This window comes from Eubalaena glacialis, unplaced genomic scaffold, assembly GCF_028564815.1.
Source record: "Eubalaena glacialis isolate mEubGla1 unplaced genomic scaffold, mEubGla1.1.hap2.+ XY H_4, whole genome shotgun sequence".
Classification (NCBI taxonomy): Eukaryota; Metazoa; Chordata; class Mammalia; order Artiodactyla; family Balaenidae; genus Eubalaena; species Eubalaena glacialis.
Window position 1 is genome coordinate 391,477 of NW_026871158.1, and position 144,179 is coordinate 535,655.

A 144,179-nucleotide genomic window follows, 5' to 3' on the forward strand; every position below is an offset into this window, starting at 1 on the left:
ACTAAATGAGAAAACAAGAGATTAAGTTAATTGACAGAGAACTAAGCCAGTAAAATCAAGTTTCCCTGCAGAACAGTGTGCTCAGCAGCCAGCCAGGAGAATCTGTGAATAGGAAACACATTCACAAGCTCTTCTGTCGCCATGGAGCCCCCTCCCCTCGGTAGATGCCGGTTATATGGGATCCTTCAGTTTTAAACCCAGGAATAAGCTGTAATAAAACATTAATGAAAACCAGTTTGATAAAACAATAGAGAATAATTATTTGGTTTCTATCATGACAACTTCTCTTACCACAGCAGCGTCTCATATTTTTGGTCTTTATAAAGTTTTGCATGTGTGCAAAAGTAATCCACGCTTACTATAAAATGTAAATGTTGTAAACGTCTGTAACACAGCAAGTGGAAGCACCACGTGACACTACAAACAGAGGAGTCCCGTTGTCGGTAGTTTCTGCCAGGCTCGCCTTTAGTTCCTTTTGTCACGACAGTCATCCCCAGAGTCAGCCAGGGGTCCAGGGTAGAGAAAGGAGGGAGAGCTGCCCTGGAGGAAGGGGACCTGAGTTCCACTTGACTCTCTGTTTTATACCTGCTGTAAGTATGTGGTGATTTCCTGTAAAATGTACTTAGCAGCATCTGAAGTGATGATTCTCGAGTCCTGATCAAGGTCCTTTACCCTCCGAAGAGTCGAGAGAGGCCCAGTGAATGGTCTCACCACCCAATCCTTTCTCCAGATAGCAGAGAGAGACCTCTGAGGACCACTTCAGCTGCCAGCAGACACGATGAAGAAGACTTTTAACAGACTGATTGAGACACCACCATTGTCCAGTGGTGGCAGCAAGATTTTCTGTGTAGAAGGGTTTAGGGTTGGTATTCTAGCTGGAGCATAGGGGCCAAGGGATGTGAATCAAGCCACTTCTTCTCAGCAGATCCATTGTATTTCATGTAACTGAAGTGTTCATTGCACATAACTTTTAAGGAGTTGATGGAATTACAGGAGGAAGGACCCCATACCCACCCACACCCATCTACAGCTGTAGAATCTAAAGACCTAAAGTAGAGATACGTATTTTAAATTTGAGATGAGGCATATTAGTGTATACACAGGATATTCAGTACAGATTGAACATTGTTTTGGTGTGAGTAATGCTATCCACATGGGGCTCTGGGAAATTTTGAGCACAGGGGTATTTGAAGTGAAGGAGACCACGCTACCAGAGCAGAGAAACCCTTTACATTTCCCACTGTGTCCTTTCTACTGTGTAATTCACCTTTCTTTTCTTTCTTAGAGAAAAAGGCAAGGTTGTTAAATTTTATTTTCGTCATCAGAGACAAGTTAGTTACATTGGCCTAGAATAAGTGACATCTCAGGTAGGTAGGGAGAAGTTATTAGCTCAACCACTATGCTTAAAATGTGAAGTCCTGTGTTTCTGTAGGAAAAAGAATTAAATCAGGCTCCAGAATTGGGACTTAATTTCTCACCGATCAGTAGGAAACCACCTAGGTGGGATCATACTTCAGCTCGTGAACACTTAGAATCAAACATCATTTCAGAGCCGGGACTTAATTTCCATATACTGTCAAGGGCATAGGTGTGTAAAAACTTGGGGAGTATTGGTAGCTGCATGCATTCTGATAAGGTGGGATTACATGGAGTGGGAAAGAGAAAGGCTGAGAAGCAAGTAAGCAGGAGTAAATCACGAAGGGTTTCATAGGTTAGGTTTTAAGAGTTTCTGTTAGATTCTGTGAACAGCGCTTCAGAAATTTTACTGTGTTTAGGAATCAGCTTGTTAATTAAATGGTGCCTCCAGGGTTTCCCTTTAAAGATTCTAATGAAGTAGATCTGGGGTAAGACCCAGAAATGGCTTTCTACTCTTTGAAGGATATGTGTTAATGGAAAGGAGCTAAAATTTGTATAATCCTGGTCACATAATTTTACGTGTTATGGAGCAGAGGACTAATCCAGTGAAAATACAGATGAAGGCACAATTATAAAATTTGCCTGTGATACGTCTGTCAGAAAACAGTGTTCCATGGGTGTCTTGCATCTCTGCACATCTTGTGAGCAGAAACACCAGCTGCCTTTTTTCTGCTCTATTTTTAAGGAAATTTCTGTAGAGAACATCCTTGGAAAATAGATGTGGTGTCTCCTTCCAGAGTAGAAGGCAGGTTTTTCTGCTGTGGAGTGCAGTAAAGAGAAAGTGTCCCTTGAGATGTTGGGCAGGTCTGCTTGCAGGTTGGGATTTCCTGACTGTCATACATGCCCACTCTGTGTGCCGCACCTGCCTGAGCCGCCTCAGCCCCCGAGGACACTGCATGCATGCTACTGCACCAGCTAACTGTAGCTTGCAACTAGGATAAAATCTTTGAAACGTCACAGTACTTGACAGTGCCGGCGTGTGCTGCTGGGTTTTCATCCTACTTGTAGTTTGTTGAGCTTCTTTGATCTTTACATTAATTTTTAAATTAACTTGAGGAGATTTGGGGCATTTCTTCAAAATATTTTTCTGCTCCTTCCTGCCCTCTTCTTCTGAAACTCCTATTTCACTTGTATTGGAGGGCTTGGCACTGAGGCTCTGGTTGTGTTTCTTTTTCCTTCCATATTTGTTTTCCTTTTTTAAAATTTTGACTGGATAACTTCTGTTATCTACTTTCAGGTTCACTGTTTATTTCTTACACCATCTAAACATCTGACGTTAAGCCCATCCAGTAATTTTTTCGTTTCGGTTGTTGTACTTTCAACACTAGAATTTCCATTTGGCTCTTTCTTCTGCTTTCCATTTCTCCCTTGATATTTCTTATTTGTAGAATCATTGTTAGTATATCGTCCTTTAACATTCGGAACATATTTATAATTGCTGTTTTGACATCTCTTTATACTAAATCCAACACCTAGTCCCACGCAATCAGTTCCTATTGACTGCTTAGTTTTTATTTTTATTTTTTCCAATATAGCTCACGCTTTCCTGATGCTGTACCTTGTAAATTTTGGTTGAAAACTGACATTCAAGATGAAGTACAGCAAGGACTCTAAATTATTTCCCGTAAGGGCTGTTGAATTATTTTTTAGTAACTTCCCTGAACTTCAGCTACAAAATTAGTGTCTCTCCTGATGTGCAGCTCTTGCCCTGTCTGTTGATTTTATTTATTTGTCCATCTATTTACTTACTGAGTTTTGCCGACGTCCTTAGAGGTGGTTTCTATCTCTGCGTAGCTTAGTGATCAGTTCCAGTGGTTGGGACGGGAGTTGTGATCAGGCAGCTTTATTTTATAAAGCTTCTAACTTCCGCCAACTGACTTGTGTGTGGGTTGAGAAATATATTCAAATGTGTGGCCAATGCTCAAGTCTCTCTTGGCTTTCATTTATCACAGTGTCTTGGATCTCCCCTCAGGCTTGCATAGGACAGTAGTCAGGAAGAGGTGTGGACAGCATATCTCAGTCCTTCTATGGTTTTCCTTCTTCTAGGGTCTTCCTATTAAATCTCTGACTGGATGGCCACTCACCCTGAATACATAACAGCCTGCCAACTTGAGCTAGGAAATCTATGTGATTTTCCCCACCTGCTCTGAACTAAATCTGCCACTTCTAGCCAACAAAGCCATGGTTTATGAGTGACCTTTGTCCTGACTCAGTGAGCCACTTCTGGCCCTAAAGCTAGTCCAGTGGCTAGTCCATCCTTCTTTCTTGAATCATTGTTAGTTAGTATATCGTCCTTTAATATTCTGATGGACTAGCTAGGAAGTCTAGTCCATCCAGACTAATCAGAGAATGCTATGACGGTTGAGCAGGAAAGCTACAGACTCACGGACAACCTATCCCAAAATTGTAACAGTTTTTTTTTAAAGAATTAATGCTTCCCAATTTGTTGTCGTCTGCATTTGTTGAATGTTAAGGAAATTGAAATAGTTGTTTTTGGCATTTTGTCTAGGATTCTACCTGTTTTCTACAAAGGGGAACCAACTAAATTTATTATAACACCCCAACAAGCAGTGGGCTCATTTAAGAATTGATCTTATAAAATACCAAGTTAAAGATGTTCAACTGTCATTTTGTAAAAGACGGAGTGAAATTTAGACAGTGTACATAATTTTAAGAAATTCCGTATGTTACCTAACAGTGTAATAGCTGGATCACATGAGAAGTATACTTTAAATTTTTTTTTTAAAAACTGACAAAGTATTTCTCAAATTGGCTGCATCATTTTACATTCCCACCAGCAACATATGAGATTTCCCACATTCTCACCACCCCTTGGTGTTTTCAAACCTGTTTAGTCATTGTAGTGGGTATGAAAAGTTCCTCCAAGAAAAACAGGGTAATTGTGGAAACCATCTTATCTGTGTCACCTCTCTCAAGAATCAGAGTCCTGATAGAGATGTTTTCCACTGTATGAAACTGATTTTCATGTATTTTTATGGGGCTTCCAGCTGTTTACAGCAGGAGGGTAAGTTTCATTCCAGTTACTCCAGTAGGGCTGATAGCAGAGACTCATAGCTAGAATTTGAACTAAGATTCCCTGGTTCTTTTCGTAGCTTTTCATTTCATTTATAGGTAATAATGCTTAGGAAGCAATAAGCATGCCAGTTACCTTTTGCACTGTGTCACAGGTGGTTTGTCTAACTGATTGTTTCTACATCATTAGATACAGGCTAACCATGTCTTGTGTTTATTTACTGTGTCTGTTATGTTATATGGGGTTTGGTTTGTTTGTATCTCTATGTGGTCTATTTCTTTGCTCCCTGATATGAATTTATTTCGCTGTCTTGAGCGTTAGGAGGTCTCCAGACACAACCTCCACACAGTTCTGCCCCTCTCCTTGTACAAAGACCACTCCTTCCACCCGTAGAGCTTGTGTTCCTTCCCCTGGCAATGTGGCTGAGTTTTAAACCACAGTGACTGGGCGTGGATTCTTACGCAGCAATATATAACCCCAAATTTCAGGAATATTTATATTTTGTTTTCATGTGGACCTTTATATGTTTATAATGTCCTTATTCTCATTTTTCCTTTCTTAGTTTTCTACTCATTTATTTATTAACTTTAATTTTTTGACTCCCACCTATTATAATCCCCCACCCCCACCCCAAAGACGCTCTGTTTCCTGTCTTTCTCTTGACGATTCTTTTCATTTACAGTTGTGTTATTTCTAAATTGTAAGGACACTTAAGATTGTTATACTTTTTTCCTATCCTCATTGCACTTTTCTTTAGTTATATTTTTAATTTTAATATGTTTAGTCCTTGACTAGTTCCTTAACTGGGCCGGTTTTCACCTAATCATCCCATTTCTTGCTGTGTGTAGGACAAGTCAGCATTCAACTTCTGACAGAAATTCACAGTTATCCTTGACACCACTAATTCAGTAACACATAATATATTCCACTTTTTTTGCAGAATACCTGGTGATGAATCATGCAATGAGTAATCACAGGTGTTCCAACACCTTACGTTTTCAAAGACATTTTAGTAAGACTTTTTATGTTCTGCATATATTTTCACCACCATCCTTTGTAATACACAGATTCAACTTTGCATTGTACTGAATCAGTGTTTCCTCAACTTCTTTGACAATATTGTCAATTGGAGTTATAAAATAGTCTCTTCATAGACACTACTTTTTCAGTCATTTCAACCTTGGCATTGACTCCTGGAATAAACAACAAGGTAGTATTGGTAACATCCATTGACTCATAAAGGGCCAAGAAAGGTCACTTGAAATTATTTGTCTTGGTATTTATTGACTAATGATAATACTTCCAATGTCATTAACTCATCAAACAACTGTTCTCACCAAAAGACTAATAGTCTTTAAAGAGGCCACTTTACACACATTTCTTCAACTGCTGCAGTCAAACATAATTATTGATAATTCAGCATGGGGACCCTGCTTTCCTTGCTTGACTGGCAAGCGAATCACTCAGAAAATTACTTTATTGCAGCCTTAATTTATTTATTTATTTTGTATTTGTGAAGGAATTCTGTCCTGATGTTAGACTACTTTATATATTTAATAATTTTTCTGAATGCTGCTTTTCTGTGAGGTGGAAAGAGTGGGTTGAATGTATAATCTGGTAATGTTGGTGTATATTGTATTATTTTAGCCCGGGTATAGTGTCATTACGTAATAAACACAACGTTTACCATCTATTTTATTAAGAAAATAGTGCATACTCGATAATGCCTGAAAAATTATGAGAATCAAAGTTTACTTTTTTCTTCCTTTCTTCCTTTGACCTAATGGGACCTTTAGTTTCCCCAGTATCTGATGATCTTGTTTGTCACTTGATTCGTCTGGGACTGGTAGATATTGTGTCTCCTTCTGTTATTTTGACCACCCTCAGAACTTTGTGTTTTCTCTAGTTTTTGCTTCAAGGAAGTTGTGTCTTTCATTTGTGGCACAGGTAGCATTAACCTTTTGTATGTGCTTTGCATACTTTAGATTTTTAAATGTCCCTCTTTGGTCTGGATCTGCCTTGGCTTTTATCAAAATCATATTCCTTGCATTGGTTTTTGTTTGCCTTTGTCTATCTTTTCACCTATATCCTTTTTTAAATCACTTTGCTTAAGTGCAGGGAACATTGAGTGGAATTTTGTTGATGACACAAACGAAAAGCCTTTTTTCTTCTATAAATTTACATTTATTGTTGTGGCAGATATTTAAAATCCGAGGTTTCTTGCTTTAGATGTCTGTGACTGTGTGTGTGTGTGTGTGTGTGTGTGTGTGTGTGTGTAAAACTGTTGTGGTGCGTCCATCTCCGTGTTAGTGGTGCCAAGGAGAGTCTAGTATTAGGCTCGTACCTGACAAATACTTGATGAGTAGAGGAATGGATGTTTAGGATCACGCATTTTAGTCTCAGGTGAACCCAAGCCTCGCCACTTCCTAGCTATACAATCTTGACAAAGTCATGGAATCTCTGTTTTTTTTAAATTCATCTGATAAATTGAGACATTACCACCTGCTGTACAGTGTTGTTGAAAAAGTTGCATGCAGTCCTGCTTATAAAATCACGGTGCTGGCATGTTTGAAGTGATCGAGAGACGAGCTACATAAGTTTCCTCACATCCTGCCGTGTCAGGTCCGAAAACCAATGTCGCTGGGATCCAACCCATGTTTTGCTTTAAGTGAAATTCCTTGAAGTACCTAAGCCTTTTAATTTCTTCAAGAAAACCATGACCAAATTCAACTGTGGATTGTTAGACTAAAAGCAGTTTATCAATCCAATGCCTGAGAGAATGCAGTTATTTCAAAACAGTAACAGACAGCCTTGTTAAAGCATTGCAAAAATAGTGTTCCAGAGGTGGAAGAAATTGGACACAAAAGAGATCCTTGTCCTAGTTGTTGAATTCACCGGTGGTGAGAGGTCGGCTTTGGGAGTTAGATATTTAATTAGGCCACTGATTCATACCGTGATAATAAAAAAAGTGAATCGTCTTAGTTTCATACTGAGAATAATGTTTTTATCTTATCCAACTACGTTAAACATCGTGCAGCCAGCGTGTCAATTACAAAGATCGTGTGTATCAGAGGATGAGAGATCCTTCTGGGTATTTTTTAGACTTAATTAATTGATGTATTTATTTATTTATTTTTGGCTGCGTTGGATCTTCGTTGCTGCGCGGACTTTAGTTGGGGCGAGCGGCAGCTACTTTTTGTTGTGGTTCGCGGGCTTCTCATTGCGGTGGCTTCTTTTGTTGGGGAGCGCGGGCGGGCTTCAGTAGTTGTGGATCGTGGGCTCTAGAGCGCAGGCTCAGTAGTTGTGGCGCACGGGCTTAGTTGCTCCGTGGCATGTGGGATCTTCCCGGACCAGGGCTCGAACCTGTGTGCCCTGCATTGGCAGGCGGATTCTTAACCACTGCGCCACCAGGGAAGCCCCTTTCCGGGTTTTTTTTTTTTTTTTTTTTTTTTATCGTATAAAAATGGAACTTTTTTTTTTTTTACCTGCTTATTGTCTGTTCTCTGAATAGAATGTAAGATCCGTGAGGCCACAACCCGTGTCTGTTTTGTTTACTTAAACAGTGCATGGTACACAGTAAATTCAAAGTTTATTTTTAAAACATTTGAATGAATGAAGCCTTTCACCTGAAAAGTGAATGGAATATTTGACCTTTGATAGAGATATCCCTGAGGCACGCAGAGGAGAGAAAATGTATTAATCCTTTCTTTCTCAGGTAGGCTAAATTATTTCTGTGAATACAAAGTTGTTACCTTCTTGAGCTACCCACTGCAGTGTGTAGTTTAGAGGAGAGACCCATCTGAAGAGAGTTTTTCAATTATCACCTAACTGGGGAATTTCTTTCACAGCAGGATTAAACTAGATGGGAGAGGTGACATAATAAAGAATGACTGAGAGTTCCTGCAGGTTGAATAGTCAGAGGACATTGTCCAGAAGTGCCCGGGTGATGGGAAGAATGAGCTAGACCCCAGGGAAACAAGCGTTCCAGGCAGAGGGAGGAGCACAGGTAAATGTGTGATGTGGAAACAGACTTCTGTTCAGAGTAAAAACTAGCTTACTTGTCTGGGAGTGTAGTGAGTAAAAGAGGAGAGAATTTAAAGATACGGTCAGATTTTATTTACTTATTTTTATTGTTTTCACTTTTAATCCAGGCCAGGAAAATTGCTTTTTATCTTAAGGCTTTGGTGTATTTTAAGCAGAGTAGTGACACTGTCCCCTTCACCTTTAAATGCTTTTTAGAAGATCACTCTGGCTCCTTGTGTGGAGAAAGCATTTTAAAGGGGATGTAAAAAGAGGATTTAGGCGACTGTTACACTCAAGGATTATAAGGATTTGGAGCAGGGTGGAGTTCAAGAAAGTAAGACACATCTGGATGCATTTTGTAGGTCGAATGGACGGGAATCAGTGGATTGAAAACGAGGAAACAAAAGTCAGAGCTAACGGTAGAATTTGGGGCTTCAGCAATTGAATTGCTAATGGTGACATTTATAGATCTGGAGAAGAAAGGAAATGGTAAAGGATTGAGGATGGGTTGGAATTAAGAGTTTGTTTTGAGATCCTGATGTTGAGATTCCCATTAGACAAGTAGGAGGAGATGTCGCGTCTGAATGTAAGGGATTTGTTACCATATACGTGGTATTTAACAGTATTAAACAGTATTAAAACAGTATTAAACTGTATTAAAACAGTATTAAACTGTGCAGACATGTGTAAGGTAGAAGGGAAAAGGACCCCAACGAGGTCCCTAGGAGTTCTATAACATTTAATCATTGAGCCACCAGGCAGGGGCTCTTAAAGGAGACGGAGAAGGAAAAAGGAAAGCCAACCAAAAAAAAAGATTCGAAAAGCAGAGAGAGTTTACCCCTGTGGAATGTTGCTCAGACATCGGTCCTGACATGTCACGTCTGCAAGAGCAAAGCAGTAATCGTTGGATTTGAGGACTAGCAGGGGTGCCGCCTGGGAGCTTGACAGGTTTAGTGTAGCTGGGACGGTGAGAAGTAAAGCCAGAATTGGGTGAGAGAATATGGAGTTAGGAAAACAGAGACCAAAGATAGCCCATTCAGTATGTTTTGATTTGACGGAGAGCCAAAGATGTGTCATCTCGGGAAGAAGACATGGTGGTGGTTAGGGTGTGGTTGGACAGGGGGGCAGGTAATTGTGCTGCAGCGCTTCAGCCTTCCACCAAAATGGAACCGAGCTCATCCAGAAAGACTCTTGGACGTACCTAGAAGTCATGTTTGGTAAGGGCACCCTTGACCAGTCAAGTTGACGTGTAAACTAATCAGATCACAGATCTGTTCCTCCATCCATTTTCACTGCCTGCCCTTCCCTTACAAAGCCTAACTTGTGTATAAAGCCATTCTTGAACCCGCCTTATCTGACACTCAGACTTCCCCAACCACAAAGCTTCCTACTGGCCATTCAGCTTGAAATCTGCAGAGACAGGAGATACAGAACCTCTTAAAGCAAGCGGGTCCACCTTTGAGATCCCTGCTGTCAAATTCTTCCTAATGGATCGTCCCTCAGTAACTCACACTTGTTCTGGTTCTGACTGAATGGTTAGGAATACATGCAATCCCTACTCGATATATCTATCCTTCAGATATTTGAAAACTGCTATCTTACTTTTTGGAGTTAACATTTCTTCACTTTTGTGTATCATGTTTTAACAGTACAAATTCTTGCAAGGCTCAGTTCAGCTCTACTGTTCTCTAAGTGTATGGGCTTTGCTGTTGCTGATCTCCTCAGAATGTGTGATGTTCACTACAGAATCTGGACAACAGGAAGGGACCAACTAGTACACATATAGTGGTCCATGCCCCCCACCATAATTTCTACACAAAAGTGAAGCCCTAGAAATAGAGGAAATACAGCTCCTAAAGATATTTGTAAGCAATAGACATACTGATTTCTAGAAAGATTTAACATTGTTTTCAGGGTTTAGAAGGCCAGTATAAAGTTTTTTAAACTCTGTAAATAATATGTTGTGGGAATTAAAAAGAAATCCTGAAAATGTGTGTGCTTTGAGGAGTCTTACATCATGTAAATGAAATCAGTTCCCGACCAGGCTGGGTTCCACTGCCAGTCATGTTTGCATCCTGCATTGTCCCCAGAGTGTAGCCCAGTCTTTGAATTGGGAGACCCTGAGCCTTTGGAACTGAGAACTGTGTACAGTGACAGCGTGTGTGGTGGCACATGGAGGCTCTGTTGACAAGTCGTCAGTTCAGTAGCTATACTTTTGTACATAATGTAAGAGAATCGGTTTATTAAAAATATATGTATTTCTGTGTCAAACGACATCTTGAGTATAATAAAAATATGTTAGGCAGGCAAAGAAACATAAGGAACAGGCTTGTTCTGTATCTATAATACAAGTATGGCCCAGGGGGACATATGACCAGGGACTGGAACTGCTCTAGATGTTATGCTGTAGGACGTATTTTTCTTGGCATGGGCGTGAAAGCTGTGCTAGGTAACTTAACTCTGACTCATCTTTGCAGTAATTGGAAGATTACTAAGAAGATGTCCATGTGGTGTAAACTTCAGACAAGCGTGTAGGTGAAGCCAGTGACTAACGTTTATAAGTGCACGTGTGGCTGAGAACGCTAGTGGTCTGCATTGGGAGGATTATAGATCTGTAAGAGCTTTGACAGCACAAAACAGTTTCTTCTGGGAATAAACAGTGGGGAAAGTCCCATAGTTTATGCTTTTAAAGAATATAGTAAATGCAAGGGAAATGAGAAGGGACATTAGAAAAATATTTATGCTCCATTTATATCAAATCTACCAATCATTATTGAGTATAATTTTTGCAGTCAAATGTTGTATGTATGTATTTTGGAAACACATAGAAGGTTCATTCTGCTGCCTATGGAGTCCTCTTAACAAATTGCATGTAGAACTTTGGCAGGAATATTGTACTAAATTGTTAAAGTGGGCAATTCAGTGAAAAAGAATGTGGCCTAATTAACATATTGAGGTATCGTCAACCTTACTAAAATTTACAGAATCGATAACTTAAACAACAATAAAATGTCACCTCTGGAGTATTCATTTTTTTAAATGTGGAAAGGTAATATCCTTACTGGGAAGTTGCAGTGAGATGGTCTCTCTTCTACAATCTTAGTGGACGTATAAATTGATACTACATTTTAGAAAGCATTTTGGTAATGTCTAGTAAAATTGTAAATATTATGTGCTTTATAACCTGACATTTCTGTTTTTAGCAATTTATACTCTAGAAATATTTCCTCAAGTCTAAAAAAACATATACAAGAAGGTAGCACTGTTTATATTAGCGACATGTTAGGAAGAACTCATCAAATATAATAAATTACTGCATATTTTTATAAGAAACTACTATACCATGCTTAAAAAGAATGATGGGACAGTTGTATTTCTTAACATGGAATATTGTGCAAGCAGAATAGCCAAAAGAAAGGGACATTTTGCCATACATGAGACAAAAATTTTAGAGTAGCTAAAATAAAACGTCATTTTTTTTTATACAAGGCATAATTTACTTTTTATAAAAATATTATATACACTTGTATATTCAGAAGGAAAAATCAAAGAAATATTCAGAATGTTAGGCAGTAGTAATTTATTAGGTAGCGCACCAATCTGGGAGACTTCCACTCTTTTAATACATGACTGGATTTTGTAATGCTTGAATTTGGATGGTTTTTATACACTCTAATCAGGAAAAATGTAACACTGTTAGAAAACAATAGGAATTAATGGAAGAATAAATTAGTATATTTTTATTTCTATCCAAGTTACTTCTGGGACGGTGTTCACAGCCCTCTGGCTCGTCTGGTGATTCTCCTCCTTCTAATCTCATCTCTCACTTTTCCGTCCATGAATCTTGGTATTTAGTCAGGCTGCTCTGACCTACTCTGTGTTTAAAAAATCGGATTTGCACAAGCTCCCATCCTTATTTCTGTAGGTGCCAGGCTTTCCTTAACACGTGGTATTGACTGAAGGACCAAGGGTGACATAACACTCATCGACATTCGTCCACTGGAATACATTAGCACTGTCACATCATTGATGTAAATTCCTAGGACTCTTACAGACTAAACAACAGCAATTACAACAACCAAACGGATTTCACAGGCCAGTGTGTGCTCGGATCCATATCTGCTTTGCTGAAAAGTCAAAATACTGTCGAGTTTCTATGCTTCCGCAAACTGGGAAACTAAAGAGTTTCTTTTTGTTTATTTTTCATACCACCATTCTTGGTTCACACTTGGTATTCCATGTAACGGACTTATCTTAGAGGTTCCAAATTGAAAAGTCAGTGGAGGGAGGAGAGATACAGAAAGAAGCTACGATTTCTCATTTCATAATTTAATAAAATATGAGAACAGAACTTCAGTTTTTACTTTGACTCTTTACAAAGCTTTGGGAATAACCGCTGTCTACTTCTGCTCTTGGCAAGTAGCCCTACAATGTCCCTGGGCTACCCTACGGCTGCCACAAACAACACTGCTTGCAAAGATCATATCCACCTTACATCTGGCCCTTCTTTTTGTTCCTGAAAGCTTGTATTCCTGATGTGCTATCCCAAATACACTCTCTTTCTCTACAGATTATTATTGTTATTATTATCATTATTATTATTGCCAAGTTTCTGACATGTCACTTTGCCATCTAGATTTTGTTTTGTGAAGAGAAATGTGGGAAATCAAACACTCCAACCAACAGAGACACTTAATTTTCAAGTGCATCTGGAAAATTCACTGAGGTAGGTCATATTTTGGGCCACACAATAAATTTCAATAAATTTAAAGGATTTAAGTCATTCAAATTATGTTTTCTGGTTACAGCAGAATTAAATCAGGTATCCGGTAATTTGTAAAGTATGCCAGAATTTGAAATTAGACAATAAACTCCTCAACAGTACCTGGGTCAAAAGAAATCACAAGGCAAATTAGAATATGTTTTGAATTTAACAGAAATGAGCAACAATATATGAAAATCTGTGGGATGCAATAAAAGCAGAACAGAAGGAAGTGTACAGCTTTAATTTTGCTTTTTTTAATGAGAAAAGAAGGTCTCACATTAATGAGCTAAGCTTCCTCCAGGAGAAACTAGGGAAGGAATAACAGATGAAATCAAAACCTGGCAGAAGAAAGTAAGTGAAAAAGATATTGTAAGAAATCAGTGAAAATGAAAACAGAAAACCACCAGAGGAAATCAGTATGCCAAAATCTGGTTTCCTGGAAAGATCAATAAAAATGGTAAACTTCTAATCAGAATGGTCAAGAATAAAAGAGAGAAGACATGAATTACCAATAGCAAGCAAGAAAGATACTATACCACTAATGAGTCTACAGATGCTAGGAGGACACAATAAAAATGTTATGCCAGTGAATTAGATAACATAGGTAAGGTAAAAATAATCCTGAAAAATTACCCAGTCAATCTAGGGAAAAAGAGATGACCTGACTAACTCTGCCTATTGGAGACACAGATTTCGAAGTTTAAAAAAACTTTCCACAAAAATGATACCAGGCACAGAGAGTTACACTATTGTATTCTACCTAACATTTAGGAATGGAAAAATAATAATGCCACCAATCCTAACAGATTCTTCCAAAACTTAGAAAGGGCGGGGGGGACACTTCTAAACTCAGTTTAAGACCTTCGCCTAATCTGTATTGAAATGTGAAAAGAGACATTTCAAGAAACGAAATTATCTTTATAAACATAGGTATGGATTTGAAATATGGATCAAGGGGCAATAGTGGTTGAATATTAGCTTTCCATAGGTCCCTAGTTCTGAATTAGTTTAGAAGTTTCTCCCCTCCTTCCACTAACACTTAACAGCAACCACAGCATGAGTGTAGAAACAGATAGTGTGCTGGATGTAATTTGGGGTTAGCCATTTGCACATCAGCGTAAAAGAAATGTGTGTGTGTGTGTATGTGTCCTTAAAGCATACGCTGGCCTCTCTCTGCCCTTCAGTAACTCCATCCTCTGGAAGGTGGAGTGAGTTAGCTGATGGGTGCTTTTGGTAAGAATCACTGAGCAGGTACAGCTTGGCTTCATCCTTCCTCCCTCGAGAACCATCCTGTCCACAGAAAGCTCGTGCTCTCGTCTGCAACCCCAAGCTGCACATTGCCGAGAAGTCCACAGCTTTTGGAGGAAGCTCGCCCTGGTCCAGCACACTGGAAGTAGCGATAAGCCTGCAAACTTGGAATTCAGTATTAGCACGGACATCTTTCTAACAGAAGTAACCAAGCCACAATTAATGATGATGTTGATTTGTGCACTTCTGTATCTACGTGTTTTATTTTACAGCTTGTTCTGTAACAGGTTCATGAAGAACAGTCCAACTCCTAGGGACCCCTCAGAGACCTCGGCAGATGCTGAGAGCAGGAGTGATTTGGGACTCAGGAAGTTTATGGAAGCGTCAGGTGGATGGAGTGTTTATGAGTGATGTTTCCTCAAGAATAAGGAAGATGAGCAATGCTGGCAAGCATGAGATAAAGAGGATCTAGGTACCAGAATCTTGAGGGGGACGTGCTAAGAAGATTCTACTACAAAATGTGTGTGTGTGTGTTGTGGTGGTGGGTGGGGGGGCGGGCGGTTTGAAAAGCACGACCTTGGAGTTGAAGTTTGAGAAGAATAGGAGACTCAGAATCAGATGTTAATAAACACAAGAGATCAAGGTCTCTGAATAAGGTTCTCTCTCAGAAAATAGTAAAATAATGCCAGTAGGTGAGTGAAGTTTTATGTCAGTTCTAAAATGGAATTATCTCCTTGGGACCTTGGCGTTAACCTTTCAAATAAGAATATATGGTTATTGTTCACAGCATTGCTTCCACTCTATACTTACTTTTCACAGCTTTGGGACTTCTTTTTTGGTAGCTGGGGAAATGAATTTAAACAATTTTTCTTTTGTTTTGCCTTTATTTTGAAAACTGGCTGTGTGTTTATGGCTTAGACTTTCAATCTGTCATTTCTCTTATAAAATTTGTACAGTGACACTGATGCCAGGTATCAAATCCAGCCATCTCTAAAATGCCACTGTTCAAACCAGCCGTCTTAACACAGGAGCCATAAGCTTTTGAGGTCTTGCCATGAATTTGTAGTGATAGCCAAAACAAAGAGGGGATATTTCTGAAGAGTGGCACTTTAAAAAGTCTTTTCCTTGCTCTGCTCCATTTTGGATAGGCAATGAAAATGTTTTCTGGGATGCCTTTTTCCAGATCTTAATGGAAAACACTTCAGTGTTTCGTTGTGGAATATGATATCCACTGTAGGCTTTTCGTATATGACCTTTGTTATGTTGAGGTAATTACTCTCTATTCGCACTTTCTTGAGAGTTTTTATCATGAAATGGTATTGAGTTCCCCCAATTGCTTTTTCTGCATCTATTGAGATAAGCATATGACTTTCACCTTCCATTCTGTCCATGTGGTTTGTCATATTAATTGATTTTCATATGTTGAAATATCCTTGCATCTCTGGGGTAAAATGCACTATATCATGGTGTAGGATCCTTTTACTGTGTTGTTGAATTCAGTTTGCTAGTGTTGAGAACTTGCACATCTATGTTCATCAAGGATATTGCCTGTAGTTTTCTTTTCTCATGGCGTCCGACTTTGGTATCAGGGTAAGGCTGGCCTCATAAAATGAGTTTGGAAGTGTTCCCTTCTTCAATTTTTTGGAATAGTTGTGGAGTTAATTCTTCTTTAAATATATGATGGAATTCATATATATACATATATACATGAAAAATGTCACAATATGTTATCTGATTTCTGGGGAAACTTTGGATATTCTAATCAAGTTTCCAGGACCTCTTTAAAAACAGCTTGTCGAATGTAAGATCAAGCTTCTAGCATCATCCAGACTTGGTCTTGAGCAAATTATTAATAATTGAAGATAGAAGTGTGTGGGATTAAAAGTAAAACTTTCTGGAAACAGAGTATCTGAAAGGCATGTGCAATTATTTGAAAGCAGCCTAACATCCCACAGCGAGTGCTGAGCTGTGCTGACCACGGGCAGGAGGTCTGAGCAGTAACAGAGGGCAGCATGAACAAGATACCAGCCACCTGCCGGCTGTACAGTGAAAACAAGTGAAGGCTGCTGTGGGGATTTAGCAGAAGTCATTCAGCGCTGAAAGAGTTCCAGGCTTCAGCGTGTGCTTCACATTAAACTGTGTGCCAAAGGAGACTCTCAATCCGTAAGATCAGCCAAGTAAGAATAAAATGAAATTGTCAATAGGATGATGAATACATGAACACATTACTGCATGTCAGATATGTAAGCAGAATCCAAAGGAATATATTGTATAAATCCTCATAGAAATGACAGTAGAGAACAATGTAAGCAATAGCATGTTAAATTAGATTTTAATTTGAGGCTGAGTGTCAAGAAAAATATATATGATTATCAAATTGAGCCTGATTTGCAGAGTTCCTTAAAATTATATATATAGAGAGAGAGAGAGAGAGAAAGAGAGTCAGAGAGAGAGTATGTAATCAACTTAGCTGAGTTAAATTTATAAATATATATAAGTATATATATATATAATTTATTCATCTAACTTGATTAAATTTTTTAAAGTTGTAGCAGGCTTTGGGAAAATGCTAAAGTTTGAAGTTCAGCACGTTGTTGCATATGTAAAACTGAAACAGACATTAAAAGCCCTGATATAGAAGTGTATCCCCATGTTAGCTTCTTAATGTGAGACTCACCTGCATTATAAAACAAGGATTATAATCATTTTTCTCTTCTACAAAACTGTCCTGAGAAGCAGACATGATAATATATATTCATATCCTTAGAAAGGTTCTGTGCAGGATCTTGGACTTTCAGGTGAGACAGTGTGTTCTTGAATCATGTTTTTAATCCTCAAGTGTGCTGTCTTTTGAGTGTCAGAAGGCCCAGCCCTGGAAATTTGACATGAACAAGGAAAGGGGAAAAGCTGAAGTGAAGGCCTACGCTGTCCTCAAATTAAATAGACTGGAGGAGGGGGATCCCCAGAAGGTTAAAGGCACCGAGGCTTCGTGGTGGTCTGGGAGATGTCAGAAGGAGCCCAAAAGCAGGAGAGACTCCTCCAGGGGATGTTCTGGGAAACTCCACACTTAGAAGTGGTGAGGCAAGGGTAGAGCAGGATCCTGTAGCTCCATGGCAAGTCTTGGGAAAGAACCCACAAAGGCACCCAAGCCTGCTGAGGTCCAGAAGATGTGTCAGGTAGCGTTACAGCGCTGCCCCCAGATTCCCAAGAGGAAGGTGGGAGGGTGAGGAGAGGGGTGACATGCCCCGAGGACCCTTCCAGACTTGGTGAAGATGCCCGGTGAATTTTCACTGCCTAAAAGTCAAGGCTTAACAGCAACCATAGGAATGATGTCATAGGGGGTATAAAACTGATATGCTGAAAATTGTGGGAAGTGTTTTACCTTGTTGACTACGCGGCATCTGCTATAAGGCAGAAATAAATGCTGTAGAAAAGAGTGTGTATAGTTATAGAAAGATGAGATTATATTTTGCATTATATGTGGCTTATAAAATTATATATGCTGGGATCCAGAAAGTATGGTGGTCTGGTATTGCCTTATTTTTATTAAGTGTTAAAGTTTTGTTTTCACTGTGTTTTCTTTAACCTTTTAGACTCCAAATTTGAGGCACTTCTAAATTTAAAGAAGAGAACCAAAATAAATACACAGTCTTCACCAAGTGTCCAGATATCCTAGTGCCAAGGTTTCATTTTTGTTCATTTCTAACACATTTACTTTGACATTCTTTTGAAGAATCCGTGGAGAAACTGGTAATTGATTATGTTACTTTCCAAGTGCCCTTGTTCTCAGTACATTAAATGTATCTGAAAGAATGGTTTGCTTAGCGTCCCCCTCAAAGAACCAAAAAAAAAAAAAAAATGTGTTCACATTTTCATGTCTGCCCCATGGTGAGGAGAGGGAGGATGAGGGAATACTGCCTGCTGACCATGTAATTTAGCGAATAATAAACTATTAGAGACACAGACTAGTTGAGTCAAAATTAAGATGTAAAAAATGAATTAAATGATGGGAGAGAGCAGGAGAGTGGGAAGTCAGATGGAGCGGGACACAGAGACACTCAAACCAGCACATGGCACTTCCTGTGTGACCGCGGCAGTCAGCACAGAGAAGCCGCGTCAGCCTGGACCCTGGAAAGCTGGGATTCCAGTTTGTTCTTGAAATGATTTGCTGGTTCAGATTTCCCTGTGCATCCTTCCCACGTACATGTGAGGCTTTTCACTTGTTCCTCTGTGTCCTTGTAAGTGAGAGCTAAGTGTACACGTGGCTGCATTTGTCCTAGTAGCATCTGTGTGCCCTCCTTCCCTAGGGGGTCTGGAGGGCCCTTCCCAGGCGGCCCTAAGACTCACGGGTGATTCTCTCCCGACAGTGCTTGTCGGGAGCACTGAGTTCATCAAAGGGGGTAACATTTCTCAGGGTGATAACCCTTCCTCTGTGCTTTGACCCCATGTTCTGTTCTATTCTCTTCTCCTGTAATGTAAGCTTCTCATATGATGCCGTTAGAGTTACGTGCATGCTACTCTGAATTCTCCCCCTCCTCCAGCAAGGAGACCTGAGCTGCTGCTGGGGGCAACTCGGGGACGGGCTGCACCTCGACTGGATGCATGTCCAGCAGTGTCCAAGATTAGTCTTTTATAAACAAGCACAGAAGAGAATGAGTCAGAGACAGACAGAGGCAGAAAGAGGGACCAGGAGACAGAGAGAGATGGAGAGAGATAGACCAGAGATGCAGAGAGACAGAGACAGAGCCTGCACAATAAGCCTTCTTAACACCCCGGATGCCCCCTTTCCCCACACACTGGAAAATCCTCTTCCGTTTAGGTTTCATGTAGAGTTTAATTCCGAAAGGGGAGACAAACATTGCCAATACCATCTGGTGTATATATTAGTAAAGGTGTAAGATGCTCTTTTTTGCTTTGTTAAGAAAACATAATCGTATACTTGTGGTTTTGTTCTGCGGTTCCCAAGTGGGACTGGGAACCCTGGAGAGAAGTTAAGCGTGTGACAACGCGAAGCGTGTCAAGAGTCTTTCTCATGAACACCTGGAGGAGACCCAAGGGAAAGGGCTTGAGGGGTGCACCAACTTCCCTTGTGTCTTCAGCCCTCAGTGATTCTAAACCAGACGAGTAAGCCACCTATGACGGCTAAAAAATTGTCCAACTCTTCCCCTCCTTCACAGCAGCCCCCCTGCCCCCGTGCTCTAGGAAGGTGGAGGGATCCACATACCAGCTCTTTGGAGAGCTTGTTCCTGCGTGGAGTTCGTGCATTTGAACTTCTTGAAGTCTCAGCTCTCCGATGGGCTCCAGTACAACTAAGGCTTCTGTAGATCATTCAGCGTTTTCTGTTTGTTTGTATGGGAGTGATGTTCTTCTGAAACGTTTCATCTCATGAATCCAAGGGCAACTCTGGGTTGGTTTTGAATTGGCAGCACATTTTGAATTTTGTCAACCTCCCTCTGTCCAACCCTTGGTGGCCCCTGACCTCAACGTTCCAGGCCACGACCCACGAGTCTGAGGGAAGACGCCCTTGGCACCTCAGCGCACCAGCCACCGTTTCCAATTTCAACATCCTCAGAACTAGGGAGACCGCCACTGCAGGTTTGCTTTGCTGGGGCTGGATCTTGTCCTTGATGTTGGCCACATAGAACTTCAGTACCTTCCCTGTTACCTTCAAGCAGATTTTTTAAACATAGTTTGTCCATTTTTTCTATTTTATTCACTGGAGGATTTTGTCTAAGTTAGCCCACCGTGACTGGAAACAGATCATTTTCTTTATTTTCTCATATAAATGTTGCTGTTTTATGGGGTCCTGTTACATATACAGATGAATTTAGGAATCAGTGGCCAAGTGTGGTATTGAGACTCCCTGTCTAAAAATGTGTCTTTTTCAGCAGTGGACGGGGAAATAAGCAGATTTTCCAGTTGCTTTTTCTTTTCTTGTCAGCAATCATCATTTGCAAAATTTAAGATACATTCAAAAGAAGAGACGCTGATAAGGAAAAATAGTATAAATAAATAAATAAATAAAATGTTTTTTAAGTGTCTTCTTTTCTAAATTTCTTTCAGGGATTCAGACATAAGGGCATTGTACCGTCAGTATTGTTCGTTGATACCCTAAGTAAACTCATCTGCTGGAGATCACAGTGAGGTGCCCTCTTTCTTCACCTTTCCAGACTTGCTGTAATGAGAGTGGATGTCAAATCGATTCATACATTTATAATTAATATTTATATGCAGTACATTTTAGTATTGGGCTAAATGACATGTAAAGCTTCTGCATAGTCGTAGTGTTATTGAATATTTGATCAACACCAAATGGAAACTTTGGATTGTTTATCAAATCAGTCACTAAAGTGAGAGTAAAGATTCGAGGTAAAAGGAATCTTTTACAGGCCTGGCGTGGCAGAAAGAACCTATAAATAGCACTTAGATGCTCACACTAAATTTAGAGAACAGTTATCTTACGTATTTGTGTTCAGTACTCATAATGGTATAACCTACAACTGACAAAAAATGAATTTCTGCTGCAAACGAAGAAATACACTCTCCTTGTGGCGAACAAATTGTATGTTAACTCTGAAACAAATATTGAGTTTACATTTTATTTTTTATTCTATAAGTCCCACAGTCTTAAGATCCTTATGTTTTAACTACATTTAATATTTTAAAGGTACTTAAAAACTTTATGGTGACAATTTACATACTTCTCAGGTGGCAAAAAAAGGAAAACTTTGAAGACCAAACTGTTGTCATATTCAAACGGGAAAACTTTAAGAAAAAGTGTCTGGGTTTTAAAGTCAACAGCAATAAAATTTAGGGAGAGAACAATTATTCTTCATTTTTCTCTACTATGCAAAATGTATTTTTAACTCCAAGCAGGCTTTTATTTTAAAAGAGATTCCTTTGAAGTGCATCAGCTGCACAGACGTTATGAACCTCAAAGCTGTCTTCATTTGTGCTGCATACAAGTGACAGGGAGTATGCAGTGCTACACACTATCCAGGGCTTCATGGCGACCAGACCGACGTGAGGCTGTCGGAAGTTCATTTGGACAAGGGCGGCTTGCAGGCAGGGGCTGTAGGGAACCCAGAGTGCTGAGGGAGACAGTTGGGTGAGTTTCAGTTCCACCCTGAAATCCCCCCCCACAGAGATCTTCCCCTTCAGCAGGGCGGAAGGCCCCTAAACCCATGGAAAGCCCACCAAAAAAACAGCACTGGAACCAAAAACTGCAGGAGACTTGCCTGCTAAATTATTAATTCTCCTGCAGGGCATGAGAGGTCTGAGGACAACCCTAATCCCAAACACAATTCTCTTCGCCTGGGGGATGCCAGCCTGAAAAACAAAGCACAGCCTTCCTTTACCACCCTGATAGCTATCTCGCAGGAACCGCCCCCTCTCATAGGTAGGCTCTGTGTCTCTGTTTCTGTATTTCCCTCCTCTGTTTTTCCATCGTTGCAGGCCATAAATGGATGTTCCTCCTTGTCTCCTGGTCTGAGATTGACTTATTGCAAAAATCCTGTCCCCAGGAGCCACGGGAAACAGTAGAGCCCAGGTGCAAATCTCCTGTCACTGTTTGAATATTATGCAAAGAACAGTCCAAAATGCCCATAAAAATGTGGCAGCTACCATAGGGCTCAGCTTTCAGGCTCCCAGATAGAGAATGTAAGATGCTTCCAGCAAAAGATATTTCCAAAGCTATTTTAGGAGAAAAGTAAAATCCAAACTTTGGAGGGTATTAAGTGCTCTCTGAAAATCACACCACCACTTGGAGTACAACAGTGAGTGTTCCTGTGCTCATTAAAAAACAATGCATATTCATCACTGTGCTTAGCCCAGCTGGGCTACACGTAGTCCCTCCCCACTCCTCACCTCTTTCTTTTTCCTAGTGTACTTTTTATTTTTATTTATTTATTTTTAAAAAATCCTTATTTATTTATTTATTTAGGCTGCGTTGGGTCTTAGGACCCTTCATTGCAGTGCGTGGGCTTCTCTCTAGTTGTGGCGCGAGGGCTTAGTTGCCCTGCGGCATGTGGGATCTTAGTTCCCTGACCCGGGATTGAACTGGTGTCCCCTGCATTGCAAAGCGGATTCTTAACCCCTGGACCACCAGGGAAGTTCCCCTGCTCCTCACCTCTTTAGGGGCAAACACCGTGGGACACTTTCTGTGTCAGACCTCCCGTCTCTTTTACGAGTGTATCTTACTCTTCATTGAATCCCCAGCCCCAAGGATGTTGCTGGCCCACAGCTAATCAGCATTCAATTATTGCCAATAAAGGAAAGCCAGCTAGGAGACAGTGGATTTGGAAATGCTTTGAAAATGTAAAGGGCAACACGGTCCCTTGTGAAGTTACTTTATCTCTATTCACTTCATCAAGTGTTTAATGAGTGACTTATACGTGTTAGATGGTCAGCAGATGCCCGAACATAGTTACAAGGATAGAGAAATGCTTTCTACATAGTGTGTCTATAACAAAACTGGGGCTACCTTAAAAAACTCATAAACGACATATCCCAGTATTATCATAGGATAACAGAATCTAAAATTTGAAATAGAGCTCAGAGTACATTGAATTCAAATTCTGCCTCATACAGTTTCTCCCTTCTACAACGTTTCGACATATTACTGTTGAAATTTTGGTTAAATACTGTACGTGAAATATTCTGTATTTCTGAATAGCCCGTAATTGGTCTAAGGCTTTGAATGTTTTAAAGAGGAACTCACCTGAGGGCTGGAAAGTTACACAAGTGACAGACAGATTGTTCTTTACCAGCTTCAGATCCAGAAGTCACATCATCCACATTACTTAAAATAGGAAGTGAAGTTCGAGGTGATGCTGTCAATTCTTCTCTCCTTCAGGCACTGAGCTGAAAGGGAGGGTGTTTGAAAGACATCCCCGATTTTCTTTAGGTCTTTAAGGCCAGTTCCTCCCGGAACTGAAGTGACCACGTGTCAGAGAAGAGTTGCTGTTGGAAGTCTTTATTTCCACACAAGCCTGTCAACCTTGCCATCTGGTTTCTAGAGTGTACAGATATCTCCTTGCTGTTAGGAGTGCTCATTTGCCAGGCTTTCAACAGAGAATGCAGCCTTGAACCATGTGCTCTTACTGAAAACTTAGATGAAAAAAATATGATTGAGGTTTAAAAGTGAGCCTAGCCAGTTGTGTTTGTCCAAGTCAAGAGTGCAGCTGTGCAGATCACGGAGAGGGATGGGGACTTTCTGTTGCAATGTACCCTTTTCAGCATCTCAGTTACCCTGAGCCCGGGTCCCTCCTGTTGGAGTGCTGATCAGGTTCAGAGTACCCCCAAAATGCTTGACATTCTCTAGAGTAACAGCCAGGAATCAGGTGGCCCGCACTGTCTTTGAGGATTGGAGTGTGTTATTTTGGTGAGTACTTCTAGAAATTACATCATTTCCTTCTCACCTCGGAAGTGGCTGGATCCCTGCAGTAAGCCTGTGCGTGGCGGCTCTGACTCCTTTCCTGTCTCGGGGATGCGAATGGGGCTCCACGTCTCGACCTGACGGAGATCGCCGTGCAAAGCCCAGCCTCTGGGAAGGAGCCCGCATCCGTGTTCCAGGATAACAGCCTCAGAAGCTCTCCCTTCAGCCCCAGGAGAACATTCAGCCTCCTCCCAGTTCCCTGCTTGTTGCACGCCTGGTGTGGGGGGAGGCGATCTGGCTTCTGGTCAGAATCAGCTGTATTGATCTGGATCTGGCTGAGTGGAAAAGCTGCAGAGGTGACAAAAGATCAAGCGAATCGAGCACAACTTGAACCGGCCTCTTACAAATGTTGGGGCAGAGATTCTGCTCAAAGAGGGATACCTGTCAGCGATTCGGTTTTCTCCCTCTGTCCTCTGCAAAGTCATCCTGCTGATAACAGATCTAGTTCAAACCTAGGATAACACAATGCAGCTGCATTGCCTTAAACAGAAATAGAGAGTGCTGTTCTGAATTCTTCCAGAATGGTGGCATTGACCCTGAGTGTCATATGACAGTAGTTTGGCCATGCTCTCAGCTTTGGGGTTGCTGTACTCTGAGTAAAGCACTGGCAGCTGGGTGCTCTATTTGGGGCGGTAGTGGCCAGGGGAAGTCCACCCCAAAATGCTCTGCAGCCGCTCCAGCGTAAGGAGCGAGTTTTGGCGGACAATTTAGGAACTCTCCTTGTCTATCCGAAACCCCTGTGTCACTCACATCCTTTTCATGTCAGTTACTCCTAATGCTCCATAGTTTGTTGAGTTAACAAGATAGTCTTTCCATGTACGTGAGGAGGGGAGAGGTGGGGGCGAGGGACAGAGAGGAGGATGGACGGAGGGGAAGGAAGGAAAGTGGAAGGAGAGTGAAAGAGAAGAAGGGAATCCCGCCTTTCCTAGTTTTCCCCGGACCACACGGCACCTTCCTACTGTTACAGAGAAAGAATATTCATGACGCTCCTTAAAGATAATGAGGCAGAATTCATTTAGGACCCTAGCGATCGGTGTAGGGACCAGGGTGATGGGATTTCACAAGGATACGACTCAACTCCGGATGCTGTGTGGGCCAGTGGGGGTCACAGCCAAGGGGCAAGAAGGGGGCACGGGTGGGACATTCCTGAGAGGGAACCTCAGGGCTTGGAGGGGTTCTGGCTGAACCCACCTACCAGTGGCAGGTGCGGTGAGAAACTGGATCAGATGTTGAGGCTGGAGGGTTCTCGTAGGCTGACTCAGCAGGGTGCTTGCTAAAGTTGGCTTTTACAAGGAGGTGCACAAGTGGGCCTGAGAGGAGTGTCAGGACCCAGATTAAAGTTTGGTCAGGCAAAGAAGCTTTGTCACTCCGCAGCCTTCAACTCATGAAGGACTGAAAATTCCTCTAACTTCCTTCCCCACTTGGAAGCCCTCTGGTACTGAAGCTTACCTGACACCCTGTTTGCCAGCGACCTCCTTACATATCAGAGTCCTCACATCAGTACTATTTTCCTCCCCTTAAGTATTGATGTTCACCCCAGTTTCATCTTTGGGCCCTTTCTTTCCTTGCTGTACATACCCTTCACGGGTGAGCTCAGCCACCTGTTGGGTTTCAGCCTCCATCTGTAATCTAGTTTTTCCTAAATCTGCTCTGTCTGCAGGATGTCCCTCCCCTGAGCTCTGGACTTCTGTGTTTAACTGGGTATGCGACAGTTTCCCCTAGACATCAGTTCAGGCATAACTCAAATGGACATTTTCTGAAATTGAACTTATTTTCTGATAGCAGTCCTCCCTTTGGAATTTCACAGATAGTTCAGGAATCTGGTCTCTCACAGGAGATCCTTCCATCCTTTTCTTTGCTACCCATTTTCTATAGGGTTGCAGAACTTATATTAATTCCAAGTGTCGCTTCCTTTCTTTTGGCTTTTATTTGGAAATAGAATAAATAGATAAATAACATAAAATATCAATAAGAAAAATAAGTAAAAGAAATAAATGGAGAAACCATACCTGGGGAAATACCTTTTAACAATTTTATATTTGAACTATTACTTATGTTACCCACAATTGTTAAGAAAAATTAATGAGTTGAAGAAAACTCTTATCAAATAGAAAATATATAAGTGGAAAAAAATTCCAATAATGTTTGCATTCAGTGCTGTCAATCACTTGACAATAAACTAATTTTGAATGGAGTACTTTTACTATTTTAGATTTTTTTACTGGAGTATACTTGATTTACAATGGTGTGTTAGTTTTTTCTGTACAGCATAGTGACCCGGTTATACATATACATATGTATTCTTTTGTATATTCTTTTCCATTCTGGTTTATCCCGGGACGTTGACTAGAGTTCCCCGTGCCGTACCGTAGGACTCTGTTGTTTCTCCACGAATGTGGTACTTTTACAGAAGACAAGCTCTCCAGCGTGGTTTGGTCGGTTTTGCTTGCTTTTCAGCGGGCCACTGCGGCTGCCCAGATCCCATCGTGAACGGCCACATCAGCGGCGACGGCTTCAGTTACAGGGACACCGTGGTGTATCAGTGCAACCCCGGTTTCCGGCTCGTGGGGACTTCCGTCCGGATATGCTTGCAAGACCCCAAGTGGTACGGCACACCCCAGTCTGTGTCCATAAGTACAGCCTGTGAACTAAGTCAGCGGGTGCTTCCCTTCGTGGTGTTTTCTTTTGTCATTAGGTCGTAACACAGACACGTTTAAGCTCAGAGAAAGGATAGAGAGCTGTCGGAAGAGAGAGAACGTGGGCGCTCCTCCCCTTCCGTCTTTGGTCCTCCTCCCGTTCCATGTCCTTCCGACGCCTCCGGCAGGCTCCCTCCACATTTAATTTGCTCACCAGCTCATCTCAGATGGGTCCCAGGATGAGGGATGTCAGGCATTCATTCCCCCAACGTTATCCCAGGACGACAACGTGGAAACAGCATCCGCCCAGAGGAGGACAGAGGTGCTGGGTCCGAGTCTAAAGGTTGGCTTTGCAGGGGCCCCATGGTAGCCAGCCCCCCAATCTTATGTGTTGTTTTGTGTTTTTGTCATTGCTTCATCAGGAACACAAGAGAGTTTGTACGCAGTCCTTCCTTTAATAAAGAGGTGAAATTGTATGTAACCATTGTCCTCAAACTTTGTAGCTTGAGAGACGAATGCTGACTCCTATTTTTCTCTCTATTTTTTTTTTAACATCTTTATTGGAGTATAATTGCTTTACAATGGTGTGTTAGTTTCTGCTTTATAACAAAGTGAATCAGCTATGCATATACATATATCCCCATATCCCCTGCCTCTTGCATCTCCCTCCCTCCCACCCTCCCTATCCCACCCCTCTAGGCGGTCACAAAGCACCGAGCTGATCTCCCTGTGCTACGCGGCTGCTTCCCACTAGCTATCGGTTTTACATTTGGTAGTGTATATATGTCCATGGCACTCTCTCACCCTGTCACATCTCACCCCTCCCCCTCCCCATATCCTCAAGTCCATTCTCTAGTAGGTCTGCGTCTTTATTGCCGTCCTGCCCGTAGGTTCTTTGTGACCTTTTTTTTTGTTTTTTAGATTCCATATATAGGTGTTAGTATACGGTATTTGTTTTTCTCTTTCTGACTGACTTCACTCTGTATGACAGACTCTGGGTCCATCCACCTCACTACAAGTAACTCAATTTTGTTTCTTTTTACGGCTGAGTAATATTCCATTGTATATATGTGCCACATCTTCTTTATCCATTCATCTGTCGATGGACACTTAGGTTGCTTCCATATCTTGGCTATTGTAAATAGAGCTGCAATGAATATTTTGGTACATGACTCTTTTTGAATTATGGTTTTCTCAGGGTATATGCCCAGTAGTGGGATTGCTGGGTCGTATGGTAGTTCTGTTTTTAGTTTTTTAAGGAAGCTCCATACTGTTCTCCAAAGTGGCTGTATCAATTTACATTCCCACCAACAGTGCAAGAGTGTTCCCTTTTCTCCACACCCTCTCCAGCATTTATTGTTTGTAGATTTTTTGATGATGGCCATTCTGACTGGTGTGAGGTGACACCTCATTGTAGTTTTGATTTGCATTTCTCTAATGATCAATGACGTTCAGCCTTCTTTCATGTGTTTGTTGGCGATCTGTATATCTTCTTTGGAGAAATGTCTATTTAGGTCTTCTGCCCATTTTTGGATTGGATTGTTTGTTTTTTTGATATTGAGCTGCATGAGCTGCTTGTACATGCTGGAGATTAATCCTTTGTCAGTTGCTACATTTGCAAATATTTTCTCCCAGAGAAATGGAAATAAAAAGAAAAATAAACAAATGGGACCTAATGAAACTTAAAAGATTTTGCACAGCAAAGGAAACCATAAACAAGACGAAAAGACAACCCTCAGAAGGGGAGAAAATATTTGCAAGTGAGGCAACTGACAAAGGATTAATCTCCAAAATTATTTTAAGTCTTTTTTTCTTAGTGAGTCTGGCTAAAGGTTTGTCAATTTTGTTTATCTTTTCAAAGAACTTGCTCTCGGTTTCATTGGTAATTTCTACTGTCTTTTTAGCTTCTATTTCATTTATTTCTGCTCTCATCTTCATTATTTCCTTCCTTGGGCTAACTTTAGACTTCATTTGTTCTTCCTTTTCTAATTCCTTGAGGTTCAAAGTTAGGTTGTGTATTTGAAGTTTTTCTTATATCTTGTAGTAGGAATTATCACTAAAAACATTGCTCTTAGAACTGCTGTGTAGCATTCCAGAAGTTTGATGTGTGTATTTGGTGTGTACAGATATAGAAGTGTATTTTTCTTTTTCTTGTGGTGTCCTTGTCAGGTTTTGGTAACAGGGTAATGCTGGTATCATAAGTTAGGAAGCATCCCTCATCTTCAACTTTTTCAGAAAGTTTGAGAAAGACAGGTATTAAATCTTCTTTGACTGTTTGGTAAAATTGACCAGCGAAGCCTGCTGGTCCTGAACTTTTGTTTGGTGGGAAGTGTTGGATTACTGATTCAGTGTCCTTACTAGTTATTGGTATGTTCAGTTTTCTATTTCTTCATAATTCAGTCCTGCCTTGTATGTTTCTAGGATGCATCCATTTCTTTTGTATTGTTCAGTTTGCTGGCATATAATTGTTTATAGCAGCCTCTCATAATGCTTTGTTTTTCGGTGGTGTCAGTTGTAACGTCTCCTCTTTTATTTCTGATTTTATTTATTTAAGCCCTGTCCTTTTCTTGACGCGTCTAGCTAAACTTTTGTCAATTTGTCTATCTTTTAAAAGAAAAAAGGCCTCTTAATTTCATTCATCTCTTCTATTGTCTCTCGAGTCTTTGTTACATTTATTTCCATCCCGATCTTTGTTATTTCTTTCCTCATAGTACCTTTGGGGTTCATTTGTTCTTCTTTTTCTATTTTCTTCCTGTGTAAAGTTAGTTTGTTTCTGGAGTGAGACATTTTATTACCAAGAACCGACCTCTTACAACTGCTTTTGCTGCATTACATAAATCTGTTATGTTGTATTCTCATTTTCTTGAGGTTGTTTTTCTTTAAATTTCTCTTTTGATTTCTTCATTGACCCATGGACGGTTCACTACATGTTGTTTGATCTCACACATTTGTGAACTTTCCAGTTTTGTTTCATAATTGATCTCTACTTTTACACCTGTTGCCGAATACACTTGAATCTTCCTTTACTTTTGTAGCCTAAAAAATAATTTCTTCTCCATAATGTTCCATGTGCTCTTCAGAAAAATGTGTGATTCTGCTGATTTTTTTCTTTTTTTTTGATGGAATATTCTGTATATATCTGATAAATCTATGTGATCTCACATGTTCTTTAAGGCCGACGTTTTCTTACTGATTTTCTGTCTGGATTATCTGTATGGTTGATGTAAGTGGAGTATTAGAATCCCCTACTATTATTGTATTGATGTCTACTTCTCCCATTAGGACTGTTAATATTTGCCTTATATATTTAGATGGTTCTGTGTTGGGTGCATAAATGTTTACATATGTTATATCCTCTTACTGGATTGACCCCTTTATCATTAGGTAATCCCCTTCTTTGTCTCTTATTACAGTCTTTGTTCATAAACTCTATTTTGTCTGATATATATATGTATACCTGCCACAGCTTTCTTCTGGTTTCCATTTCTATGGCATATCTTTGTCCCCCCTTTCACTCTTAGTCTGTGCCTGTCCTGATACCTGAAGTGGGTCTCTTGTAGGCTGTGTATAAATATGTTGCTATTTTTTTTAGCCATTCAGTCACTCTGCTACTTCTGAATGGAGAATTTAGTCCATTTGTATTTATTGCCATTTCATTTTTTTTAAACTTGTTTTCTCGTTCCAGCATTCCTTTCTTGTTTCTTGCTCTCTTCCTTTGCAGTTTGCAAATGGTATGCTTAGATTCCTTTGTCATTATTTTTTGTGTTATGTACCACAGGGTGTTGCTTTGTAGTTACCATGAGGCTTACAGGTAACAGCTTATAACAGTGTATTTTAAGTTGATAACAACTTAAGTTTGAATACATTCTAAAGCTGTAAGTTTTTATTTTCCCACACACAATTTTTATGTTTTTGATGTCATGTTTTACATCTTTTGTCTTGTGTATCCCCTAATACCAATTATTATCTTTACAGTAATTTTTACTACTTTCATCTTTTAACCTTCATACTAGCTTTACAAAAGATTAATCCACTGCCTTTCCTATATATTTACCTTTAACGGTGATTTATATTTTCATATATGTTCCTGTTAATTAGTGCCCTTTCTTTTCAGCTTAAAGAAGTCCCTTTAACATTTCTTATAAGACTGGTTTAGTGGTGATCACCTCCAGTAGGATGGCTTGTATGGAAAATTCTCTCTCCTTTACTTCTGAATGGTAACTTTACTGGGTATTCTTTCTTTCTTTCAGCACTTTGATTATATTGTGCAGCTCCTTTCTGGGCAGCAGAGTTTGTGCTGAAACATCTGCTGATAGTCTTCTGAGTATTCCCTTATGTGTAACAAGTTGCTTTTTCTCTTGCTGCCCTAAGTCTCTGTCTTTAACTTTTGACATTTTGATTATACTGCGTCTTGCTGTGGGTTCCTTTGAGTACAGCTTATTTGGAACTCGGAGCTGGATGTGTTTCCTTCCCCAGGTTAAGGAACTTTTCAATCGTTCTTTTTCAAATAAGAGTTCTGCCCATTTCTCTCTCTTTTCTCCTTCTGGGTCCCCTATAATATGCGTATCAGTCCACCTGATGTTGTCTCACACATTCCCAGAGCTGCCTTCACTTTAAAATTTTTTTTTCTCCTTTTGCTGCTCTGCTTGGGTGAATTCCACTGCCTTTGCTTTGAGTTCAATGATCCTTTCTTCTACTTCTTCTAGGCTATTGAACCCCGCTAGTGTATTTTTCAGTGTTTTTCAATTTTTTAGCTCTGTGACTTCGATTTGGTACTTTCCTATATTTTCTGTCTTTGTTGAACTTCTCACTGTGTTCATGCATTCTTCTCCTAGCTCAGTGGGCATCTTTATGATTATTACTTTGAATCCTTTATCACGTAAATTATCTACCTCCATTTCATTATGTTTTTCTCCAAGGTTTTATTTTATTGTTCCACGTACAGCATATTCCCCCTCTTCCTCATCTTGCTTGACTTTCTGTGTTTGCTTTTATACACTCCATGAAATAGCCACCTCTCCCAGTCTTGGAGGAGTGGCCTCATTTAGGAGATGAATCTTATCCTTCAACCTTGCAGCTCTTGCTTGTCTCTCAAACGTTGGTGATTGCTTGTCCAAGCAGCTCATTTTATTTTTAATATCTCCCAGTTGTTGAGTGTGTTCCAGGACCTGTCAGTGTCCCAAAGAGGTCAGGGAAGACCTCAGCACCACCTAGGTTCAGGCTGATTGGAAGCCTGACCCTGAAAGGCAGCAGCTTTTAAAGAATGCAAATATGTACAGTCCCGTACAACTGTTAAGCTAAGCTCTGCTGGCCACCAGACCAGGCCATCTGCGGGTGCCCCTCTGGTGACAGTTGTCAAATTCAGGCCTCCATGAGAATGGATCAGCACCTTCTTGGAGATTACGGTAAGCTGTAGTGAAGCAATGGGAGAGTGCAAAGATGTCATCCTTCAGCCTGTTTTCCCAGACAGCGAGTCCATAGGCCTCTGGATGTGTGCAAAACCCAAAGCCTGACCCTCACACCAATGTTCCTGCACAAGCAAACAGGCTTCTTCCACAGAAGGAGGGGGTGTTTTCAGTGTGCTATCTGTGCAGTGCCCTGGGTGTGGTAGCCAGCTGTGTCTCTGACTCTTATGGGACCCAGGTACACAAGCCTCTCTGGGCAACAGGCCAGGCATTCATTGGGGTGGGGGGGGAGGAGGAGGGTTCCGTGGGCAGCAGCCACAAAAGCAGGGCACCAGACACGTGTTAAGAGCTCCCCTCCAAGACAGTCTAGCACTCTGGGGCATCAGAGGGGGAGCTCAAAAGAGAGCACCTGCTTTCCTAGGTCCCTGGAAGGCTTACAGTTAGCCCTTTGATGTGTGTTTAATTTAGAAGCCTGCCCCTCAGTCCATAGCCATGAAAATAAGCTCATCAGTCTCTTTCACAGAAAGACCTAGCTCCCTGTTCCGTTGCCTCCTGCTGTGCTCTGGGATGGTAGCTGTTTAAGAACTTTCCTCCGTTGGTCACCGTCTTCTGGGACCCACTGACCACCACTGGCTGCCAGAGCCAAGCAATGTAGAGGTGTCCCCTGGCAGCAGACACAAAACCTGAGGCACCAGATAAGGTCCTTTATGGCAGAGAGAAGCAAGCTGAAGCAAAGCAGAGGGACAGTGCAAAGATCCTGTCCTCCAGCCTCTGTTCCCTGAGAGCAACTCCACAGACCTCTAGAAGTGTGTCACACCAGAAGCCTTCCCCTCAAGCGAAAGCTCCTGGACAAGCAAACAGTCCTCTTTCTCAGAAAGACTAAGGCTGGGTTTAAGTCTCTTGTCTGTGCAGTGCCCTGCGAGTGGTAGGTTGCCAAGAACTGTCTTTCAATTGTTACAGTCCTGAGGGACCCAGACACCCAAGACTCCTGACGTCCACAGCCAGGCAATCAAGGGGCAGCCACAAAAACCTCATTACCACACATAAAAATTGGGGTACAGGATATGTGTAGAAGGCCCCCTCCTAGAGATACAGGTGACCTAAAACACAGAGTGAGCATAAAAATGGCACCCAGAAAAAGGGGTGGGGAGAAATAAACAGAAAAAAAAGAAATGAAAAGAAACAAGCAAACCAATAGGGTACCCACTGGCATTAGCAAGGCAAAGGGACACCACGAAAGATGGCATCCACTGGAAAGGAAAAATGTGGTACAAATTGGATTTAGCAAGGCAGAGGGAAAGCAGGAGGATGGCACCCCCAAGCCTCCATCACCAGAGAGTATCACAGCCAGCCCTCTGCCCCTCAGACCAACACTTTAAAATTAGCAAATTCACCCATTTCATCCTTTTCAAAGGGATGCTTCTGCGCTGGGCCCTGGGGTGGATGAGCTCACGTGGGGGTCCTTTAAGGACTTTTAGTTCACCACAGCGCTGCAGGTCTTGTGGGTGTCAGCCCCACCAGTCTTCAGTCACATGTTTTGGGTGCTCCTCGCTCAGGTGCAGGCCTTAAAAGTTGAGGTGCCCAACGTGGGGTTCAAACTCTTTGCTCCTCAGGGAGAAGCTCTTGGTTTTGACTTCCCTACTGATCGTGGTCACCATGCTGTGTATGGCAAAATTGTGTCTCAGCCTTTCCTACCTACTTCAGTGTGTTCTCCTCTCATTCGCCTGATGTGAAGGGGTCACTCCACCAGTTCTTATGTTTTCTCCAGAGGAAACTGTTCCATATGTATCTGTAGATTCAACATGTTCGTGGGAGGAAGTGAGTTCAGGATCTTTCCATGTTGCCATCCTGAAATGGGCAATCATACTGTGCCGTTTTTGTTAGATAATACGTCTCTTGCGTTATGGCATAAAGAATTCATTCACTGTAACTTCAGAATTGCTTTTTAAAAGTTATTTTTATTTTATACAAGACATTCCTAAAATATTTTCCCTAAATATTAAAATGTTATAGGGAAATGGATACTTTAAAAGCCTATAGTTAGAAGAATTTACTGTAGCATTTTTGAGGTTTTTGGTTCTAGAACATTTTTACACTATTAAAATGTCTAAGTGGAGGTTCCTTAAAAAACTAAAAATAGAACTACCATACGACCCAACAATCCCACTACTGGGCATATACCCTGAGAAAACCATAATTCAAAAAAAAGAGTCATGTACCACAATGTTCGTTGCAGCTCTGTTTACAATAGCCAGGACATGGAAGCAACCTAAGTGTCCATCAACAGATGAATGGATAAAGAAAATGTGGCACATATATACAGTGGAATATTACTCAGCCACAAAAAGAAAGGAAATTGAGTTATTTGTAGTGAGGTGGATGGACCTAGAGTCTGTCATACAGAGTGAAGTAAGTCAGAAAGAGAAAAACAAATACCATATGCTAACACATATATATGGACTTTAAAAAAAAAAAAAAAAAGGTTGTGAAGAACCTAGGGGCAGGACAGGAATAAAGACGCAGACGTAGAGAATGGACTTGTGGACACGGGGAGGGGGAAGGGTAAGCTGGGACAAAGTGAGAGAGTGGCATGGACATATATACACTACCAAATGTAAAACAGCTAGCTAGTGGGAAGCAGCCGCATAGCACAGGGAGATCAGCTCGGTGCTTTGTGACCACCTAGAGGGTTGGGATAGGGAGGGTGGGAGGGAGACGCAGGAGGGAGGAGATGTGGGGATGTGTGTGTGTGTGTGTGTGTGTGTGTGTGTGTGTGTAGCTGATTCAGTTTGTTGTACAGCGGAGGCTGACACACCATTGTGGAACAGTTAAGCTCCAATAGAGTTGTTAAAAAAAAAAAAGTCTAAGGATCCTGAAGCACTTTTGTTTTTGTGGATTTTATCTGATTATATTTAATGTATGAGTAATTAGAATGGAGAAGTTTAAAAATATTTATCATCTATTATGTGATAATAATGCCCATTATATTTTAACATGAAAAATTTATTTTATAAAAAATAATTTTTAATAATTGTGTAGAAGAGTGGTATGGTTTTACAATTTTGGCAAGTGGTTTACTTAGTGGAAGACAGCTGCTTGACCAGGTGTTGTGATGTGTCAATTTGATTAGGTACATGAAGAAAATCTGACTGCATATGGATGTGTCACTGAGAAATGGAGCCTTACTAGACACCCTAAAAGGGTCTCTGGGATCCCCACTGATCCTTGGACCACACCTGGAAAACCACTCGTTTACTATTCAGATCTAAATTTGGTCATTTGCTCTTGCTACGAAGGTATTTGATTAGTCAGAAAGTACTGTGATTCCTGCATGCTAGATTATAAAGGAATGATGTGTCTTTACTATAAAACAAGAGCTTTACATGGAAACATTTTGAAGTTCTGTTTCCATCTAAGAGAAACGAAGGTATGATACAGTTTATGTTTATCATTCAGGCTTTAAATTAATTCTGAGTAGCTTGTCTTCCATTTTGTAAATTAGTGGTATACCAGTTTTTGCTTATCAGTAATAGTCAACACTTTGTAACTCTGGCTGCTGCCAAAGTTCACCTCCTTCTGGTTTCCTCTCCTTGAGCATTTTGCCTTCCCTAACAGGTGAAAAACTTTGTTTAATGGGTTCTTTCCACTGTCACGTGTCAAAATGCAATCATTTTGATTTGTAAATCAGTCTTTCGTTATAAAGGCAAGATTAATCAGTCCCCTCTGTTCAACAATTATTTACTGTATGTGCAGGGCTCTAGTCTCGGCAGTAGGCTTACTACAGTAGGAGAAAAATATTCTAGAAAATTATGAAGTAGAAGAAGGCAGAAGGAAGAAGAAGTATATACCTCCAACCCATGATCTAGGGACACGGTTGATATTTTGTTTCATTTGATTGTGATCTTTTATTCTCTAGATACTAGAATTGCATTTATTTTTTGCCTGGAAGAGGGCCTAGGATGAGGGAATCAGATTTATTCCAAGGAAATCCAGTAGATTTCTATGAGCCCTGCATTTGAACCCATCTGCTGGATTCCCATCCGTCTGTCTATTTACCTGCCTGTCCACCCACTCATCCTCCCATCCGTCCATCTTATCTCTCTATCCATCCATCCACACATCTGTTCCATCACACATCCAACTTCTAGTGTGGATCACTCGCACTGTTCAGGATTCTAGAGGTACAGTGCGAAATAAAACAAAAAAAAAACCCAGTTATCTTGGAACTTGTGACGTAGGTGTGCTTTTAGAACTGATAGTCATTAATCTGTTTTGGTGGAATATAGAGTTGAATTTCTTGTTAGGAAAATATACTTGGCATCTTTGAAATCCACCAGTGGACTGTGTTTGTACCTACAGGATTCTACTTCAGGAAAAAAGAAACTGTCTCCTGATGCAGCTGGAAGAAGCCACCTGCCTAATGTCCTATCTCCAGTCCCAGTTACAAAGGTAGGTAACTTGATTATCATCTTATAACATAGTGGCCGTGAACTTCACGCTTTGATAGCGCCCCTGGTTTTCTCTCCCAGAACTTAGAACCTGCAGTGGTTGTAAGCACAGGACAGGAAAGTGAAGACAGGATATTTTTAAGACGAGCTGCTTATATATGACCCAAGGAATATGAGGAGAACCAAGTGTGACTTCAGAGTAATGAATCTTAAGTCAGATTTATCGAAGGATTTTGTAACTCAGAGCATCAGGAGTGTGTATGTCCATCTACATAGATGCACACATACACTTTTAATTATTTTTTTTTAAGATATTCATTTTAATTAGGCCTGAATATCTTTAAAATCAGATTTGGATGCTCAGTAAGAGCTCCAGTTTTCAAGCACTTACCGTATCGTGAAGTGTAGTGTTAGGGGCTTTCTGGGTATTATTTTCTCAGTTCTCCTCCTCACAGCGCCTTGAGGCAGGAACCGCTATCATCCCAGCGCCGGGTGAGAAGGTGGGAGGCTGGGAAAGGGCAAAGCCCGTGACCAAATCAAATGCATTCAGCTAGTCTTGAGTTTGAGCTGGAACTTGAACTCGAGCAAGAGCCCTTGACGTTTACTACTGCTCTCTACTGACAATCAAAGAAACAAAGGAGATAGTCACGAAGGGGCGGGGGTGGAGGGGTGTCTTAAAACGCTCCGAGGTGTTGAAGAGGCGCCGGGTGAACGGGCCCGAGGCAGAGTTTTGCTCCTCGTGGAGCAGACCGGAGGCTCGGCTCGCGGTGGGGACGAGCAGGCTCCAGCCGCGGACTCCAGGCTGCTCTTCTCGTTTCAGCCTGTCCGCCAGCACCCTGACCGTCTCCTCGGGGAGCAGCCGCGGCTCCCTGGCCTCCAGCCGCGGCTCCCTGGCCTCCAGCCGGGGCTCCCTGAGCTCCGTCAGCTTCACCGACATCTACGGCCTCCCGCAGTACGAGAAGCCCGACGCCGAGGGCGGCCCGCTCCTGCGCTTCGACCTCGTCTCCTTCGACTCCCTGCGCCGGGACGCCCCCTTGGCGGAGGCCCCGGGCCCCGCGGGCCTCCACAAACACACGCGCTCCCTGGACACGCCGCAGTCCCTGGCGTCCCTGTCCTCGCTGTCCCCGCCCAGCTCGCGCTTGGACACGCCCTTCCTCCCGGCCTCGCGAGACTCGCCCCTGGCCCAGCTCGGGGACGCCTTCGAGGTGGCGGGCCTGGGCGCCCTGGACAGGCTGTGCGCTCAGGCCTCCGCCTTGGGGGACGAAGACCCGCCGGGCGCGGCGTCCCTGCCGCCGCACGGGTGCCCCGGGGACGGGGAAGGACCTCGCGAGCGAGGACCCCAAGCGGCTGCCGCTCCCACGGCTGCACGTACGTCCTGATGGGTCCGGTGGGTGCCCCGGGGCCGGGGAGGAAAGGTCTCGAGTTCAGGGAGGAAGCCGCGTGCATCCGCATGGAAGCCAGCTGGCTCTGCTGTGGCCTAGTGAGCCCTCAGCTTAGGACTCTCCAGGGCAAGAGGAGGCCCGCACGCCCGCTCGCTCGCTCGTTCTGCGTGCTTTTGCCCTGGGTCCTTGAAATGTCATGGAAAGTAGTCTTTCCCAGGCATTTGGCTTGTTTTCAGAATATACTTAATTGTCGAAAATGAGACAGTTCCTCCACATTCGGAGGCTGCTGAAGAGGTACTCGGGCCTTCATGAACTCTCCAGGGCGTGTGCCCAGATGCAACGTTCTGTGTGTGCCCGCCTCAGACCAGCACTGGGGCTGCTGTCTGGCTGTGGCCCGGCAGAAATGTCTACTGACGTTGGCCCTGTGACTTCATCTCTTCATCCTTTGTTCCTGGAATTTTCAAAGACTTAATTCTGTCACGCAGGAAATGACAGTATTTTGCATGATTTCAGAAGTTGTCCCAGTAAGCATTAGTCATTTCTACCAAATTACTTTCTCTGGTGCTGTTCAAATCCGTGCCTACTCAACTCTAACTGCATATCCTTGGGCGCACCCTTAGATCTGGTTGACTCGCGGCTTCATTGCTCTTCAACAAATACACCATTTTGTTACCCATGGGTTATATACACAGTACTAGTTTCTCTTAGCATTTACATATCTGATGACAGACCAGCTATGTTCTGAATCAGTCCCTTGGCTAATTGGCACCTCCATTGTTTTCCTATCTTTTTTGTTTGCAAATGCTGCTCATACATTATTTCAACATCCCAATATGAATTATTTCCATAGTTCATATGCATAGGTAAGCTGCATTTACTTTGTTCTTTTTTATACCCGTATTCTTTTGTCCATTTTCACTTATTGTCTAACTTTTTTCTTTTCCCTTTGCAAACTTTCCTTAAAACTTTTCCATTTTCACTTATTGTCTAGCCTTTACTCTTCTTTTCCCTGTGCAAACTTTTCTTTTCCCTATGCAAACAGTCCGAAATATAGAAGTATCAATCCAGTTATACACAAAGTCAGCAAAAGATGTAAGGACCCCTTTCGGTCCAGGGGAGAGACTGGGTGGGAAGGAGAAGAGCTGACTTAATTTCTGATGCTGATTTCTTTATATTTCATCCACCACTTGGTGGTGGATGTTGTAGTGCTTCAAGCTTCGTAGACTGGGAGGTCTTTGCTATCGGCACGGTCAGATACTGCCACCTGGTGGTGCGTTCACGTATGAGTAGAATTGGGCCCTTACAAACTAGAGGTACTTGACTCAGTGAATGGGTCTTGATAGGTGCTTGCGCAGGGCTGGGTGAGCAGCTTCAGGCCTGGACGCAGGGTGACTCCTTGCCTCCCTTGATGCTTGTGGGAATGCCTGAGCCTAGAGTCATCGCAGCTTCAGAAAGTTGGCGAGGATCTCAGTACTCGTTATAATAACCCCACCCCTCATTTATGACGCCCGAGGTCACGTAGTTCCCTCCACTCTCCAGTCTGACTAAGAACAGTACCGTCTAAGTTTGACTCAAGCAAGCTTTAGCGAGAAGAATTTTAGTAACATAAGATTCAGAATTGCCCATTGTGTTTTAAGTCAGTCTGAGGGGACAGAAGGTGGGGCAGGGGAGTGGGGAAATAAACTGTCATCTTTAACCGTTTTTACATGTTTACTACAATTTTATCTTCCCCACACTTTAAAAGTCAAATGTGTCATGATTCTGAAATCCGTTCCTGTTTTCATTTCGCACTGGTATTTGCTAATACGTCCATAAATATTTTGACTTTGTTCATCTGTTTATTGATGTTTTTTTTACATTCATACCCTGTTTAAAATTGTTGGCTTAAATGCTACAGTTTTTTCACTTTGTGCTTTTTTTTTTTTTTTTTTAATCTCTTTTCTCATGCGGCTCGACAGAAATGTTCACTGTAAGTGACCTTGGACTTCCGCTTCGCCTTGCTGGTCAGGCTGTGCCACATCTTTGTGCAGTGAATCAGTGTATTTAGGATGGTCGGGGTGTGGTCAGGAAGGGCATAGCTCATAGCTGTGCTTTAATGTAGCTCAACAGTTGCTCTTATTATTGTTGTTGTCGTTTGAACGGTATTCATCCTGGCTATGAAAGTTGTGTAAGAACTTTTCTAAGAGCTTGACGTATTTTTTCCTTCTTGTGTTTTTTTCCCCAGACTTTAACGCTTTCATTATTTTAATATGCCAGCTGGCAGCTTTGCCCACGGTGTGATTTTCCTTATACTTTCCTCCCTTTTGTCAAGCAGCGTTGCTGTCCTTAGGTCTCAGTGTCTGTGTGTCTGTGTTTAATGATGGAAGGGTCAGAGGTTTATAAAATGAATGTGTGGAAGCTTGTTTATTCCTTACTTCACTGGCGTTGCTCCCCACTTTCCGTCTCGTTGCCTTGAAGCCCAAGAGCAGACGGTTGCGGTGTGTACTGTGGAGTGTGCCGTGTGCTTTCTTTCTCACCCAGGGCAAGTGCTGACCGTACCTCCTTCTGTCAACTCCTGCATCCGGTTGCTCCGTGAATGTGCTAAGCCCAGGATCACTGAGGGTTGATTCCCCCATTTCCTTTCTCTCTTCATCCACTTTCATTGCAGTGAGAGAGCAATTTTGTCAGTCACACCATTGGGTTGCCTGGAAGTTAACTGGATCATTGTGCGGTGTTACTTCCTTAAAGGCATGTAAGGCCGAGTGTCAGGGCTGGGAATGGAAGTAGTGAGCCATTGTGTTTGCTGGGGTTCCATGCAGCAAACTGAGGGGTTCTCTCCGCAATTCAGAGCTGGGGGCTCTGGGTCCTTCCGTGGGGCGGGGGTGACGAGCAGAGCTGGACTTGGGAGTCGTCATCTACGATCTGAGAGTCGGTGCCTCCGGCCACCCCAGGACGGAGCCAGCTTCTGCCCCTGACTGAGGCGGAGCCGGTGGCCCCCACGCTGGGCGCTGCAGACCTTTGAAAGGTCGGCTTTTGTCTGCCGTTAACATCGTGAGACCAAAGGCCACAGCCCTGTTTTGTATCCCGATGAATATATTGGGGTTTAATTGTTGCTGTGAATAATAATTTGGCTGAAAAGAGAGATGGTTGGGGATTTCCCTGGTGGCGCAGTGGTTAAGAATCCGCCTGCCAGTGCAGGGGACACGCATTCGAGCCCTGGTCCAGGAAGATCCCACGTGCCACGGAGCAGCTCAGCCCGTGCGCCACAACTACTGAGCTTGCACTCTAGAGCCCGCGAGCCACAACTACTGAGCCCAGAGCTGCAACTACTGAAGCTCGCGCGCTCTAGGGCCTGTGTGCCACAACTGCTGAGCCCATGCGCTGCAACTGTTGAAGTCCGCATGCCTAGAGCCCATGCTCCGCAGCAAGAGAAGCCACCGACCTGAGAAGCCCGTGCACCGGAATGAAGAGTAGCCCCCGCTCACCACAACTAGAGAAGGCCCAGCGCAGCCAAAAGAAAAAAAAAGAAAAGAGGTGGTCATTGGTGTCAGGGGTGCACAGATGTCTAGATTTTCAATTTCTAGAGCTTAGATGGCCGGAGAACATAGAGAGACCAGAGGGACCTGCATTATTAACAAGAGGCATCATGATGCTGGCGTGAGGCTCACTCTGGGGCTTCATGCTTTAAGCCTGTGTTCTAACCGTGTGTGCCTCTCTCGAAAGTGTTGAGGTTCCTGTGTCCGTCGTCACATTTAGCAGCGGGAGACGGCATGCCTGTTTCTGTTGCTTTTGTTAAAAGAAACTTGTTGCTGTGAGGGAAGGAGTAGAAAGAGTTGATGAAATGGTAAAAGGGAAAATGTCAGTGGTTGTCTTGGGCTCTTGGTTAAAATAGATATGAGACAAAAATAAGCTGCCCGGTGATGGTCCTTTCTAATCCCAGGAGACAGTTCTGGAAGCCAGCCTGGCCCCAGGGCTGCTGAGGAGGGCGCTGCAGTTAGAGCGGCAGAGGGGTCACGGAGACGTTGGCAGAGGCCGAGTCTGGGTGCCTCTGTGTCCTCTGACTTGAAAGTCACTCCATTTTGTTGGGGGTTATTTGATGCTTTTTAAAAACTCTGTCTTCTGAGTATAAAGCAGTGTGGCCTATGTTCCTTGTATAAAGTATGGAGAATACCAAGCAGCGTCAAGGAGGAAACAACCCCCTCCCACTTCTCGGAGAGTGCGCTGCCATCCGCGTGCAGGCGAAGTCTCTCTCCCGGGCTTCCCGTGTGACGCTCTCTCAAAGGGCCACGCCAAAGGCCTTCCCGCCACCTTCTGACCTGTGCGCTCATTAAGGAGGTGAAAGGAGATTGATGATCATTTAAAGAGCTTTTAAAGAAGTAGCCAGAAGCCTGTTTCTTCCATTTTCCAATAGAAGAAAAGACTGGAGCAGAGCGCATGTAAACACACATCTGCACACGTGCTGGCCTGTCTCTACCACTTCGTGCCTTTGTCTCTGCTCTGCCCTGGGCTCCCGCGCTGTCGCCTCCTGAGCCCGGCCGTGTCTCTCGCTTGCAGCGGTGACCCCCCCGAGAAGACAGCGCCCAGAGGCTGGAGCGGAGAGCGTGCTGCGTGTCTGCCTGCCTGTCCGATTACTCGCTGGCCAGCGACAGCGGCGTGTTTGAACCTGCCACCAAAAGGTTAGAAGCTGACCTTCTGGCCTCCCTGGGCTGACTTCCCAAAAGGCACCCCTGCCGAGACCTGTCTGGCTTGACACTCTGTGTGTCTCCGGGGTGCAGCTCTTCTGGCTTCTCTCCATGCGGGAGGGGCCCTTAGCATCCCCATGGACCCCCTCTCCTCCCAGGTGGCGTCTGGGGACTGGCCTGGCTTCGGGCATCTAGGATGACTGCTTTCTCTCCGGCCCCGGGGGTTGGAAGGCATGAGCCCAGTAGAGCCGGAAAAGGGGAACCAGTGTGCGAGAGAGACCTGCTTTTCTAGAAAGGACGTTCACTAGAAATGGATGTTCCCCCTGTCCCCTTTCCTTCGCTGGAGGAATCGCTTTGCAAGAACAAAACCCCTCGTGGGCTTTATTTTGTTTGAGACCTTTGATGTCATTTTTTCAGCTCAGATGTCTGTATGCATTTCACTTGTCGCCAACTTTTTTTTTTTTTTTTTTTTTTTGGCTGCGCTGCTCAGCTTGCGGGATCTTAGTTCCCTGACCAGGGATCGCACCCGCGCCCCCTGCAGTGGAAGCGCGGAGTCTTAAACCACTGGACCGCCAGAAGTCCCCCTTGCAAAGGTTTTAAAAGTATATGTTTTTGAACGTTGTCGTGAATATCACGTGTGGTTTTGAGAGGTATTTTCTCAAAAAGGCCACTTCGCCAGCAGGTACCCTGGGAGGTGACGTCATGGATCCTGGGGACCTGCCGTGCCCTGTCAGTCACTTAAAGCATTTATTTATGTCGCAACTTAATAAAGCCCTTCTCAGTGAGAAGCACCCCTAGTGTGAGAGAGCTTCTGCGGAGCCCGAGGTAAGCAGGTCCCCTCGGAATAACGCGGTGCCTTTCCGGTTGTGCGCAGGAGTGAGGATGCCGACGAGCCTGTGCCTGGAGACGCTTGCGGTAACGAGGGGCCCCAGATCCATGTTGGATTTTTGTGAGTACAGAAGGCTCCTTCCCTGTTGCTCATAAAGACGACGGGTAGATTGGGGCCCGCCCGGCGACTCACACCTCCACACACAGGCCAGGAGGCGTGGGGGGACCCGCGTGATCCGGCTGCTGGTCCCTGGCCTGGGTACCCCCGGGCCCATCTCAGCGTTCTCAGGTGAAGGGACAGAGGTGGCGGGAAGGAGAGATGGGCAAGAGCGGCTCCACTGCCGTCCTCCAACACCGAGTCACAGCTGGGGACTGTCACCCCATGGGCACGGTCAGGCCCTCGGGGAAGTTCCCGCCGGAGCTGGGGTAGCCAGGTGCTGTGCAACACTAAGCGTTTTGGTTTCTAGCTGCAGTGTCTATGAAGGCAGTAACCAGCAGTGTTCAGGCGAACGAGGCAGGATGATCACATCCCAGCAGCTTTCTTTTTTTTTTTTTTTTTTTTAACCTTTAAACATCTTTATTGAAGTATAATTGCTTTACAATGGTGTGCTAGCTTCTGCTTTACAACAAAGTGAATCAGTTACACATATACATATGTTGCCATATCTCTTCCCTCTTGCATCTCCCTCCCTCCCACCCTCCCTATCCCACCCCTCTAGGTGGTCACAAAGCACCGAGCCGATCTCCCTGTGCTATGCGGCTGCTTCCCACTAGTTTTCTGTTTTACATTTGGTAGTGTATATATGTCCATGACACTCTCTCACCCTGTCACATCTCACCCCTCCCCCTCCCCATATCCTCAAGTCCATTCTCTAGTAGGTCTGTGTCTTTATTCCCATCTTGCCACTAGGTTCTTCATGACCTCTTTTTTTTTTTTTTTTTTTTCCCTTAGATTCCATATATATGTGTTAGCATACTGTATTTGTTTTTCTCTTTCTGACTTACTTCACTCTGTATGACAGACTCTAACTCCATCCACCTCATTACAAACACCTCCATTTCATTTCTTTCTTTTGCTCACTCTTGTCATCCTAGTGTTTCTCGGCACTCGTGACATTCGGGCTGGGTCATTCTTGGTTGGGGCCGTCCTGTGCCCTCTGGGGTGTTGAGCAGCAGCCCTGGCCTCCACCCACTAGATCCAGTAGCCACCCCCCTCCACTCAGTGTGACAGTAAGAAACGTCTCTAGACTTCGCACAGGTCCCCTGGGGGTGGGGTGAGGACCACTGCGGTAGTTCAAGCAGGATTTCTCCACCGTGGGGCATTTGCAGCCTGTGAACGTGCATTTTATTTTCTAGGCACGACAGTGCCAGCGAGTGTCTCCTCGTGAACGTGCTCCAACTGAAGAACTTTGCCGGGCTGGTGGTGAAGGAAGACTGCAAAATGTAAGCTCCCGCGCCGGTGGGGGCCGTGTCCTCCCCCCGGGCCCTCCTCCACACGGCACCGCTGGCTGACCTGCTGCACGTGGCAGTTTGGGGAGGGAAAAGACTGTGTTGGAACCTGAATTTAGAATAACACGCCAGGGAATGTCTGTGTGAAATCTAAAGGATTGTAAGTTTTAAGAAGAGGCTGGTTTATTATTTGAGGCAGGTGGAGTTACTGGAGCCAGGCTGGTTATGTGCCGTGGCCATGCTGACAAAGTGCCGGGTGCCCATCATCGGCAGCGTTGGGGCTTAAAACGTCCATCCTGGTCACAAGGCTGGTGGCGACACAGCCACACTCGGCTCTTGAGATCTGATGAGGTGCCTGAAGAGGCCTCAGGCTGGGATCAGGCATCCTTGTCCGAGCAGGGAGAAGGAAATCTGTGTTGTCTCCGGTGGGGAGATGGGTGCCCGATGGGGGTGTGAGGTCCCACTTACCCTGGCGGGTGAACCCACCTGTGATGGGTGCTCAGGCCTGACGGTGCCTTCCCCTTCCGTGAGTCGTCTTTGTAAACTGGCCTCCCGAAGGCCTTGGAAGCAGCCTGGTGTTCAGCGGCTGAGGGTTCGCCCTGATGGTGTACTTCACTCCACTGATGCTGGAGCTTCTCCTGGGTGCTGGCTTCCGTGCTGGGGGTGGATAGGGCCGGGAGCCCAGCCCGGCGGGTGCCTCGGTGGGCAAGCAGTCTGAGAGGCAAGGCAGGCAGAGCTTGGAGAGGGAGCCAGGGGGCCGTGAAAAGATCAGTGCAGATGTTTTGCCACAAAGGTGGTGAAAGCAGAAAGTCTGTTTGACTCCCCCTGAAGTTATAATTGCTGATTTTTATGTTTTCTTTTTGCTAATTTTTTTTCTTTTCTTTTCTTTCCTTTCCTTTTCTTCCCCTTTTTTTTTCTCTCTCCCAAGGTAGGTCAGTTCTTCGGACTTTCTTTTGGTGTTTAATGAAGTTTTCAAAATCCCTGTGCAGTCAAACATGGTGATGTTGGAGTCCCTTCAGTTATACATGTGCTCAGTGAATCCGCAGCTGCAGGAAGAACTGCTGGTACGGTGCCCTCCTCACCCTCTCCTTCCTACCTTCCACCCCTCTTTCCCCGTCTCTTTTTGTCAGTCTCTGACATCAGTCTTTCTATCCTCCTGTCTTCTCCCTCAATCCTGCTTTTCTTCCTGTCTCTCTTCCTCAGTTTCTGTCTGTTCTTCTGTTTGGTTACAGTTTGTTTCAGAGTAACATACAGATTAAAATCAGCAAGGGAGGAAACATATAGGCCAGAGTCTGGGTGAGATCCAATCCTGAAGTTTCCATTTTCTTCACTGTGAGTTACCTTTTGTTCTCTTTGCTTCTTCCCTTCCTAGCAGTTTCTAATAGAGCTGAATAAGCAGCATGAGAGTCATCCTCCCTAGCATCCTCCAACACCACTTTAACACCACTTTCGTTTTACCTTAGTCCTGTTAGTAAGAATGAAATACTTTCCATTCTTTCTGCTTAAGGTTAAAGGGTGGGCTTCCCTGGTGGCGCAGTGGTTGGGAGTCTGCCTGCCAATGCAGGGGACACGGGTTCGAGCCCTGGTCTGGGGGGATCCCACATGCCGCGGAGCAACTAGGCCCGTGAGCCACAACTGCTGAGCCTGCGCGTCTGGAGCCCGTGCTCCGCAACAAGAGAGGCCGCGATAGTGAGAGGCCCGCGCACCGCGATGAAGAGTGGCCCCCGCTTGCCGCAACTGGAGAAAGCCCTCGTGCAGAAACGAAGACCCAGCACAGCCAAAAAAAAAATTAATTAAAAAAAAAAAAAAAAAAAGATTAAAGGCTAACCTTGATGCCCATTGGTTGTTAAGGTGCAGTCATTCAGGGCCTGTTCTGCCTTTTTTTTTTTAACACCGCACAGGGCATTGCTCAGATTAACTTGGCTGATTACGATGGTTCGAGCGAGATGCAGCTGCGCTGGTACTCGGTGCAGGTGTTCACCGGCCCCGAGCCGCCCCGGCGGGAGGACGAGCGGCTGGGGCACAGCGACTTCCGGGACCCTGCACACACCACGTCTGGAAAGACAGTAGGTGGCCTGGCTTTGAGACGGGCTTTTCCTGGGGACATTGTTTCTAAGAAACGTGTGTAGACTTAGTCTTAGAACACAGTGGCGATGAAGAAGCAGGGTTTCAAGGGAAGTAATAAAAACGGACTGTAGTGATGTATGTGGCCATTCATGGTAATATTCTTTAATGCAACATGTTCATGATCATGAGTGATGCGTTGGTTGCTTTAAAATTTGAGTCCTCAGAGCTACATGGAAAGGCCAAGTTACTGTCTTGCTGTCAACCGGGGGTGAGCTGCTTCCTGCTGGAGAGCAGCCGGGGACGGCCACCAGCCCGGCAGCAGGGATGCTCCCCAAGGGCCGTGCACGCGCCCGCTTTCCGCTTTGCCGCCCGCACGCCGCTGGCCTCGGCTGCTTCTTGGCAGCGTCCCTTTCGTCCTGTAGGACGCGGTGACGGTGCTGCTGGCGAGAACCACGGCCCAGCTGCAGGCGGTGGAGAGAGAGCTGGCCGAGGAGCGGGTGAAGCTGGAGTACACGGAGGAGGAGATCCTGGAGATGGAGCGCACGGAGGAGCAGGCCGAGGCCGTGTCCGAGAGGTGAGCGCGGCCAGCAGCCCCTCGGCGGAGAGGCAGCCGGGATGTTCGTCAGACACAACGCGATGTAGAATGTGTGCGGCGACTCTTCGGTACCTTTGCCCAGAAGTCGGGATTCTCACGGGGGATTGTATGCCAGTCTGCACGAGGGCAGTACATTGACCCCAGCTCTACGCGCAGGCTTTTCACCTTTCCTTCTGTTCCCCGAATTTCTCTCAAAGAGGCGGACTGTTGAGGGACTCCCTCTGCCCGGATTGAATACGATAGGGCCCTTTAAGTTTTGTCTTTTTCTTTATTAACTGCTTTATTGGGATATAATCTCCCTGCCATACGGTTCACCCATTAAGTGGACAATTCGCTGGTTTGCAGTGCAGGCACAGAGCTGTGCCGCCAACGTCACACTCAGGTTGAGGGCGTTTTCGTCGTGCCGAAAGGAAACCCCATACCCATTAACAGTCTGCCCGGTCCTCCCGGCCCCTGGCGGCTGCCTGTCTGCGTGCCATCTCCAGGGATTTGCCTGTCCTGGGCCTTTCTTGTAAACGGAATCATGCGATGGCCCTTTACCTCTTCCCCGGAGCAGCCCGTGGGTGAACGCTTGACTCGGGGTGGGGCAGACGTGTCTGCAGTAGAGGAGTAGCTCAGATGGGCAGGCACCGCGAGTGGATCGCTTCCCTGCGGGTCCTTTCCGGCAGCACTTTCATGTTGCTTTACTTCCACGGTTTTCCATGAAGAGCATCATGCTTCCAAAGCTTGCTACTTCTTCCTGATGGCTTTCTCTGGATTTAGTTTCAAGAGGAATTTATTTTCGGAAGGGAAAGTGCACGGCAGAGGGGGAGGGTGTGTGTTCAGGGATGGGCAGGAGGCTGGGAGGGCTCGGGGAGAGGGGGTTCCGGGCTGCTGGCATCTTCAGCGGCTGCAATTGGGCGATACAGACAGACGGACCCTCTTCATGAAAGGCCTTGTAGCTCTGTCTTCCCCACGAAACAGAACTGCCTTTCATTTCATGAGAAAAGCAACCGTCTTCAGTCATTGGAAGCAAATATGGGGCGTCTCTGCTGCTGTGCTCTGAGTGCAGCAGTAAAGTCAGTGCCCTGATGAACGTCTTGGGGGCTTTTGCCATGCCCGCCTTCAGGAGTTGGCAAGCCGACTCGGTGGACAGTGGCTGTAGCAGCTGCGCCCAGACCAGCCCCCCGCACCCAGAGCCCTGCTGCGTTGCTGTCAGCTCCATCCACGGACACACGTTTGCTGGCCAGGCAGACCCTTACGGCCCCGAGAAACTTCAGCCCCCGCCTCTGAAGGTAGGCAGAAAAGGACAAAGGATTTCGCGGAGCCCCTGACGTTTTGCCGCACAGCACCAGGCGCTGCCCTGGAAGGAGGGGCTGTGTGCCCTACGCGCGAGGGAATTGAAGTGAGTGGCCTCAGATCTGTAAACAGCAGGTACCATGGAAACGTCTGTCTACTCTAAATTAAAAGGAAGGGACAACTAAAAGGGGTGGATTTTTACTCCTTCATGTGCCCTCTTCAGCGCCGCGTGTGGCTCAGGGTGTTTCGTGGGTCCCTCACATTTTGGACACTTGTCGTTGTTCTCCGTTTGTGACATTAAGAGCAGCGAAGCATCCTTTTGGCCCTTCTGTTCACCCAATCCTGGTTGTGCCCATCACCGTATCTCCAGTGGGGAAATCTTTGTTCCGAAACTATTCAGCACATAACAAATGTGGACATACAGTCCCTCCCTTGGCATCTTTCTAAAGTGGATTAAAGTGCATTACATCAGGAATAATTATTTTGGATTAGGCTGCCAATAATTGTGATTGTTCTGCTTTGTAACACTTTTACAGTCATTGACTCAAATCAGAGTAAGCAGCCATGGGATGCAGTTTTGGTATTTCCCCCTTCCCCAACGTTTAACTTATGCCCTAATCACTTTTGTTAATACTTCACATTTCCATTCTTTGTGTGTATATATGTGTGTGTGCACCCAGCTTCTTTTTCCTTCTGAATCATTTGAAAACTAATTCAAGATCATGACACATTCCTCCTAAACAATTCAGTACAAATCTAAGAACAAGCACATTTTCTTACCTAACAGTAGAGTAATGACTCAGAAAATATAACAACGACATCGAGTATAAAGTCCACGTACAAAATTCCTCCATTGTTCCGTTGTGCTTTGTTGACTGAAAAAAAAAAAGCACAATCTAAAAGCTGAGAATTCTGTTCTATTTGGCAGACTTTCTGAGGACTATAGCCTGGGAGACACCCTCTCAGGTAGCTCTGAGAGACTGCCCCAAAGAGGTAAGGGAGGAGCCAGGATATATAGGGGTTTTGCAACAAAAACCGTGTAGTTGGAACGTTGAAAGATTATGGTTAATGAAAGGAAACCAGGCACCTCAAGTTAAGGAATTTATAGCACCACTTTTCTCATCATAGAGACTTCAGAATTCAGTAGGCTAATAGCATGGTTGCTATCATTTAAGGCCTTTTGACTGAATTCTGTTAAGCCTTCGATGCGGGAAACTGTATCTTCCAGACCTACTGAAGGCACAAAAATAACTGCTAAGGAATCATACCAGTGAGATACAGATCTCTTGGTCCATTGGGCTCATACTGATGGTAAATTTGCTGGACTTATACCTAAATTTGTACATAAGTGGCCTTGAGCCCAGGGGAATCCTAAAGTACACCTTCCTAGCCATCCTGGTGGAAGCCAGGCCCGTATATTGGACCCACAAAGCCATTGAGTTCCGTTAGGTGCGATCCACTGTATTCGCGTCGCCTGACCCAGTCTGTTCCATACATATCACTATCTTTACGGGAAATGATATATTGGCATTTTTCATAATGTACACAGCTTGATTTCCTAGTGTCATCAGGCTGATGGTTTTTAGTGTGATTTAACTGTTCCCAATGCAGGGAGGTCTTTAAACTTAGACGACCATAGCGTTGTGTCAGCCATAAAAATCCATCCCATAACTGAGGGAGGGTCCCTCCTAATAATTAAAAACTTACACCTTTTGATTGAAATTGAGTTCATTGTTCTGACTGAGCTTGACTGACCTCAATGGAAAACTCATATTTATGGCTAGGGTCACAATAAGTATGTTTGATTGGTCAAGTGAGGGAGTCCTCTCTAGTAATATCAGTAGTGGCCTGACAGAACTATAATTTCTTTCTTCTAAAATAGATTTCCTAAGGGCCGTCCAATCAGACCCCTGGAGTGGAGAAACCCACCAAGATAACCCAGAAGTACCGGCTGCAGGTAATTGACCATAATCCCAACAATTGGAGTGATTTCTAAAATTTGCACAGAACTGTGCCCATTGTAGGAAAACATTTGGTTTGTGTGCAGAAGTCCAAGAAACCAAGAATAAAATGTTGTAAATAACCGTATGGGTCAGGTCCAGCCTTTTGGCATAGCTGTCTATTTCTGATGTCACCTTCTCATCCTGGTGTTGGTGTTTCTTTCCTATTGGAGCATCACTTTAAGGTGAGTTTGAGGTCATCAGTCCTCTCTATAGACCAGTCTGGTGCAGGAGCCCTTTTTAGGTGGGAAACATGAATCCTAGAGTCAATTCCCTTCAGTTTTGCTGCACATGAGTTAGTTAAAAGAACCTGATAAGGGACCTTGCATCTAGGGTGGAGGTAGTCTTTTAAATACTGCCTTTTCCAATGTACATAATCTCCTGGTTGTAAGTCATGGGGCTTCTGATCTTCGCTTGAGGATACATTACTATGATATGCTTCAGAAACAAGCTTAGAATGTCCTTTGAAAAATGCAGTTAAGCTTCTGCCATGATGTAATATGTCCCCTTTTAATAATATAAATTAATGTAATCCATCATTCAATCTCATTGTTCTCCCTGTGATCATCGCAAAGAGAGAGAAGTGATGTTTGCCAAGAGGGGTGGATCTGAGGTTGAGGAGAACCAATGGAAGGGCCTTAGGCCAGGTGAGGAATAAGCCTCCATAATTTTAGCCAGTTGTTTTTTAATTGTTCCATTTGTTCTTTCTACTAACCAGAAGCCTAGGGATTATAAACACAATAGAAGTGCTGCATAGTTGGAAAAATCTTGCAAATTTTCTTAATAATTTGTCCAGTAAAATGAGTTCCTTTATCACTATGTATTTCTGAGGGGCTTCTTCAAAGAGGTATCACTCTAAAATTGATTTCTCTACTTACTGCACTGTGGCCTTTCTGCATGGGAATGCCTTAACCCAATGTGAAAACATTCAAATTATAACAAGAATGTATTGACAACCTTGTGAGTGAGGCATTTGTATAAAATCAACATGCCAAATTTCAAGAAGACCTGCAGGTAACGGGAAATTTCTTTGAGAACTGTGTAAATGCTTCCCTGAGTTATACTTCGGACAAGTTGCACATCTTGAGTAAACCTTCTGGGCTATTGTAAAATAGGCTTCGAAAAATATTGTTTACCTCGTAATACCACCTTAGCTGGGTTCCAGTGAGTTAACTCATAAATATATTGTGAAATAGGATATTGAGCTCCAAACAGAAAGATAGGCTTTCCCTTTGGACCTGTCCACAGCTGTTTGTTAGTTGACTCTTCCTCCATTCTGTGTTTAGGTGTCTTTTTCTTTTTTCTGCAAGCTTTAACCATTTTCAGAAAACACCATTCCCTGAAACTTCAGCAGTATATCAGTAAGCTTACTGGGAGGCTGAAAGGGAAAGACAGTGGTTAGTTGGTTGTTGTTGTTTTTCAGAGCTGCTGTCTTGGCAGCATGATCGACTAGAGAGTTTCCTTTCGCTTCTGCAGCGTCAGCCTTTGAACGGCCCCATGCCTTAGTAACAGCAAGTGCACATGGCAACAGAATTGCATCTAATAATTCTGCTACTTGTTCCCCAGTTTTGGTAGGCTGTCCTGAGGATGTTAAAAATCCCCCCTCTTTTTTTCCAAAAGCATACCAAAATCATGTGCCACCCCAAAAGTACAGTGGCTGTCTGTGTAAATGTTAGCAGATTTTCCTTTTGCCAAATGACAGACAGGCTCTTGTTCGTGCTGCTAGTTCAGCCTGTTGGGCAGAAAAGACATTAGATAGGGCCCATTTTCAAGGATACACAGTGGAGAAACGACAGCGTTACTAGCCTGGTACATTCCATGAGGTCCTCCTAAATATGAACCATCAGTGAATAATATAAAGTCAGGATTATCCACTGGGCTTTCTTGACGGTCAATCCTAGAAGATTAACAATTGTCAGTTAAAACAATGCAATCATACGTTTCATTATTGCCATTTGATTCTTCGGGGAGCAAGGTCACTGGACGAAGTTCATTACACCTGTGGAGAGTTACATTTGGTGAGAGGAATACAATCTCATGAGAAGTTAAATGGCTCGCTGAATAAGGTTGTGTGTGAAGAGAGTTTAGTAGAGGTTTCATGGAGTGGGGAACAAAGACGGTGAGAGGGTGACTCATGACTGTCTCCTCTGTGGTCTGACAAAGCACAGCTGTTGCTGTGACAGCTCGGAGGCAAGGGGGAGGCCCTTAGCTACTGGATCTAGCTGCTGGCAGTAAAATCCTATTGGTCATTAGTGACTGCCGTAAAGTTAATACTCCTAGTGTGGCACCCTTGTTTTTATGCACAAAGAGAAAAAAGGGAGAATCATAATTTGGGTGCCCCGAGGCTGGGGCCTTTGTCAGGAAGCCCTTTAGAGAAACTAGAGGCTTCGCAATGGTCTATTCCCCAACCAAGATGTTCAGGTTGGTATTGTTTAGGCAAATTATTTATGGTCAAGACGCTAAAGAAAAATTTGGAATCCAGCTCTTGTGGTAGCCTGCAAGGCCTAGAAATCTCCTTAGTTGCCTTCTTGTTTTAGGAGCAGGGAAAGCCAAATTGCCTCTAGAGCAATTGAAACCCCTTCTTTAGATACCGAACATCCTAAGTATTTTACATTAGCCTCACAAAATTGTAATTACTCTTTGGGTGCTTTATATCCCTTTGAGGCTAACTTCTGAAGCAAGTACAGGGTGTCTTGCTGATTATGTATCAAGGGTTTGAACACAACAGCAAATCATCTACATATTGTATGAAAATTGACTTATGAGGAAACGCTGGATCACGTTAAGTCCACTTTTTTTTATTATTTTTATTATTATTTTTAATACCTTTATTGGAGTATTATTGCTTTACAATGGTGTGTTAGTTTCTGCTGTATAACAAAGTGAATCAGCTGTACATATACATATATCCCCATATCTCCTCCCTCTTGCGTCTCCCTCCCACCCTCCCTATCCCACCCCTCTAGGTGGTCACAGAGCACCGAGCTGATCTCCCTGTACTATGCGGCTGCTTCCCACTAGCTATCTCTTTTACATTTGGTAGTGTATATATGTCCATACCACTCTCTCACTTTGTCCCAGCTTACCCTTCCCCCTCCCCGTGTCCTCAAGTCCATTCTCTACGTCTGCGTCTTTATTCCGGTCCTGCCCCTAGGTTCTTCAGAACCAGTTTTTTTTTTTTTTTTAGATTCCATATATATGTGTTAGCATGTGGTATTTGTTTTTCTCTTTCTGACTTACTTCACTCTGTATGACAGATTCTAGGTCCATCCACCTCACTACAAATAACTCAAGTTTCGTTTATTTTTATGGCTGAGTAATATTCCGTTGTATATATGTGCCACATCTTCTTTATCCATTCATCTGTTGATGGACACTTAAGTTGCTTCCATGTCCTGACTATTGTAAATACAGCTGCAGTGAACATTGTGGTACATGACTCTTTCTGAATTATGGTTTTCTCAGGGTATATGCCCAGTAGTGGGATTGCTGGGTCGTATGGTAGTTCTGTTTTTAGTTTTTTAAGGAATCTCCATACTGTTCTCCACCGTGGCTGTATCAATTTACATTCCTACCAACAGTGCAAGAGGGTTCCCTTTTCTCCACACCCTCTGCAGCATTTATTGCTTGTAGATTTTTTGATGATGGCCATTCTGACTGGTGTGAGGTGACACCTCATTGTAGTTTTTTGTTTTTGTTTTATTTAATTTTATTTCTTTATTTAATTTTGGCTGTGTTGGGTCTTCGTTTCTGTGCGAGGGCTTTCTCTAGTTGCGGCAAGTGGGGGCCACTCTTCATCGCGGTGCGCGGGCCTCTCGCTATCGCATCCTCTCTTGTTGCGGAGCACGGGCTCCAGATGTGCAGGCTCAGTAATTGTGGCTCACGGGCCCAGCTGCTCTGCGGCATGTGGGATCTTCCCGGACCAGGGCTCGAACCCGCGTCCTCTGCATTGGCAGGCAGACTCTCAACCACTGCGCTACCAGGGAAGCCCCTCATTGTAGTTTTGATTTGCATTTCTCTAATGATTAGTGACGTTGAGCATCCTTTCATGTGTTTGTTGTCAGTCCGTATATCTTCTTTGGAGAAATGTCTATTTAAGTCTTCTACCCATTTTTTGGATTGGGTTGTTTGTGTTTTTGATATTGAGCTGCTTGTAAATTTGGGAGATTAATCATTTGTCAGCTGCTTCATTTGCAAATATTTTCTCCCAATCTGAGGGTTGTCTTTTCATCCTGTTTATGGTTTCCTTTGCTGTGCAAAAGCTTTTAAGTTCCATTAGATCCCATTTGTTTATTTTTGTTTTTATTTCCATGTCTCTAGGAGGTGGGTCAGAAAGCATCTTGCTGTGATTTATGTCATAGTGTTCTCCCTATATTTTCCTCTAAGAGTTTATAGTGTCTGGCCTTACATTTAGGTCTTTAATCCATTTTGAGTTTATTTTTGTGTATGGTGTTAAGCAGTGTTCTAATTTCATTCTTTTACATGTAGCTGTCCAGTTTTCCCCGCACCACTTATTGAAGAGGCTGTCTTTTCTCCATTGTATATTCTTGCCTCGTTTATCAAAAATAAGGTGATCATATTTGCGTGGGTTTGTCTCTGGGCTATCTTGTTCCATTGATCTGTATTTCTGTTTTTGTGCCAGTACCATACTGTCTTGATTACTGTAACTTTGTAGTATAGTCTGAAGTCAGGGAGCCTGATGATTCCTCCAGATCCATTTTTCTTTCTCAAGATTGCTTTGGCTATTTGGCGTCTTTGGTGGCTCCATACAAACTGTGCAATTTTTTGTGCTTGTTCTGTGAAAAATGCCCTTGGTAGTTTGATAGGGATTGCATTGAATCTGTAGCTTGCTTTCGGTAGTAGAGTCATTTTCGCAATGTTGATTCTTCCAATCCAGGAATATGGTCTATCTCTCCATGTGTTTGTATCATCTTTAATTTCTTTCATCAGTGTCTTACAGTTTTCTGCATACAGGTCTTTCGTCTCCTTAGGTAGGTTTATTCCAAGGTATTTTATTCTTTCTGTTGCAGTGGTACATGGGAGTGTTTCCTTAAATTCTGTTTCAGATTTTTCATCATTAGTGTATCGGACTGCAAGAGATTTCTGTGCATTAATTTTGTTTCCTGCTACTTTACCAAATTCATTGATTAGCTCCAGGAGTTTTCTTGTAGCAGCTGTAGGATTCTCTATGTATAGTATCATGTCATCTGCAAACAGTGACAGCTTAACTTCTTCTTTTCCAATTTGGATTCCGTTTATTTCTTTTTCTTCTCTGATTGCTGTGGCTAAAACTTCCGAAAGTATGATGAATAATAGTCGTGAGAGTGGACAATCTTCTCTTGTTCCTGATCTTAGAGGAAATGGTTTCATTTTTTCACCATTGAGAACGATGTTGGCTGTGGGTTTGTCATATATGGCCTTTATTATGTTGAGGTAAGTTCCTTCTATGCCTAATTCTGGAGGGTTTTTATCATAAATGGGTGTTGAATTTTGTGAAAAGCTTGTTCTGCATCTATTGAGATGATCATATGGCTTTTCTCCTTCAATCTGTTAATATGGTTTATCACATTGATTTGCATATATTGGGATAAATCCCACTTGTTCATGGTGTATGATCTTTTTAGTGTGCTGTTGGATGCTGTTTGCTAGTATTTTGTTGAGGATTTTTGCATCTGTGTTCATCAGTGATATTGGTCTGTAGTTTTCTTTCTTTGTGACATCTTTGTCTGGTTTTGGTATCAGGATGATGGCCTCGTAGAATGAGTTTGGGAGTGTTCCTCCCTCTGCTGTATTTTGGAAGAGTTTGAGAAGGATAGGTGTTAGTTCTTGTCTAAATGTTTGGTAGAATTCGCCTGTGAAGCCATCTGGTCCTGGGCTTTTGTTTGTTGGAAGTTTTTTAATCACACTCTCAATTTCAGTGCTTGTGAGTGGTCTGTTTATATTTTTTATTTCTTCCTGGTTCAGTCTAGGAAGGTTGTGCTTTTAGAATTTGTCCATTTCTTCCAGGTTGTCCATTTTATTGGCATAGAGTTGCTTGTAGTAATCTCTCATGATCCTTTGTATTTCTGCAGTGTCAGTTGTTACTTCTTTTTCATTTCTAATTCTATTGATTTGAGTCTTCTCCCTTTTTTTCTTGATGAGTCTGGCTAATGGTTTATCAATTTTGTTTATCTTCTCAAAGAACCAGCTTTTAGTTTTATTGATCCTTGCTATCGTGTCGTTGATTTCTTTTTCATTTATTTCTGATCCGATCTTTAAGATTTCTTTCCTCCTGCTAACTTTGGGGGTTTTTTGTTCTTCTTTCTCTAATTGCTTTAGGTGTAAGGTTAGGTTGTTTATTTGGGGTGTTTCTTATTTCCTGACGTAGGATTGAATTGCTATAAACTTCCCTCTTAGAACTGCTTTTGCTGCATCCCATAGGTTTTGGGTCGTCATGTTTTCATTGTTATTTGTTTCTAGGTATTTTTTGATTTCTTTGATTTCTTCAGTGATCTCTTGTTTATTAAGTAGTGTATTGTTTAGCCTCCATGTGTTTGTATTTTTTACATGTTTTTTCCTGTAATTGAAATCTAGTCTCATAGCGTTGTGGTCAGAAAAGGTTCTTGATATGATTTCAATTTTCTTAAATTTACCAAGGCTTGAATTGTGACCCAAGATATGATCTATCCAGGAGAATGTTCCATGAGCACTAGAGAAGAAAGCGTATTCTGTTGTTTTTGGATGGCATGTCCTATAAATATCAGTGAAATCCAACTTGTTTAATGTATCATTTAAAGCTTGTATTTCCTTATTTATTTTCATTTTGGATGATCTGTCCATTGGTAAAAGTGGGGTATTAAAGTACCCTACTATGATTGTGTTACTGTCGATTTCCCCTTTTATGGCTGTTAGTATTTGCCTTATGTATTGAGGTGCTCCTATGTTGGTTGCATAAATATTTACAATTGTTATATCTTCTTCTTGGATTGATCCCTTGATCCTTATGTAGTGTCCTTCTTTGTCTCTTGTAATAGTCTTTATTTTAAAGTCTATTTTGTCTGCTATGAGAATTGCTACTCCAGCTTTCCTTTGATATCCATTTACATGGAATATCTTTTTCCATCCCCTCGCTTTCAGTCTGTATGTGTCCCTAGCTCTGAAGTGGGTCTCTTGTAGACAGCATATATACGGGTCCTGTTTTTGTATCCATTCAGGCAGTCTGTGTTTTTTGGTTGGAGCATTTAATCCATTTACATTTAAGGTCGTTATCAATATGTATGTTCGTTCCTATTTCCATTTTCTTAATTGTTTTGGGTTTGTTATTGTAGGTCTTTTTCTTTTCTTGTGTTTTCTGCCTAGAGAAGTTCCTTTAGCATTTGTTGTAAACCTGGTTTGGTGGTGCTGAATTCTCTTAGCTTTTGCTTGTCTGTAAAGTTTTAATTTCTCTGTCGAATCTGAATGAGATCCGTGCTGGGTAGAGTAATCTTGGTTGTAGGTTTTTCCCTTTCATCACTTTAAATATGCCTTGCCTCTCCCTTCTGGCTTGCAGAGTTTCTGCTGAAAGATCAGCTGTTAACTTTATGGGGATTCCCTTGTATGTATTTTGTTATTTTACCCTTGCTGCTTTTAATATTTTTTCTTTGTATTCAATTTCTGATAGTTTGATTAATATGTGTCATGGCATGTTTCTCCTTGGGTTTATCCTGTATGGAACTCTCTGCGCTTCCTGGACTTGGTTGACTATTTCCTTTCCCATGTTAAGGAAGTTTTCAACTGTAATCTCTTCAAATAGTTTCTCAGACCCTTTCTTTTACTCTTCTTCTTCTGAGACCCCTATAATTCGAATGTTGGTGCGTTTGATTTTTGCCCAGAGGTCTCTGAGACTGTCCTCAATTCTTTTCATTCTTTTTTCTTTATTCTGCTCTGCAGTAGTTACTTCCACTATTTTATCATCCAGGTCACTTATCCGTTCTTCTGCCTCAGTTATTGTGCTATTGACTCCTTCTAGAGAATTTTAAATTGCATTTATTGTGTTGTTCATCTTTGTTTGCTCTTTAGTTCTTCTAGGTCCTTGTTAAACGTTTCTAGTATTTTCTCCATTCTATTTCCAAGAATTTGGATCATGTTTACTATCATTACTCTGATTTTTTTCAGGTAGACTGCCTATTTCCTCTTCATTTGTTTGGTCTGGTGGGTTTTTACTTTGCTCCTTCATCTGCTGTGTGTTTCTCTGTCTTCTTATTTTGCTTAACTTACTGTGTTTGGGGTTTCCTTTTCGCAGGCTGCAGGTTCGTAGTTCCTGTTGCTTTTCGTGTCTGCCCCCAGTGGATAAGGTTGGTTCAGTGGGTTGTGTAGGCTTCCTGGTGGAGGGGACTAGTGCCTGTGTTCTGGTGGATGAGGCTGGATCTTGTCTTTATGGTGGGCTGTGCCATGTCTGCTAGTGTGTTTTGGGTTGTCTGTGAACTTGGTATGATTTTAGGCAACCTCTCTGCTAATGGGTGGGGTTGTGTTCCTGTCTTGGTAGTTGTTTGGCATGGGGTGTCCAGCACTGTAGCTTGCTGGTCACTGAGTGGAGCTGCGTCTTGGCGTTGAGATGGAGATCTCTGGGAGAGCTTTCGCCGTTTGATATTACATGGAGCCGGGAGGTCTGTGGTGGACCAATGTCCTGAACTCGGCTCTCCCACCTCTGAGGCACAGGCCTGACACGCGGCCGGAGCACCAAGACCCTGTCAGCCACACAGCTCAGGAGAAAAGAAGGAGAGAGAGAGAGAGAGGGAGGGAGAGGGAGAGGGAGGAGGGAGGAGGGAGGAGGGAGGAGTGAGGGATGGAAAATAAAGTTATTAAAATCAAAAAAATTATTGAAAATTTAAAAAATTAGAAAGTAATTAAACAGAGAAAAATAAAAAGAAAGAAAGAAAAGCACAACCAAACCAAATAACACATCCACCGATGATAGCAAGTGCTAAAACCTATACTAAAAAATGGACAGAGAGAACCCTAGGACAAATGGTAAAAGCAAAGCTATACAGAGAAAATCACACCAAGAAGCATACACATACACACTCAGAAAAAGAGAAAAAGGAAAAGAAAAAATATATATATATATATATATTAAAAAAAAGAAAGACGAGAGCAACCAAATAAATAAATCTACCAATGATAATAAACTTTAAGTACTAAACTAAGATAAACATAAAACCAGAAAGAAATTAGGTGCAGAAAGCAAACCCCAAAGTCCACCACCTCAAATTTGGGATGATTCGTTGTCTATTCAGTATTCCAGAGATGCAAGGTACATCAAGTTGATTGTGGAGATTTAATCCTCTGCTCCTGAGGCTGCTGGGAGAGATTTCCCTTCTCGTCTTTGTTCACACAGCTCCTGGGGTTCAGCTTTGGATTTGGCCCCGCCTCTGCGTGTAGGTCGCCTGAGGACATCTGTTCTTCGCTCAGACAGGACAGGGTTAAAGGAGCAGCTGATTCGGGGGCTCTGGCTCACTCAGGCCGGGGAGAAGGAGGGCTATGGGATGTGGGGGGAGCCTGCAGCCGCAGAAGCCAGCGTGACGTTGCACCAGCCTGAGGTGTGCCGTGTGTTCTCCCAGGGAAGTTGTCCCTGGATCACGGGACCCTGGCAGTGGCGGGCTGCACAGGCTCCCGGGAGGGGAGGTGTGGATAGTGACCTGTGCTTACACACAGGCTCCTTGGTGGCTGCAGCAGCAGCCTTAGCGTCTCATACCTGTCTCTGGTGTCCTCACTGACAGCCGCAGCTCACGCCCATCTCTGGAGCTCATTTAGGCGGTGCTCTGAATCCCCTCTCCTCGCGCACCCCGAAACAATGGTCTCTTGCCTCTTATGCAGTTCCAGACTTTTTCCCAGACTCCCTCCCGGCTAGCTGTGGTGCATTATCCCCCTTCAGGCTGTGTTCACGCAGCCAACCCCAGTCCTCTCCCTGGGACCTGCCCTCCAAAGCCTGGGCCTCAGCTCCCAGCCCCCACCGGCCCCGGTGGGTGAGCAGGCGTCTCCGGCTGGTGAGTGCTGGTCGGCACCCATCCTCTGTGCGGGAATCTCTCCGCTTTGCCCTTTGCACCCCTATTACTGCGCTCTCCTCCGTGGCTCCGAAGCTTCACCCCACTGCCCACCCCCATCTCCGCCAGCGAAGGGTCTTCCTAGTGTGTGTAAACCTTTCCTCCTTCACAGCTCCCTCCCACTGGTGCAGGTCCCGTCCCTATTCTTTTGTCTCTGTTGTTTCTTTTTTCTTTTGCCCTGCCCAGGTACGTGGGGAGTGTCTTGCCTTTTGGGAGGTCTGAGGTCTTCTGCCAGCGTTCAGTAGGTGTTCTGTAGGAGTTGTTCCACAGGTAGATGTATTTCTGATGTATTTGGGCGGAGGAAGGTGATCTCCGCGTCTTACTCCTCCGCCATCTTGAAGGTCTCCCCTGTAAGTCCACTTTTAATTTCTGGGAAAAGTAAGTGGGGCTTTCAGTGTAGCCCTGTGGCATCATAGTCCATGTATATTATTGTGCATTCCAAGCAAAGGCAAAAAGATATTGGTCATCAGGATGTACAGGGATACTAAAGAATGCACTGCAGAAATCTTTCACAGTAAAGAAGTCACTATTTTAGGGACATAGGACAGTAAGGTATGGGTATTTGGCACTACAGAATGGCAGGGAAGATGATAGCACTGATAGATCTCAAATCTCGTACAAATCTCTAACTCTTGCCATTAGATTTTTAACTGGCAGAATGGGAGTGTCACAAGGGCTAGTGTAAGGCACAATAAGCCCTTTCTTAATGTAAGCTGATACCAAAAGTTCTATTTCTTCTGTGTTTCCCTCCTCGATAGGTATTGACTAATATTGGACAGGGGTTTATTTAGGTCTGTGGTAATTTTAATGGCTGCTGCAGAATGTATTTTCCCTATGTCAGTAGGATCAAGTGACCCCAATTCTTCAGGTACTAAGCCTGGCAGTTTTTCTTGTTCAGCATCACTGTCAGTCACAAACGTTATATGATGAAGAAATCTGAGTAATCTTCTAGGGCTAAAACCATTTCTCCCTTAACAGTAGAAGAAATATGAGCATCATAAGTTTCTAATAAATCTATACCTATCAGGTGCATAGGGGTATTTTCTACTAGGAAAAAGGAGTGCCTTCGTTTAAGTTCTCCTAAGTATAATTCTAAAGGTAATGATTTAAGGGTCTTAATATTTGCATTAGAAACCCCTACCATCTGTACCGAGGTATTAGAGAGAGAGAGAGAGCCTTTAATTTTGATAGGGCTCAAAATGTAAAAGGTAGCCCCTGTATCTATTACCGCTTTAATTGTTTTCTCGTCATATAATCGTTTATGTTTCTGCCAGAGTGTTAGAGAGGAGAAGGGGAAAGACTCCCCATGTTCCCTCAGATCAGCCTTACTCTTGTTTAACTTGAAATTACAGTCAATATCTGGTTTCCCTTCTAGGTCTCTCTTTTCTTTTCTTGCAGTTTCCCCAGTAATGACCCGGTTTTTTTTCAGTAAAAGCAAATTTCAGAATTTACCAGTCGTGGATTGAATAGGGTTGGGTTAACTTTAGACTGACATTGATTATTTAATTGTTGCAACTGAATGTTCATAATTTTTATAGAGGCATCTTTTTCTTTTTAATACTTTTGAAAAGTTGGTCAGCCAACATGACAAGGGCATTTGTATGTGATACAGACAAATCATGTCTAAATGATTAACATGCCTAAATCATGTCGTTTAGAGTAGGCGATTCCTCATCTAGACCGTCTAAAAAGATGGAGTTAAGCAAAGAATCATCTTGGTGGTTAAAGAATGATTCAGGTGTCATGCCGGAATATTGTTTAAAAGTTTCCTTGAACCTCGCATAGTAATCCAGGATTGGTTCATCTCGTGTTTGTTTACGTTGCTGAATCTTTGACCAGTCAGCAGTTTTTGGAAAAAGCTCTGTGATAATTCTGAGTAATTTATGAGCTAACTCCTTGCATTCACCTTGAGCCTGTGGGCTGTATAAATCAAAATTTGTTAAGGGGGTCTCTCCATCCTGCTTTCTCTATTTATTCCTTTGTTTGACTTTTAGAAACTAATAGCTGTATTAATTGATATAAATCTGAAAACCTGGGCTTAACAGGTTTGGACGATTAGCTCAAATTCCTTAGCAAATCCCAATGGATCTTGACTACATTCGAGAAAGTCCTTAGGTAAAACTAAGTTCTGCTCGGGTCCCGGATGTGTATGTAAGCACAGAGTACAGTTCACCTCTTCCTGTAATAGGTTTCTCCTTCAAGGGAGCTATGAGTACTTCTGATCTTATGTCTTCCTTTCCTGGGGAAGGGGAAGCAGCAGGAGGATGGGTTGGTGGAAGAGAGAGAGAGAGCGCGTCTGGGTTAGGCACTTCGGATAAAGGAGGATATAAAGAAGGAACAGAGTGAGAGACAAGGTTAACGCTAGTGGCTTTTAAAAATTCTAGTATCATTTTGAGCAACCTTTTGTTGATTTTTTGTGAAGAAGTCACTTTATCATTTCCCCTTTTAGAAGCGTCTAAATACCAATTGAAATAAGCATTCCATTTCTGTTTGACCTTTCTCTAGCTGCATATGCAAAAAAAAAAACTTAGTTTTCAAATGTCAAAACAGACCCAATTTGGCCATTTAAGGTTGAGATCTCTTACTCTAATTTCCCTAATTCGGTTGGTCCTTGTATTGTACGTGAATCTGGCTAGAGTGTTAGTGTGGAGGCTGGCTTTCTGACACTCCGTGTTTCTCTGTTTGAGAGTATCTGTTTCCCATTTTAAAGTTGAATTTGTTGGGGATAAAATTTTCCATTGAAATTGTGGGGTGGGCCAGTGTGCTGCTTGTGAGTCTAACTCCTCCGGGGTTTTGCCCTAAAGTCGTTTTAGCTCCTTTTACGTGTCTTGGGTTTTCCCTCTGGTAGTGTAAGACCACCACAATGCTCAGAACTTATTCGCGTTCCCAGCAGAGCAAGCTTTCATTAAAATGAGTGGGTTTCCGAATAGGGATGGTTGCACAGTTCAAGGACTTGCCTCCACCACTCCTGCAAGTTAATTTTAGAAAACCAGACATCTCAAGTGAATGAATTTAGCACTTTTCTACGTATGGGAAGATACAAGAGTCTGGACTCACTGAAAGCATTCCTTTGATATGCACCTTAGCTATCTAGGGTCAGAATCATGTTCTTTCCCATCCTGAGTCCCCTCTGGGTGCACCATTGGGGGCGGCTCTAGTGGCTGAGGGCTTGATGGTGGGCTTCCTGTTTTTATCTTGAGTTCCCTCAGGGCTCAGCATTGGGGGCAGCTGTAGTGGCTGATGGCTGTTGTTCACTGATATGGCAGGTGGCATTCTTAGTCCACAGCTTCATAAGTATTTTTTAAAAGTTAGGTATTTCCTTTGAAGTCCTCTTTGTTTATTATTTAGTTGCATTTTGGTTTGTTTCTTTTGTTGTTTATTTGGGATCCAGTTAACAATCAAGTGTTCCATTTACTTAACATGATATAATTTCTCTTCTGATTTGTTTGAGAATACATTATAGATATCATACCCTTTTCCAGTCAAATTCTTCAGTGTGTTTTCCTGAAAACAATGATTCTGCCTCATTACCATAGTAATCGAAATCAGAAAATTAACTAATTATTACTATTATCAAATCTATAGACATATTTAAATTTAACCAATTGAAACACAAATATTGTTTAAAGAAAAAGAAAAAATTTTTTATCAAGGTTCCAATAAAGGTTTATGCTTTGCTTTTACCTCTCAAGTCCCTTTATCTTCATTATTCTGGAACATTTTTGTCTTTTATGACCTTAACATGGTTGACAAATTCAGGCCCATTATTTTGTAGGATGTCCCTCCATGTGGCTTTGTCTGATTTTTCCTCATTAGATTCAGGTTCGTGTTTTTGGCAGAAATATCTAGAAGTGACATTGAGTCATATGTATACTATCAGGAGACACATGTTGGTGAATTTGCTATACTGCTAAAGAAGTCAGCTTTATTCATGTTGTTAAAATGATGTCTGTCAACGTTTCTCCGCAATAAAATTAATATTTTTCCCTTGTAGTTAATAAGTGTCTTGTGGGGAGATCGTCCCCCTTAATTTTTAAAAGTAAATTTTTTGTTAACAAGTTTGGAATCACACCTTTGTTTTCCTCTCCTCTGTATCATAATCCAACACTGTCATTTATTTTGATGCTAGTTTTATGCTTTTAAAAGAAAACATGAAGTTGTGAATTTTAGTCTTGGCTAAAAATCCTGAAGCAGTCCTTGTAAACCATGTCCCTAGAGAGAAAACAGTTTATAGATCTAAAAATCAAAATATCGGTCAATTTTAGTCCTATTTGATTTATGTGAATGGATCCATGGTAAAAGTGTCTGATTTTAAGTTTTCTTTACATTACTTTATTGTAAACTCCTAGATTTAATCATGCCATTCTGTTTTCACAGCCAATTCTTTAGCCTAGGTCTAAGGTCCTCAACCTGATAATCACATGCCAAAGTATATGGATTTTTTTTCTTGGGGAGAGGATCCGTAGGCTTCAGTATATCTTTAACGGATCATTATGGGAACTTTTTGCATAAATTGCCGTTATTTTCCACCCACATTAGTTTATTTTTCATTTCAGCCTCAGATTGATTCCCTTAAACATCTTTTCCTTAGGTCATCACTTTGCTTAGGATGCTGTATCTTTTTTCTGACTCATCAGTGCAATCCTAGGTACTTTATCCTAACTTTCAGACCTGCTATCAGCTAAATAGATCTGATAGCCTTTTCATGGCTTTCCCCCAACCCCCTAGTCTTTTTGGTGCCACTTGAAAATTTTCTCCTGAATTTTTAAAAATTTGCTTTGTGCCCACTCTATGCCATTTCAGACTGCATTCTTTTTCCTTTTATGTCCCACATTACTCAGATTTTCTTCATGATGATTTTCCCGTAGTAATTCATCCTGAATTCCATGAGTATTTACATATTACAGTCAATACTACACTGTTACATACTGTTTTCATGTTTCTTTGGAATTCTTTAGGTATTTAATGCGTGTAACTGATCTGCTCAATGGATCATACATTTATTGATAGCAGGGACAATATATATAGTTTAATTTTTGTAGATACCAGTACCTACTCTCCAAATTTATTCTTTCCTCAAGTATTTATTGAACACCTGTTATGTACCACCGATTGCACACGCAACAGCACAGAAAAGAAACAGCCCTGCTTTCAAGAGCACGCATGCAATAGACCAAATAAATCAGTAAAGTACAATACTGATTTTTTTGAGCTTTTAAAGCTTTGATAAGTTTTTTATTGTGGCAAATATATAACATAAAAGTTACCTATTTAACCCTTTTAGGTGTATAATTTAGTGGCATTAAGTACGTTCATAATGTTGTACAGTCATTGCCATTACATTTCCAGAACTTTTCCATCATCTCAAACTGAAACTCTGTACCCATTGAATAGCAACTCCCAATTCTTCCCAAACCACGTCTTAGTAAACACTGTTCCACTTTCCGTTTCTATGAGATTGCCTAGTTTGGCTACCTCGTATAAATGCAGTCATACAATGTTTATCATTTTGTGTCTGAATTATTTCACTTAGCATATGTCTTCAGCGTTCATCCATGTTGGTTGCATCAGAATTTCCTTTCTTTTTAAGGCTGAACAGTATTCCTCTGTACATATGTGGCACATTTTGTTTATACATTCATCTGTCGATATACACTTGAGTTGCATCCATCTTTTGGCTATCATGAATAATGTTGCTAGAAAATTGTTATACAAGTATCTGTTTCAGTCCCTGCTTTCATTTCTTTTGGGTATATACCTAGAGATAGAAATGGTTCATCATATGGCAACAGTAAATTTTTTAAGAATCCATCATATTTTCTTCTACAGTGGCTGCACAATTTTGCATTCCTGTGAGCAGTGCCCTTGAAGTTCCATTTTCTCCCAGTCTTGGCCAAAACTTGTTGTTTTCTGTTTCTTTCACAAGAATTATCCTAATGGATGTAAAGTAGTATTCACTGTGGATTTGCTTTTTATTTCCCTAGGGATTCATAGTGTGATCATATTTTCATGTAGCTTAATGGCTATTTGCATATCTTCTTTAAGTTCTTTGCCAGTTTTAAAATCAGATTTGTTTGTTTTTGACTTGTAGGAGTTCTTCAGATACTTTGGTTATTAATTCTTTACTGGATACATGGTTTGGGTATATTTTCTCCCATTCAGTGGGTTGTCTTTGAGGTCTGTTGACTGTGCCCTTTTTACTTTTGTGGCCTGTGCTTTTGGTGTCGTATCTAGAACATCATTGCCACGTTGTGGCAAGGTTTCCTCCTATGTACTGAGAGGGAAATTAATGGCTATAAACTCTTACCTTAAAAAGGAAGCAATATCTCAAATCAACAAACCAAAACCTTGCAACTTAAGAAACTAGGAAAGAGGAGCAAATAAATGAGAACTAGCAGAAGGAAGGAAATAATGATTAAACCAGACATAAATAAAATAGAAATCAACCCTGCTGACAACCCTCCTGACGTAGGACTTGAGCTTCCATAATTGTGAAAAAATACTTTTCTGTTGTTTAATCTCCCTAGTCTGTGGTATTTTTTTTTAATAGATCTTTATTGGAGTATAATTGCTTTACATTGTTGGGTTAGCTTCTGCTGTATAACAAAGTGAATCAGCTATATGTATACGTATATCCCCATATCCCCTCCCTCTTGCGTCTCCCTCCCACCCTCTCTACTCCACCCCTCTAGTTGGTCACAAAGCACCGAGCTGATCTCCCTGTGCTATGCGGCTGCTTCCCACTAGCTCTCTCTTTTACATTTGGTAGTGTGTATAAGTCCATGCCACTCTCTCACTTCGTCCCAGCTTACCCTTCCCCCTCCCCGTGTCCTCAAGTCCATTCTCTACGTCTGCGTCTTTATTCCGGTCCTGCCCCTAGGTTCTTCAGAGCCTTTTTTTTTTAGATTCCATATATATGTGTTAGCATACGGGTATTTGTTTTTCTCTTTCTGACTTACTTCACTCTGTATGACAGACTCTAGGTCCATCCACCTCACTACAAATAACTCAATTTCCTTTCTTTTTATGGCTGAGTAATATTCCACTGTATATACGTGCCACATCTGCTTTGTCCATTCGGCTGTCGATGGACACTTAGGTTGTTTCTGTGTCCTGGCTATTGTAAGTAGAGCTGCAGTGAACATTGTGGTACATGACTCTTTTTGAATTACGGTTTTCTCACGGTATGTGCCCAGTAGTGGGATTGCTGGGTCGTAGGGTAGTTCTATTTTTAGTTTTTTAAGGAACCTCCATATTGTTCTCCATAGTGGTTGTATCAATTTACATTCCTGCCAACAGAGAACCTCAGACCCCAGGGAATATTCATCGGAGTGAGGTCTCATGGAGGTCCTCATCTCAGCACCAAGACAGCTCTACCCAATAGCCTACAAACTCCAGTGTTGGAAGCCTCAGGCCAAACAACCAGTGAGACAGGAACACAATCCCACTCATTAAAAAAAAAAAAAAGAGACGGCAAAAAAATACGTCACAGATGAAGGAGCAAGGTAAAAACCTACAAGACCAAATAAATGAAGAGGAAATAGGCAATCTACCCGAAAATGTAAGAGCAGACGCTGTGGTACTTTTTAAGTGCATCTGTGGCAAACTAACACAATGAAGAAGAAATGATTTGACCACCATCATGGTCAAAACACTCAAGTACTTAAGTAGAAATAAAATCCCTCAACATATTAAAGTCCATGTATTGAAAATCCATAGCAAACCTCATATCAATGTTTGCTTCACATATTATAGAGCTCTTATGTTTGGTTCAAATGTATTTATAATTGTTAAATTTTTATGAGGAATTGACATTTTTATCAATAGACTTTTCATCAATATGTCAATATTAAATTTACATATATATGAATCTTTGTATTTTGTAATGGTTTTTGGCTTGTATAGTCCCCCTTCTCTCTTCTGGTTACCATTTCCACAGAATATTTTTTCTTTTACTTTCAAGGTATCTGTGTCTTTAGATCAAAAATGGGTCTCCTGAACAATATGTTGTTGGTTTTTGTGTTATCCGTTCTGTCAGTGCATGTCTTTGGGGAGTTTAGTCTCTTTACATTTAAAGTAATTTCTTACAAGGACGCTTTCTGTTGCTATGTTGTTACTTGTTTTCTCTGTATCTTACAGGTTTTTTTGCCCATCATTTCCTCCATTTCCTCCTTCTTTTACATTTAGTTGATTTTTTTGTTTGTTTGACGTGTTTCGTATCCCGTCTCATTTCCCTTTATGTATATCTGATAGGTTTTTGTGTGTGTGTGGTTATCATGGGGATTGCATATAAGATCCTGAAGTTATAACAACCTAATTTGAATTGATACCAACTTCACTTCAGTCGTGTACCAGAGCTACTGATAATGATCCTCAGAGTGAGAAATCAACAAGATGGCAGACGAGGGAACTCTAGGCTCTCTTCCCCCATGGAAACATCAAATATATAATATTTGATCAAAATAGTTTATAAGAACTTTAGAAATGAATTAAGAACCAAGTACATGTCTAATCAAGAAAAGCTGCATTCAAAACAAGGAAATTTCATGCCATTTTGCTCACCTTTATCCCAGACCCTTTCCGGTGTAGCACAGCGTGTTTGGGAAGAAAATGCCAGTTCCCGTTTCTTCTCTCAGGCGAAGGTAATGAGTGGAACCTGCTTACAGTGTTCTGGCTTATCTGGGGACTACCCTAAGGGCTGGTTCTTGTCTTGCCAGACTCACACCACTAATGGTATAGTTTGGATATCAGCTTTGAGGCCACATATATCAGGGCTGGTGCCACAGTATGTTAGAGCTGCAGGGGGTCTGCAGTCCTGCTGTCAGCCAGGAATAAGAGGTTATAGGCAGATGAATATAACAGAAAATACGGTCCAGAAAAGAACCAGGGTGAGACTTTAGTTATATTAAGACGTTTAAAGGCAGCTGTATATGCCGGTAACAGGAATCAAAGCAAGCACAGTCCTAGGAAAGAAACGTCCTCAGACAACTTTTCTTATTGCCTGTGTCCTCCACGCTTCTGCTTATCATCTGACTGTGGTTTCCTTAAATGTGTCCAGACATTTCTGTCTTGCTGCTTTCAGTGTTACATCATTATCTTTGTTCAGTTTGATAATAATGTGTCTTGTTGTGGGTCACCCTGAGTTTACCCTACTTGTAGTTGTTAAGCTTCTTGTATTTATATAAACGTCTATTTCATCAAATGTGGAAAGTCTTCCCATGTCTTCAAAAAAATCTTTCCACTACTTTCTCTTTTCTCCTTATAAGGATCCCATAATGGTCCACTGACACAGTGTCCTATAAATCCTGTAGGCTGTGTTCACTTTCCTTCAATCTTCTTTCTTTGTTTGCTGGATTCCTTATTTTCAACTGTCCTGTCTTCCAGTTTGCCTGTTATTTTTATATCTAGTTAAATATGTCATTTTACCTCTTTAGTGAATTTCTTCATTCACTTATTGTATTTTTTTCACCTCCAGCTTTGCTTTTTTAAAAAGTAATTTATATCGTTTACTCATTATCATCATTATTATTTTATTCATATATTGTTTCCTGATTTCCTTATTTTTTGTGCATGTTTTTTTCCTTTTGCTCTTTGGACATATCTAATACAGTTATTTGAAATTGTAGATTTGTTGTCTGTGCTTGCTTTGAGATGATTTCTGTTGATTTATTTGCTTCCTTTGAATGGGCCATCTTTCCATGTTTCTATGCCTTGTGATTTTTTTTTGGTCGTTGTTGAAAATTGTACATTTGAAAAAACAGGCACTTTTCCCAGATTTTGCAGACTGTGAGCCTAGACATCACCTTGAAGTGAAAGCTTATGACCTCCCCAGTTTTTTCCTTCAGTGTGTGTTGAGTCTTTCCTTCAGTGTGTGCTGACTGACCCTGCTTTCTGCTTTCTCAATTCCCCTATATAAATGGCTCAATTTTTTGAACACTCAATTTCCCAGATTGTCTGTACCCAGCTTATTCTAGGGCTTTTTGTGGTCTATTGTATGTTTGTACCAGTAGGTCAGTCCAGCAGCAGCTTTCAGGAGTACCGCCTGCTGCTTCTGATCCTTTTCTACGACTAAGATGGGCCATGCTGCTTCTCCTGCACCTGAGAGTCAAGTTAGGCAAAACTAGTCCAAACCTTTAGCTCCCTAACATGTTAAAATGTTACAAGTAAGGTCTACCCTACTTTTTCTAGTTTAAGGGAGGGAATTGGGAACTAGGCTGCTGTCTCCTCTAAGTTAAAAGACCATGGTCAAGGGCTAGTAAAAAAAAAAAATGCTGTAAAATTTCCTACCACTTGAATATTTTTTCATTTTGAATATTTTATCATTTTTCTTCATTCATTTGCTTACTAAAGACTGCGATTGTTTGCAGAGCTCCTATAAGTCTATTTCAGCAGTGTATGGTTTTGTTTTGTTTTGAGGTATAGTTGAGTGTTTTTTGATGTTTCCATGAAGAAACAAGGACTTAGAGCTTCCTAGTTCACCATTTTCCCAAAATCACCCTGTTTTAAGAAAGCATTTTAACAGAGAGGCTAACGAACAAATAATATCATCAGGGTTTAGATTTTTAGGGATGGTGGTCATTTTAAGGCATCTCTGAGAAGGTGAGTTTTGAGTAGAGACCTTAAGGAAGGAAGTGCAGGAGCTGGGGAAGAGCATGTACTGAGGCACACAGGTGGAAGGCCTAATACGGTGAGAGAATAGCAAGGAGCATGGGCTGGGGCGATGAGCAGAAGCAGTTGTCACAGCTGAGAGCAGAGTTAGTGAAGGGACCAAATTATGTAGGGTCCACTCAGGACTCTTGTTTTTTTCTGAAAGGGGTAGGAAATTGAGGAGTAGTTTTGAGCCCAGGGGTGACGTGGTTGTACTTCAGTTTTACTGGGATCTCCATAATTGCACTAAGAATTGATTCAAGAGAAGGGTAGGCATGGAATCAGGCAGGGCAGTGAGAAGTGTATAGCACAAATGTGCTGAGTAGGAGATTATGGTGACTTGGATGAAAGGTTGGTGACAAGGGGTCAAAAAACGCCTAATTTTTTCTCTCTTCATTTTATTGAGATATAATTGACATATACACTGCGTAGGTTTAAAGTATACATCATAATGGTTGGATTTACATACATGTTAGAATGATACCAGAGTAAGTTTAGTGACCATCCATCATCTCACATAGATACAAAATAACAGAAATAGAAAAAAGTATTTTTCCTGTAATGAAAACTCTTAGAATTTACTCTCTTGACAACTTTCATATATAACATACAGCAGTGTTCATTATATTTATCATGCTGTACATACATGCTTAGTAGTTGTTTATCTTGTAACTGGAAGTTAGTACCTTTTGACTGCCTTCATTGAATTCCCCCTCCCCCAATCCCCACCTCTGGTAACCACAGATCTTGTCTGTTTTCAGTGAGCTTGTTGGTTTTTGAAATATAACTGACCTACAACCTTTTGTTAGTTCCTGTTATACAACATACTTCTATACATGTCAGAATGATCTCCACAGTAAGTCGAGTTAACATCTGTCACGACACAAAGATAGTGCACAGGTATTGGCTCTGTTCCCCACCCGGTATATTCATACCTATGATTCATTTGTTTTGTGATTGTAAGTTTGTACCTCTTAATCTCCCTCACCTATTTCTTTCCTCCCATCACCTGTCTCCCCTCTGACAATCCCCTGTTTGGTCTCTGGATTTATGACTCTGCTGCTGTTTTCTTATGTTTGTTCATTTATTTTGTTTTTTTAGATTCCACATATAAGTGAAATCGTACAGCATTTGTCTTTCTCTGTGTGACTTATTTCACTAAGCCTAATATGCTCTAGGTTCATGCATGTGCAGAATACTTGTAATTCTGAAAATTGAGCCAACACAGTTTCTCTTGGTCTAGATAATGGAGTGTGAGAGAAAGACAGGAGTCCAGGATGACACTAAGATTTTTTGCGTGAACAAATGAAAAACTTTTGGTAGAGTACAGAAATTCAGGAGTTTAGACTCCTTAAATGTGAAATGCCACTTAGACCTCCAGTGGAAATGGCAAGGTTGTTTGGTGACTACACTAATTCAATGCTTGTGTTCTAGAAAGAGTCGTGGTAAACAGTAAATTACTATCTAGGTTGATAAGGAAACCAACACAGAAGATCTCTTCCCGGAAGAGGTGGCGAGTCTGCCGAAGGAGAGGCCCGGCCGCAGGGCCCGCGGCTCGCCCTTCTCGCGGAGCAGCACCCTTGTGCGTTCCCAGACTTTCTCGCCCGGAGCACGAAGCCAGTACGTCTACAGAGTAAGTTGGGAGTCCTTTGCCACCTGCCTGGAAGGATTCTTCATCGGTCGCGGGCGGGGCTGGGCAGCAGAGGGTTGGAGCTCCCGGCTGGTCCTCACCTGCACGCAGGGTTGAGAACTCTGAGACAGGTGGAGGGGGAGACCCCACCTGCTGTGGTCCGTGGAGACAGGACAGCAGGTTGGAGGTTGGCCGGCCGTGGCCGTGTGACAGTGACGGCACGGACTAGCAGAGACGAGGCGCTGTCGAGGGTAAGTGCTCACGACGCAGCAGACTGGCGGCGCCGTTTGGCTCGAGGAGAGCTTTGACCCTCCCGCTCCTCTAACGGGGCTCGTTGGAGAAAGCATCTTCCCTTGAAGGGGCTGCCAAGGAGCCGCTGCATTAGGGCAAAGCCAGAGTTTGATCATATGAGAGAGGCAGACCCTCAGGCCTCCGTGGGAGACACTGAGGGGTCCCCAGGCCCACCCTCAGGCTCAGAAATTGGCTAGGACTCACGGAACTCAGAAAAGCCGTCGTAGCCACGATGATGGTGCGCCGCAGGGAAGGGGTGCAGACGGACGCGCAGAGGGAAGAGGCGACGGGCAGCACTCCGGAGAGACCGGGCGGAGCTTCCAGCCCTTCTCCCGCAGCGGATTTGTGCGGGAGCTCTCACCTCTCGGAGCAGTGGCAGCGTGCCGGGAGCACAGCCGACCAGGGGCGTTCACCCGAGGCTTGGTGCCCAGGGGTTTTGTGGGGGTCGTCACGAGGCACAGCTGGTGGCCGGCGTGGCTGACCTTCGTCTCCAGGGCCAAGCGGGTGGCCCAGGGCCCCCCTCACATTGTCAGCAGAGACTGTGTGGCCGGGCCAAGGTCCCCAGGTAAACAGAGACACTTGGAACGTTCTAGGGACTTACAGGTCACTGCCTAGGAGCTGAGCAGGGAGCCCACCTTTCTTGGGGAGGGAAGCCTTTACTCACAGGAGGGAGCAACAGGGGCTGGGGCCCGGGTGGCCACGTCTGCGAGGCCTGCAGCTCCTCTCCCCACGCGGTGAGGTGCCCCGGTCGCGCTGCCCCGGGCAGCCCAGGGTCAGGCGGGGCACTCCCGCCCCATCAGGCTGCAGCCCTGTGGGGCCTGATGCTTCATCACGCGGGTGGAGGTGCCTGATCGAAGGCCACCCTTCCTTATCCTAGACTCCTGCCGAGCCCCTGGGAGCAGCCTCCAGCCTGCTTGCTGAGAACAGGGTGGTGACGGAGGGAGCCCTTCACCTCCCCAGAGACAGGCCTCCAGCCCCTGCACTGGGCTTTGCGCCCTGCTCGAAGGCACGCACTGGCCGGCGATGCTTCTAGAGGCCTCTTTGTGTTTATATTATATGTTTGTGATGATTGGGAGGCATGTAAGTGCAGGGCTGCGACATTTCCTGATATCTGGGGTTCATTGGCATGGAAAGGAAGGCCGTGAAGGCCAGGACTTTGCTTTCACACAGATATACGTTGATCCTGAAATGAAAACCTGCCGCCAAATGAAATACGTAACGTCTCGGCTCCCGTGAAGTCGGCATTATTTATTTTTCTCTTTAAAGCCAGGCCTTTTCCCTTGATGGGCAGGGTGGGTGTTAGTGGTGTGGGCTTGTCCTCCTGCCAGGAACGAGGCTCTTTTCTGGAACGCCAGTCTTCCCAGCTCTTGCCAAAGCTAGAAACACAGCAAATGAGAATGATTGATAAAAAGTGAAAAGCGCCGAGGAGAGTGCGGGTTTTCATGAGCGTCACACCGTATCAAGTGGCAGTTGGCATTGATAGGACTGAAATTGTGTTGCTCGATTAGCCTGGAAAACCTCAGCTGGTTCGGTTGATGGACCTGCAGGAGGGGTGGGGCTGGGGGTTGCTCTGCTTATTTGGTTTGTCTTTGTTTGGCTTGAAACTCTCGTGTAGGGTTTTCTTGTAAGCGAAACCCAAAGTCTTGGTAAAAGCTCTAAACGTCATAACTGTTTGAGTACCTGCACGAGAAACAAAATAATCCAGTTCAGAGTACACAGAGAATGAATGTTGAATTCTTGAGGAAATGTTTCTGAACCTCAATCTTTTTGGTGTAGCTTTATCGTAGTGACAGCGACAGTTCAGCGCTGCCCCGGAAGTCCCCCTTTGTCCGAAACACTTTGCAAAGACGAACCCTTCGCTATAAGCAGGTATGTGCCACGTAGACTAATGTGCCGTCTATATGTACGCTGGGAGTTATTTCTACAAACCTGCAGACGTAATATTTTAGGTAAGATTAATTGAAAGGTGATATGTTTATTTCCTTGTTTACTTAGGTATAATTTTAAAAAGTGTATATCATGTCAATATGTTACCCATATTTGTTAATTTCCTAAGATAATGTCATAATCTAAGATAATACATGATCTTTACATTTTAAAATATAATAAATTAATAAACAGCCATTCTGTATAAGAGATTCTTCTCTCTTTTTTGACAAGGGAGTATATACAGTTTAGAAAATTTGAGTCTTTCAACGTGGAGCATTCGCCTACATAGGACTGTTCTACAGTTTTCCTTTATATACACCGAATTTTTTCTCCACATCACGCCACTTCACACAGTTTTGCCACTTTTAATTTGTAAGGTAGTGGTTCCCTGACTTGCCCGGGCAAGAATTCTTTGAAAGAAAAAAAATTCCCAGATCTCCTTGTGGTGGTTGTATTTAGAGTAGCCGCTGACTGAGAATGATAAGAAAACACATTACTCAGCAACAAAAGTATTTCTCAGCAGCCATGCTGTTGGCATTTTGGCCTAGGTCTGTCTTTGTTGGGGGCTGTCCTGTGCACTGTGGGCTGTTGAGCTGCATCCCTGGCCTTGACCCACTAGTTGCCAGTATCACCCCCTCCCCCAGTTGTGACAACCAAAAATGTCCCCTGAGGGCCCAAGTCACCCCTGGTTGGGAACCAGTGAGCTCTGCTATGAATTCAGCGGAGCTTTTAAATGAGTTCGTGTTTATTAAGTCACTTACATTTGCATTTAACTTCTGCATATGTGCACAATAGTGTTACGGGTGTGTAAAACGCATACAGTTACTCAGTCCTCCCAACAACGCTGATAGGCTCGTGGATTTGTGATTTTGCTGCACTAACTGCCTTCCCCAGCGTTGTTTGCCATGGGGTGGGAAGTACTGCTCTCAGCTCCGTGTACAAAATTCTATTCTCGCCTTAGAACCTTCTTGAAAACAGGAGACTTGCTTACTTCAGGCTTATATGGGGAGGAACGTTTTGTTGTTGTTGTTGTTGTTGTTTGGCCTCGCTGCGCGGCTTGCAGTCTTAGTTCTCTGACCAAGGATGGAACTTGCACCCCAGCATTGGAAGCGGGGAGGCCTAACCACTGGACTACCAGGGAATTCCCTGGGGAGGAACGTTTTTGACAGCTTGTGTGTGTTTAACCAGAAAGCCCTCAACGTGGTTTATAACGTGCTTTTTTCCCGTTATACAGTAGATCATTAAGATTTTGGCACGTCGGTATATTGTTCATCTTTTTACAATAGCTGCGTTTTCTGCTGGCCTTATAATGTATTTGATCACTTTTCTCTTGTTAGGTATGGAGGATTTTTTCTGTCATAAACCTTTTGCACATCAGCTGTGCCTTTCAGATGCAAGTCAAATGAAATTTCAGAACCAAAGAAAACACACATTTTGTGGCTCTTGCTTATACTGTCAAGTAGCACTTGAGAAAGATGATGCCCTCCTGCCCCGTGTGAGAGGGTCTGTTTCTCTGCGCTTTAGCCAAAGCCTAGGTCGTCCTTACAGCGGACAGTTTGCTGTCACTGGCTCGTTACCGGAGTGGACGTTTGAACCCGTGTCGCCCACGTGCGTGTTGTGTTGGCGTCGGGCCACGCTGCGGGTGTCTCCCTCCAGTGGGGTCGGTCACTCGGGGAAGAAGCTGCAGGCAGGGCGCGGGCGGGGTGGGCGCGCTCACGGCCGCGGTCTCGCAGCCCTGCAGGTCCTCCCGGGCGGCGCTGGCGGCGCGCACGTCCCGGGACCTGGAGCTGGACCTCCAGGCGTCGCGGACGCGGCAGCGGCAGCTGAACGAGGAGCTGTGCGCCCTGCGCGAGCTGCGCCAGCGCCTGGAGGACGCCCAGCTCCGCGGCCACGCCGGGCCCCCGGCCTGGCTGCTGCGCGACGAGCGCTTCCGGAGCCTGCTGCGGGAGGCCGAGAGGCAGGTGAGGCCCCGGCCCGCCAGCGGGGGGAGGGGGCGGGCGGGCGGGCATTTCTCCCCTCCCGGTGCCCGGAGCTTCCATCGCTCTTCCTTAAAACTGGAAGCAAACCCGTCTGGTTCACCCCGCGTTGCTGTTCCAGACGAGACAGACCCAACTTGACTTCCATCAAGAACAGGCAGCTGAGCAGATGCTGAAGAAGGCCTCCAAAGGGGTGTGCCAGCTGCGCGGGCAGAACCTCAAAGAGCCCATCCAAGTGCAGGCGTTCAGGTGGGGAGAAGCCCAGGCCTCACTCTCCCGCTTGCTTTTTACTGTCATACCTTTGTCATTATAAAGAGTAAAGTAAGTATTGAGAAAGACCCACAAGGAAGTCGAGGACAAAGCAGGAATCTCCCCTGCTATTAGCATTGTGCACATTTTCTTCCGATCTTTTTTTCTAAACACTGTTTTTTTCATGCTGCTTGTAATCACAGTGTGGGTTCGAGTTTGCATTTAGCTCTTTTTAAATTAAAATACCCCATGTTGCCACATCATCTGTTATCTTTTTTGGCTGTAATGTCTCATCTAACAGATATAATTTACCTATTTTATACCCTGCTTCTTTCCAAATGTTTGCCCTTGTAAGCAGCACAGTGATCTACATATAGATACATATGTGTATCACCTTTGCCTTTTTAGTTAACTTTTGATTGAAGCATAATAGACATACAGGAAAGCGTGCATATCGTCCTATATATGAAGTATTTCAGTGAATTGTCATAAACCCTACATGGCAAGAATCAAATGTTATCAGCACCCCCAGATTTCCCACACCAGAATAACCACCATCTTGAATTTGAATAGCGTAGATTAGCTTTCCCTGTTTTTATTTTTTATATGAGGAAAATCACCCAGTTAATCTATTTTCTTTTGTGTCTGGCTTTTTTAAAAAATTGAGGTGAAATTCACGAAGCATAAGATTAACCATTTTAAAGTGAACAATTCCATGGCATTTAGTACAGTCACAATCTCTATTCAGTTCCAGAACATTTCCATCACCCCAAAAGGAAACCCTGTACCCCCGTTAAGCAGTCACTCCCCATGCCAACCTCTCGTCAGCTCCTGGCAGCCACCATTCTCCTTTCCATCTCTATGGGTTTGCCTGTTCTGGACCTTTCATATAAGAAAAGTCATACAGTATGTGGTCTTTTGTGTTTGGCTGCTTTCACTTAGGATAGTATTTTTAAGGTTCATCAATGTTGTAGCATGAATCAGTGCAGTGTTCCTTTTTAGGGCTAAATAATATGTGCCTGACCTCTAGTCTTAATTTTTTTATACCCTGAATTTTTACCTCCCCATCATAAAAGAGTATAAAACACTATAGCTGTCTTCCTTCAACTATGATCTAGAAGTCCTTGTAGAGATTTTCATTTATTCATAAAGAACTATTTGCTGAGCATCTGCGTATACCAGGCACTGTTCTAGGCACTGGAGACAAACCCTTGCCCTCATGGGGCTTTGTAACTTCTATTACAATTTAGAGAGGGGGCCGGGGCAAGAAACTTCAGAGAATCTGTATACAGATGTGCTCCTGGGGATTGAAATTCAATGTGTTCTCTGAGTAAGAAAAGCTGTCATTGATGGCAGAGCCTCTTGCCACCTTTCACTGCATTTCTATCAGCCTCTAACCTGTAATTCTTTCCAATCGCAGGGAGAAGATAGCATTTTTTACAAGACCAAGGATTAACGTACCTCCTCTGCCCGCCGACGATGTTTGATGTAGTGCTTTGTACACATGAAGTATTTATCTGCCTGTTTTATTTTCATGAAGTTCTTAGACTAGCTAAATTTGTCTTTAAAATATTTGTGCAAAGCTATTAATATACACATTTTGTAAAAAATAAATAAAAACAAAACACATATATCTATGCATATATATTTTATAATAGTGACGGCAACAGGGCTTGGTTTTTCCTTGTTGTGAAATTGACATCTCTGAAGACAGGTTATTTTATAAGAGATCAATTATCATGTTAAGAGTGTACAGTTTTTACGCTGTTTTATTTGACTTAAAGGCTGGAAGACAGAAACGAAGTGAGTTCAGGCAAATTCACTGTATTGTAATTTATTTATAGTACTTTTTTTTTCCTTGAAGGAAAATACTGACTTTAAGATGTATTTTAAGACTGAAATTTTGTTCTTCAGTATTTGTCATGCGGTAGAATGGAACTTTGGGGCCGGTTTTGTGTCTGACATCGGAAATGCAAACACTATGTGCTGAACTCGTCACTCGCCCCGTTTCTCCTGTGTGCATTTATCATGTATATTGTACACTTTGGCACCCTTTGTGTTCTGTTAAGATGCCACCTTAGGGGCTCAGTCCTAAGTCAGTGCGGGGTGCGCGTTGCGGAGCTCGGTCTTCCTCGCGGGCTGGGCACCCATAGCCCCTGGTTTCCGTGCACCTTTCCGTGCCCACCCCGGGTCTGAGGCCGGTCACGGAGCCCCCGGCAGCGGCAGCCGCACAGCCCGCCCTCACCCGGCCACGGCAGCCCCGCCTGCCTTTTCAGTCCGCCCCATCTGATCCTGACTGACAAGGAGGGCAGTGGTGGAGCTTCTGCTCTGCTGCTCTGCCCTGCAGGAAAGTGAAAAGAGAAGAAGGAAGGTGCGTTTTCACTGAGTCACTGGATCCGCTGATGGATAGAGCAGGCACGGCATGGACACGATAACCTTTGAAGGCGCTTTTTTGAGGAAGCCAGCTTCCGTGGGAACTCCAAGTACCCGGCGAGTCACTCACAGGAGAGCGTGTGCTTTCGATCAGAGGGCCCCCGCCCCATACTGGAGTCTTCCCAACATTTCTTAAGAAATCTTAGAACTAGCTCATGAGGAAAAAATTCTTTACATAATAAAACTATACCATCTTTTTAAAATGCCAGGTGGTATAGTTCGCCTAATACGTATTTATTATATATGAAATGCACTCTCCTTCATGAGGCCTCGGAGAAGTAAACGAGGTGAGTCACACAAAATGTAAGAGAAGACGGAACCCTCTTCCTGGGTCTTTCTGCCCCTCCCTTGAAAGTGCCCCTCCCCCCTTAATCAGGATCTCTCTTCTCATTCGTCTGTAAGCACTCCCTTGTATAACCCACCTTCCTTTTCACAGTTATTAAAAATGAATTTTGTAAAGCATTTCATTGACATGTGACCTATCACGGACAGTGAAGTTGTCAGTGGTGGTAAGGCTGAAAACTCTGTGCTTTTTCACACTTGTCACTTGTTGCTATGTATTTCTGCCTCTAGTCTCGGTTTTGTTTTTCTTTTTTCTTTTGCTAATTTCCCTGCATACATACCCACAACAGAGGTAGAGAGACAAAACACATGAGTGCTTGCCAGAAGTGCCCCCCAGGAGACAGCGTTGCTGCACGGGTCAGGTTGGTGGCAGGCCCTCTCTGTCCCCAGCTGTTGAAACTTCTGACTGACGGATTGGCTGCCGCTGGACTCTGGGGTGTGTGGAGAGCAAGTCATACGCGTCTGAGGTGCGTGGCTCCCCAGACGTGGGAGAGCCCCGGCCACGTTGCCTGGCCTCTGTTTAGACACTGCCACTTGAAGCTCTAAGTGGGTGGAAGGGTTGAGGTAGCTTTCCTGCTAAGCCCTACAAAGTAGCAACGCGGGGAAACCCACTGTGCCAATACAGAAAGCCCGCAAGGGTTTTCAAATGTCACTGCCCAGTAGATACAGGTTTCTGTTTGGAATGGTTCCCCACCCCAGAGTTAAAAAAAAGAAAAGAAAAGAAATCCCTCCTTTGCCCCACCGGAAACAAATGCAGCCCCAGCTTTGGTGTCAGTTCCAGGAGTGCTGGGTTCTGCGCCTTTCCCCCGTGCTGCTCCCGCCTCCCTCCTGTGTCTGTCTGCTTTCGCACCTGAATGGGACCATAGTCAGAAAGGAAGGAAAAGCCAGGCAGATGAAGGACTGGGAGGTGACGGGCTCCATGCTGCTCGCAGGCTGTGCTGGAAGTGGCACATGGACAGCGTCAGAGCCCAGCCCGGGAGGCAGGACACGATGCACCCTAACTGGCTTCTCTTTCGTGATTTGATTGTGCAGCTTCCGACTAGTTAAGACTCCCACCCCCTGGAAAATATCCCACATGTCCGAAAAGTGAAGTCCTATCGTCTTAAGGGGTATTTTCTTATGTTTAAGTTTGCCCATAATCGTGCCTTGGACAATCCAAAGTCTGCCACCAGGGTCCTTTAGAAACAGTGTGATGAGTAAAAGGGAATTCGGTCTTCATCTGGTCACGTAATTGTCACCACGGAAATAAGTAACCTTCTGTTGTGGGAATAAGTTATAATCAGTATTCATCTCTATTTTTGTCACTGTTCTAATTGTGTCATTTGTATTGTTTGAAAGTATTTCTTCTACAAAATTAAACTAACCTGCCTTAAGAACAGAATGGAAATGTGTGTGATTTTTTTAAAAAATGTAGTGAGAGACTTAAATATATTAAAATGTTTATAATTGTTTTCAACATAAAAATAGAGGTATGAAAATAGAATAGTACAATGAAGACACATGCAGCCCTCTCCCCTACCCCTTCAACATGGATCATTCTTGGCCCATCTTGTTTGGTCTACACCTCCACCTGCCCCCCCTTCCCGTGTTCTGAAGCAAATCCCATACACCTTTCTGGTTGAGCTGGAAACATTTCAGTACATATGGCTAAGAGAGAGAGACACAGTATCCTTATCACATCATAACATTTAATAACTCCTCAATGGCATTCATCATCCATGGTTCACCTTTTCACTTGCCTCAAGGTCATTCATTTTTTTTTTTAACTGAACAGAATCCAAATATCTGTTTATTGGGATTTTTTTTTTTAAGTCTGTGGGTTTTTTTGGGGAGGGGGAGCTTTCTTGAGATAGAATTCACATACCATACAATTCACCCTTTTAAAGCATGTAATTCATCAGTTTTTAGTATATTCGGAGTTTAGTATGTTCGTAGCGCAAATGCTACAATCAATTGTAGAACTTCTTCCTCACCCTAAAAAGAAACCCTGTGCCCGTTAACCGTCACCCCCATTTCTCCCCCTCCCCCCTGCCCCTGGTAACCGCTAATCTTTCTGTCTCTGTGGGTATGCCTGTTTTGGACGCTTCCTGGAAAGAGAATCACATGCTCTGTGTGTTGGCTTTGTTCGCTCAGCATCATGTCTTCTGGGCTCGTCCACATTGTAGCCTGTGTCAGGACTTCACTCCTTTTTATTGCTGAGTAATATTCCTTTGTGTAGATAGACCACATTGTGTTTATTTGTTCGGCAGTTGATGGCCATTTGGGTTGTTTCCACTTTTTGGCTAATAGGGATAATGTTGCTGTGTACATTTGTGTACAAGCTTTTGTGTGGACATAGGTCTTTATTTCTCTTGGGTCTATACATAAAAGTAGAATTTCTAGATCATATGGTAATTCTATGTTTAACCATTTGAAGAACTGCCAGACTATTTTCCAAAGCAGCTGCCCATTTTATATTCCTACCAGCAGTGTACAAGGGCTTCAGTTTCTCCACTTCCTGGCCAACACTTGTCATTTTGATCATAGCCATCTTCATAGGTGCACAGTGGCATCTCAGTGCAGTTGTGTCTGTTTTTAATTCACAGGATCCATCCCCCCTACCACACACACACCTTTGTAATTTGTTGGAGAAACAAGATTGTGTGTTTTCTGATCTCCCACAGCCTGGACTTGGCTCATTGTATCCCTGGGTGTAGTTTAACATGTTCCTCTGAACTTTATTTCCTAAAAATAAATGCTGAAAAAAAGCTGTTGTTGAACCTAAAAGCTTGATCAGATTCCAGTTCGTTTTTTTCCTTTCTTTTTTGGGGGCTGGGACGGGTGGCAAGACATACCTTCATCAGGTGACTTATAATAATGTTTCTTTTTATAAGGTTTGCAACTATTGATAATCAATACATAGATCCATTAATTCACTAAGGGTTGCAAAATGATGATATTCTCTCAATTTTTAAAACATTATTATTTACTTTGAAATGCCTTTATAAAGAGAAACTTACTAGTCTATTTGGTTATCCAGTGGTACAGTTTGTATGGGAAAAGCAAGATAAATGCTTGATTTTTTTCTTTATTGACCAGTTTTGAAAATAATTGTTTCCCCAGCACTGTTACAGTGGTGACCAATTTGTTTTCGGTTTTTGGAATTTTTTTTTTTTAGTATCGTTATTATTAACACAAATTTAAATATGTTTGGTGTGCTTTAATCCATTGGAGTTGTTATCCTTATTAATGCTCAAATTCCCTCCTCTGTAGCTGGGGCAACCTCTACTGGTTGACTGCTGGGTCCTTTTTATATGTCCCCAGGAGTCTGAGATGGCTTCCTTGCTACTGAAACGGAGCGGGATCCTACAGAGCCTTCCTGGGGACAGACACTTGCCCAGGCCCCGTGTCCCCTGCCCGCCTCTTGTGTGTAGAAAAGCTTTAGCATCCTAGACCTTCCCTGAGTTCCAAAAAGAAAAATTTAATAAGAGAAGAAAAAAAAACAGAAACAAAAAATATTCAAGTAAGACTAATAACAGTTTAGCCATAAAACAAGGTCAAGGGCCTTTGGTTCTTCCTCAGGGGCTACAGATAATACCCTGGGCCGTACCCTTCAGTTGTCTGCAGGCAATAAAACCTCCACCAGGTGGAAGAAGTTAATTGCATGCTGGTCACATAGACCCCAGACCAGTTGGAACCAGGTTGATGACTGAGATTCCTGAAACATCACCCTGTTACCTCACCATCAACCAATGAGAGAATTGTGCACAAGCCAGCTGACCACACACCCTGTCACCCTCTCCCTCACACTGTCTTTAAAAACCCTTCCCTGAAAGCCACTGGGGAGTTCGGATCTTTTGAGCTCAGCCGCCCGTTCTTCCTTGGCCTTGCAATGAACGCTGCGCTTTCCTTCACCACAAGCCGGTGTCAGTAGATTGGTTTTGCTGCTCCATGGGCGAGGGGACCAAGTTTGGTTTGGTAACACTACCCTGCTTGACCAGATGTTTGTGACCTGGAAATGGTCATTTCTCCAGGGAGACTTGGTTTCTTGGTGCCAGGAGTACTCGTTACTGCTGGGTTAGTCATTGTTTGTAGATTTATTGTCTGTCTCTGTTAAGTAGACAGACAATATTTTCTTGTCATGCATCTCAGTTTTTGCTTTGAACCAAGTGATCAGACACTGCCACCTCATTTTGGAACAAGATTTGCAGGCCCTTGGTTACATCCAAAGGCAGAGGCTGCACGTCTTTTGGTGTTTGGAAACATCGTGCCTGGGACCTGTGGTGAGAGGCACGCAGCCTTCTGGAATCTGTGCTTTTCCGTCCTTCCCACCAACAGACACTCTGGCCAGATTGCTTTTCCTACTCTGCAGTTACAGGCAGAATCCCCTGGGTAATAAACACAAATTGTTTTATTGCAATGGAATTAGTTTAAAAGAAATGCTTCACAGCACTGCCCAATAGAACTATCTGCAATGATGGAATTGTTTTATATCTGCACTAAAATATAGTAGCCACTAGCCACATGTGGCGATCAGGCACTTGACATGTGGCTAGTGTGACTAAGGAACTGAATTTTATTTATTTAAAAAAATTTTTTTAATTTTTAAAAGATATTTATTTATTTATTTATTTAGGCTGTGCCAGGTCTTAGTTGCGGCATGCATGTGGGACCCAGCTCCCCGACCAGGGATTTAACCTGGGCTCCCTGCATTGGGAGTGCGGAGTCTCACCCTCAGGACCATCAGGGAAGTCCCTGAATTTTAAATTTTATTAATTTAAATTAACTTAAACTTGAATAGCAGCTTGTGGCTAGTGGCTAGCATATTGAAGCAGTGCCATTTTACCCTGTATTACTGTGTAAGGGGAATAATTATGTCCAACTGGCCAGGGGTTACATGCCCTGCTTGTCCCCGTGGGTGGGTTTATGTGAGTTGACAATGGTGTGCAAATGAACTGGGCCATGTGGGGCTTTATATATGGATGTGTGTGTGTTTGATTGTGAGTCTTTATAACTTTTTCCACTCGGCTCAAAATATGCTAGGTATTTTGATAAGCATATATAGGGGTACACATTTTTCCTTGCGTCTCAGGCTCCAGTAAGGCTCTGCAAAGCACTGCTTACTCTTTCCAGAGCCCTCACTTAAGCCTCAAAATGCCCCCAGGTGGTGGAACCTTTTACTACCTCTACTGCTCCCCACTTTCCAGAAGGGAAAATCGAGGCTTGCAGAAGCTTGACAAATAGCACAGACAATAATACTGTAATATGGCTGTTATGTAATACTTCAAGATGGTGTCTGAGAACATTTGAAGACAGTGTTTGTTCTGGTGTAACACTGTATCCCAGAGACAGTTTTTTTGTTTTGTTTTGTTTTGTTTACCATGTAGCGTGCTTCCATGTCTATGAAAACTTCCTTCCCTCTCCGTGTCCCAGTCACTGGGCTCCGCTCCCCAGAGATAACCACCCTTTGCAGCTTCCTGTGCATCAATTCTGAAATAGTCTATGAAGATACAGGCAATCATACTTCCCACGTGCCAGCAGTACCACATTTAAGGGATTATAATGAAGCAGAGCTTCCAGCATGTTATACAATGGTGAACTCTTAAAAATGACTGGGAAGGGCCTTCCCTGGAGGTCCAGTGATTAAGACTCCACGCTTCCACTGCAGGGGGCCTGGGTTTGATCCCTGGTCGGGGGATTAAGATCCCTCATGCTTCGGGACTCGGCCAAAAAAAAAAAAAAAAAAGCCTGGGAAATGGAAGATTTGAGTGCCGCAAATTATACTTTATAAGCAGGCTTTCTCTGCTTCAGCACTAGTGCTATTCTGGGCTGGAACATTCTCTGTTGCAAGGCTGCCCTGGGCACCGTAGGATGGTGAGCAGCATGCCGGACCTCCACCCACCAGATGCCAGGGGCACCCCCGCCGCCCGCCCCAAGTTGTGGCAGCCAAAACTGTCCCTAGACATTGTCCAATGTACCAGCAGCAGATAAGAGGAAAAAAATGTAAAAGATTCAAAGGGATTTAACAAGTAGAAATCTGTGAAGAAAACAGAAGGTGCCAGTACGGAGAAATTAAAGCTCAAAGGTTATTACATAAGTGTTTGAAGAATCTTTTCAGGAAGGATCTTAACGGCTATCTTTCAATCTTCACACATAGCAGAATAAGAAGTGAATTTAAATGGAAGAGAAATTAAGGCTGGACCTACAGACGATGAAACGGTAGCACCAGTTCTGAGCTGCCATCTTCCTTCCTAAAGATTTTTATGAGCAGAATAACCTAGGATGATTAGGAATTGTTCTCTCAGGGCTTTGCGGTTATGATTTGAGAATCTTCAAGGAATGAAATCTGCATTAAAAAGTAGCAAAATATACCTAATCCATGATTATGTCTCCTACAGTGCTTTAAAAAAAAAAAAGCAATAGCTGTTTGTTACAAAAGCAATGCATGTTAATCGTAGTAAAATTAGAAAATGCAGCTAAGCTAAAAAGAAGAAAATGAGAAATACCCTTAATCTCACTAATGAGTGAAATACTAAGGTCGATACTTTAGTGAATTTGCTTCCCAGTTGTTTTCTCTGTTCAAAGGCATTTGCGTAGATATAAATATATTAAACTGTAGGGGGGAAACTCTTCCCTTCTTCCCTTCTAGGTTTTTTGACTGGTCTAATAATTAAATTGACATAAAATGGATTAACAGGAGAGAAACAAATTTAATTTCCTACGGTAGGGGAGCCCATAGAATTCTGAGACTCCAAGAAGTCACCAAAGCAGGCAGCTTTTATACCTTCTAGACAAGGAAACCATAAGTTTGTGAAGAATTGGAGAAACAAAGGGGTTTGGGCTTGGGCTAGCAAATTAGTGAAAGTAACAAGGTTTATTTATACAGCCTTCCAGGTGGTGAATTCCCTGTCTCCGCAATAAGGATGCCTTTTATCCACCTGGTGGGGGGCAGGGTACCTTCACATGCTTTTGGGGGGACCAAGGAAGGTCAGAGTGTCTTTTTTTTGCACAGGCTGTTTAAGTAACTTTAATTCAAAATAATCAGTATGCCAAGTGGCATATTTTGGGGGTGGCATCTTCTGCTTCCCTTCAACACCTACATACATTCGTCGGATCATTCAGCACATAATGCTTTGGAGCTTGCTTTTTTTCATTTAAGACACCGTGAATGTCTTTCCACGTCGAAAAGTATCTATTACCATATCCGTTTTAATTCTTGTGTTGTACCGATGTCTTATAAACTTAACCTGTCCTCTGTTTTTGGCCACTTCACTTGCTTCTGGTGCTTTGAGGTCATAAATAATATTGCAGCAATTTTTCCTTTCACGATTCTTTCCGTTCCTTTCCTTTTTTCCTAATGAGGCTAGTTCCTGGAGCAAATGATAGCAATAGCTGTCGGGCCCACTGTATGTTTCAACCCGCGCATTATTTGCAAGGTTTTTGGTAGGAATTGCTAAACAGCCCACCAGGAAGATTGTTCAATTTACATTCTTATGGGGGGGGTAATCTTTTTTTTTTTTTTAAGTCCTTGCCAAAAGGACAATTTCATGGGTGGAGGTGGAGGATGTCGGAAGTGATCTCATTCTGCTGAAAACTGTGCGCCCCAGTTTTAGGCTTTTCCTGAATTGCCTGTTTGCTGTAATGTTCTTCACACTTGAACAATCACCTGGCGAAGAGAAGGTGAAACTAACCTACTGGCAAAAAAATCGCCCCACCACGAGGAAGGTGCCTCTGCTTGAGTCATTTCCGCCAAGCCGGAACCCAGAGCAAGTCACTTCGGACCTCGGAGGGCATTTTATAGACAGCCCCGCGTCCCAGCTCCCGTCGATTCTTGGAACTCCCACCACCGTAGTCCCGGCAGCCCAACCCCAGCGGGCAGCGCGTCCCGTGTCGGGGACGCTGGGTTCTCTGTGCACCCGAAGGAACCGACTGTACGAGGCTTGGAAGGGCCGGCCTCCAGAGCCGAGGTGACCCAGCCTGCCGGGCAGGGCTGAGTGGCTGGGCGGAGCACGTGACGCTCGCAGCCTGGCTCTTGGCTGGGGGGTAGTGGGGGCCCGCCCCGCGCGCCGAAGGCTGAAATCGACTTCTGCCTCCGGCAGGAAAATGAGCTTGTCAGCTTCTGTCTCTAGCGGACCCTCAACCCACTGGAGCAGGGGATTTCGGTAGCATTTAAATTTTATATCTCAGGAATCTGAAAGCAAAAGGTAAGGTGCTTATCACTCAGAAAAACAAATGACAGGAAGGACCTGGAATACCGTACGGCCACTTTGTTGATTTTTAAAATCGAGTTGAAAATAATCGATCGCTGGGCGAGACAAGGGCCATTATTTAGCCCCAAATTAGAGACTGACCTTCTGAACAGAAATTTGGTTAATCAGGAGGGGATGGTGGTAAAAGGGCCCGGGGTTAAATATAGAAGGACATGAAAGCTGCCGGAATAAATAGCAAGTAAGTAACCCTGGCCTGCTTGTGAAACAACCCATTTCACATCTCTTTCAGGGGCGCCAGCGAAGGGAATGTTAAAATTGCAGTTTAAACTCAAATGAAAGGAAACTAATCTATATGAAACTGGAATACAAATAAAAACAGTTCCTGCTTTTGCTCTTTCACATTTCAAAAACGTTTATGTGGTTTGGCAAGAAAGTTGATATCTTCACAGTTTAAGCCTGAAATATGCCATTTCAAATTTACGAAATGGTCACAGTTGGAATTTTCTAAGTCCCTCTAGGCAAGGCTGTTTCAGTTGTGAATGAGAAATATTGACATTGTACATATTTTCTGTAATAGAGGACTCACTTCCGCAGAATGTGATAAAAATTAGAAAACGTATAATAATGAGTTATTGCGAATTAACTTTCATGTCTGAGAGATCAAATTCTTTGCCAGAAGATTTAAGAAAACAGACACAAGTACAACCATGCTCATGCAATAGCGCTTTACTTTAAACAGTCAAATGTTCAAGTAAGAAGTATAACTATGTGGTGTCACTGTTGTTTTCTTCGGCAAAAACACGTTGATATTGGAATGCAGGTACTGAGAGTAATTAAAAGCGTTATTCATCAGTGCAATTAGTATTACATTCCACAATGAATATGCTTCAAATTAATGTATTTGATATACGGTTTGAAACATGGACCCTCTATGCAAAGTATGTATATGCACTCTGTATTTTAACGGTCATTTTGATTTGCACAAAATAGATTTATTTATTTAGTTCTCCATTGCATTTGATAAAGACTTTTTAAAAATAAAAGACTAAATTATTTCCTTTCATTACTAATCCCCTTATTGAAATCCTATTACCTGCGTGGAGCCTGGAGTCATTTGGGTCTCCCCTTCTGTGTGCTGTTTGTTTCCCACAGTTCGTGGAAGGCTAGGCCAGCTGCCCACACCAAACACACCGCCCTGAAAGGAGGCCGGAGCGAGGCTTCCCGGCCACTCGCTCCTCACCTCCAGGGACTTCCAGGGTCTTCCCCCCCCGCCCCTCCCCTCCTCGTCCCGAGGGCGTCACGTGGCGGCGTGGGCCCGCCTCCCGGTGACGTCAGCGCGCTCGCAGCCGTTGCGCCGAAGAAACGATGCTCTAGGATGCGGTGCAGGTGGGCGACCGGCCTGCGCCATGCGGCACTGCAGGTAAGGGACTCTGCAGGAGGAGCCCCTGCAGCCCGTCGGCGCCCCAGGAAGCGAAAGTGGGGTTTCTGGCTGCTGCGGCTGCTGCAGGCACCAGGCAGCAGGGGGGCGCGGAGGGCGGCTGCTGCAGGCTCACGCGTGACTTGGGTCTTGGCAGGCGCACCCTGGGAAAGTGGGCAGGGGCCAGACTGAAAGACCCGGGCCTCTTTCACAGGAGGGGAAAAAAATCAGGAATGATCACAGTACACGCATTGTAAGGAGAGAGAGGGGCTTGTCAAAGATAACTGTTTACCGACGGTCATTGTGCTTCTTAAATAATGACACGTTTACTGATTCTCCTTACAGGGGTTTGTCCTCAGTAGTCAGCCTGATTTCTTTCAAAGGCAAGCTGCTGCTTTGCTTGAAATGGAATGGAAACTTCTTGGTTAGCATTTGAAGAGCTAGATGTGCGGTCTAAATTGTTTGGCATTATTTTGCAAGGTTCCAGCATTTAAAGGGGTATGTCGGAAATGTGTTTGTTTTCTCCAGGTGTTTTAAATAGATTAAAAAATAACAGTATGCAATAAAATAAAATAAAGCTTCCAACGTGCGTGTAGGAGAGTGCAAACCAGCTACGTCTGTTCAGAACAAAAAGGTCTTTAGAAGGGGGTGGAGCTGGAAATGAACACCAAAAGCCATGAATTTCCAGTGTTCTTTTTGATTCCGTTGCTAAATAATTTGCTTGCTGAAAGAAGGGGCTTGATGACGCAGTGGCAGATGGAGGGGCATCAGCTGACTTCAGTTTTAGCAGGACAGGGGGTGGGATTTTAATGGACTCTTTTGAGAGTTCAGGCCTGTGTTTACATTCCTTTCTCTGGTTCACATACGACCCGAGGCCAGGACATGTGTGGGTACCCTTAGGAGGAGAACGTGGCGTTCTTTCCTGTAAAACGTGACCCCTCTGGAAGCCGTGGTATCACTGAATTGTATTGGAACTCACACCATGAATCATTTGACCCATCCAGCAACTGTGGGAGGACCTGTAAAACAATGCTATTTTAGTTGATAATTCGATAAGGCATTTCTTTCAGCGTTTGGACACCCTGATGCGCTGCTGCAGTAATTCAGTAATTAATTTACTGCAGTTTTCTTCATTTGGTTCAGGTTTGCTATTAGAGTGAAGATCCTCAGGCCCTTACCTTCCCTTCTCCCCCAGCCCACCCCTAGACAGACAGAGCAGATGATAGATGTAGTAGAGACGTGATTCCACTTCTGGCTTTGGGACTGTGGAACCTGGGACAAGTCACTTTGTGTCTTTGGGACTCAGTTTTCTTGCCCCCAGAGTCACCAAGGAATTTTTACCAGGGTTTCTCAGCCTTGGCACTATTGACGTTTGGGGCTGGATGAATCTGTTGTGGGCACCGTCCTGTGCTCTGGAGGATGTTTGTTTAGCTGCATCCCTGGCCTCCGCCCACTAGATGCCAGTAGCCCCCTCCCCCCAAGTTGTGACAATGAAAAATGTCTCCAGACCCTGCCACTTGTTCCCTCGTGGCGCTCCATTGCCCCTGGTTGAGAACCACTGATTTGGATGGTCTTGAAATGTTCTTCTGGCTCTGGTATTCTAGAATTCATTTTCCTATGATTTGTTTCATGCTGAGCCCTTGGTCAGAGATCCGATTCCCTTTCATGATGTTGTCAATGCGAAGACTTTTTTATGCTCTGGGGTTCCAGAAGTAGCTTCAGTCAAAGAGGGGAGGCCTGTTTTGTGTGCCAGTCGTAGCTGGGAAGCTAGCTTGCCAGAGTGTCAGGGAAAGAGGGAAAAACACAAGCACTAGATCAGCGTGTTTGGAACTGGGGTAGCCCAGACTCCCCATCCTTATCTGCAGAAGTGGGAATAGAAGGACCTGTGTGGAGGTGTCGAAAGGAGGGAGTGAGATAACGAGGGTGCTGGTGCCCGTTGTGGCCGCCACGGTCACGCGCTTTACGCTCCAGTGCAGGACTGGCCGCTAAAGGTCTGGCTCTGACGCTTCAGAGAGCGGCTTTGCTGCATCACTTCACCTCTTGGAGCCGTTGCTGAAAATGTAAATGGGGCTACTGTACTTGCTGGTCCTGCTTCTCTGGCTTTTGGGGGGATCAGATGGGCATAAGAGGGTCAGCAAGCTGGAAACTCCCGGGAGACAGGAAGCAGTGATGGCAGTGGCATTGCAAGGCGTGGGCCATGTGTAGTGGGTTTGGGGGAGGGAGCTTATAATGATCAGAAAAATTATCCTTGTCCCCCCACGGGCCTGGGACTGTGGTGTGCCCCTCCGCCAATACCGTTGCCCTCAGCTCGCTCTCTCTGCCTCTTCCTGGCCCCATAAAAATTGCTCTCCTGGGGGAGGGTTGGTCTTTAGTGAGAAGGAGCCAGTGTGCAGAGGCCAGGGCACAGGCAGCCTCCTTTGTCCACTTCCAGCCATTTTCTATACAGGTGGCACCCACAGCCGGCCAGGTAGCTTGTCCCCAGAATGGCTTGGCACTCTAGGTGGGTCATTGGGCGCTGTCTCTGCACCCAGTCAGTGATGTGAAAGAAAATGAAAAAAGAGGAGGGCTTCCCTGGTGGCACAGTGGTTAAGAATCCGCCTGCCAATGCAGGGGACACGGGTTCGAGCCCTGGTCCGGGAAGATCCCACATGCCGCGGAGCCACTAAGCCCGGGCGCCACAGCTACTGAGCCTGTGCTCTAGGGCCCACGAGCCACAACTACTGAAGCCCGCGTGCCTAGAGCCCGTGCTCTGCAACTAGAGAAGCCACTGCAGTGAGAAGCCTGCGCACCGCAATGAAGAGTAGCCCCCGCTCGCCGCAACTAGAGAAAGGCCCCACGCAGCAAGGAAGACCTAATGCAGCCAAAAATAAATAAATAAAATAAATAAGTTAAAAAAGAAAAAAAAGAAAATGGAAGAGGATTCTCCATCAAATGAGACTTAAGAGATGGAATCACTGTCCTAGGCAGCTCTGCTGCTGTGACAGAGTACTGCAGACTGGGTGGCTTACCAACAACAGACATTTATTTCTCACAGTTCTGGAGGCTGGAAGTCTGAGATCAGGGTGCCAGCATGGTTGGGTTCTGGTGAGGGCTCTCTTCTGGATTGCAAATGGCTGCCTTCTCCTTGTGTCCTCACATGGTGGGAAGAGAGCAAGCTAGCTCTCTGGCCTCTTATAAGGGCACTAGTCGCATGGTGAGGGCTCCATCTTCATAACTTAATCACCTCCCAAAGGCCCCACCTCCTAGTACCATCACATTGGGGATTAGGATTTCAATATATGAATTCTGGGGGATACATTCAGTCCATGACAATAACCAAATATAACTTGTGCCCTTGATTGGATCCTGGCCTGAACAAACATCGGTAATAGGCTTTGGGGACACCTGGGTTATTTTTATGTGCCTGCCTTCTAGATCATGCGAGGAAACTATTGTAAGTTTGATTAGGTGTCATAATCTTGTGGTGTGGTGGGCACCCAGCTCAGCCACTCGTCATTCCTGGCACAGAAGCAGTGAGATGAGACGTGGTTGTTTCCTGCTGCCATGTTTCAGGGTAATTTGTTACACAGCTGTAGATAACTAACACGTGTATATGTATAGGAGTCTTATTTTTCAGTGATGCATGCTGAAGTAGTTAGGGGTGAAGTGTCATGACAGCAATAAGTAACTTTTAAAGTTTGTTTTTTTTTTTTTAACGTTTTTGGAGATCTTTTTAATGTATGGCTGAATAGAAGAGAGATGAATTCTCAAACCTGCTTCTGCATTCAGTTGAAGTATCACATGTCATGTAACCTCTGGAAAATTCCACTGTACACTCATGAGAGAATGAGAATGGAAAAAGGCAAATAAAAATTTACAATTATTATAAGGATGGGTTTTTTTTTTTTTAATAAATTTATTTATTTATTTATTTATGGCTGTGTTGGGTCTTCGTCTCTGTGTGAGACTTTCTCCAGTTGCGGCAAGCGGGGGCCACTCTTCATCGCGGTGCGCGGGCCTCTCACTGTCGCGGCCTCTCCCGTTGCAGAGCACAGGCTCCAGATGCGCAGGCTCAGTAGTTGTGGCTCACGGGCCTAGTCGCTCCGCGGCATGTGGGATCTCCCCAGACCAGGGCTCGAACCCGTGTCCCCTGCATTGGCAGGCGGATTCTTAACCACTGCGCCACAGGGAAGCCCTATAAGGATGTTCTTGACAGCATGGACCCCCTTAAAAGGCCTTGGGGACCTCAGGGTATTCCCAGACCATACTTTGAGAACCACAATAATTTACTTTTAAATGGTTCAGTTGAATGGAGAGAGAGTGAGAAGAGGCAAATACAGTCAAATAGGAACACTGGTTGAATCTGATTGGTGTTATTCATTGGACTCTTCTCCATAATGTGCTGTGTATTTGAAAATGTGCACAATAGAAAGTTAAAAAGAAGGTAGAAAAGGAATGTAGACTCTTGGACATGTGAGAGATTCTGATTGAGATCTGAGGGTGAAGCCCACGGGGAGCATTTTTAACCTGAGCTCCAGGTGCCCTTGACCGCACGAACCTGAGGCCCCAGGTGAGACCTGCTGGCCCGGAGGTTCCCAGCTTACCCAGCAGCCCTCCAGCCCTGCACCCTCCCAAACCAGACCCAGGGGGATTAGTTAGTGGTGAGGAGGGTGGGTGTATGAGCCCTCTGCAAATTCTGGCGTGTGGGTTGCGGGAAAGGCCTTATTATCAAAGCCTTGCTTGACTGTATTGTCAGGGGCTGGCCAGAGATAAGTTGTCCTTTCTAAGGGCAGGGGTGGTTTCCTTTCTAGAGAGTGATAAGTATTTTTTGAATGACTTGTTTTCCATCGAAATAGTAATAGATGCTTTTTGGGAGGATTTCACGCAGGATAAAGGTTATGGAAAGAAAACAAAGTCTCTTTCCCATTCCGGGTCCCCCATCCCACTTCCAAAGGCAACCACTGATAACTGTCTTACATACTGTTTCAGAAAACGTCTGTGCAAATACATCCATCTATAGAATGTATATAGCACTTTCCTTTTTCTTTTTTCCTGACTAGGATGTAATTTACATGGAATGAAATGCATGGATCTTAATTCAGTTGGTTTTGACCAACTGAAGAGAACATTCTTGGTACTCCCAGAGGACCTCATCTTGCCCTCCTTTAGTCAAATCCTCTGGCTGGAGGGTACCACCATGCTGATTTCTGTCAGCACAGTTTACTTTCGCCTGTTCTTGAACTTCATATACCTGGAGTCCTATGATCTGTACACTCTTATGTCTGGCTTCTGCACTGGGCATGATTGTGAGATTCATCCGTGTTGTATCATGTAGCACTGATTCATTCATTCATTCCATTTTCTTGTGAAAGTACTTGGGAGAGTAATATACTTGATAGACCTCGTTTCTCTTACTCCTGCTGTTTGGAAGCTGTTGTACATCAGCTCGCTCACAGCATGTTCCAGAGTGTGGACGGTGTGGAAGTTTACTTAACCAGTCCCCTCTTGATGGGTGTGTGGATTCCTCAAGCTTTTGTCATCAGTGCTTATGGTATTATGCCAATGTAAAAATACCAAACAGGAAAAGACCTCTGGAATTAATTAAATGCATAGAATTTAGATGTTGGAAGCTAGCTAGCTTCAAAAATCAAAGCAACCCTTATATTTTACATATGACCAAGAGATGTCCCGAGAAGTCAGGTGACTTGTCCAAGGTCACGTGACCAGTAGCAACAGAGTTGGGGAACCACCCAGGTCCCCAGATGCCTTGTACAGAATGTTCTTTTTTCCACTATAGGCTGTGTGAGGGAAGGAACTGTGTGTGCTTTGTTCACCACTGTAAGCCCAGCACATAGCACATGGCAGAGTAAGTGCTCATTAAATATTCGTTGGATGAAAAATTAAGTGAAATGTTAGTACTCTGAGAAAAGACCACCGATATCCTGAGAACTGCAAAGGCATTTCCATGAGACGTGAGCCTCGATATTCATTCATTCATTCACTCCCTCATTTACTTCTTTGTTCAGCCAGTACCTGCTGGGTGCCTGCTGTGTGTCTAGGCCAGGGTTTCTCGCCCTGGACACTGTGGGCTCTCGGGCCGGATGATTCTCTGTGGGGGGCTGTGCTGTGCACTGTAGGATGTTTAGCGGCGTCCCCGGCCTCCACCCGCTCGATGTGGGTTGCAGCCACTGCCCCGTCCCCCACTTGTGACGGCTGAACTCCAGACATTGCCAAGTGTTCCCTGGTGGGCAAAATTGCCCCCAGTTGAGACCTACCAGTCTAGGCACTGGGGTTTACCGTGGAACCAAATGGCCAAGGTTCGTGCCTCGGTGGAAGTGACATTGAAGTCGAGGAAAGAGAAGACAACTGTATTTGATAGGTTGTGCTGTCGCATGAAATATAGCGGGAGGCGGAGGGTGGGCAGTGGTGGATTCAGAACCCTGGTTAGGGCGGTCACGGAGGCCCCTCTGGGGGCCCACACGTGACCAGGGACTGAGGGGGAGCCACGTGAACATCGAGGGGGCAGAGAGCTCCGGCTGAGGGAACAGCCAGTGCAAAGACCCTGAGGCGAGGCAGCAAGGAGGTGGGCGTGTCCAGAGAAGAACCACCCAGAGAAGCGTGGTGGGAGAGGTGCTTGGAAGGGTGGCTGGGCGGACCCTGTGGGGACTCGGCAGGAGTGGCACCAACCCTGGTGACTCTAGGTGTGATGGCAAGCCACTGGGTGCTCTTGGGTGAGAGAGTGACACTTCGGGACTTGTGTTCGAAAGGATGGCTCTGGCTGCTGTAAGGAGAAAAGTCGGAGGTGGGTGAGAGAGAAAGCAGGGTGGCCAGCGAGGAGGTCGGGACGGTGGCCATGTGAGTGGTGACCTGGGTGGCCAGGTGAGCTGTAGCTTAGAGGACCGTGCCCTTAACCAATTTAGCAGCCGTGTCGTGCTTGGAGCCAGGCGGGCCTTGGTCATCAGAGGAGCACGTGCGGTCAGGTCGCACTGTGAGTGTGTGATGACAGTGCCGCGAGGTGGAGGCCACCTGCAGCACCTCTCAGGACAGTGTCACCAGTGACGGGCGGCAGTTCGCAGGGACAGCAGAGGCGACAGCTCTTGCATTCCATATATGACACTGGAAAGGCTCCCCTTCCGGCCTCCTGTTGTGGATGAAGTCGCTCGAGCTTTCTTGCGGGCCCTTGAGCCCGCCGCCTGCCTCTTTCCCTGTGAACGGGCTGTTCTCTGCCTGGAGGGCTACGCCACCCCCCGTGCTGGCCAGCCTGGGTCACCCACGGTCCACTGTCGCCGAACCCTCCCGTGCAGGTCCTTGTGCCGGTCCTGAGAGCAGGCAGCTGGCTGTCGGTTGGACTGATGGAGGTTTGAGACCAGAGCCTTCCCCGTTGGAGGTGACTGTCCCCCTCCTGGGGTCCTGTGCGGGGAGAGCCCTGCGGGCTAGGCCGGGCCCTCGACCCCCCGAGGATGCTGCCGGGCCTGCTCCCACCAGCGGCAGCGCTGATCCGGGGGTGGGGGTGGGGTTTGGCTGGAGGGAGCGTGACACAGACACGCCGAGTTCTGTTAATCCCCTCGGGAGGTCTGTTCCTTGCCCTGTGCCCGGGGACCTGCTGACTCATTTCTCGTGGCTGCTGTTGCTTCCCCTGGGCTCGCCCCGCACTTTTTACCACGTCTCTGGGGGTGGCCGGAGCTTACCTCCTGCTGGGATCTTAGCCTCCCTTCTGGGTTGCGATGGTCAGTGTAAAATTTATTGTTTCCATCCACCGGAGCCCTTGGAGGTGCTGGTTGGGTTAGGACGAGAGGGGCCACCGCAACGGTCCCAGACACATTATTTTCCTCTTAGCTCCGTCAGGCCTCCCACCAGCCCCCCTTTTGCCCAAAACATAGGAATTGACCGACATTTCAGCCCTCACCTTGGTAACCCCGCTGGAATACGGTTAAGCCACCCCGTGGCCGTGTTCCCGCTGTGGCCTTGCTCTGAGGACACTGCGAAGGACACCTCAAGGCTGCATTGGAGGACTCCGTGCATTTAACCTTCACGGAGATGCTAGTTGTGAGTGTCTGTGACATTGTTTTCATCCCCGAGGGGGAGTAGCCCACATGAGCAGGAAGTAGATTGTTGCGGAGGAAGGTGGTCTGCAGAGGTCCCAGGAGAGGGAGGGACACGGCGGCGTTTCTCACCAGCATCGTCTTCAGCCGCTGTCATGGGCTGATATTGTGTCTCTCAGAGCGCACATGGTGAAGTCCTAACCCGTAGTACCTCAGAATGCGACCTTACTTGGAGATGAGATCTTTGTAGAGGTAATCAACTTAGAACCTGAGGGTGGCCGCGGTCCAGTGTGACTGGGGTCTTTATGAGAAGAGGGGGTCTCTGCACAGACAGGCGCAGGGCGAAGAGGGTGTGAAGGGGCGCGGGGAGAAGACGGCCGTCCGCCAGCCAGGGAGAGAGGCCTGGGATGGATCCTGCCCTCACAGCCCCCAAGGAACCAACCCTGCTGTCACCTGGATCTCAGGCTGCTGGCCTCCGGCATTGGGAGACAAGAAGTTCTGCCATTCGAGCCACCCGGCCTCTGGGGCTTGTCAGGGCAACGCTGGTGAACTAATCCAGCGGTGTTTGCTGGGGCACACGAGCCATCGCCCACCCGGGAGGTTGGACGGTAACCCGGCAGCCTTTACTTGAGCGCTTTCCGTGCAGTTTAGGAGAAGCTTAGCGAGCAGTGCCCTCTCCGTGGAAGCAGGTAGCTCTTGGGTCCCGAGAGGAACGAGGCCTGTTCAGTCCTCTCACGACCCAAGAGGAAGGGTCCTCGGGCCCCGGTGGGACTCTGGCTCCCCGCTCACTGTCTGTGGGACTTGGGCTTGAGACCTAACCTCCCCTCTGCCTCAGCTTGCTGATCTGTAACGTGGGCCTGAGGGTGACGGCATTTACTTCACAGAGTGTCAGGAGCCCTGGTGACTGATACGTGTGACGCGCTTAGGACGGGAGCCCTATCCAGAGTTGTTGTTGTTATTATTACTGTGCGGAGGAGGCTCTGCGGAAGTTCTCCATCCTTGGCCCTGGGTGCCGGGAACGTGGAGACCTCATGGCCGTCTCCCTGCCCTCTGGGGAGGTGGGCGGGATGTGAGAACACTGAGTCCATTGTGTCACCGGAGGCCATGTGCCTTTGGCCTCAGCCCCTTCCCAACACGCAGGCTGTATTCCGAAAGGGAACAAATAGCCGCGCAGCCCTGGGGCCACAGGAACTGTGCCACGGAAGACGGCCGCGCCCTGCACCAGCTCGCCAGCCTTGGGGGGCAGAAGGGGTGTGGGGAGGGCTGGGTGCTGGGCAGGGGCCAAGGGGGAAGCAGGAGGGGGAGGTAGAAGTGACCCTCCCCCTCTGTGCCTGCTCCAGGCAACATTTTGAAGCTGACAAACTTTAATTCTCACGTCTCTTTCTGTGCATCCTGCGGCTTGAGCTTTCTTCTCTTGGGGATGCCGGAGGGTGCCGTGGCCCTCGGCCTCTCGCCACGTGGCCACCAGGGGGCTCCTCTCAGTGTCAGCGCCGCTGGGTCTAATCTCCCCGGGGAGCGCCGTGCGGTGGCTGGAGGGTTGGCTAGAGGGGGTGGATGAAGCGTGGCCCGTCACCCGCCTAAAGGTGTCTGCATCTTGAAAGCGAGACTCCATCATCTCAAATGAATTTGAAGTTGGTGGGGTTTCAGGTGAGATGGAGAGGGGAGGGGAGAAGCTTTGACTAGTGGGGGAACCGGCCTCCAGGACGGGCCCGATGACTGCCTCCTGTGTTCATGGCCAAGTGCAGCCTCTCCCACACTGAGTCCCTCAGGGCTGACTGTGCCACCGGCGGGGTACGCTGGAAGGGGCGGCGTGTGACTCGCAAGGCTAGGTCATAGAGACTGCTGCTTCCACCTCGCTCCTGTGGAGCACTTGTTCTAGAGGAAGCTGACTGCCATGTCCTGAGGACGCTCAAGCAGTCCTGTGGAGACGCAGGGTGCAGTGGAACCGAGCCCTCGCGCCAACAGCCAGCACTGACTTGCCTTCAGATGCCTGCGGCCCTGGGCGGCAACCTCCTGAGAGACCTTGAACCAGAAAGACCCAGCCAAGCTGCTCCTGAATCCCCAACCCATAGATACTGTGTAAGATTATATGTTTATTATTTTAAGCTGCTGAGTTCTGAGGTAGTTTGTTATGTAGCATTCCAGATAATACACCTGGGGAGGAGAGGAGCTCCATGCACGGTTTAGGTTATTGATTGTAAGTTAGGGCATATTGATGAGGAGCTTCAGTGTATTGATTTTAAGTAAATGGACAGCTGCGTATATTTCAGGAAAATGTCTACTTCCCTGTTGATCTTCATAGCCTGGAGACTTCAGTCTCCACTAGCCCCCAGATGCCAGTGGGGTTTGGATGTCTGCTGTCACTTCAGGCACCCAGCATTGCCAATCTGGGATGTCACTTTCTTTGGGAGCATCTCCCCTTTTCTCCCTGCACCAGTGAAACGTGCTCCGGCCTGTAATGCAGCTTGGAGCCCATGTCATGGTGGGTTTGCCAACCCCAGTGCCTTTGCTCGGTCAGAGGGTTCAGACGTTGGACCTGAATTATTTCAGTGGGAGATCAGTTTTTCTAGGTAGGTATTTTAAAAGAGAAAGAAGGTAGTTCACAGGCACTTGAGAGAAGTATTTCAGCATGCCAACTAAAAAATCTAACTTTTGTACAGTGAGGCGGAGAGATTTAATTCTAGTTGATAGGTCTTTTGGGTTGCCTTGAGTAATAAATCTTTTATTGAAATGTATGTGCAGAAAAATGTGTAAAGTGTAAGTGTACAGCTTGATGAATTTTCACAAAGTGATCACACCTGGGTAACCAGTGCCCAGATCAAGAAACAGGAAATGGGACTTCCTTGGTGGCACAGTGGTTAAGACTCTGTGCTCCCAATGCAGGGGGCCCGGGTTCGATCCCTGGTCAGGGAACTAGATCCCACATGCCTGCTGCAACTAAGAGTTCGCACGCCACGACTAAGGAGCCCACGTGCTGCAACTAAGGAGCTGGCGAGCTGCAACTAAGACCCAGCACAACTAACTAACTAACTAAATAAATAAATAAATATTTTAAAAAAAGAAAAGAAAAAACGTGACCAGCCACCAGAAGCCACCCCCATGTCCCTTCTGGTCACTCCTCAGCCCAAGGGTAACTGCTGTCCTGATTAACTCCGCATATTCGGTTTGCTTGTTTGGAGCTTTGTTTTAGTGGACTCATGTGTTCCTGTGTCTGGCCTTCCCTTGACATTGGGTTTGTGAATTTCATCCTTGTCAGTGTATGTAGTGGTAGGTTGTTCATCCTTGTGGTTGTGTCTAGTCGCCTAGTTTTCTCTGTATATAGGTGTCTTTTTTTCTCTTGCTGCTGTTTTTCTTTTCTTGCTGCTTTTAAGATATCCTCCTTTTCACTGGGTTTAGCAATTTGATTATGCCACTCCTCAGTGTGGTTTTATTCTGTTATTTATTTGGGTACTTGGGGTGTATTGATTCGCTGAGCTTCTTGTATCTGTGGGCTTGTAGTCTCGTAGTTTAAATCCTGTAGAACGGGATTTCCTAGAGCAAAAGTTCTGGGCCACAAATGAAAACGTATTTCAGAGAAATTTCTTGAGAGAACTTAAAGGGAGCTTTAAACCAATTTCCCTCTCACCTCCTGCACTTGGATAAGAAATGTGAAGTAGGGTTTGGCTCATCCGGCTGCTACAGGGACTGCCAAGTCTTGGTGCTCCCCCCCTTCCCGCTGTGATGGGTCCAAAGTCCACTTCTTTGGGCTCCCAAGATTCTGGGTCAGATGCCTGTGGTTGGGCGTCAGCCAGGATGTTGGCCGGCTGCACCGAGGAAGAGATCTGTCTATATTTGTCAGCCCAGCTTTTTTCCTGGGTGAAAAGTAATAAGGGAAAAATCAGGATGAATCGAGCAGTTAAAGAAACCCCCGGAACCTAGGAGGGGAAAGCAAGGCATGCCCTTCAGACTCGCGTTGCTACAGAGGATAAAACTGCGGACCATGGTGCATGTGAAAGGCGATGCAGTCAAAGAGACGTGTCCCAACCTCTCATTTTCACGTCTAGTGACTTGAGTATGGTTTTTGTATTCTTTTTGTCCTGTGTATACTCACAGGTAAGCTATCTTTCTTGTATGTATTTTTTTTTAAATAAATTTATTTATTTATTTATTTTTGGCTGTGTTGGGTCTTCGTTTCTGTGCGAGGGCTTTCTCTAGTTGCGGCGAGCGGGGGCCACTCTTCATCGCGGTGCGCGGGCCTCTCACTATCGCGGCCTCTCTTGTTGCGGAGCACAGGCTCCAGACGCACAGGCTCAGTAGTTGTGGCTCACGGGCCCAGTTGCTCCGCGGCATGTGGGATCTTCCCAGACCAGGGCTTGAACCCGTGTCCCCTGCATTGGCAGTCAGATTCTCAACCACTGCGCCACCAGGGAAGCCCTCTTATATGTATTTTTGAGTGTGCCTCTGCAGTGATGTCCCAAGCATTGAGCTAACTGCTTGATAGTTTTCTATCTCTAGATGGATGTAATTTTGTTTGTTTTTTAAAAAAATGTTTATTTAAATGTAGTTGATTTACAATGTTGTGTTAGTTTCAGGTGTACAGCAAAGTGATTCAGTTATACGTATATACGTAAATATATATATTCTTTTTTTTTGCATTCTCTTCCATTACAGGTTATTACAAGATATTGAGTAGCATTCCCTGTGCTATACAGTAGGTTCTCGTGGGTTATCTACTTCATATTTTAGTCCCAAACTCTTAATTTATCCCTCCCTCCCCCTTTCCCCTTTGGTAACCGTAAGTTTGTGTTCTGTGTCTGTGGGTCTATTTCTGTTTTGTAAGTAAGTTTGCATGTATCATTTTTTAAGATTCCACATACAGGTGATATCATATGGTGTTTGTCTTTGTCTGTCTGACTTACTTCACTGAGTGTGACCATCTCTAGGTCTAGATGGATGTAGTTTTAATAACGCTCCTTGTAGAGGAAAGATTGTGTATGCGGTGGGTGAAGCTTTTTAGGGTTAACGGATGTTGTGACTGTACAGCACGCTCAGCAAACACTGCCTCAAAGGTGCAGACGGTAGATGGGGGTGAGTAACGCAGGCCTCTGCCCTCAGGAGCTCAGAGGCAGCAAGCTTTGAAACAATGATTCCAGTTTATAAGTAAGATTGGTATTCAAAACAGTAGTAATTAAAACACAACGGGAAGGATGCAGGGAAGGACATGGAGTGGGGAATAGGAGGGGAATGAAGGGTTTATAAGGGCCCCTGGTTGTTAAAGCCCGGTCCGCGGGCCAGCAGCATCACCCTTCCTGGGAGCTTGTAAGAAATGCACATTCTCGGGCCTTGCCCCAGAGCTGCTGAAGCTCAATGTCTGGGGCCGGGACCAGGACCGGGACCCAGCCCTCCCGATTTGCCAGGTCACCTGTTGCAATCAGTAAAGTGTGTCAGGGAGTTTTCCTGCGTTCTTACACGGATGGCAGGTTTTACTTTGCCCATTAGTACAACTTACCTATTTGGTTTCTTTTAAGGGTCGTGCTTTGGTGTCATCCCTAAAATCTCTGCCTAGCCCTAGGTCATGAAGATTTTGCCCATTTGTACAGGGCCATAAACATCACTCAGGGATTTATGCAGGCAAAGGCATCCCTGGTTGAAGAAAGAGAAAGTGGCCCGCGATGCTGCCTTCATTTGGGTTCTCTGAGAAGCGGACCCTGAGATGAGGATTCTGGTGCAGGGCGTTTCTTGGGTGCTGCAGGGACCCTGAGAGGGGCGACCGGGAGAAGAAGGCACCCGTTAGAGCCTGGGCTGTTAATGCGGCTCACCCTGTGGGCAGCCAGAGCTTAACTCCATGCTTCGGAAACTCTAGAAAATGATGCTTGCTGTGTCACGAGCTCCCCGAGTCACCTGTGGGTTCACTAGGAGGACTTAGGGGACTCAGTGTATAGTTGTCTTCACTGCTGTGACCTCCTATAATGGAAGGATATAAAGCAAAATCAGCAAAGGGAAAAGGCCACGGGGCAAAGTCTGGAGGAAACCAGGCTCCGGCTCCCAGAGTCCTCTTCCCGTGGAGTCCCACAGGATGCGATTACTTTTCCCACAGTGAGCTGAGGCAACACGGGGGAAGTGCTCTCTGCCCAGGAAGCTTGTTAGTCTCAGTGCCCAGATTTCTACTGGGGGCTGGTCCTGTAGGCACTCTGTCCAGCTCGTATCAAAATTCCAGACTCCCAGAAGGAGAGCAGAGGTTCGGCATCAGTCACAGTACTTGAACAACCAGTTTAGGTACCACGAGCCATTCTTATCAGTTCTGGGGATGGTGTCAACCCTCCTGAAATCCAAGTTCCCAGGTGCCAGCCGAGGGCCAGCCTTGCCAGCAGGCCTTTCTGAAGAGAGCAGTCTCTGGCCTGCAGTGCTAAGTCTTTTCTGCACAGGTATGAAACACATGCCTTGAAATGATCCCATTCAGGGAGCGAGGGAGTGGGAGTATTTATGCACCAGTTCCTGAGGGTCATCGGTTAATACCTGCTCCCAATAATGCTCTTCAGGCGTGCCACACCAGCAGAACCACCTTCCACGGGGCCTGAGGCAGTGACCTCAGGCACAGAGATACAGTTGGGAATCAGCTGGAGCTCACTGGAAGGTTTTGAGGGATATGGGTGGGGCACTGGGAGCATCACATACAATAGTTATTCTAGAAATTGGGTGGGGACGACAGAGCCACGTGTCCAGGGCAGTTCACATGCATGTAGTCATGCGGCGGTATTACAACTGTGGGTGAAAAGACCAAGGTCAAGGCTTCCCTCTAACTTCCTTGGGGTGTGGCAGGAATGCTGGGTAGGAGGCACCGGGAGAGCCATGGATGGGCACCTCCTCCCTGTGTCTGCCTGTTTCTTTCTCTTCTTCTGAGCCTCCCATGTGCATATATTTGTTCACTTGATGGAGTCCCATAAGTCCCTTAGTGTGTGTGTGTGTGTGTGTGTGTGTGTGAGCGAGCATTGTGGAGGCAGAAGATACTGGTATGTTTAACAAATGTTTGCTATAGCCTCAAACATGCATGGCAAAGAAATTTTTTTTCTTTATCCACACGAGCACATTGGGAGACCCATGTCTGTTGTGTAATTTGAAGCTAGCTGTGAATTTGTATTGGATTGCATTTTTGAAGCGTGTCACGGTGTTGTGTGCACAGAGATCCAGGGCATGAATAAAGGCAGGCCGGCGTCCCCTCATTCATTTTAAGCTCCTGATTTCCTCCCCCGTCAGAGAACTGAGTGGATGGAGAGCTGGCCTGGCTGCCCTAGGAGGAGGGGCTGGGGGGAAAGGGTTTACACTGGATCACACGGTCATGACGATGATTGTGGTAATGCAGCCCTCGAGTTGAGGTGTGACACTCTTCAAAGGCAGGAGCTCCAAGACTGCCCTCTTCCCCACTCCCCCCTCCAGGATCACAATCTGCATTTTAATAAGACCCCAGGGGATTCATGGGCTCATCCCAGCCTGATTCAGGGTCTCACCTGAGAGGCTGCACTTTGAAAGCACCTGGGGAGCTTTAGAAGTGCTGATGCCTGGGCCCCCAGACCCGGATTTAACTACTCCGGGCTGGACCTGGGGTTGGGGGCCTTTGTGAAAGGCCCCAGGTGATCGGGCTGTGCAGCCAGGGATGGGACTGGCCTGGGACCTGCTCACCGCGCCTCCTCAAAACTCTCCTTTCTCAGCCCCCAAGACACCTGCCCTCCTGCCTGCCTCTGACTACAGCTTCTTTTTTAAAAATTTTAATTAATTAATTTGGCTGCGTTGGGTCTTTGCTGCTGCGCGCGTTTTCTCTAGTTGCGGTGAGCGGGGGCTACTCTTCGTTGCGGTGCGCGGGCTTCTCATTGCGGTGGCTTCTCTTGTTGCAGAGCACAGGCTCTAGGTGCGTGGGCTTCAGTAGTTGTGGCACGCAGGCTCAGTAGCTGTGGCTCGTGGGCTCCAGAGTGCAGGCCCAGTGGTTGTGGCACACGGGCTTAGTTGCTCTGCGGCATGTGGGATCTTCCCGGAGCAGGGCTCGAACCTGTGTCCCCTGCATTGGCAGGCAGATTCTCAACCACTGTGCCCCCAGGGAAGCCCCCGACCACGGCTTCTTAATCTGCTTGGGCCGTGATTCTGTCTCTGGCCCCCAGTCCCGCCTGGCTCCCCAGTTTCTTCTTTTCAGATTCTTTTCCCATACAGGCCATTAGAGAGCACTGAGTAGAGTTCCCTGTGCTCTACAGCACGTTCTTACTAGCTGTCTGCTTTATATCTAGTAGGGTGTGTATATGTCAGGGCCCATCTCCCAATTCACGCCTCCTTCCTCCCTGGGTTTCTGACTTCAGCCCGGTCCCTTTTCTGTATTCAAAGTGTGGTCCGCAGGCCGGCAGCAACAGCTTGTGAGAAGTGCAGAGTCTCAGGCCCTGCCGTGGCCGTGCTGGATCAGAATCCGCATTTTAGCCAGCTGCGCAGCGCGCCAGATGTGCGGGAAGGCGGGGGAGGCGCTGCTCCCGCTGTCAGGGCGCGGAGAACTGGTGGCGTTGGCAGGGGCCAGGGAACCGGCCTCCGGAACGGGAAGGCCCTTGCTTGCTTACTTGTTCAGTTTCTCGGCTGTCGCTCTTGACATTGGCGCGGGCCGGTCTTTGCTGTTCGGCCGTCCTGCGCATTTAGGATGGTTATCAGCATCCCTGGCCGGTACCCACTTGATGCCAGGAGCGCTCCCCGGCCTCCCCCGCAGTTGTGACAGCCGGGACTCTCTCCAGGCACTGCCAAATGGCTGCCTAGGGACACTGTTGGCCCTGGTGGGTGCCACAGCTTCAAGCACAGCTTGCCTGTAGTGGAAGGCCACTCTGGGGAGAAATGACCTGTGAATCCACGTGGTTCAAAGGTCACCAATTGACTCTGGGGCCCCCAAATATAACCCCCTGCAGGGTAGTGCCCAAAAGGCTCGTTTGGCCCAGTTTTGGATTAAGGCAGAATTTCTCCACCTCAGCGCTGTCGGCACTTGGCGCCGTCCTGGTCCTTGTCGGGTGCTGAGCAGCAACCCTGGCCTCCACCCACTAGATGCCAGCTGCACCCCAGTCAGAGGTGACAAAATGTGCCCAGTGACCCCTGGGGGCAGAATTGCCTGTTGGGAGCCACTGGCCCGTCCATCTTTGGTCTGTGTCGCCCGGTCTCATCCCCCCGCGGTAGACCCGCCGCAGAGGTGGTGGCTCCCAGGGTAGCCACTCCCCTGGAAGGAGCGTCCTCCTTTTCACTGTCGTCTGCATGTGGCACTGCATGGGTCCCCTGCTCGCCCCACAGCCAGTCACTGTGGCTGGCGGTTGGAGACTGTCATTGGCCCGCCTGGGTCACGTGCCCACGGTGGGGAGGGGAAGCTTTGGTACCAAATGGAGGGGAGGGACAGTTCTGGGGGGCGAGAATGGCCTGCTCTTGCACCCCTGTGCGGAGCTAAATGCTCGGCTGCACTGCCATCTAGTCAGTGACCAGCTCATCTAGCAAATGCCAGGTGCCGGCGTTTCTCTGCCCGTTTCCAGGCCACCTCGGAGGGCGCTCAGCCCTTTTACAGGTGCGCAGCCCAGGCTTGGCGGGGCTGGCGAGGCACCCACATTGGCCTGCAGGGCCTAGGTGTCCTAACCCCCCATGCCCCCTTCAGTTTCTCCCCCTCCAGGCCTCCCTCCACGGGCCTGGCAGAGGGCTCTTTCAGGGCATCCTCTTCTTTTCCAAACGCTTCTGCATCTCAAAAGAAAGCGAGCGTTTTTAGACAGCCCCGAAGCCCCTGCCCATCGAACTGGAGCTTTCCTTCCCGCCATAATCCCCTTCTGCCCAAACCTCCAGGACCGTGGGGAGTGGGGAAGCACTTGTGCTCCAAAAAAAAATGACGCTACTATCGCCGGAAGACGGAACAGATGCGCTGGGCAAAAGCCACAAGTGAGAATCGTGCCTAAGAAGCTGCATTTCCTGATGGGCAGCCCACATTTTCAAACACTTCTTCAAATTGCGAAGTATAGCAAACACGCCCCAAAGTGCAAAACACCTAACTGTATGGCTTCATGGATCGAACATGAAGCCTCCGTGTCACCACCTAACGTATAATTTATAGGATGCCACGTAGATGGCATCACACAGTGTGGATTCTGACGCGTCTCGACTCTTCGGTCAGCAGGCTGTGTGAGACCCACGCATTGCAAGCAGACTTTGGGAAGCACTGGAGTCAGAGGGTGTGAGACCCACGCATTGCAAGCAGACTTTGGGAAGCACTGGAGTCAGAGGGTGTGAGACCCACGCATTGCAAGCAGACTTTGGGAAGCACTGGAGTCAGAGGGTGTGAGACCCACGCATTGCAAGCAGACTTTGGGAAGCACTGGAGTCAGAGGGTGTGGAGAAGCCGAGAAGCCACTGAAGGTGACAGAGGAGTGGCCACGGGCCTCAGCGGGAATTGCCCTTGAGTTGCTCAGGGCACAGAGCCCAAGCCATGGGCTGTGGAGACAGGAGTTCCTGTGACCTGAGGCAGGAGTTGGGGCTGAAGGAGGCTGAGGGAAGGATGGCGGGTGAGGCAGGGCAGGGCACTGGTCGGAGCAGATGGAGAGGAGGCAGGCCCCGCCCAGTGGACTCAGCTGCCCCAGGCAGCAGGGCTGCTCACACAGCACCCTCTGGTGGCCCAGTGGTGCAATGACACCCCCTCTGAGCCCCAGGGAGCCCAGGCTGGTGGCCTTCAGAGGAGCGGCCAGCACCAAGGAGCTGGCGGCCAGCAGACATCAGCCCTGAGTTTAGTGCCTGCTGTAATCCATGCAGGGTGCAAGAAAAGTGACTTGTGATTGGTTGTTGGAGCTTCTGGAAAATCTGTACGACATGAAGCTTTTTTCCGTATTTTTTTTTTTTTAGTTGTCATCTCAGGCCTGGCTCTGAACTCAGTGTTCTCGAATCCTCTCCTCCTCGTGTTCTACTCCTTTCACGGTGTCTTGTGAGTATGTGTGACCTCTAGCCCTGATGGCCTTGACCACTCTGTCAAAGTGATGCTATGACCATATTTGTATTCACAAGCCAGGGGCATCTGGTGTCTTGAAGCATTAGGATAGCTAATTTGTTGGAGAAACTTCTCCGATGGTAGGATATCATAGAAACCTTGATGTGTATGTGTGTGTGTTAAGAACTACCTTTTATACCTCCAAAGCTTCCAGGTTGAAACGCCGCTCGGGAGGTCCTGTGGTTGCATTTCCAGGGTCCCATCCTTCCCTTCCAGAACCCTGTGCAGGACGGCCATGCCTCTTCATCTTTGTACGTTCCCAGTGGATGGTGATGCTTGCTCTGCTGCTTGTGTTGGTAGGTGAGGCTTGAAGGCCTGCCGGTTGCTCTGGCACCGTGGACAAGGGCCTGGCAGGTGGCAGATGCCCCGTGACTGCTTGTGTCAAGCAGCGCCCAGCAGCCCCCGAGCGCGGCCTGTTTCTGTAGGTCGCACGTCAGGGCACACAGGCACACGTCTTCTTTCCGCTCTGTCTAGGCTGCTCTGCGCTTCAACGACCAAAAGGCCGATTGGATGAATTGCGACCGAGACTGCATGGCCCCTGAGCTGAAAACATTTCCCATCTGGCCCTTTGTGGGAAACATTTGCCAAGCCCTGAATGGCAGTTAAGTTACTGCGAGGGCACAGGGAGGAGAAAGACGGCGAGGCCAGCTTGCTGGAAAGGCTCACAGGGCCGGGGGGGGGGCTTTGGTGGCAGTTTCCACCACGCCCACGCTGCCAGAGGAACCTGCTGGAACTCACCCTTGGGGTGACCAGCCTTCCTTGCTGATTGGAGACTTTCAATTTTTTTTTTTTTTTGGCTGCACTGTGCAGCTTGCGAGATCTTAGTTCCCTGACCAGGGATCGAACCCGGGCCCTCGGCAGTGAAAGCGCAGAGTCCTAACCACTGGACCGCCAGGGAATTCCGAGACACTTAATATTTTAATCTGAGTGATGACTTTCCGTTCTGTCTGCCCAGGTCATCTGAGGATTAGCTCATAGTGTCATGGCTCCAAGTGGGAAACCAGCCAAATGTCCATCCACAGTAGAAGGGATAAACTCATTGGGGTCTGTTTCCACCATTGAATACTATAGAACAGGAAGAGGCAAAGGACATCATCCCGTGGGCCAAATCCAGCTCACTGCCTGAGCCAAAATGAGCTAAGAATGTTTTTAATATTTTTTAATGATGGAAAGAAACTGAAGGAAGAATAATACTTTGTGACAGGTGAAGATTATATGAAATTCAGACTTCATTGTCGATAAATCGAGTTTCATTGCCACATAGCCCCAGCCATTAATTTGTGTATTGTCTCTGGCTGCTTTTACATGACAGTGGCAGAGTTGAGTAGTCCCGACAGAGGCCACATGGCCCACAAAGCTACAGATATTTACTCTCTGGCCCTTAATAGAAAAAGTTCACTGTTGTAGAGCATAGAGAATGAACGAACGATAATTAGATACACTCAACAACATGGCTAGATCTTACAACACCACATAGAACAGAAGAAGCTGGAAACGAAAGATCCCATTTATATAAAGTTCAAAAACGGGCAAAATTAATCTGTGGGGTGAGGATAGTGATTCCCTTTACGGGTGGGGTAGGGCCTGGAAGGGGCCATGAGGGAGCTTCTGGGGGCTGGTCACGTTCTGTTCTTGATCTGGGTGCTGGTTATGTACGTGAGCTCACTTTGTGAACATTTGTGGAGGTGTCCACTTAGGACTTTTGCCTTTTTATGGATAGATATTTATTTCAATAAAAAGCTTACTTAAGTGATTTCAGTCTGGCAGCTCCTCAAAAGGTTAAACGTAGACTTACCATATGACCCAGTAATTCTACTCCTAGGCGTCTACCCAAGAGAACTGAAAATACATGTCTACATGAAGACTGGAATGATCATAGCAGCATTAGTCACAATAGCCCCAAAGTGGAAACAGCCCAGATGTCCATCAGCTGATGAACGGACAAACACAACGTGGTATATCCACACAACGGAGTATTTTTCAGCCATAAAAAGGAGTGAAGCACTGATGCTCCAACATGGACAAACCTTGAAAACATTATAATAAGAGAAAGAAGCCAGACACAAAAGGCCGCATGTGATATGATTCCATTTCTGTGACGTGTCCAGAAGAGGCAAATCTGTAGAGAAGGAAAGTAGATGAGTGGTTACAAGGGGCTGGGCCAGGAGAGGGACTGCTGTGGGCATGGGGTTACTTTCAGAGGACGAAAATGTTCTGGAATTAGATAGTGATGATGGTCGTACGAACTTGTATTAGATCCCACTTTAAAAAGGTGACTAGTATGGTATGTGAATTATATCTTAAAAATGTTTAAAATAAAAAGATAGCAGTTATCGCCCCCTGTGCACCTCTATAAGCCAGAAGGAAAAGGTCCCAAGATGACATCCACCTCGCCCGCTCTTTCGTGCTGCTCTTCCAAGCACAGGTGACTCGAAGGTTGACAGGGAGAAGGCCTGACTTTTCCACCAGGTAATCCAGACCTGCCCCCAGATCCAGGCCAGATGAGTAACGCAGCAGTTTCCAGAATGTAGGTAAAATGAGGATGTTAGATTTGCTACTTCTGTTTACTAAAATAGCAGTTGCACGAAAAGCAGGGCAAGTTGGAAGATTGTAGATAATTTGCTTCCTGGCCTTGCCCTGTGATTATGCCCAGGCCAGCCCTGACTTCCCTGGTCTCTGTTTCCCTCTGGCTGGATTGGAGGGAACAAGCATCTTCCTAGCAGCTACAGGTGCACATGCGTTTCCATCAAGGAGAGGAGCGTGGACTCTTGGCTTCTTGCTGGTTACAAGATCCCCCGGCTTACTGGGGGCTTGCTTTTTCTATGTTTTTAATAATCTTTTCTGAGTTACACTTTTGGGTTCCCATTTCTAGCTGTTAAGGGCAGTAATGCTCACAGATATCACTATAACTTTTGAGGATGTGAGATTATCAGTCAGATGATCTCAGTTTTGCCAGCAGTGAAGAGTATGTTGTTTTTTCACGTGATTTTCTGCTCTGTAATGACTGATAGAGACGGCTGGCAGTGAAGACAGCTCTGAAATTTCTGGAAAGTTCCCTAGGCTTAACCAGTATCTGTGCAGGGACAAAAAGTTTTGATGAATTAAAGATTGTTTGCTTGTCCCCGAGCGTGTGGAAGGCGCTGGTACTAAGTTTCAGTCTCTGTGTCATCTGCTCTGGGTGGAAAGCACCTGGGAAACAGTCCAGCCCAGGACTGTAGTTTTTGAGAGGAGGGCAGTGAGGGTCAGCAGGGGTCAGCGGAGGTCACACAGCCAGATGGGATTCACGCAGATTTCTTGGTTAGTGGTCTTTTCACTTTGAGTAGATGTATTTCGTTTGAAAGAAAATAGTCTCTAATAAATGTAAACACTTTGAGGAGTTTTCAGGAGAAGATATTTAAAATGCCAGGTGTAGATTCATGTTTTAATGGCCTCACGAGTTCTTGGTAAACAGAAATCGCAGCAGGTCCCCCAAAAGTTCAGTTTGACTTGCTTAATCTCCCTGAGCAGAACTGGAATCCATCAGGTCCCTTCTGTGAGCTACAGACATCAAAGGATTGATTAAATAAACTTTGGGAATGAGGGAACATGCAGAGTGGTAAGGAAAATGTGTTTTCATGAAACACTTAAGGGTTTTTTTTTTTTTAACTTTATTATTATTTTTTTTTATTGGCGTACAGTTGCTTTACAATGTCGTGTTAGTTTCTGCTGTACAACAAAGTGAGTCAGCTATACGTATACGTATACCCCCTCCCTCTTGGACCTCCCCACCCCCCCGTCTCGCCCATCTAGGTCATCACAGAGCACTGAGCTGAGCTCCCTGCGCTACACAGCAGGTTCCCACTAGCTATCTATTTTACACGTGGAGTGTATTTGTGTCAATCCTAATCTCCCAATTCGTCCCACCCTCCCCTTCCACCCCCCGTGTCCACATGTCCATTCTCTGTCTGCATCTCTTCCTGCCCTGCAAATAGGTTCATCGTCACCGTTTTTCTAGATTCCACATGTATGCATTAATATACAATATTTGTTTTTCTCTTTCTGACTTACTTCACTCTGTGTGACGGGCTCTAGGTCCATCCATGTCTCTACAAATGACCCAGTTTCGTTCTTTGTTATGGCTGAGTAATATTCCATTGTATATATGTGCCGCATCTTCTTCATCCATTCATCTGTTGTTGTTTTTTTTAACATCTTTATTGGAGTATAATTGCTTTACAATGGTGTGTTACTTTCTTCTGTATAACAAAGTGAATCAGCTATTTGTATACATACATCCCCATATCTTCTCCCTCTTGCATCTCCCTCCCACCCTCCCTATCCCACCCCTCTAGGTGGTCACAAAGCCCGAGCTGATCTCCCTGTGCTATGTGGCTGCTTCCCACTAGCTCTCTGTTTTACACTTGGTAGTGCATATATGTCCATGCCACTCTCTCACTTCGTCCCAGCTTACCTTTCCCCCTCCCTGTGTCCTCAAGTCCATTCTGTACATCTGTGTCTTTATTCCTGTCCTGCCCCTATGTTCATCAGAACCATTTTCTTTTTTTAGATTCCATATATATGTGTTAGCATACGATATTTGTTTTTCTCTCTCTGACTTACTTCACTCTGTATGACAGACTCTAGGTCCATCCACCTCACTACAAATAACTCAGTTTCTTTTCTTTTTATGGGTGAGTAATATTCCATTGTACATATGTGCCACGTCTTCTTTATCCATTCATCTGTTGATGGACACTTAGGTTGCTTCCATGTCCTGGCTATTGTAAATAGTGCTGCAATGAACATTGGGGTGCATGTGTCTTTTTGAATTATGGTTTTCTCTGGGTATATGCCTAGTAGTGGGATTGGTGGGTCATATGGTGGTTCTATTTTTAGTTTTTTAAGGAACCTCCATACTGTTCTCCATAGTGGCTGTATCAATTTACATTCCCACCAACAGCGCAAGAGGGTTCCCTTTCTCCACACCCTCTACAGCATTTATTGTTTATAGAGTTTTTTGATGATGGCCATTCTGACCGGTGTGAGGTGATACCTCATTGTAGTTTTGACTTACATTTCTCTAATAATTAGTGATGTTGAGCATCTTTTCAAGTACCTCTTCGCCATATGTATGTCTTCTTTGGTGAAATGTCTATTTAGGTCTTCTGCCCATTTTTGAATTGGGGTGTTTGGATTTTTGATATTGAGCTGCATGAGCTGTTTGTATATTTTGGAGATTAATCCATTGTCGGTTGCTTCATTTGCAAATATTTTCTCCCATTCTGAGGATTGTCTTTTTGTCTTGTTTATGGTTTCCTTTGCTGTGCAAAAGCTTTTAAGTTTAATTATGTCCCATTTAAAAATTTTTGTTTTTATTTTCATTACTCTAAGTGGTGGGTCAAAAAGGTCTTGCTGTGATTTATATCAAAGAGTGTTTTTCCTATGTTTTCCTCTAAGAGTTTTATAGTGCCTGGTCTTCCATTTAGGTCTTTAATCCATTTTGAGTGTATTTTTGTGTATGGTGTTAAGGAGTGTTCTAATTTCATTCTTTTACTTGTAGCTGTTCAGTTTTCCCAGCACCACTTATTGAAGAGACTGCCTTTTCTCCATTGCATATTCTTGCCTCCTTTGTCATAGATCTGTTGACCATAGGTGCGTGGGTTTATCTCTGGGCTTTCTATCCTGTACCATTGATCTGTATTTCTGTGTTTGTGCTAGTACCATACTGTCTTGATTACTGCAGCTTTGTAGTATAGTCTGAAGTCAGGGAGCCTGATCCCTCCAGCTCCGTTTTTCTTTCTCAAGATTGCTTTGGCTATTTGGGGTCTTTTGTGTTTCCATACAAATTGTAAAATTTTTTGTTCTATTTCTCTGAAAAATGCCATCTGTAATTTGATGGAGATTGCATTGAATCTGTAGATTGTTTTGAGTAGTATAGTCATTTTCACAATATTGAGTCTTCCAATCCAAGAACATGGTATATCTTTCCATCTGTTTGTGTCATCTTTGACTTCTTTCATCAGTGTTTTATAGTTTTCTGAGTACAGGTCTTTTGCCTCCTTAGGTACGTTTATTCCTAGGTATTTATTCTTTTTGTTGTGATGGAAAATGGGATTGTTTCCTTAATTTCTATTTCTGATCTCTCCTTGTTAGTGTATAGGAATGCAAGAGATTTCTTTGCATTAATTTTGTATCCTGCAACTTTACCAAATTCATTGATTAGCTCTAGTAGTTTTCTGGTGGCATCTTTAGGATTTTTTTTGTATAGTATCATGTCATCTGCAAACAGTGACAGTTTTACTTCTTTTCCAATTTGTGTTCCTTTTATTTCTTTTTCTTCTCTGATTGCTAGGACTTCCAAAACTATGTTGAATAATAGTGGCAAGAGTGGACATCTTTGTCTTCTTCCTGGTCTTAGAGGAAGTGCTTTCAGTTTTTCACCATTGAGAATGATGTTTGCTGTGGGTTTGTCATATATGGCCTTTATTATGTTGAGGTAGGTTCCCTCTCTGCCCACTGTCTGGAGAGTTTTTATCATAAATAGGTGTTGGATTTTGTCAAAAGCTTTTTCTATATCTGTTGAGATGATCGTATGGTTTTTTTCTTTCATTTGTTAATATGGTGTATCACATTGATTGATTTGCATATGTTGAAGATTCCTTGCATCCCTGGGATAATCCCACTTGATCATGGTGTATGATCCTTTAATGTGTTGTTGGATTCTGTTTGCTAGAATTTTGTTGAGGTTTTTTGTGTCTGTGGTCATCAATGATATTGGTCTGTAATTTTCTTTTTTTGTGATATCTTTGGTCTTGGTATCAGGGTGATGGTGGCCTAATAGAACGAGTTTGGGAGTGTTCCTCCCTCTGCAATTTTTTGGAAGAGTTTGAGAAGGACAGGTGTTGGCTATTCTCTAAATAGAATTTGAGAATTTGATAGAATTTGATAGATAGAGGTTTGATAGAATTCGCCTGTGAAACCATCTGGTCCTGGACTTTTATTTGCTGGAAGATTTTTAATTACAGTGTCAATTTCATTACTTGTGATTGGTCTGTTTATATTTTCTAATTCTTCCTGGTTCAGTCTTGGAAAGTTGTATCTTTCTAAGAATTTATCCATTTCTTCCAGGTTGTCCATTTTATTGGTATATAGTTGTTTGTAGTAGTCTCTTATGATCCTTTGTATTTCTGCAGTGTCAGTTGTAATTTCTCCTTTTTCATTTATTATTTTATTGATTTAAATCCTCTCCCTTTTTTTCTTGGAGTCTGACTAAAGGTTTATCAATTTTGTTTATCTTCTCAAAGAACCAACTTTTAGTTTTATTGATCTTTGCTATTATTTTCTTCTTTTCTATTTCATGTATTTCTTCTCTGATCTTTATGATTTCTTTTCTTGTCTAACTTTGGGGTTTTTTTCTTTTCTCTAGTTGCTTTAGGTTTAAGGTTAGATTGTTTATTTGAGATTTTTCTTGTTTCTTGATGTGAGATTGAATTGCTATAAACTTCCCTCTTAGAACTGCTTTTGCTGCATCCCATAGGTTTTGAGTTATCGTGTTTTCATTGTTATTTGTTTCTGTGTATTTTTTATTTCATTTTTGATTTCTTCAGTGATCTCTTGGTTATTTAGTAGCATGGTATTTAGCCTCTATGTGTTTGTGTTTTTTACAGTTCTTTTTCCTGTAATTGATTTCTAATCTCATAGCATTGTGGTCAGAAAAGATACTTGATGATCCCAGGAGGGATATGAACTATTACTGTACACATTTTACAGCTGAGGAAATTGAGGCACAGAGTTTAAGGCTTGGGTAGAACTCCATAACAGGCATAAATTGAGACCATTACTCCTGCACATGGCCTGGACCTTAGCACAGAAGTCTGGTTTTTCCTGGGAAGCAGAACCAATCAGATTTAAGGGGATGGACAAACCAAAAACTGTTGAAAGGATCTTTGTTGTAAACTTGAATGCTGATTTATTAACTCAAAATGAGGCATGGACTAGATTTTTCAGGAAAGGTGCTCTCAGTTCTCTGTACCTGAAGTGCTCCTCGAAGCCATGGCACAGAACCAGGGACTTCTTGGGGATGTTCTTGGTGGCTCTTGCCCATCCTTGTCTGAGGGTTAGATGTCCCTCAAATCATCCTGAGGATGTCAATGCAGAGGAGACTGGTCTGGACTCATGAGACTGTGCAGAAGTCAGACAGACAAGCTCATTCCCTTTGTACTCTATTTTTTTCTAGGCTGTCTCATCTGCTCACATATTTATTTTTGAGTCTATTTATCCTATTTATGATATATTTGGGACTTAGACATTTTTGGTAGGTGCATAGATGGAACCTACAAAAATTCTGTAATGGGGCTTTGCCTTTGTTGCCCCATGGTTCAGAGATAACCACATACTTAAATGAACTCAAAACACTTTAATGAACATTGACCACATGCCAGACACAGTGATGGGAGTGCAAATATAAATCAGTCATTGTTCGTCACTGCAGAGGGTCATGGTGGAGTGGGAAGATGTTCCAGCCACAGTGTAATTAAGAGTTCTGATAATGCTTTGGGTCAGAGTGACATCAGCAAAATGGTAAGTTAGAAAGTCACGGCCATTGTTCCCTCACAGAAACACCAATAACAATGATATAGAGACCTTTATGAGAATTCCAGATTCCAGTTAGGAAGTTGCAGGACCCCAGGAGAGCACAAAGCCAAAAACAGTTGCTTTGAAACAAGTAAGAGGAGTGATTTCACTTTACCTGTGTCGGCCCCTCCTCCAAGATGGCACAGCTCAGCACTGAGAGAGACTGCCTGCAATTTCTCCTCCTGGAGAAAGAGAGAGTAGAACGTGTCTCCAGCATCTCAACCTTTCAGAGCCCTACCTCAGGGCTCGCCTTCCTCCCCACTTACAGCACTGATGGAACCAGCATAGGTTGGAGGCCTGAGGGTAGCTGAGAACAATGCAAGTGGTGGGTGGCTTGCGGCAGCTGGCATGGATTTGCATGACTGGGAGAAGACCCTCAACTTGAGACTTCTCAGTGATGAGGGAGAGGAGTGAAGAGCGCCTCCAGTGTCCTGGCTTTTCTGAGGGCAGCCTGAGGGACTGGTTTCTGTTTAACTTCATTCCTCACTTGGAGCAAGAGACAGGAAGAGAGGTGGAGTTTGCATCCAGCTCTCTGGATTTTTGCAGGGCTGCCTGAGGAGCTGATTTCTCTTTGGTCTGATGTGAGGTACTGACAAGGAGCTTCCTGGTTGCCACTGAGAACCCAGGAGAGTGAGGTGGCTTGCTGCTATAGAAGCAGAGAACTTGCAGCGCCAAGGACAGACGCAGAGGGAGCAAGAGATTATGATCTCGTGAACAAATAAACTGGCAAATTCCTTTAATTAGGACTTTACATGCACAAGTCCAGAGAAAATGCATCAGCAGAAAAGGTTTGAGAGGCCTCCAGATTCTCTAGTTGGGCTGCTTCGTGAAGGTCCTTCCCTGTACAAAACTAGTTTGTAAAGACTGGGAGAGGTGGCTGTTTTTTCACATGTGTAGATACCAATACAAGAGTTGAAAGAACATGACGAAATAGACAAACACGACTCAACCGAAGAAACAAAATAAATATCCAGAAACCAATCCCAAAGAAACACAGGTATATGATTTACCTGATACAGAATTCAAAGTAAACTGTCATAAAGATGCTCAACAAGCTCAGGAAAACAATCCATGAATAAAATGAGCATTTTAACAAAGAGATAGAAAATATAAAGAAGCAACAGGAATTTTGGAGCTGAAGAATATAATAGCGGAACAGAAAACCTCACTCGAGGTGTTCAGCAACAGACTTGATCAAACAGAAGAAAGAATCAGTGACCTCAAAAGCAGGTAGTTGGAAATTATCCTGTCAGAGGACAAAAAAAAAAAAAAAGAAGGCCTAAGGGACTTATGGGACTCCATCAGGTGAACAAGTACACGCATATGGGAATCTCAGAAGAAGAAGAAGAGAAAGAAAAGGGTAGAAAGCTTATTTAAAGAAATAATGACAGAAAACTTACCAAATCTGGGAAGGAAAATGGACATCCAGATTCAAGAAACTAAACAGATTCTATAAAAGATGAACCAAAGAAGTCCACACTGAGTCACATTGTAATCAAACTATCAGAAGTCAAAGATAGAATTGTCAAAGCAACAAGAGAAATCCACTCATCTCATACAAAGCCTCCCCCATAAGACTGCCAGTGGATTTCTCAGCAGAACCCTTGCAGGCCGTAAGGGAGTGGGACGATATATTCAAAGTGCTGGGAAAAAAAAGAAAAAGAAACCCCAGCTAACCAAGAATACTATATCTGGCAAAACTGTCATTAAAAAAATCAAGGATAGATAAAAACTCCCAGATAAACAAAAGCTGAAGGAGTTCATCACCACTAGACTTGCCTTATAGGAAATGCTAAAGGGAGTCCTTTGAGGTGGAATGAAAGGATGCTAAACAGCAACACAAAAACATTTGGAAGTCTAAAACTCGCTGGTAATCATATGGACAAATGCAGAATACTGTAATGCTGCAGTGGAGGTGTGTAAATCACTGAATTCTGGTATAGAAGATAAAAAAAGAGAGTATAAAAAAGAACTATACCTATAAAATATGTTAACAGATGCACAATATAAAAATATGTAATTCATGACATCAATAATATAAAATGTGTATGGGAGGAGAGGTAAAAGTGTAGAGTTTCTGTATGTGATTGAAGTAAGTTGTTATCAGCTTAAAGTAAATTTTTATCACTATGTTTTCTAGAAGCCCCATGGTAACCACAAGAAAATACTTACAGAAGATACACAAAGGAAATGAAAAGAATCAAAGCATATTCCTACCAAAAAAAAATCAAATGAAACACGAAGACAGCAAGAAAGGAAAAGAGGTACAAAAGAGCTACAAGACAGACAGAAAACAATGAACAAAATGGCAGTAGTAAGATCTTCCATATCAATAATTATTTCAGGTGTAAATGGATTAAACTCCCTAATCAAAAGACTTCAAGTGGCTGAATGGATTAAGAAAACCCAAGGTCCAACTCTATGCAGGCTGTAAGAGACTCACTTTAGACTTAAGGACAAATAGAAGCTGAAAGTGAAAGGGTAGAAAAGGATATTCCATGCAAATGACAACCAAAAGAGAGCAGGATGGCCAGAAGAAACAGAGGACTTGAACAATGGTATAGACCAAGTTGACCTAACAGACATTTGTTGAATGTTCCACCCAACAGCAGCAGAATACACATTCTTCTCAAGCACACACAACATTCTCCAGGATAGATCTCATGTTATGTCACAGAATAAGTGTCAACAAATTTAAGAAGATTGCAATTATACCAGGTATGCTCTCTGATCACAATGGAATGAAACTATAAATCAGCGGAAGGAAAATAGGAAAGTTCACAAACATATGGAAATGAAGCAACGCACTCTTGAACAACCAGTGGGTCATAGAAGAAATCAAAAGGGAAATTAGAAAATATCTTGAGACAAATGAAAACAAAAACACAACATACCAAAACTGTGGAAGCAGTATTTGAGGAAAGTTTATAGTGATAAACACCTACATTTAAAAAAGAAGATTCTAAATAAAAACCTGACTTTTACACCTCAGTGACCAAAAAAGAACAAACTAAGCCCAAAGTTAGCAGAAGGAAGGACATAATAGTGATTAGGGGAAATAAATGAAATACAGAATAGAAAAGCATTTGAAAAATCAATGAGACTAAGAGTTGGTGTTAACATCAATTTTTTGTTAAATAGCACCATCTTTTTGTTAAAGGTCAACAAAATTGACAAAGCTTTAGCTAGACTAAGAAAAAAAGAGAGAAGACTCAGATAAAATCAGCAATGAAAGAGGAGACATTGCAACTGATGCCACAAAAATAAAAAGGATTATAAGAGACTACTAGAAGCAATTATATGCCAGGAAACTGGATAATCTAGAAAAAATTGATAAATGCCTAGAAATTTACAACCTGCCAAGACTGAATAATGAAGAATAGAAAATGTGAACAGACCAGTAACTGTAAAGAGGTGGACTTTGTGATCAAAAACATCCCAACATAGAAAAGCCCAGGACCAGATGGTTTCATTGGTGAATTCTATCAAATTTTAAAAGATTAATTCAGTTTCTTTTCAGACTCTTCCAAAAGAAATTGAAAAAGAGGGAACACTTCCAAACTCTTTTATGAGGCCAGCATTACCTTGATAACAAGGCCAGAAAAAGACACTACAAGAAAAGAAAATTGGAGGCCAGTATCCCTGAGTATAGATACAAAAATCCACAACAAAACACTACAAACTGAATTCAACAGCATATTGAAAGGACCATACACCATGACCAAATGGGATTTATCACTAGGTGCCATGATGGTTCAACATCTGAAAATCAACCCATATGATACACTACATTAACAGAATGAAGAATAAAAATTACATCTTAACAGATGCAGAAAAAACATTTGACAAAATTCAACACCCTTTCGTGATTAAAAACATTCAACAAGCTAGGATAGCTTGTTGAATATGAAAAGCCCACAGTTACCCTCATACTCTATAGATCCTTTCTTGCCTTTAAGGATTGGATAAAAGACCTAGGTGTCCCTGTGTCTTCCAAAGTCCCTGTGTAGGTACATACGGTTGTGTAAGAGAGATGCTCTTTTTTCAGGATGGACACCTCCAGCATGAAGTTTGATTCCATCCTGTCTCTGTTGCCAGCTGTGTTTTATCTGCTGCTGCAACTAACTTAGTTAGTTGTCCTCCCTTGCAACTAACTTAGCCATCTTCATTTCTTCTCTTCCTCGGAGCCCACGTAAATCATACCTGCTAAATATTGTTATGATGCTGCTACATGACAACCCTTTCAAAAAAACCCGGTAGCTTAAAACAATAACCATTCATTTTTCTCACGGTCTGCAGGTCAGCTGGGTGGTTTGATTGGGTCAGACCCAGCTGCTCTTGGCTGGGCTCACTCATGAATCTGTGCTTGGCGAGCCTGGATGATCTAGGATGGCCTCAGTTGAGATGCCCCACCCTGACTCCATGTGGTCGCTCATCTTCCAGCATCTAGCCTAGGCTCCTGCTCATGGCAGAAGGCCAAGGAAGAAAGCAGAGGCCGCGTCGCCTTTGGGGTCTAGACTCAGTACATGCATGCTGTCACTTCCACTGCATGTCCCAAGGCCAGCCCTGATTCAAGAGCTGGAGAAATAGACTCTACCTCTTAATGAAGAGGAGCCGCCAGGTCCCACTGAAAATGCTGTAGATGCAGGGACAGGTAGAGAATCTGAGCTGTCTCTGTGTTCAGTCCACTGTGTAGATCGGGAGTCAGCAAACGTTTTCGGTAAATGGCCAGATAGTAAACATGTGAGGCTTTTGGGGCCATTTGGCCTTTGCCATAACTACTCAACCGTGCCGTTGCGATGTGAAAGCAGCCATAGACAATACGTAGATGAGCGGGCATGCCTGTGTTCCGCTAGAACTTATTTACAAAGCCAGGCAGCAGGCCGGATTTGGCCCACAAGCTGCAGTTTGCTGTGCTCTGACCTCGACGATCCAGACCAAGTAGGAATCTCAGATGCAGGATCTAGGATGCTGTCCTTCCTGAAATCATAAGCAGAGGTGTCATCTGCCAGCAGAAGTGCTCTTACTGGAGAGAAGAAATAAAATCAGGTGAGAGGAGCAGGGGCTCCCGTCTAAGGTGCAGATGACTACAGTTGACCCTTGAACAACGTGGGAGTTAGGGACACTGATCCCCAGCGCAGTCGAAAATCCACATCCTGCTCTCGCTGCCTCAAAAACAAAGGAACTGATAAATGACTCACCCAAGGGCAGGAAGCTGAAACAGTCCGGATAGAATCAGGACTCAAACCCTGGTTCTTGTGATTCCACATATTGTGCTCTCTAATGGAACACAAACTTTTCCCCTCACGTAGGTAAAGATCTGTAAAACGAATATACAGGTATGATATTTATTGAAAAAAAATGCATGTATAAATGGACCCACCCAGTTCAAACCCATGTTGTTCAAGGGTCAGCAGTATTTGCATCCCTTTGGGTGCCATATTGAACTTAACACAGGTTAAGTTTATTTCTCATCAAGTCCTTGGAGTTCATTCCTTTTTGTTCCTGTGTTTGGCTGGATTCTCATTTCTTATCCATCTATATCTCCTAATGGATCCCAGATAGAATCCTTTCCATTTTTCTTTTCTTTTCTTTTTAAATATTTTTTGGCCACGCTGCATGGCTTGTGGGATCTTACTTCCCTGACCTGGGATCGAACCTGTGCCCTCAGCAGTGAAAGTGCAGGGTCCTAACCACTGGACCACCAAGGAATTCCCTCTTTCCATTATTTCTGACCTGGATGCCCTCTTTCTGTCTTTCTTAATCCGAGCTTCAGAAGCGAATTCACCACCTCCTTCTGGGCGCCCAGGGAGAGCTTCCAGTTAGATCTATGGATTATATCATGTTTATTTTCCTTTACCAATTAGGCGTCTGATTGTCAGGATTGTCAGGACGATGACATGCTCCATCAAAGTTTAAAGATACATTTGTCTCCAGAGTGACTTTTTGTTTCAATCATTATTGCCTGGAGTTGTTGCTTGACTAGAGATTTGGTTAAATTTCAGGTAACATGAACTTTTTTTTTTTTAACATCTTTATTGGAGTATAATTGTTTTACAATGGGGTGTTAGTTTCTGCTTTATAAAAAAGTGAATCAGTTATACATATATATATGTTCCCATATCTCTTCCCTCTTGTATCTCCCTCCCTCCCATGCTCCCTATCCCCCCCCCCCAGGTGGTTACAAAGCACAGAGCTGATCCCTGTGCTTTGTGGTTGCTTCCCACTAGCTATCTATTTTACGTTTGATAGTGTATATATGTCCATGCCACTCTCTCACTTTGTCACATCTTACCCTTCCCCCTCCCCATATCCTCAAGTTCATTCTCTAGTAGGTCTGTGTCTTTATTCTGGTCTTGCGACTAGGTTCTTCATGACCTCTTTTTTTTTTTTTTCCCCTTAGATTCCATATATATGTGTTAGCATACTGTATTTGTTTTTCTCTTTCTGACTTACTTCACTCTGTATGACAGACTCTAACTCCATCCAACTCACTACAAATAACTCCATTTCGTTTCTTTTTATGTCTGAGTAATATTCCATTGTATATATGTGCCACATCTTCTTTAGCCATTCATCCGATGATGGACACTTAGGTTGCTTCCATGTCCTGGCTATTGGAAGTAGAGCTGCAATGAACATTTTGGTACATGATTCTTTTTGAATTGTGGTTTTCTCAGGGTATATGCCCAATAGTGGGATTGCTGGGTTGTATGGTAGTTCTATTTTTAGTTTTTTAAGGAACCTCCATACTGTTCTCCATAGTGGCTGTATCAATTTACAGTCCCACTAACAGTGCAAGAGTGTTCCCTTTTCTCCACGCCCTCTCCAGCATTTGTTGTTTCTAGATTTTTTGATGATGGCCATTCTGACTGGTGTGAGATGATATCTCATTGTAGTTTTAATTTGCATTTCTCTAATGATTAATGATGTTGAGCATTCTTTCATGTGTTTGTTGGCAATCTGTATATCTTCTTTGGAGAAATGTCTGTTTAGGTCTTCTGCCCATTTTTGGATTGGGTTGTTTGTTTTTTTGTTATTGAGCCGCATGAGCTGCTTGTAAATCTTGGAGATTAATTCTTTGTCAGTTGCTTCATTTGCAAATATTTTCTCCCATTCTGAGGGTTGTCTTTTGGTCTTGTTTCCTTTGCTGTGCAAAAGCTTTTAAGTTTCATTAGGTCCCATTTGTTTATTTTTGTTTTTATATCCATTTCTCTAGGGGCTGGGTCAAAAAGGATCTTGCTGTGATTTATGTCATAGAGTGTTCTGCCTGTGTTTTCCTCTAAGAGTTTGATAGTGTCTGGCCTTACATTTAGGTCTTTAATCCATTTTGAGTTTATTTTTGTGTATGGTGTTAGGGAGTGTTCTAATTTCATACTTTAAGATCATTTAGAATAGAAGAAGAGATCAAGAATTTCTCAGATAAGCAAAAACTAAAAGAATACAACAATACTAAAGGAAAATACTATCCTAAAGGAAATACTGAAAGAACTTCTCTAAACAGAAAAGAAGTAATAATCTATAGGAAAGAAAAAATTCACGGTTGGAAAATAAATCACTTAAATAGCCAGTACACAGATTTTTCAAAATCAAAACATTGCTGTAAAAGTGATAATAACCAGAATGAACAGCAAAAGCATGAATAAGAAGTTGTAAAAAGGGACATCAAGAATCATAAAATGTTGGGGAGGAGAGTAAGAAACTGTGAATTTTTTTCCCTAGAACGTGTTTGAGCCTATATGATTACCAGTCTAAGGGAAGTAGATCTAGGAAGGGGTTAATAGACTTGAAAAGCAGGTAACCACAAATCAAAAACATACAATAGAGTCACAAAAACCAAAAAGAAGAGAACATACATATAATACAAAAGAAAATAATCAAATCACAAAAGGAAAAAGGAAAACAAAGGGACAAAGAAGAAATATAAAAATCAATGGGAAAACAAGGTTTAAAATGGCAGTAAATACATATCTATGAATAATTACCTTAAATGTCAATGGACTAAATGTTCCAAACAAAAGACACAGAGTGGCAGATTGGATGAAAACACAAAATCCTACAATATGCTGCCTATAAAAGATCCATTTTAGGGCAAAGGACACTCATAGATTGAAAGTGAGTAAAGGGGAAAAGATATTTCATGCAAATGGAAATGACAAGAAAGTGAGGGTCACAATACTCATATCAAGAAGAGGATTTTACACTCATCAACATATATGCACCTAATATAGAAGCACTCAGATACATAAAACAAATACTAACAGACATAAAGGGAGAAATTGACAGGACTACAATAAGAGTAGGAGACTTTAACACTCCACTCACATCAATGGACAGATCTTCTAGAGAAAGAATCAATAAAGCAACAGAGATCCTAAATGATACAACAGAACTGTTAGACTTACTTCATATTTTCAGGACATTACTTCCAAAAAAACCAGAACACACATTCTTTTCAAGTGCACATGGAACATTCTCTAGGATTGACCACATACTAAGGCACAAAACATGCCTTAAGAAATGTAAGAGTATAGAAATTATTTCAAGCACCTTTTCTGACTACAACAGCTTAAAACTAGAAATTAACCACAAGGGTGGTGGACAAGAAAAAAGCGATTATATGGAGACTAAACAGCATGCTACTAAAAAAAACCAGTAGGTCAACAATAAAATCAAAGGGGAAATTAAAAATTACCTTCATACAAATGACAATGAAAACCCAACCATACAAACTCTATGGGATGCAGCAAAAGCAATTCTTAGAGGGAAGTTCATAGCGATACAGGCTTTAAGAAAAATCTCAAATAAACAACCTAACCTATCACTTAAAAGAATTAGAAAAAGGGGAACAAACAAAACTTAAAGTTAGGAAAAGGAAGGAAATAATAAAGATCAGAGAGGAGATAAATAAAATAGAGATTTTTAAAAAATAGAAAAAAATAAAACCAATAACTGGTTCTTCGAAAAGATAAACAAGATTGACAAACCACTGACCAGACTCACCAAGAAGAAAAGAGAGACAACCTAAATAAACAAAATAAGAAATGAAAAAGGAGACATAACAACTGATACAGCAGAAATAAAAAAGCCATAAGGGAATATTATGAACAATTCAACAACCTAGAAGAAATGAACAAGAAACATATCGACCACCAGAAATGAATCAAGAAGAAATAGATAATTTGAACAGACCAATCACTAAAACTGAAATACAATCTCTAATTTTAAAACTACCTACTAACAAAAGTCCAGGACCAGGTGGTTTCAGAAGGCCAGGAACTTGGTGGAGTTCCAGGAGCTTTCCAGTCCCATATACCAGCCTTGAAATTAATATGTAACATTTTCATGTTCATTAAGCCTATTTATAAAATTTGTGGTAAGAGATCTGACCTGTGTGTTGGATATTCCCAAGAGTGGGGTGTCAGATGGGGGTGGGATAAGATAAATTATGTCAGTTTGATTTTGTTCCACGAAAATAATGAGCTGGGGAAATTCCTATGAAAATGGGCAGCCACTGTGATCTCACTACTGCTCAAACCAGAGTCTTCTAAGTTTCCTCCCTCTCCCAACAGTGCTTATATCCGATGAGTCACCAAGACTTCCTTCCCAATTTCCTACAGTTGTTCTGTTTCTCTTCACCTCCACTCTTTGGTTCTCAGTTCTCACTTGATTAATTTGTGCAAAAGTTTCTAACTGGCCTTCCTGCCCCTAGTTTTGATGTTCTCCAAACAATTCCCCATCCTGCCATGTAGTGATTTCCCTTTTTCCAAGCATTAATCTGATTATGTTACGTCCACAAAGCTCCCTGAATCCTTTCTTCCGGGATAAAATTTTGCACTTCTTAGATGTCATTCAAGGACCTCCTGCCATACAATCAGCTAAAACCAATAGAGACCATATATTCCCTGTCCTTTGGGATGGTGTTCTCACATTTCTACCTAAACTTTTTACCTAAGCCTTCCTTTTCCTTTTTGCAATGATAGTTGTTTTTTATATCCTGCTATTAAAATATTTTTAATCACATTTTAAAATGCCAATAGAAAGACAAAGAGTCTACAAAGACATAGAGAAGGAACTTACCAGGGGGGGAGGGAGGGAGAGGGATAGTTAGGGAGTTTGGTATTGACATGTACACACTGCTGTATTTAAACTGGATAACCAACAAGGACCTACTGTGTAGTACAGGGAACTCTGCTCAATATTATGTAACAACCTAAATGGGAAAAGAATTTGAAAAAGAATAGATACATGTATATGTACAACTGAATCACTTTGCTGCAAACCTGAAACTAACACAACATTGTTAATCAACTATACTCCAATATAAAAGTAAAGAAACAAGAAAAAAAGAACACAAAGATTGCTATGTAAACATAAGTCCCCTGCCCCTGCCCATCACAATTCCCTCTCCTCAGAGGTTACAACTTTCTCTCTTGTTGATTATTTTTGTATCTTACTCCATATCTCTAAATAAAATGCTTATGTTGCTACTCAATTTTAAAATTTAAACTTTCTACTACTGAAGATTTTGCTCTTTTATACACACACACTCACACACCCTTCCTGTGCACACAACTTGCCAGTAAAATTATATAATAATTTTGCACAAATACATGTTCATGCAAATGTTAATCCAATTTGAGACATAGTATATTATGACAAATTTTCCTTTTCTGCTTGATTCCCCCATTTCCTCAATTTTCTGTCAGTTTTGTAAAACTCCTCCCACCATATTCAGAGGTATCACTTTAAAAAAAAAAAATCATTTCACCTCCTTCTACTTTGTGTCTTGTCTCTTTGTCTCTTGTCTCTCTGAAGTGCCCTCAAATTTTGTCTATAATTATTATTATGGGCCCTCTCTTCACTTCTCATGATGGAGGTCTTGTCTACTGGATCCCATGTCATCTTTTTTGGTCTACTCCCTCATTTTGGAGAAGCACATTCTACTAGTTTCCTAGAGAGAATTCAGTGTACGTACATATTTTGAGACCTTGTGTGTACTAAAATATTCTCATTCTGCTTTCATACTTGAATGATAATTTGGCTGAGCAGAAAATTTTATACTGAAAAATATTTTCCTTCACAATCTCATCATCCAGCTTTCAGGGTTGTTGCTGAGAAGTCTGATTCCATTCTGACTCCTGATTCTGTATGTAGGATCAATTTACTTGCCTTTTAAACCTTAATTCCCACCATATCCTCTGCTTTAGTTAGGATGCATAACTAGGCAGCAAGTGAAGGAAAATCAACTCCACGTGGCTTAAAAAATAAGAAAATTTACCTCATATAAGAAGTCCAAAGTAGGATGGCTCCCAGGATAGTTAATTCAGAGAAAATGACTTTATCATTAACCTTAATCTTTCCATTTTCTAGGTTTTCCCTCTTGCCTTTTTAACTTGCATTAGCTCTCCTTATGGTCACAAGATGGCTGCAGGAATTCTAGGTGTATCAAAAAGGAGAAAAAGGTAATTGCTTCATTACATATCTTTTCTAGGAGTGAAGAAACTTTTTCTAGAAACTCCTAGTCAATTTTACTTCATGTTTCTTTGGTGAGAATGAATCACCTGCCCAAGGCTAAATATATCAGTAATAAAGGGAACGGTATTGCTTTGATTGGTTTAGATTAATCAGGATTCACCCTCAGGAGTTTAGGGAGTAGCTAGCAACTACACAAGCACATGACCAAGTGGAGGAGGGTAGAAACAAAACTTAACAAAATCAGAGCTGTAACAGCAAGGAAGAAGGGGAAATCATTTTGGAAGGCAATCAACGATGTCTAATGCACTCTTGGACATGCTTTGTTTAATTGATCCTGACTTTATTACAGTTCCTTCAATGCTCATAGTTTTAGGCTCTGACTTTGAATTGGCTGCATCTCTTTCTGTCACTGTCTATAGTAAGCTGAAGGGTAGGCTTGATTTTTGGAGTCTTCCTAGGAAGTCATTTATCTCTATGCACTTGACTGTCATTAGATTAACCTTGTATTCCCTATAACTAAAGTTACAGTGTTGATATTTGGTGCTCCCCTATTCCCTGAGATGGGGTGAAGGTTTGTACTGAAGCTCCCCACTACTCCCATCACCACCAAGGCTTATTGGTCCAAGGAGAGGACATTGAGCCCAAATTTAGCCAATCAGATTCTCTCTGTATTTGGTATTAGAACGGAAAGTCAGTCTCTATTTGCTTCAAACTATAACTTCAAAATCAAGAGAGGCAGCTGTATTTCACCTTGTGCTTTGAGGACTAGAAAAATCAGCTTGCAAAAAATCAGCAAATGCACAGAGAGAGGCAGAAATGAGATGGAGTGGAGTGCTCCTGACTTCCCACTTCTTGATTTCAGTCCCTGCCTGAGGGCTGGCTGCATTCCTACACTTGGGTCTCATGAGATAAGCCAGTATCCCCATCCCCCTTTTGATTTAAACTAGTTCCCTGGAAGTTCTGCTATTTTTAACCAAATTACAACTAAGGGGATTATGGTCAGTCCTTCTGGACTAAGGCTATAAAACTTTAGAGCTTGTGACTTTATCACATGGCTCAGGGCCTCTTTCTCTCTGCCTTATCACCAGGTTTTACTTATTGGTGTACCTTGTGGGGAATGTGGTATGGTTATGAAGGGGATCTGAGGTGTTATAGGCAAGAACTCGTAGGAGGGTATGTGTCTGGTTCATGCAGAGACTAGTAGGATGTTTCACATTTCTTTTTAAAAATATTTATTTATTTATTTATTGGCTGTGTTGGGTCTTAGTTGTGGCACACTGGGCTTCTCTAATTGCAGCTTGCAGGCTTCTCTCTAGTTGTAGTATGCGGGCTACCTAGTTGTGGTGCGCAGACTTAGTTGCCCCATGGCATGTGGAATCTAAGTTTCCCAACCAGGGATCAAACCCACATCCCCTGCATTGGAAGGTAGATTCCTTTCTTTAAAAAATTAATTAGTTTATTTAATTTTTTTGGCCGCATCGGGTCTTCGTTGCTGCACGTGGGCTCTCTCTAGTTGCGGCGAGTGGGGGTTACTCTTTGTTGTGGTGCGTGGGCTTCTCATTGCAGTGGCTTGTCTTGTTATGGTTGTAGAGCATGGACTCTATGCACGCGGGCTTCAGTAGCTGTGGCATGTGGGCTCAGTAGTTGTGGCACACAGGCCCTAGAGCACAGGCTCTGTAGTTGTGGCGCACGGGCTTAGTTGCTCCGTGGCATGTGGGATCTTCTCGGACCAGGGCTCGAACCTGTGTCCCCTGCACTGGCAGGTGGATTCTTAACCACTGCGCCACCAGGGAATCCCTCACTTTTGTTTCATGTGGCAGGCATACAGTAAACTTTAATAAATATTTGAAGAGATGAGTATTAAATACCTCAGAAATCTGAACCTGATAAAAGATTAAATTTTTTAAAGTTAAAAAAATATTTTTAACATCTTTATTGGAGTGTAATTGCTTTACAATGTTGTGTTATTTTCTGCTTTATAACAAAGTGAATCAGCTATACATATACATATATCTTCATATATCCTCCCTCCTGCGTCTCCCTCCCACCCCTCTAGTTGGTCACAAAGCACCGAGCTGATCTCCCTGTGCTATGTGGCTGCTTCCCACTAGCTATTTTACATTTGGTAGTGTATATAAGATTAAATTTTAAAGTGATTGTTAATAGCTGTTGCTATAAAACACCATATAAAAACTCAGCAACAATCCTTAATTGTTGTACCTGTGGTCACTGGGTTGGGGTATCAGCCTTGCATTTAATACCTGACTTCCACCTACATGTTAGGCAGCCAGTTTGTTGTGGATAGGACAATTCTCGGGCTGACACAGGAGACCACTAGGGAAGTCTTGAGGAGTTACAAACAGCTTGGGACCCACTTGAACAAGCACTTTTGCTCAGAATCTTGGCATTGATTGTGTCACCTTCAATCATGTTTTTGCCTTCTGGCCAACTTCCATCACTTCTTGACCCAACTATTCCTATTCATGGTGTTTTGGACAAGTTGGAACTACGGTTCCCAGAGTCCCTTTCCTTGTGTGACTTGTATTAGAGTTGGAGAAAAAGAAGCTGGTATGGGATTTGGTAGGTAGAAGTGAAACAGCAGCTATGCTCTGGGAGAAGCATGCAGAGAGGGTGGCATGTCCCAGCTGGTCCCCACTCTCCACTGTACTGGTGCAGGTTCCATAGGTCCTTGCTCTCCCCTGCTCTACACCCAGCTCTTCTCTCAAGTGCAGGCCCTGCTGATCACCAGTAACTGCAGGCTGGGTGGTTCACAGCTGAAATGTCTGGCTTTCCAGATGAGTTGGCAAGCTCTGTCTTGCCCACATATGCCAGCACTAAAGGAGGGCTGGTTAGTGACTTTTCTCTTATCCTTCAGCTTCTGCTTTCAGACCCTTAATTTCCCAGCTGCTTCAACAATGGTGGGTAGTAACTATGTCTTTTTTGCTATCCCAGAAGTCATCATACCTTCTGGCATATAATGAATTCCTCAGTAGACATTTACTAAATGAATGATCTTTAGTTTATAGAAAGAAGGAAAGAAAGAAAAAAAGAACAAAAGAAACTGTTTCTTTTTTTAAATTTTATTTATTTATTTTTGGCTGCATTGGGTCTTTTTTGCTGTGCGTGGGCTTTCTCTAGTTGCGGCTAGCGGGGCCTACTTCTCATTGCAGTGTGCGGGCTTCTCATTGAGGTGGCTTCTCTTGTTGCAGAGCATGGGCTCTAAATCACTGGGCAGTGTTAGATTATTATTATTTATTATTATTTTTTTAAATATATATATCTTTACTTAAAGTTTTTTTTTTTTTAACATCTTTATTGGAGTATACTTAAAGTTTTTCAGGAACACAGGGGAGAGATTTATACCACATAGCCAAGCAAAATTTCCTAAATATACCTTTTAACATTTCCCTGTCCCCAGAGTCCCACTTTTTATATCAGTTGCCTTCATCTCATCCTGTCTTTCCAAAAGAGTGAACACCTTTGAAATTCTCCTCATTACACCCTTTCTACTTCTTTCTCCTCTTAACTCTTCCTCACTTCCAGCTCTTTCCTTCTGTGTCTCTTTATTTCTTTTTCATGTAACAGTAATCTAGCCTATTGTGTTAGTTATCTATTGGAGTAACAAATTACTCCAAAAAAATTTTCTTTAATAAATTTATTTATTTATTTTTATTTTTGGGCGCATTGGGTCTTCTTTGCTGCGTGCGGGTTTTCTCTAGTTGTGGTGAGTGGGGGCTGCTCTTCGTTGTGGTGCGTGGGCTTCTCATTGTGGTGGCTTCTCTTGTGGGGGGCCATGGGCTTTAGGTATGCGAGCTTCAGTAGCTGTGGCCCACAGGCTCAGTAGTTGTGGCTCGCAGGCTCTAGAGCACACGCTCTGTAATTGTGGTGCACGGGCTTAGTTGCTCTGCGGCATGTGGGATCTTCCCGGACCAGGCCTCGAACCCGTGTCCCCTGCATTGGCAGGTGTATTCTTAACCACTGTGCCTCCAGGGAAGTCCCTACTCCAAATTTAGTGGCTTAAAATTGACATGTAATCTCACAGTTACTGTGGGTCAGGAATTTGAGAGCAGCTTAGTTGGATGTTTCTGGCCCAGGGTCTCTGATGAGATGGCAGTCAAGATGTTGGCAAGGGCTGCAGTCATCTGAAAGCTTGACTGGGGCTGCAGGATCCACTTCTTAAGATGGCTCACTCATATGGCAGTTGACTTGAGGTCTCAGTTTTTCATGCCATGGCCTTTCCATAGGACTGCTCAACAGGGTGGCTGGCTTCCCCGAAAGCAAGTGATCTGAGAGGAAGAACATGCAGGTAGCCATAGTGCCTTTTATGATGGAGTCTCTGAGTAATACACAACCACTTCTACTGTCTTCTGTTTGTTAGAAAAGAGTCACTAAGTCCAGCCCACACTCAAGGAGAGGGAAATTAAACTCCGCATCTATACACATTACCTGCTTTAGATTCCAAATTCCAGAAGGGACCCAAGAACGGGGGGGGAGGGGGGTGGGAGGTTGCGTCCTGACCAATAGGGTCAGAGAGGGAGGAGTTTGGTCTTTTTGTAGTGCAAGGAAAGACCTATTTCCCCTCAAAACTCATACAGGCACATTCTTCAATAAAGGAAGTAGAGCAGATTTGGGCAGCCAAAAAACTATCCACTATTAATTTTGAATGAACAGTGTAGTACTTGAAAAGGGAAGGGAAAAATTCAACTTAGAATTCTAATAAAAAAATATCAGGGACTTACTAAGACACCATGGGACAAAGAGAGATCCTCCTGGGTGCCACGACTTCTCTGAGGTGTCATATATTAAGTGACCTTGGATCTCACACAGTGATGACCCAACTCTTGGGTTTGCAGTCGCATTCATACTGTGTTAGTTTTCTGTGCTGCCAATCAGTACTACAAACTTTAGCAGTCTAAAAGACCACCCAATTATTACCTCACAGATTGGAAGTTTGGACTGGGCACAGCTGGTTCTCTGCTTAGAATCTCACAAGGCTGAAATGAAGGTGTCAGCTAGGCTGCATTCTCATCTGATAGACCCCTCTGTCAGAGTACACTGTCTCTTCAGAGCCTCTTCCAAGCTCACAGAGGCTGTTGGCAGAACTGAGTTCCCCGTAGTTTTAAGATTGGGGTCCCCGTTATCTTGCTGGCTGTCAGCAGTGGTGGCTCCTGACTCTTAGAGGCCAACTTCACATTCTAGCCACAACATGGCAGCTCACTTCCATGGCAGCTTATACAGGGTGTGTACATAGGTAGGTGGGAATTTTGGGAGCTGTATTAGTTTGCTAGATCTGCCATAACAAAATAGCGCAGACTATGTGGCTTAAGCAACATAAATTTAGTTCCTTGCCATTTCTAGAGCCTAGATTCTGAGATCAAGCTGTCAGCAGGGCTGGTTTCATTCTGATACTTTTCTCCTTTGCTTTTAGATGGCCATCTTCTCCTCCCTGTGTCCACACATGGTCTTCCCTCTGTGCATGTCTGTGTCCTAATATTCTCTTCTTATAAGGACACTGGTCACATTGGATTAAGGCCGACCCATATAATCTCATTTTACCTTAATTCCTTTTTTAAAGGCCCTATCTCTAAATACAGTCATTCTAAGGTACTATGTGTTAGAACTTCAACATATGAATTTTAGTGGAACATAATTCTGCCCATTAACAGGGATCATTGTATTTTATTTGATTAAAAAAATTTTTTTTATTGGAGTATGGTTGATTTACAATGTTGTTAGTTTCAGGTGTATAGCACAGTGAATCAGTTATACATGTATCCACTCTTTTTTAGATTCTTTTCCCATATAGGTCATTGCAGAGTATTGAGCAGAGTTCCCTGTGCTCTACAGTAGGTCCTTGTTAGCTATTTTATACATAGTAGTGTGTATATGTCAATCCCAATCTCCCAATCTATCCCTCCCCCATTTTTCCCTGCCTGGTAACCATAAATTTGTTTTCTACACCTGTGACTCTATTTCTGTTTTGTAAGTAAGTCCATTTGTACCATTTTTTTAGATCCCATATATATGTGTTAGCATATGTTATTTGTTTTTCTCTTTCTGACTTACTTCACTCTGTATGACAGTCTCTAGGTCCATCCACATCACTACGAATAACTCAGTTTCATTTCTTTTTATGCCTGAGTAATATTGCATTGTATATATGTGCCACATCTTCTTTAACCATTCATCTGTTGATGGACACTTAGGTTGCTTCCATGTCCTGGCCATTGTAAATAGAGCTGCAATGAGCATTGTGGTGCATGACTCTTTTTGAATTATGCTTTTCTCAGGGTATATGCCCAGTAGTGGGATTGCTGGGTCGTATGGTAGTTCTGTTTTCAGTTTTTTAAGGAACCTCCATACTGTTCTCCATAGTGGCTCTATCAATTTACATACATTTTGGCTAAAGTTGTAAGGCCAATGTTGGCTCTTATAAAAGTTACTAGAAAGTCATTAATTGTCACTCTGCTGTGGTGTTTCTTCTTTGAAAGACTCACAACTTGCAAAATAAAAAGCACCACCTGGAATATGAAGTATTATTCCGAACATTCCCAATTCCTGAGATTTAGAATAGAAAACTTATTTTAGATATTCAAGGAAACTCTATAAAGCTACTTAGATACATTTGAGAGAATTTGCTTAACTTTGGCATAGAAATGACTTTGTTCTAACATTGTTTTATCTCTGTTATTTCCTTTCTCAAATATACAGTATATATGAAATAAACCTTAAAAATTAAAAGCATGTTAGGTTGCAGTGTGTACTAATGAGCTGCAGGGGGTGTCCTTTGATTTATTGTTAGTACCTTGAAAGTAGAAATGGAAGCTGAGAAACAATTAAGAATTGGTGACTACAGACATAGAGAACAGACTGGTCATTGCCAAGCGGGAGGTGGTTGGGGGAAGGATAGAAAGGGAAGTTGGGGTTAGCAGCTGTAAACATTTATATATAGGATGGATAAACAACAAGGTCCTACTGTATAGCACAGAGAACTATATTCAATATTCTGTGATAAACCATAATGGAAAAGAATATTAAAAAAAAAGAATGTATATGAATGTATAACTGAATCACTTTGCTTACAGCAGTAATTAACACAACATCATTGTAAATCAACTATACTTCAGTAAAAAAACATATAAGAATTGGTGACTATAGGAGCTTCCCTGATGGTGCAGTGGTTGAGAATCTGCCTGCCAATGTAGGGGACATGGGTTCGAGCCCTGGTCCAGGAAGATCCCACATGCCACAGAGCAACTAAGCCCGTGCACCACAACTACTGAGCCCATGTGCCACAACTACTGAAGCCCAAGTGCCTAGAGCCTGTGCTCTGCAATGAGAGAAGCCACCACAATGAGAAGCCCGTGCACCACAAGGAAGAGTAGCCCCCACTCTCCACAACTAGAGAAAGCCCGTGCACAACAACGAAGACCCAATGCAGATAAAAATTATAATTAATTTTTAAAAAAGGATAATCTGAGCACGTAAAAGCTATTGCAGTGGACTTGAAACAGTGATTGTATTTAAAGTTTCCAGATTCGAAATGAAAAAATTAAAATAAAAAAAAAGAAGTGGTGACTATAGTTGGTAATACAGTATTGTACACCTGAAACTTGCTGAGAGTAGATCTTAAGCATTCTAACCACACACTCACACAGAGTTAATGTGTTAAATATGTGGGGTGATGGATGTGTTAATTTTCTTGATCTTGGCAATCATTTTATAATGTACATGCATATCAAAATCATCACTTTGTACACCTTAAATACATACAATTATATTCATCAATTATCCCTCGATGAAGTTTAAGAAAAACTTTGTCTTAGAGGTTCAAGCATGACAAAAAATTAAGGAGTAAAATTTACAGATAGGTTTAACATTAAGAAGTCAGTGCTTGAGCAAGTATAAGAAATTCTACGCTTTGAAATAACTCCTTTTTTTTAAATCCAGAATTTAAGTAGATAGATATTTACTGCCTATGGGGGCTTATATGCATTCTAATTTTAGATTTTTTCATAAAAAAGGCATCTTAATCGTTTCAAGACGACTTTCACAACTGACAGAAAGGGAGGCAATAATTTGTTTTTCCATATTTCTCCAAGTTGAGAATGTATCCTTTTAATAATTGACTTAAATCTTCAAGGGAAAAGAGAGCTTTTCTTACACACGAGGGGAGGGAGGAAAGGGAGGACAAAGTTTAGAATGTAGGGCCCAATCACAGAACTCTGCATACAGAAAGTGCTCAATAGATGAATGTTAAATTGACTTAAGTTTAACTGAATTAAAGCTTAAGATGAAATATGAATCATTGAAATAAAGTTAAAAAGTTTATGGATACAGTAAACCTGGGATATAAATCTTCAAAAGAAAAAGTTTTAGGACAAACAAAATTTATATCCTTTAATACACTAACTTTAATGAATTCTTTACATAAATACATATTAGGCTTCATAAATGATACAAAGGCTTAGAAACCATTCATATTTATGAACGGAGTCTACAGCCCAGGTGTTTTGGATTTCTAGTTAGACCGTTTCTATCAGAGCATACCACCTCTTCAGATGGTCTCTACCTACTCAGGAAAAGAGTTCAATTGATGTGATTTATATCATATTTGAAAAATCAACAAACTGTGACTCATTTTAACAAATATTTAATGAGTAACTAGACATCTCATCTATTGTTTTGATTGCTCCTACTTTCCTACTTACTCTTAAAGTAACATTATAAATTAGCATGAAATTGAAATGTCAATTGGACTGAAGCAGATAAATCCTTTGTTTTAATTAGAACTTTATAGAGTGATGCTGTAACACCCCAAAGGCCTCATATATTAAGCTGTGCAAAGAAAGACCTTTCTTCCTATTCTTATAATAAATGTTTTCTGCTTGTACAATGGAGGAATTCAAGTGTTGCTGTCAGGGGCTGAGTTCCTGGTGTAGACAGCTCCATGGCAGATGCAGTTTGTGGTGCTCTCCTGAGAGCCAGCCAGGGAACCCCACTGCTACAGATTTTGTCCTGGGGAGAATCCTGGGATGTAATTCACACGTCATAGTCTTGTATCAGGTTAATGGGTTCTGATCTGCTTTGCCTCCCAAAGAACAGGAGAATTCAATACCTAGAAAATTGTAACTTCTGCCTCTAAGCAGAGCAGAGAAAACATGAGTTGAGGCTATTATTCTTTGTTCTGGTCAGAAAATCATGTGTTTCACGTACAGAAGCATACTCCATTGACCTCTAGTAAAATGGGTGAGTAGTGAATGCTGTAAGGATGCAATGACGGACAAAAGGACATACAGTCCAGTCATAACGTCCAGAGAACTCAAGGAGGTAGGTCAGGAATGAAACTGACCTGGGTTAAATTTGGCTCTGCGACTTAGTAGTTGTGTAATTGTAAGCAAGTCATTTCATAACCCTATAAACTCTTTTCCCTTTACTGTACAGGGAAGCTATTGCCGTCTTTCCTCCTAAGCTGTGAGGATCCGATGTCATGTAAGATGGCCAAGAATGATGGCTGGCATGGAGTAGCTGCCCAACAATATGCTTTAAAATGGCTCAATGCTCTTAAGTGTGGCTCATGGGAGACTCATGGGGCATCCTCAGAAACAGAAACAGAAGAGATTGTTTAGGTGATGAATTACATTTTGGATATGTTGAAATTTTTAGCTGAACAGAATACTGAGGTAGGAAGTTCCTACAAACCAATGGAAATGCAGGATATGAATTCAGAAAGAAGGCAATCCTGGCTGGAGAATCGGATTTGGGGCCCATCCAAAAAGAAATGATAATTACATTACTGAGAGTAGAGCCACTGAGAGTACTGGGGCATCACAACTTTGGGCATAAACAAATTTAAGGGGAGGAAGAAAGAGGGAAACACAGGAGGGAGTAGCTACAGAAGTGAGTGAATTAGCAAGGTGCTAGTACAGAAGGGTTGAGAATATTTAGGGTTTTCAGTGCTGTTATTTGGTGACTGTAAAGTTTTTGCAGTTGAATTACTTTATCATTGTCTTTGAGTTGGTATCATTCCTAGAGAACTCTTGGGTGTAGCCATGAAAAAATTGTTGGTTGCATCTGTGATTTACATACTAAGTTAAAAGGAATAAAACATTGCTCTTTGAAAGTAAAACAGATATATATATATATATATAGTATATATAATGAGAAATTAACAGAATGTTTGAAAAGGGAAGTTTCAAAAACATTTACAAGTATATACTCTAAAACTTTGATCTAATTACAATCCTGGGAGAATGTACAGTGTGGTAGAGAGAGCAGAAAATCAGAATCAGTCTTGGGTCAAATTCTGTGACTTGCTTCAGGTGCCTGTTTTTTCTTCTCTAGTAACTGGAAAATTACATCACTAAATAATAGTATCTATTGTTGTGATAATTAAATGAGACAATGTATATGAAGTACCCAGAACAGTGGCCAAAGTACAGTAAATGTGTCACACTAGTATTGTGTTTGTGTTATGTGTTATGATTATTGTCTCCTTTGCAGTCCTCCCTGTACTTTAATTTTATCACTAGGTGGCAGCAATGGTCTCTTAACCAATTTAAATGAAAAGTGGCAACTTTCTGTAATAGCTGAGATCAGTGAAGGCTTATCCAATGGGAAGATGTGTGTAGGGCACCAGAAAAACAGGGGAAGAGAGGTCACAGATGTAGACAGAGAAAGAAAAGGAGAGAGGGGAGGAGGGAGGGAGGAAGAGAAAGGAGGAAGAGAGAGAGGGAGAGAGAGATGTTTATAAATAAGTTGATATTTCAAAAGAAAATATTAAAATAGTGATTATGGGGTGGGGTTAGAACCAGATCTATATTGGATAACATTCCACATTCTAAAGGATTTAGCATTATTTTTGTTTATAAATCCACATGGGGGAGTGGTGGTTACCATAGACTGTTGACAGGATCAGGATCACTGACCCCTGTACAGTCAAAATTCTGAGTATAACTTATACTCAGCCCTCCATATCTGTGGTTCCGCTGTATCCAAAGATTTATCTATCCATGGATCATGTAGTACTGTAGTATTTACTACTGAAAAAAATCCACATGTAAGTGGACCTGCACAGTTCAAACCCAGGTTGTTCAAGGGTCAAGTATATTTTCTCTGTTGACAGTTTTAAAGGATCTATACTGGTCATAGATGAGATTTAGCAAAATCAGCTGCCCAGTAAATGACAGTAAAGTATAATGTGTTTTACTGTTCATTTTAATCAAACCATTAATCTCAATTATAAAAATATGGCTATTTTCCTCTATGTAAAATATTCCTTCTACAATAAGACACTTAATGGTACATTAGTTATCTATTGCTCTGTAACAGATATCTGTAAGGTTGGTGGCTTACAATGATGAACATTTATTATCTCATTTTTTCTCAGGGCCAAGAATCCTGAAGTGGCTTAGTTAAGTGGTTCTGTCTTAGGATGTCCCATGAAGTTTCAGTGAGGACATCTACTGGGACTACAGTCATCTGAAGGCATGCCGGAGCCTTGGAGGACCAGCTTCCAAGATGTTTCACTCACATGGTTGGTGGCAAGGGGCCTCAGCTCCTCACTAGTTGTTGGCTAGAGGCCTTGATTCCTTTGCATGTCAATTTCTCCATAAGCTGACTTGAGTGTCCTCCAAACATGGCAGTCGACCTCTTCCAGGGTTAGTGATCTAAGAGAGACCACAAGAAGGAAGCCACAATACCTTTTACAAGCTAGTTTGAGAAGTCATGCTCTAACTTCCACCATATTTGTTCAAAGTGAGTCACATAGGAAATAACTAAACACAATTGTCAGGAATAATATATGCATACAGGAAATGGAGTTCCCAAATGGAGAAATCATAGACTGTCTGATCTCTCTCAGTGTTACCCTGGACCCACCACATTCCCTCCCTATGTCTTGGTTTCTTCATCTATAAAAACAAAACAGGCCACAAAACCATGGCCACTTCAACTCTAAGGTGGCCTATCTGTGCCCCATCTGGGTGTGATGTCAGTTAACAACTTGGTCTCTGTTTTTTCATCTCTAAAATGAAATGATCCTAGATGGTGGCTTTCAAGCTTTTTAGATCCACTGCAAGAACTGTATTTTACAATGAAACTGCACATACACACATGTATGTTTATGAGTACTTATGTATAACAGAAATGAAAGTTCCACAAAATGATACTTAAAAACACTTATTTGCATGTTGCATTCTCATTACTCCTCCCACCATTCTACGTTAATCCATTAAAAAAATTCGGGTTAAAATCTACCGCTTTGATTTCACAGTCCATTAATGGCTTCACCATTCTTTGTGTTAAAATACTAACACCCCATTTCACTCCTGGCTACTCCTTTTCCATTGGTACTAGAACAGAAATGTTAAAGAGCAAGCGAGTCCTCATCTTCTTGTTTCTGGGAAGCACAAAATATCCTCTACAGGTGGGTCAACACTACCAGCCAGCTCTAATTAGTCAGGAGCTAGCATCAGAAGTAGCTTGTCAAGGTGGAAAGGGTACTGTGTTTAGCTTCAAAAGTTGGCCCTGTAACTCACTAGCTATCTGACCTTGGGCAGTTCTTTAACCTCTCTTAGTTCATTCCTCCTCTCTACAATTGGAATTAGTAATCCCTCACCTATTCCATAAAGTTGTTACTAGGCTCAAAATTAGATAATTGGGCACTTACCCTGTGGCAGAGAATTTACAGACCCCATCTTTGAACCTCACAACAACCCTGTAAGATATAGAATATTATACTTGTTTTATACGTGAAGAAATTGAAGCTTAGATCTTAAAGTTAGCAAGTGTCAGAACTAGAATTCTAAACCAGTTCTGACTCCAAAACCCTCACGCAGAACAAAGGTAAACTACTAATATTTTCATCTGACGTTGAGTGGTGACCACCTGATGTACTAAACTATAGGTTCATCCAGAATCACCACAGTGTAGTGACTTCAGAAACTAGTCCATCAGGCCACGTCTTCGGATCCTATTTTGCCCTTAACACACATGAGGTGTTTCGAGCTTTAGGGTTTGAAGCGGCCCTGACGCACCGGGGCCCGCGGGCACTAACAGCGCTTCCGCTCCTGCAGGGCACCCGTGAGACGCACCGTCAGCACGTCAGAACCGGGCGCGTTTCTGTAAGTGCTGTCCCCAAACCAAGTCCTCAGGTAGCTTCACACAACCCCCTCACACTCAGAAGTGTCGTTTTTAGGGAAAGGCCTCTCTTACAGCCCTGTCTCTGTGGGCTTTGTTCCGTCAAGCGTGAGCCGGCCCTCTGCTGTGGTACGCGGAGCCCACGCCCCGAAGGGACCCGGTGGGGCGCGTGTTCCGGACCTGGCGCCTCGGCCTCCTAACTGGCGGGGTGGGCAACAGAAAGCCCTTTATTGAGGCTGGGGCTTAACGCAGGGCAGCCCACAGCCCCGGCGCGAGCAGGAAAGAGGCGCGGGACCGCGGCGGGTGCGCGGCCACGTGCGACTAGATGGGCGCGCGCTCTGCCCTCGATCTGCGGGGGACCGCGACCCTCCCAGATCCCAGATAACCGTGCGCCAGCGTCCTCTCCCGGGACCCATCTAGTTAGGCCCTGGCTTAATGGAGGCGCCCGCCGCATGAGGGATGCGCCTGGCCGAGAGAGTGGAGCTGAGATGGGCGTGAGCGCAAACTGCGTGCGGGGGAGAGGAAGGCCTGCCCGTCCCTCCCCTCTTCCTTCCCTCCCCTTCTCTTTCCTCCCCTTCTCCTGCCTTTCCCCATGCCCTCCAACTACCCCCTCTCCCTTCGCCGGGACCTGCACAACGCGGGTTCCTCCTTCCAGCTGGGAGACTCGTCCGGAAGAAGCGTGCGCTGGAAGGCAAGTGGGAGTGGTGCTTAAACTGGGCCACGTTTTAAGTTCAGAGTTTTGAAAAAGGGAAACCTGGGAAGGTTTGCATTCTTTAAAAGGCTTGGACGGGGGACGGGAAGTTCCTGTGTCCACAGAGCTTTTTGTCGCCTAACATTGCCAGTCTGAAACCTTTTAGTGATGAGGTATTTGAGCCAGTTTGGCAGGCTTAGGCAATGACAAAATACCCGGCCGGAATGCTGATACTGTTCATCTGGCATTTTCTCCTTACGTGGCAAGACGTGAAATGAGTTACTTGAAAATAAAAGAGAACACATTTCTACAGTAGCAATTAAGTGAACTTTGATTAGGGACGTTATTACATTAAGAAAAATTTTTTCTGAAAATTTATTATTTGGATATTAACAATATTCAAGTGAGTATTTTAATATTAATTGGGTTCATTGCAATAATTTCAGGCAAAGTGAACAGAATATCTGAGTCATTACATCAGGCAGTTAGGAAATTGGACCGTAATAATTCACCGTGGCTTACGGCTTGCCAAGAAAGAACGCAAGTTTCCAAAATGGAAACCATTTTGAGCTGCAATTGTTACCAAGTGTAAGGATATTTATCATGGTAAGCGTTGACTTGGAGCGGGGAGTGCCCTTGTTAAAACAAAAGTACTGGACACCCTTATGTTCCCCGTGAGATACCGGACTATATGAGGCATTTTCAGGTGTCTGGATACTGATGTTTTTAAAAGGAAAATGCTTTTATAAGCATTTGTAAATTTTCTTATTTGGTTTTTTACAACAAAACAACACTAACGAGGAAACTGAGGTTTGAAGAAGTGGTATGATCCAAGTCCCACAGCCATATAGTAAGGAAGTGACAGGGTTAGAAGTCTGAGTCTTCTTTACAGCAAAGCAACATTTTCCAGTGCTGACAACCACCTTAAAATACCTCTTTACATATTGTAAATCTACCTAAAAATGCCTTGGTGTCAGATGTATCGTAACAGAACGCTTAATTAGCTGGTAGAGAGAGGCAGTTTTGCATCCTGTACATTTTGGCAGGCCATGTATGGGCAACATTGGTTTCCAATCAAGAAGACCTGGGCTCAAAGCCTGGCCCTGCCCCTGGCTCTCCATTCTGCCTTGAGCAAATTACTTAACTTCTCTGTACCTTGGCCTCCACATCTGTGAAATGGACATATCAATACCTACCTATATGGTGTGGAATACAAATGAAGAAATGAATGTAAGGGACTTGCATGTTGCCTGACATAATAGTAAATCCACAATAAACATGGGTTGCTACTACATGGTAGTTTCCCTCTGCTACCTTATTTTTAATTTTTGGACTTGTTTTTTGAAACCTCTCTGCCACAAGGTATGACGTGTTTAACATTGTGAGTCAACTGAATTTT

The 144,179-nt window shown here is 43.7% G+C and overlaps 1 protein-coding gene across 1 annotated transcript; it reads left to right on the forward strand.

The window, feature by feature from the left end:
• Window positions 1-36,326: 36,326 nt before the first annotated feature.
• Window positions 36,327-79,026, forward strand: LOC133083033 (protein WWC3-like). Its single transcript, XM_061179694.1, has 16 exons — window positions 36,327-36,412; window positions 37,232-37,783; window positions 40,592-40,602; window positions 42,343-42,448; window positions 43,329-43,403; window positions 44,639-44,725; window positions 45,131-45,323; window positions 45,664-45,795; window positions 46,633-46,797; window positions 47,221-47,372; window positions 48,502-48,667; window positions 72,848-73,012; window positions 75,077-75,169; window positions 76,963-77,190; window positions 77,327-77,454; window positions 78,875-79,026. The coding sequence occupies exons 1-16, from the start codon at window positions 36,357-36,359 to the stop codon at window positions 78,939-78,941; spliced, it is 2,376 nt and encodes a 791-aa protein (XP_061035677.1). The 5' UTR covers window positions 36,327-36,356; the 3' UTR covers window positions 78,942-79,026.
• The last annotated feature ends 65,153 nt before the right edge of the window (window positions 79,027-144,179 follow it).

Excerpts from the sequence above, each read along its gene's own strand:
- LOC133083033 (XM_061179694.1), top strand. The coding sequence starts at position 36,357 with ATGCAGCTGGAAGAAGCCACCTGCCTAATGTCCTATCTCCAGTCCCAG. Across the intron at positions 43,404-44,638 it reads CAGATCCATGTTGGATTTTT|GCACGACAGTGCCAGCGAGT; the intron begins GTGAGTACAGAA and ends TTTATTTTCTAG. Across the intron at positions 77,191-77,326 it reads TGCGGGAGGCCGAGAGGCAG|ACGAGACAGACCCAACTTGA; the intron begins GTGAGGCCCCGG and ends TTGCTGTTCCAG.